The sequence below is a fragment of the Ceratotherium simum genome, chromosome 16 (genome assembly GCF_057802395.1).
Source record: "Ceratotherium simum simum isolate JZ-2026a chromosome 16, ASM5780239v1, whole genome shotgun sequence".
In the NCBI taxonomy this organism is placed as follows: domain Eukaryota; kingdom Metazoa; phylum Chordata; class Mammalia; order Perissodactyla; family Rhinocerotidae; genus Ceratotherium; species Ceratotherium simum.
Window position 1 is genome coordinate 25,961,355 of NC_141915.1, and position 140,747 is coordinate 26,102,101.

Genomic DNA, 140,747 nt, shown 5'->3' on the forward strand with positions numbered 1-140,747 from the left:
AAGTGTCACTGTTTGCACACGCTCCCCTAATTCTTTAGCAAATTTGACAAAATTCAGCATTAAATATAGATTATCTTTAGATTTCCATAATTAACACAACCAAACTGTCTCGAGCCTAAATATTTCTCCGAGCGCCATAAATCTGGCCTGTCCCCGGAACCCAGAGAGCAGTTCCCAGCTCCCAGCTCCCTGACAGAGGCCATGGAGAGAACATGCACGCTCATCCATGAACTTGTGTGACACGCCCGTGCAGGGCTGGGGTGGGGGTGGCAGGTGAGGCTTCATTGAGGGCACACACCCGGGGACCATCCCACCCCCAAATTTGCAGGAGGCCCATTGCCAAGGCTGCGCCCTGGGGCATCTCAGCCGTGTCCTAGAGCTTAGAGGGCCAATCTAGCACGCCAGTTGACCTCTGGCCCTGGCAGGTGGGCTAGAGGCAAGCCACTTCATCCCATGGAAACCAAAGGGCCCTTGTTTGTGACTTTTTTCCCCATTAAGGCTGACCTCGATGTTTGACATTACACTAGGAACACGGCCCAGGCAGACAGGAATGCCCTCCGTGCCACACCCCTCCTGGGCACCCTCACTGCCCAATCTTCTCTCCCAACCCACTCTCCCCAGACTCACCAGGTGAATACTTGTCCACTCAACTCTAAAAACACCCATCTGGGGCTCTTAATTCAGACTGGAGGTGGGGGAGGAATTCACACCCCCCCAACATCTTTTCCACCAGCCCCCCAAAACCCCAAATCTAACACCCCAACAAAGTCAGCAAGATGTCCCACTTCCAAGATGACCAAAGGGCAGCAGGGGTGGGTGGGAGAGGGCAGAGCCCTACCTAGTCCTTGGTCCCTGGGAAGAGAACCTATCTTGGGTTGATCCCAAGTGAAGCCCCTTCCCCAGGCGGGCTGTTTCAGGGGCAGCAGAGTATCCACTGCAAGCCAAGCCCCTACCTTGCGCTGCATGCATGCAAATACACCCACACATACACACACTTAGACACACAGATAGACAGAGACACACCACTGACAGCCATGGACACACACAATCACACACTGACACACAAAGACAGGCACACACACCTGCCTCTGCCCAAGCCCTGTAGGATGTTGGGGGCAGCCAGACAGGGAAATACTCACTCCCAGAAATCAGTGGCATATCCAGGATCTTGCCACACTGAAGGGCCAGAGTGGGCTGGGGGCTCCGGTAGGCAGCTCCCCCAGCCCTCTCGCCCTCCACACCGCCTGCCAGCCCGGCACCTCTCGATTTCCATGGCGAAGCTATGGTGCTGGTTGAGGGGCTGAAAGTGGGAGCAGGCAGTAATATTGAGAAGTCTCAAAGTGTAGTCACAGCAAGTTTGGAGGAAAATCAATGGCCTTTAATGAGATTTGATTTTTCTCCATGATGGGCTGGGCTGGGGGTTGTGTGGGGGATCTCTGGGTGTAACGTGCACAAGATGAGGCGGGGCACAGGTTGTAGGGCTGGGAGGGACTAGGCAAGCAGGATGAGGAAGCTCCAGGGCCAGCAGGTGCAGGGACAGGCAGAGACAGAGGACCGACAGAGTGGATACCAGGCTGCCACCCAGCCCCAGCCGCCAGGCCCAGAGAGGGCCCCGGGCCGGCTCGGGTGTCTGCCACGGCTGAGCCGGGTTCTGGATCCAGGAGTCTGGAGTCCCAGCGCTCCAAAGGAATGAGGTCCACCCAGGTCAGAGGGGCTGGCCAGGGCCAAGAACAATGGGAAGTGGTCACCAGAGGATGGGGGGTGTGCAGCTCACTCAGGGTTGTAGGTTATCAGTAGGTTCACTCTGATCACTGCAGTTTACAGAGCACCTGCCAGGCTCCAGGCACCTGTGATTGTCATTCTGCAGAAAACCCTGCAAGACAGGTGATGGCCCCTTGCTCAGATGAGGAAGATGAGGATGAGAGAAGTTACAGAAATTGCCCAAAGCCACCCAGCCCGTGAGAGCCTTGGGCAGCACCTGACCAAGGTCTGCCAGGCTCTAAAGTTGGTGTTTCCTGCGTTCTACTCACAAGCAGCACCTCGCAGGTGATGAAGGAGCCACATCCTCATCTCTCTTCCCCTCTTCCAGCCCAGGGCTCCAAGATCCTTGGGCCGTCTGGGTCAGAGCTTGGGTTCAGGCTCCAGGGTGACAGGAACTCATGAACTCTCCTCCATAGCTCGACCCCAAATCACAAGACTTCCCTAGGCACAGAGGAGGGGATACCTGTCAACCTCAATCCTGCCCACCCCACCTCACAGGCTGAAGCATTGAGCTCCCTCCTTCCTTACTGAATCATAGAAAAGATCAGAGGCCATCAACCCAACCTTAATATCCTCTGCCTGAAGCCTCTGTACAACATCCTACCTGAGTGGTCATCTGAGTGCTTGCACTCTTCCAGTGACAGGGAGCTCACTACCTCCCAAGTACCCCATTCAACCTCTGGAATCCTGTTAGATTGAGCTGCTACCTGCCTCCCTGAACCTCTCCTTGGTCCCAATCCTGCCCTCTGGGTCATTGCTCTGCCCTGTGAAAGCCCCTCTGTAATCTGAATACCATGGCCACTGCCCCATTACTTCACCCCCTACCCCTAGGGGCTTCTATTCTCCTGGCTAAAAACTTCCTCATTCCCTCGACTGTTGCAAACTGTCCTCCCCTATTCCCTCCCACCCACCCAAAGGTGTCGGCAAAATTGGTGACAGCAGAGAGGAATGGCTAAAAGCAACCATTTTGGATGGACTTAGCAAGGATTTCTTGGAGATGACACTAAAACACAGCAACAAAAGGAAAAATAGATAAATGGGACTACATCAAATTTAAAACTGTGCATCAGAGGATCCAATCAACAGAGTGAAAAGGCAACCTACACAATAGGAGAAAGTATTTGCAAATCATTATCTGATGAGGGGTTAATATCCAGAATATATAAAGAACTCAACAACAAAAATAATCTGATTAAAAACTGGGCAGGGGCCGGCCCCATGGCATAGTGGTTAAGTGCATGTGCTCTGCTGCAGGCGGCCTGGGTTCGGATCCCAGGCGTGCACCGATGCACTGCTTGTCAAGCCATGCTGTGGCGGAGTCCCATATAAAGTAGAGGAAGATGGGCATGGATGTTAGCCCAGGGCCAGACTTCCTCAGCAAAAAAGAGGAGGATTGGCATGGATGTTAGCTCAGGGCTGATCTTCCTCACAATAAATAAATAAATAAAAATAAAAACTGGGCCAAGGACTTGAATAAACAAATGAAAACATGCTCAAGATCACTAATCATTAGGGAAATGCAAATCAAACCCACAATGAGATATCACCTCACACCCATTAGGATGGCTACCATCAAAAAAACCCCCAGAGGGCTGGTCCCGTGGCTTAGCGGTTAAGTGCGTGCGCTCCGCTACTGGTGGCCCGGGTTCGGATCCCAGGCGCGCACAGACGCACCGCTTCTCTGGCCATGCTGAGGCCGCGTCCCACATACAGCAACTAGAAGGATGTGCAACTATGACATACAACTATCTACTGGGGCTTTGGGGGAAAAAATAAAGGAGGAAGATTGGCAATAGATGTTAGCTCAGAGCCAGAGCCGGTCTTCCTCAGCAAAAAGAGGAGGATTAGCACGGATGTTAGATCAGGGCTGATCTCCCTCACAAAAAAAAAAAAAAAACCCAGAAAATAAGTGTTGGTGAGGATGTGGAGAAACTGGAACCCTTGTGCACTGTTGGTGGGATTGTAAAATGGTGCAGCCACTGTGGAAAACAGTATGGTGGTCCCTCACAAAATTAAAATTAGAATTACCATACGATCCAGCAATCCCACTTTTAAGTATATATCCAAAATAATTGAAAACAGGATCTCAAAGAGATATTTGCACATCCATGTTCATGGCAGCATTATTCACAATAGTCAAGAGATGGAAGCAACCCAAGTGTCCAACAACTGAGTGGATTAAAAAAACATGGTATATACATATTTTAGAATATTATTCAGACTTATAAAGGAAGGAAATCTCATCACGCGCTACATGGAGACATAACCTTGAAGACATTATGCTAAATGAAATAAGCCAGTCATAAAAAGACAAACACTATCTGATTCCACTTACATGAGTATCTAAAGTTGCCAAATTCATAGGAACAGAAAATAGTATCGTGATTGTCAGGGGCTGGGGGAGAGGCACGGGGAGTTGTTGTTTAATGGGTATAGTTTCAGTTCTGTAAGATGGAAAAGATCTGCAGATCTGTTGCACAACAATGTGAATATACTTAATTACTGAACTGTACACTTAAAAATGACTAAGATGGTAACGAAAAAAGAAGGAAAAAGCAATGATTTTGGAGTCAGACAGAATTGGGTTTGAGTCCCAGCTCTGCCACTTCCTAGCTGCGTGACCTGGGCAAGCTGCCAAATGTCTCTGTGCCTCAGTCTCCCCAACTCTACAACAGGGAATGATAGATTTGAACTCACAAGGTTGCTGTGAGCATTACCGCTTTGACAAAGCAGGTGAAGGACCTGGGTTTGGTGTGAAACTCCAGGCATGGTTGGAGCAGCAGAACCATGTTCTGGAAGCTTCCATGTTGAGTGGAAGCTGCTCAGGCCTCTCAGATTGGAGTCAGGGCAGCTGTCAGCCCTGGACTAAGTGTCCACTCCCAGCACAGCCCCCACCCCCATTCCCTCTCCGCCCACCCCCACCCCTGCTTATTCCTCACCTCACTCCAGCCACGCTGACCTGAAGCACACCAAGCACGCCCCTGCCGGAGGCTTTGCACTTACTTGGAGTTTCCACTGACCAGAATGCCCTCAAACGGCTCCCTCCTTCACTTTCTTTAGGTCTTTGCTTACAGGTCACCTTTTCCATGAGGCCTGTCCCTAACTGTGCTATTTAAAATGGCACCTTCCGCCAACCACTGCACTTCCATCCCCCTTTCCCTGCTTGGCTTCTTGCATAGAACACTGTATAACTTTACTTACTGATGTTTGCTAACTTGCTCAATGATGTATCCCCAGCTGGCACATAGTAGGTGCTCAATAAATACTTGTTAAATGACAGCAGGAGCTAAGCCTTGGCCTTCTGTCTTCAGAGGCCCTCTGCCCCACCCTCTACTCCCAAGCTAGCTGCAGGGTCTGCAGCTTTACGGACTCCCACTCCCAGGTCCTGGCAGAGGAGGGGGGAGCCCTGCTTCCCCTGCAGCCCCAGGCTCCCCAACTGCCACTCCATCCGGCCTGGGCACCAATCCTGTCCATCAATACCAGCCTCCAGCAGCCACACTTGGACGCCCAGCCCAGTCGATAACCAGCGGCTGCCATCGATTAGCCCCTGGGGTATCAGGAGCCAGGGGAGAGGCAAGAAGAGAGACAGACAGGGTGTGGAGACACAGCCCCAGAGAGGGAGCAGCAACAGGGAGGCCCCAGTGACAGGCAGGGACAGAGATAATCAGAAAACAGAGGTAGAGCTGAGAGGGAGAGGAGGTGCCAGAGCTTGAGCTAGGAAGGGCAGAGAGGCAGACACAGAGGGAGGCTCCTGAGAAAGAGAAGGAAGAGACAGGCAAGGAAGAGTTCCTGAAGGCCTACCATGTGCCAAGGGCATCTTCTCTCAAGCCCCAGCACAGCCCTGGGAGAAAGCAGTTATTGGTGCCGTTCTACAGGGAGGAAACCAAGCTCAGAGGTTAAGAAAGTGGAGCAAGGCTTGAGCCTTTAGATGTGGGAGCAGAGCCAGGATTTAAACCCAAGTCTGAGTGTCTCTGGGATTCGAGGTCCTTTGCTGCACCCACAGTAGCTCTGAGCTGTCACTTCTGGCCCCCCAGCCTGGGTGGAGAGCAGGTGGATGTACCCCCCGCCCCCTCCACTGGGATGGCCCACTTGGAGCTTGTCAAGATGGTTCGGGAGAGGTGGAGTGGGGAGATGGGGTGGGGATATTGCACGGGGATGGGGTTTGGCGTGATGGGTGGAGGAGGGTGGCTGTGTGCAGATTTGGCTTGGCCTCCTGGGCAACAGGCCTCCTGGCTGATGCTTGGGCTGGAGGTTCTCTCCTTCCAATCCCAGCTCCCCTCCCTCCCTCCCTCCCAAACCCTTCTGATTGCCACAGCACGACCTTGGGCAAGTTACTCAACCCCTCTGAGACTCAGGTTCCTATCTCTCTCTTTTTTTTTTTTTTTGTTATGTTGTCTTTTCATTTTGTTGATGGTTTCCTTTGCTGTGCAGAAGCTTTTTAGTTTTTGTTTGTTTTTTTAATTTTTTGTTTATTGCAGTAACATTGGTTTATAACATTGTAAAAATTTCAGGTGTACATCATTGTACTTCTATTTCTGCATAGATTACATCATGTTCACCACCCAAATACTAATTACAACCCATCACCACACACATGTACCGAATTATCCCTTTCACCCTCCTCCCTCCCCCCTTCCCCTCTGGTAACCACCAATCCAATCTCTGTCCCTATGTGTTTGTTTATTGTTGTTATTATCTACTACTTAATGAAGGAAATCATACGGTATTTGACCTTCTCCCTCTGACTTATTTCACTTTGCATTATACCCTCAATGTCCATCCGTGTTGTCACAAATGGCTGGATTTCATCGTTTCTTATGGCTGAGTAGTATTCCATTGTGTATATATACCACATCTTCTTTATCCATTCGTCCCTTGATGGGCAGTTAGGTTGCTTCAGGTTCCTATCTCTAAACCAAAGGTATTAACAGTGCTTACCCCAAAGCATCATAAGAATTAAATGAGACAAGGAGTGTAAAACCGTTAGCACATGGTAAGTACATGACAAACGTTAGTACCGTCATCATTACTATCATCACTCTGTTCCAAGCACACGGCTTCCGGGTCCCACACCCACCACGTGAGACTGTGGTATGTGTGTCGGTCTCGGGGCTCTGATTTAAAGAAGATCCAGCCCCTTGCCATGCCTGACCCACCACTCCATGTATGGGAGGGGCATCTGTGCAGGTCTGGATGCAGATGGGTCTCAGCAGGGCTGAGGGGTCTACAGAGCGTCCCCTCAGCCCTCGATTAGCTCCTTTGTTTCAGGGAATCAAGAGCAGCTGTGGCTGGGGGCTCATTTGCATCTTGCCTCCTCCGAAAATGGAGGGTCAGGGCCAGCTGGAAATGTGCTGAGAGACTTGCCCCCCAGCCCACTAGAGAGAAGAGGAGGGGGAGGCAATCAGTCTTCAACCTCAGGACCCAGGTGCTTGTTCATTCATCCTTTTTAAACAGCCAAGACGTGCCTGACCCTGTGCTGGGACCTGGGAATATAAAATGACCCCAGCTCATTCCTGCCCTGATAGTCTAGAAGAGGGTGCGGGTTCCTAGAGGGTGGGAGGGGTTTACATGTCTGCAAAGGCCTGTGAGGGCCAAGGGGCAGTTGGGGGTTGGGGGAGGCCTATAAGGCTACTTGCAAGAAGGGACCAATCACCCTATCTTACCACCTCCCTCGTTTGCTGACTTCTGCCTCGGTTTCTTCTTTCTACAGGAAACTGTTCAGCCATTGACATTTTTTTGAGGCTGAAGATCAACCATGAAAGGTACCACTTTTCATGGAGTCTCCTTTCTGACACCCACAAACCTCAGCAAAAAAGCCAGGAGCCCGAGGGGGAGAGGGGGTGCAGAGGTGGAAGAAGAAAGCAGAAGGGGCCAAGTTCAGTCAGCCTGTGGAGTTGGGGCAGGGAAGGGCCCAGGCCCAGCCCCTCCTCTCCGGCCCAGGGCCACCGCAGCTGGTGAAGAGTGTCCTCTGAAATGGAATATTGTGACAGAGAGGGCACGGCAGGGGCGAAGGACAGGCATTTCCATAAAAATCCTTCTTGGAGTGTAGTGGAGGGGAACCTTGTTTAGAAGCAGCCTTCGCAGAGTGAGGTATAAATCTCCTGGTCTTAATTCAATGACCAGCCCCACTCCTTTTCCTAGTCTGGGCAAGAAACTGGGACAATTAACTAGGGCAGAGCTCACGCCCTTTCCTGCTTCTCTGAACGTGCTACCGGTCCTCGGGGCTCTGGCCCTGTTCTCCCACCCATCCACCCACCCCAGTCAGCTAAACAAGGTCCTGCGATTCAAAAAGATAATTTGGAGAGCAGTTGTTGTGCCTGTAAAACAACAATGGCTGCTGTGATGGAGTTCACAGTTTACCGGCACTGTGCTACCCTGCTGAGGCATGGCATCCCCATTTTACAGAAGAGGCACTTGAATGTCCTAGTGGATAAGCAACTCGCCTTAGGTCATCCAGCTAGGAAGAGGTGGGTCGGCATTAGAACCCAAGACCATGCTGTTCATGCCGAGTCATGGGAGATTCCAGAGGAAGACGTGGCCAGGCTGGGATGCAGTGGGGATGGGGGGACCAGAACCTACGGATGAGGGGTTGATGGGGAGGTTAAAGAAAGAGGGAGCCCCAGGTGCTATGCCCCTTGACCAGGCCTCCCAGACTCAGGGGGGAGTGGGCAGTGACAGCCTCCTGGCCAGTGGCCACCTCTCCGCCACATAAAAACCCGCTCTATGTGCGTCTGAGCAGACCTAGGAGTGGGGAGCATTGCACTCTGGGCCGGGTAGGAGGCAGTTAGAACTTTCTGGAGCCCCTCCCCCAGCAGGATGAGCTGAAGACCACCAGGGAGGTGTTAATGAAACAGAGAAGCTGTGAACAGACCCAGGAGTGATTCCAATCTGACACCTCCACTCCAGCCCCCACCAGTAATGAGCTGGGACCTGCCCTTCTCCCAAGAGAGGGGGGTGAGGGGAGAAAGGGAAGTCCTTGGGCATCTGTGTAGCTTCAGATGCCTCCTTTCATTATTATTATTTTCACTGCAATAAGCTTACATTTATTGAGCACCTACTGTGCCCCAGGCCCTATGCTAAGTGCTTTTCAGACATCTGATCACTAATCCTCACAACAGCCTATATGGTAGGTACTATTCTAATCTCCATTTTACAGATGAAGAAACTGAGGCTTAATCAGGTTAAGTGACTGGTCTGAAGTAGAGCCAAATTTGGACCCGGGACTGACTCAAAAGTCTGTGTTCTTTATGCTTTTGCTACTGTGCCTCTGACATGGACCCACTGAGGTCCTCAGCAGGAAGGTGGGTGGGGTAGAAATGTTCCCACCAGGGGACAGGTCGGAGAGCCCAACCTTTTGGGCACTGGGGGTGGGCCCACACGCCTGCAAAGGGAAGCATGTGTGTGTGTGGCCCCAGGGCCGGAACTGGCATGGTGAACAATGGCAGCATGTCCATGGTGTCCTACAAGTTCCAAAACTGGGAAGAAGGAAGAGCAGGATGCCAGCCCTACCACCAAGCCTCGTAGTCTCCCTGTCCTGAGTCCCCTTTCCACATGTGTGCAGAGAGCTGGGCCAGGGGGCTCCAAAGAGGGACCTCCAGCTCTGCCTACTGCCTGAAGAAGGGGATGGGGAGGGGTGTTGGCTGGGGAGGACTGAAGGAGTAGTGGGGGGTGCTAGGAAGACCCCTGCCTCCTGGCCAGGAAGGGAGGGGCTGAGCAGCTCTGTGAGTGGAGTTCCATGTTTGTAAACATCATTAATCAGGGATTAGCAGATGGGCATGCTAATTGCACCTGTGGAAGCCTGAGACCTCAAGGTTGATTACATTTACAAACTGTGGGGCTCATTGGTGCCTGGCCCTGCAGGAATAGGAAGGAGGGTCTGGTTTAGGACCCCAGCCTGGGGGAGGGAGCTGGCAAATTAGCCTTCCGCCAAAAAACATTCCAGCCCTGGAAGGGTGCAGGGGCGCTGGCCACAATTCAGCTGCTCTGGGAACACCAACCTTCTGAGACCCTGCCCCTCTTGGCCGGGGAGCCCTGACAAAGAATCCTACAAACGTCATTTCAACACCCCCCAACTCCCTCCAGCTGTTCTCAGGGGTCAATCATTGCGTGTTGCAGCTGAAAGCGGCCCTAGAACCTATGAGGAAACTGAGGCCAGGCTGGCAGGAGAACAGAGCCCAGTGCCCTGACCTCTAGGTCGGCCCTCAGGTGTTGCAAGAACAGCTACCGCCTTCCTCCGGGCACGGGGCTCAGGGCTTTACCTGCAATGATCTTATTTAATCCGCACCACGATCCTCCAAAGTGGACACTACTGTTATCCCCACTTTATCAACGAGGAAAACTAAGGCTTGGAAAGGTAAGGGACATGTCCACATCGACACCAGCAGGTCAGAGCTGGAACTCAAAGCAGACACTCCCTAACAGCCAGGGTCATGTTCTTCACCAATGTTGTCTCCTCTGGCTTCGTCCCAACCCTGCCCTGCAGGGGAGGGACGCCCACCCGGCCCCCCTTCATACCCACGGTTCCCCCAGCTCCCATGTATTTAACCCACTTGCTGAGCAGCCTCTGTGTCAAGACCCAGAGGCCACTCCAAGGAGAACCAGACCCCGTCCTTGGTCTTAGGCCCTGAGGTGCTTTCTCTTGTTTTGGGAATGCCTGGTTTGCATGACACAACTACGTACCACCCGTGTGTGCCTGGCAGGTAATTACAGCCTCAAGTCCCTTTGGTTCAAGTGAACCTGTCTTCCTAGAGGCTGGCCAGCCTGCTGCCCAGGGGGTGAAGCAGGGAGCAGCCCCTTATGCCTGGCTGTGAGCCCAGGAGTGGCCCCTCTAGACGGTCCAGACCACAGGGACCCAGAAAGCTAATGAACAGCACATCCAACGCAGGTTAGATAGGGTTCAAGATACCACACAGGAGTCCGTGGGCAGGAGAGGAGGCTCTGGACCCTGAGTACCCCTCCAACCCCAACCTCTAGGTTCCATGCTGGGTTTGGTCCTAGAGAACAGAGCTCAATTCTGTACCCCCACGGGGAGGGGACACCGGGACACCTGAGTTCACTTTCATCAAGTCTTGTAGTCTGGGTTCCCCAGAGAAGCAGAACCAACAGGAGATATATATACATACACACTTACCTACTGATTTATTTATTATAGAGAAGTGGCTCATGCGACTATGGAGGCTGGCATGTCCCAAGTTCTGCAGGGTAAGTCTGCAAGCTGGAGACCCAGGAGAGCTGATGATGTAGCTCCCATTTAAAGGCCAGCAGGCTCGAGACCCAGGAACAGCCCATGTTCAGTTCCAAAAGGCAGGAAGAACTCTCTCTTACTCAGAGGAGGGTCAGACTTTTTGTTCTACTCAGGCCTTCAATGGATTGGATGAGGCCCATCTACGTTAGGGAGGGCAATCTACTTTACTCAGTCTACCAATTTAAATGTTAATCTCACCCAAAAACACCCTCACAGACACACTCAGAATGTCTGACCAAACATATGGGCACCCCATGGCCCTGTCAAGTTGACACATAAACTGAACCACCATATCCAGGTTTGTGTGCTGGTCGTGGGGTGCACAGTCTAGTTCACAGAGCGCTTTTTACTGATACGCTCTCATTTTATTTTCATAACCTCCTTGTTGGGGAGCAGGTAGCCAGAGCAGGTGTTGATGGCACTATCCCCATTTTACAGAGGAGGAGACTGAGAAGCCCTCCAGGTAGGAAGCCACGGAGCCAGGGCTGGAACCAGCGTCTTCTGAAGAACCTCAGGGACAGATAAAAGGTTACCTGGCCCAAACTCTCAGGCCTGCGCTAAGGCATGGGCGGGAATGATTTGAAAGCAGTTACTTGGACATGAGCGGGTGGCTCAAGGACCAGTGATTCTTGAACCTGGTTGCACATCGGCATCCACGGGGGAGCTCTAAGAAATGCTCGTACCTGGCTCCCTCCCCAGAGATGCGGATTTAACCGGCCTGGTGCCTCTGGGCACCTGGAATATTAAAAGCTATCCCCTTCCCTGACCTGACTCGAAGGTGCCGCCAAGGTTAAAAACCACACTAGGCTCTTGCCCAAGAGCACAGCAGGGATGGGGGGGCAGCATAGCATGCCCAAGGTTGACACATATCAGCAGAGGTCACAGCCTCTGCGCCAGTCGGGGACAGACAGCTGAAGGGGGACCAGTGGGGTGGTGATCTATGGAGCTTATGAAGAGGTTCTTCCTCTTCTTGAGAAGAAAGCTTTGACTTTAAAGCAATCTTGGGCCCTTTTTAAACAAATTCAAATGTCTTTCTAAATTGCCATCACCATTAGAAGTCCAAGATCAACCCATTCCACAGAGAAAAAGGCAGTCCTATTTACTGAGCACCTACTGTGTGCAAGGCACTGAGTTCCTACTGTCCTCTGTCTCCTCCCAGCACCAAGAAGGTAGGATTGTCCCCCTTCACCGAGGAGGGGCCTGAGGCTCGGGAAGGTGAGGAACTGGCCCAGGGTCACGCAGCAGTCAAGATTTGAATTTAGGGCTGCTATCCTCCAGATCCACACTCTAGAGCAGTGGTTCTCAACGAGGGGCGATTTTGTCCCCCAGGGGACATTTAGCAATGTCTGGAGACATTTTTGGTTGTCATAACTGGAGGGGAGGTGGTTGCTACTGGCATCTGGTGGGCAGAGGGCCAGGGATGCTGCTAAACATCCTACAATACACAAGACAGCCCCTCAGAATAGAGTTACCCAACCCAGAACGTCAATAGTGCTGAGGCTGGGAAACCCTGCTCCAGTGGTCTTCAGCCTGGGCTGCACATGAGACCTTTCTGGGGGCTGTAAAAATCCAGATGCCCAGACTGCACCCTGACCAATTACATAAGACTCTCTGGGAGTGGGTCCAGTGTCAGCTGGTGTGTGTGTGTGTAAGATCAGCCCTGAGCTAACATCTGCCAATCCTCCTCTTTTTGCTGAGGAAGACTGGCCCTGGGCTAACATCTGTGCCCATCTTCCTCTACTTTATATGGGACGCCGCAGCCACAACATGGCTTGACAGGTGGTGTGCAGGTCCGCACCCAGGATCCCAACCTGCGAACCCCAGGCCGCTGAAGCGGTGTACTCGAACTTAACTGCTGCGCCACCAGGCTGGCCCCCAAGTGTCACTTGTTTTTTAAAGTTTGCCAGGTAGTTCCACTGTGCAGCCAAGACTGCTCTAAACTCCTTATTCTAGCGGCTTCTGCTCCATTTGTGGGGCCTGAGGGAGGAGGACCTAATCTGTCGGGCTGTACAATAAACGGCAACCCTGTCCTCACCACCTCCGACAACCAAAGGCCAGGGCTCTGGTTTATCGGTTCTTTCCACAGAGGCTGACTGACTGATGACTCACCGGTGGGGGTACTGGAGGGGCAGTGTTAGGGGAGGTGTTTGCTAATCCTTCCCTTGCCTCTGCAGAGCCACAGCCAAGAATCTCCCCAGGTGGCTGCGAGAGCTTTGAAGAGACTGTGGACCAAAGAGCGAGGGTGCCACCTAATGGAGGAATTGGACAGAATGGCCTGTGGTGGAGTGCCTGCTGGATACTAGGCGATGTTTTATTTGATCCTCACAACAGCCCCCTGAGGAAGTGCAGACAAGGGCCCTGAGGCGCAGAGAGACGATGCCATGTGCTCAAGGCTCTGCAGTGGGGCAGGGCTTGAGCCTGGATTTGCACCTGTCTGGCCCATAAGAGGGTCCCAGGCCTCCCTCTACATTCTCAAATGGATTCTTCCTCAAGAGGAAAGGACTGGGCTGCCCGATTTCCTTCTGAGTCTATACTTCCCCTTGACTTCCAGTAGGAAGAAAGAAACCCTCTGTCCCAGCACGGCCTAGAAATTAATGAGCTGCCATCTCCAACTCCCTGTCCCCCAAGACAGCGGTTAATAAACAGGGGCCTGGGTGCACACTCAGGCAGGAGGCTCTGGTACATTCGAGCATGTGGATGTGTGTGCCCTCCAGCACACACACACCTCGGACAGTCCAAGTCAGCCTCCATCTTGCCTCTCTTTTTCTGATCCTGAGGACAGTCCTGGATGCTGAGCCACTCTCGGCCCTTTAGACATGGCTGAAGGTTCTTGAGGGTCTTGGAGAAGTTGCCCTCTCTTCCTCTCTGCAGGAAAACCCTTCCTCTGACTGCAGATGGAGTGAAGAAGAATTCCTGCACAGACAGACAAAAGGACAAGGGGAAGAGAGAGGGTGGGGAAGAGGAAGGACCATGTGATAGGCACTCCCTCATTTCATCCTCAAAAGTATGTATTTTCTTCATTTGGCTCATAAAGCAATTGAAGACACAGAAAGAGTGAGAAACTTGTCTAGGATGAAACAGCTACACGTGTGATCAGAGGGAGAGCAGACTCACCTGCAGCCACAGAGACATTCAAAGACTCGAATCCAGGAGGCAGCTGCCGGCCGGGCAGGATGGTAAGGAGAAGCTGGCAGGAGGCCTGCACCTCTCGGGACAGACCAGAGCCCTCGTTCCCTGCGGAGCACGGGGGCAGAGGGTTAGGGATACCTCAGCGGGACATGCAAGCACTCAGGAAATGCACGTCTGACCATGGAAAAGCAGGGGCATCTACCTACCCAGCACTAGGAGAGTAGGCCGGTCCCAGGGGAACTCCAAGCAGCTAGTAACGGGGATCTCAGAGGACGGGGAAGTCTCAGGGCCCGGGCAGCCCACCGTGCCCACCACGAGCCAGCCCTGCCGAGCTTTGGCCTGAAAGGTGGAAGAAAAAATCTTGTGCTAGCTCACCAAACCCTCATCAGAGCCCCGGCCGAGGAGGACCCAGGCTCTGCCCCTGTATTCATTCCCTCGCTGATCCATTCAATTCAGTCCACAGTTATTAAGCACCTGGAACGGGCAGGCTCTGTTCTAGGCACTGAGGATACGGCGGTGAACAGGCCAAAATCTCAGCCTCGTGGAAGGGTGGTCGGGAAAGGCCTTACTGAAGTGACCTGAAGGAGATGAGGGAGTACCGTGTAGACATCTGGGGGAAGAACATTCTAGGCAGAGATCAGTAAGTGCAAAGGCCAACAGGTGGGTGCTTACCTGGCATGTGTGAGGAACAGCAGAGCAACAAGGCGGCAGTGGGAAGGGAGCCACTGAGACAGGAGAGGGAACAAAGGGCCACATAAGATAGGACCTCAAAGGCCACTGGAAGGACTTGGGTTTTTACTCTGAGAGAGATGCAAAGGCTTTGAAAGGTTTTGAGCAGAGAAGTGACATGGCCTGACATGTTTCAACAGAATCACTCTGCCTGCTGTGTTGAGAGCCGACAGCAGAAGCAAGGAAACCAGGACTCTTCTGCAACAATACAAGGAAGAGATGATGGTGGCTTGGACCAGAGTAGTGGCAGTGGAGATGAGCAATGGCGAGAATATGGAAATAACTTCAAGGTCCAACCAAAAGGATTCACTGAAGGGTGGGACACACGGTCACGAGAACAGCAAGAATCAAGAATGACGCCACAGTTTTTGGCCTAAACTGAAGGGACACAGTTGCCATGGATCAAGCAGGGTAATTCTGCAGAAAGGACAGATCCTTGGCTTTGCAAATGTTAAGTTTGAAATGCCCCTTAGACAGCAAAAAAGAGCTGTTGAGTAGGCAACTAGCAGTAGGCAACCGCAGATGTGAATCTGCGGTTTAGGAGCAAGATCCAGGCTGAAATACACATTTCAGAGGCATTCAAATATAGATGGTATTTAAAGCCATGAGACTGGATGAGACCAACAGGAAATGAATATATGGAGAAAAGAGATCCCAAGACTTGAGACTTGGGAGATCTGGGGGATGGTCAGGGGAGCTGCCAAGTGCAGGGCAATACTGTCCCCTGGTGTCCAAGAAGGGAAGCACAGCTGAAGACAGAAGCACAGACCAGGAGAGGGGTTTCTTAGGTTTGCCTCTTCCTAGGTTTTTTAGTGGTGGTGGTGGTGATGGTTTTGCTTTGCGGAACGGAAAAGGGGAAAGGCATACACTAGTCCTTGTTCAAAGAGCCTTTCTGGGGGAAACCTCTGGAGGAACCTGGGACTCTTGGCCACCAGCTCCTCACAGCTGAACATTTACTGAAGACCTACTGAGCAGGCACTGCAGTAGACGCAGGAGGGTTAAAGGTATGCCCAGGGAAGGAGTGCAGCAAGGGGAATGACGCTAGAAAGTCCCTAACTTCAGATTCTGCTCTACTTGTGGTTTTAAAAACTCCGAGATCCTCCCCTTCCCAAAGAGATTTAGAAGGACGTAGGGAGCGTTGCCAACACGTCCCCTTCTCCCATCAGCTGCTAGCTGTGTGCCCTCGGAAAGGCTGAGCTTGGCTCATTTCTGCTCCTTTACTCCTCCCGCCCCCCGCCATTACCTGTATAAAACCGGCCAGGTCATCAGTGGAGAATACGTCCATCACCTCCATAGCACCGGCGCTGGCCTTGCTGACCACTGGAGTGAGCGGGCAGCTGCAAAGTTTCCCCACGCCCCACATGAGACTAGGTAATCTCAAGCCCGGTGCCCTGCCCTCCCCTGGCCCCCCAAGGGTTAGGGGTGAGAATTCTGGCGATGGGGGGACCTGCCTGAGGGATCACCCAAGGGTTAAGGTGCTTAGGAACTCGGCTTCGCCTCCATATTGGGGCACATGGGGAATAAGGGACGTCCGTGCCTGTTTCTCCGGCTGGTGATGACTTTATCCACTCCGAGGAAGTGAGCGGAGCGCAGCACGGCCCCAAGATTCCGGGGATCCTGGAGCCCCTGGAGGACGAGCCACAACTGCTGGGGGTCGTCGCCTGGCCTCGCCTCACGGCTCTCAGTCCAGGGCAGGGGCTGCAGCGGGCTTGCCTCCATGCAGACGCCCTGGTGGACCTGGTAGCGGCACAGGGCGTCCAGCTGCTTCCGTCTGGGCCGCAGCACTGGGATGTCCCGTGCCTCGGCCACCCGGAGCAGCTCGGCCCGCTCCCCCTGCAGCCCGGACCTGCCGGCCTGGAGCAGGAGCCGGGCCACGCGGCGGCGGGCGGCCTGCAGAGCCAGGAGACACGGGGACAGGCCGAACAGAAGCTCCAGTCTCCCCTCAGACCGCGGGGTCGTCGGCAGGTCATCCAGTCGCAGGCGGCTTAGCTCCTCCCCGCCAGGCCGCACCCCACGCCGCGCCGCTCCGGAGAAACGACGCGTGAGGAGGCGACCGGAGCAACGGCAGGTCGATATCAGTGCCATGGTCAGTGACCCCTGCTGCGTCCTCGGGAGCGGTCACTCCGCCGTGGCCCGTCCCCAGGCCCCCAACACGGGCGAAGGGGACCCGACCGCTACCCCCGCCCCCTCAGACGGAGGAAAGAACAGCGCGGACCCCCCCTCGAAGACTGCCTAGAACCGGGTAGCAAAAACCCGACCGCCCCCTCCGCGGCCCCCACGTGAGCTGCCCTGCTTCCGGGTTCAGGGGGCCCCGCCCCCTGCCGGCGATGTATCGCGCATGCGTAGCCGCTAGGCCATTCCTATAGCGCCTCCTGCAGGGCTGGCTGAGCAGCGACCTCCGCGTCGCGGCCGGGGGTAGGCGGTGCTCGCAGCTGAGCTGACCCTACTATGGGCTTCATTCTGTGCCCTTCCAGGTCCCAGGAGGCTGGAGGACCGCATTCACCATACACCAGCAAAGGACATTTTAAGCCAAGGTGTTCGACCAGGCCACTCGCGGTGTTTCCCGCCCCACATCCAGTCCACCACCAGGTGCTGGGGATTTTCCTCAGAAGCTTCTCCTGCATCCAGCCCCTTCTCTGCACCTCCACTGCCTTGTCATACCCTCAGCACCAGTCAGCAAAACCCCCACAATAACCTTCTATCCTGTGGTGGCTGATTCTCTAAGTGACAGCTCTGTCTGTCCTGCACCTGCTGACAAGCCAACTGATGCCGTTGGCCCACAGGTGATGGCCAGACTGCTTGCTCAGCACTCAGATCCCCAGTGATCAGGGCAGGAGCCGCCTTCTCAGCCCCATCTCACTCCTGCACTAACTTCTGTGCTGTTCCCGCAACACTGCATGCTCTTTCAGGCCTGTCAGCCTTGCACACCCTGTTGTCTTCTTTTCTGGCTAGCAAACTCCTACCCATTTTCAAGACCCAACCCAAACCCATGCCTCCTACCTAAAGTAATCCACAGTCCAGGAGTGATGCCCCAAATCCACCCACTTTCCCTCTCACCTGGAAGAAATTCTGAGACACAACCGCCCCTGATGACAGAGAAGGGGAAGAACTAGAAGATGCCAGAAGCCAAGGCAGGTTGTTGCAATTTTTCCTTTTTAATCATCACAGTGAAATCCACTTGGGAGGCAGGCCCTGGTATTCTGCTGTCATACTCAGAGTGGTCTGATGGCCCCACCGGGGACCGAGAAGCCAGGATTGGGCTGGAGAACTGGGATGCAGGGCAGGGGGTGTGCAGTGGGACAGGGAGAGGAGGAAGCCTGGAGCCCTGGATAACCGCTCAGATAGAAGGTGAGGGCTTCTCTCTGCCACCTCATCCCCGAGGGACAGGGGGTGGGGTGCAAGCAGATAGGGGAAAGATTCCCTTTTGGCCACAGTCCCTCCCCCAGGTCAAAGGGAAGAGATCAAGGCAGCAAACAGAGGCCAAGGAGCCCAAGAAGGGGATCAAGAGTCAACAGGTAAAACAATCAAGGGCACCACCCCCTCTCCCTAGCCCATTTTTCACATTTGCAGTGGAAACAATTTGACAAGATTATATAAAAACCTCAAAAATTTTTTCTAGTCCCTGGTGGGGGTGGGGAGAGAAAGTGGAATCCAGGGGTCCAAAAATCAACACCTAAGATCCAGAGGCAGGAGCCAAGCTGTGAGGGGTGGGGAGGGAAGGAGGCGCTCCCCACAGGAAACTAGGTCACCTGCTCGGTGGGCCTCATCTGGATGTCTCCGATCTGCGGAAGGCACAAGGCTTAAGGCAGCCAGGACACTCTCCCCACCCCCTTAGGGCCTCCCTGCTCTCCTCCTCTGGGGATGGTTGGGCTCCTCCAGGGGGTGGACAATCAAGGCCAGACTCACCTGGACATGTGGGGGTGTGCTGAGAACATAGATGACAGCCTCAGCTACATCTTCGGGCTTGAGACACTGAAAGCACCGGGGGAATGGGTTGAGATGAGGACAGAATGGACCCAAGTTCCCTCCCACTACTGAGGTCCTCTCCACAACCCCACCCCAACCCTCCAGGAAAGGCAAGGGTCTGGCCAGAAGGGTGGGGGTCTGAAGGCCAGGGTTTTCTCTCACTTAGGGAGTGACTGGCTTCACCGGGCCCAGAGGGAGGCCCCACCTTTATTTGTTCATAGCCGGCAGCTGCCTTCTCAGGGTCCTTGTCGTAGAGTTTGAAGGCAAATTGTGTCTCCACCAGTCCTGGAGAGATGCACTGGGCCAACAGAGAGGCCTGCTCAGGGGCTGAGCTATGTCCCACCCCTGCTCCAATCAGAGGCCAGGCCTTGGGGAGGCTGGAGGGAAAAGATGGGGGCCACAGGGCCCCATCTTCACAGTGGTGGCCTGATGTCCAGCAGCCACCTCCTCCCTCCAAAGCTGCCACCAGTGATTATCACAGAGACCTACCATCTACAGGGCCCTTACTATATGCCAGGTAAATATTTTACAAAATGGTGTCCCTTAAAACCTCATAGCCAGATCATCATCTTTACAAATGAGAAGACTGAGGCTTGGAGAGGTTAAGTGAGTTGCCCAAGGTCATGCAGCCTTCAAGGGAAGAGCCTAGAGTCCCGGTTTCCAGCCATTGAGCACCTGGTTTCCCACAATCCCTTGCCTTCCCTCTGTCTCACCCCACCATGTTCCCTTCAGGTCAGCCCCCTCCCACGTCCAAGTCAGTGAAATGAGGAAACTGAAGTACCAAGCAGGTCCAGGCAAGCAGTGGCAGAGCCCAGGAATTCTGTGCCCAGTACACTCCCAGGAGTTCTAAGCAGGACACCCTAGCCATGGGCTTCCTGGGCAGAATGTGCGTGGGGTGGGGAGGGTCTGTGCCTACCCCATCCCGCCCCAGGGCCAGGCCACACCCTCACCGTGGCTCGGATGTGGGACTGGGCTTCCCGAAGCTCTTGCCTCAGTCCCTCTGTCAGTGCAGTGACGGCATACTTGGTCGCACTATAGAAATGGGTCATGGAATGGGGTACCACTCGGTGGCCAGACATGCTGGGTAGAGGGAGAGAAGAAGAAGAGTGAGGCTCCCAAGAGACCAGCGGTGGCCCCTGCTGTACGGTCACCCATCACCTAGACGCCACAGGGAAGCCTTCTCAAGGGGGCCTGTGGAGGCCATCCTCATGGCCCACTAATCTAGCTTCTGTTATTCAACCAACTCCTGAAAGTCCTATTCTTCCTAGAAGTCTTCCCTATGCTGACCACAGAATCCACCCTCCTGGTCATGCAGCCTGTCCAAAATCTCTCAATTTCACCTGCATGTTCACTGATACGGTTTTGGTGGAAGATCTCTGGGGGCAGAGGCCATGTCTTCTCCCTCAGACTGGGGACTCCCCAGTGATATGGTGTACTCTCCAAAAGGTGGCGTTCATTCCAGGGCCTGAGGAATGGAGAACCTCAGTCCCAGGAGAACCCCCAGGCTTCAGCTGCAAAGAGAAGGGGCTGAGCTACGCATTCCAGCCAACAAGAGACCAGCACTTGACATACACTGTTCTTTCCCTCACCATAATCGTGCCATCTGGTGTTAACTGGGTATTAAATCCCTATTTTACCACCAAGGAAACTGAGGTCCAAAGAGGTCAAATAAGCTGCAGCAGGCCACCCAGCTTGGAGGATGAGCAGTGATCTGCGCTCCAGCCCTCGGCCACCCGCCTCACCTGTTGATGTTAATGATGTGCCCGTCGTCCACTTTCCGCTCCTTCATGGACTGGTAGGCTTCCCGTGTGCAGATGCTGAGGGCCAGCACGTTCACCTGCAGGCCAGGGAGGGCATGGGGTGTCTTCAGCTAGGGCCCATCTGAGCAGGTGATGGAGCCACAGAGCACCTCCCCCCCGGGGGGGCATTCCAAAACAGTGTCCAGATCCTACCAGAGACCAACAATGGGCCCAGGGCACCTTGCCTTAGGTACTCCTTCCCCTAAAGCCACCAGCCCCTGGGTGACTCCCCAAGTTCCTGCAAACAGTAATGGAAATCCCCCAAACCCACCCATGACCTAGGAGATTCCCTGTCTTTGGCGTCTCCTCTGCAAACAGTAGAACCTCTGCCTTAGGGAACCATCTCCTTTTCCTCCCCAAATACCCTAGTCTTTTCTTCTCTGAGACAGCATCCTTGGACCTGCTGTCTCCTAAACAGCCTAAAATCCTCCCTCAAATGGCTTTAAAAATATTTCCTCAAGCACAGACCCTAGCCTCTCCCCACCTTACCTAGCTACTCTCTGCTCCTTTCCTGTCCCCTCCTTTGAGACCACAAATAAAGAGAAGGCCTGACCCTCTTTCCTTCCACGCCTTCCTTTAACCTCTGTTCCAGCTACAAGACTAGGCACAGAGACTCTTTAGAGGGTAGGGTAACTTGTCAGGATGGCACGGACCTCCCAACACATGGGGGGCTTCCTGCCTTCCTTGGCCCCTGCCCACTCCTACTTGCTCTGGCAGCGGTGACTCCAAATCCCCACCTTTCATGGAACAGAGGCCTGAAGAAGTCTGTCTGCTCCAAAGCTCCTGCCCAGCCCCACCCCTTAGCCTCGCCCATGAGGACAAGCCGAGATAAAGCTTTCAGCAGGTCCTCATGTCTCTCCTCTTGGGAAGAGAGGGGACCAGTGGGGAGATTAGATGTTTCTCCTTATCGGGTGTCAGAGCCAGCCATAAGGACAGAACACCCTCAGTGTGAACCTGCCTCAGCGTTCACGGCAGAAGGACACTGGGAGTTTCCAGCCATTTCTGGTCCTCTTAGCCATATGGGTTTGTGGGGCAGAGAACTCAGCTCCTAAGGATGGAGGGAGTAGGAGAAACAGATCCCCTGGGGCCAGGGGAGCGAATCTCCTAGGTGTGGGGGCCAGGGGTGGGAGTGGAGAAGATGCCTCATAAGATGAGCCTAATAGAATTACATAATGTTCACGTTGAAAGGGGCCTTAGGGATTTAATGTAAGTCTCTCATTTTACAGATGAGCAAGTTGAGGTCCAGGTTTAAAGACCCACTTACTGCAAGTGAGGACCACAGCCTGGATCTCCCAGAAGGCTCTCTGAGGGCAGGGGCAGTGCTTCATTTTCACTGTTCATTGTTTCACTGTTCATTGTTCATTTCCAGGCCCAAGCATCTATTAGGTGCTAAATCTACTGTGAGCAGATGTGAAAAGGATTGTGGGGGAAAAGATGCAGCGTATCCCCTTTACACACTGCTTTCAACTTCTCAGGATACTTGCGTACTCTAATATTGCCCCATAATACAGTCCAGAAGTTGAAAATTCATGTTTTCAAGACTGTATTTGGTCCATACATGGTTTTAAAGCATTTTAAATTCATTTCCAACACGTATTGGAAGGTTTCATTCATTCAATAAATATCTATTGAGTGCTGACAGGCTGAGGCTATACCAGAGAATAAAACAAACAAAAATCCTTGCCCTCATGGAGCTGAGGTTTTAGTGAATGGGAGGGCTGGGGCTCCCCACTCCTCTCAAAGAAATCATAAGATCTGGCCACGCTGGGTCCACACTGTCCTGTAGCAACAATGCTGGACTTCAGCAGCAGCCGCCCCTGTACGTGGCTGTGTGCTCTCCCACTTACTGTGGACCCCACCTGACCTGTCTCACTTATTGCTGTACCTACTTGGCCCCAGGGGACACTGGAGTTTGTGACCTCAGATATTGATGGTATAGGTGTATTCATGCCAATTAAATGTGACAAGACCGAAGCTCAGAGAGGGTAACTACCTGCCTGATGCCACAGTTACTGGCAGGGCTGGGTGAGAACACCATCTGCTGTCTCTTGGTTTCTTTTCTTCACATAAGACCATGTTCCCAAGCACTTGGCACAGTGTTGACACGAGGGGGACATTTAATAAACAGCACTTCTCTCCCCTACCAACCTTTCTTCCAACAGAAGAAAATCAGCCTAGACTTTAAGAACTGCCCCCAGGGGCTCAAAAGAAAGAAGAAGGGAGGGGCCAGCCCGGTGGCACAAGCGGTTAAGTGCACGTGCTCCGCTGCGGCGGCCTGGGGTTCGCCTGTTCGGATCCTGGGCGCACACCGACGCACCACTTGTCAAGCCATACTGTGGCGGCGTCCCATATAAAGCAGAGGAAGATGGGCATGGACGTTAGCCCAGGGCCAGTCTTCCTCAGCAAAAAAAAAAAAAAGAGGAGGATTGGCAGATGTTAGCTCAGGGCCAATCTTCCTCACAAAAAAAAAGGGAAAAGATGTGGTCATTCATCCACTCACTGTCCCTCTGGTAGGGAGAGAAGCAAGGGGAGAGTCAAGGTGCCCCAGGCAGGAAGCCAAAGCTCCCTCTTGCTAGATGTCCTTTCCCAAGCAGCCCTCTGATCCACAGACCTCTGGCTCCCTCCTCTCCTCCCAGCCTCCCACTCCAGGCCTGCAGCCCTTACATTGAACATGTCCTTCCAACCGCTGGTGCTGCCTGCAAGCAGAGTGTCAGGCCGGGCGAAGCCAGCGTTGTTGATGCAGATGTCCACACCGCTGTGCTGAGAGCGGACAGCCGAGAACATGGAGAGGATGTCCTCCTCGTTTGACAGGTCACATTTGTAGGGGATCAAAGTCCCGGGGTAGCCTGCACTCTTACATTCGGCAGCCAGCTCCTAGGAAACCCAACAGGGGTCTAACCAGGGTGAGCTGCTCACACCCACACCTCCCCGCAGAGAGACAAGCTCCCTCCGCTGTCACCACTCATACAACTCTCTCCTTGGCGGCCACCTCTCAGCCACATAGATGATGGGACTGCCCATCCCCAAAGCTTGTCCTCTTTGGTCAAAGTCCAGGGGATGAGAGCACTCCCTGAGCAAGGGAGGGGAAAGTTGAAATCATCAGTGGAGGAATCTCAGGGATAAACTCAAGTCTTTAGTTCTAAACAGGGAGGAGGGCTGGGGCTCTGAGAGGCCAGACAAGGAGCCAGGGTCCTAGGAATGGAGTGATACCTCTTCTCTGCCTCCCTGCAACAGGAACACCTTTGCACTCATAGGTAAGACGCACCTCTCACCCCACCTCTTCCACCCGTCCCAGGAGTCAGTGAGCTGGTTACACCAGGGCCTCGATTCTCTTCTCTCCCATTGCCTCACCCAGTCTCTCCCAGAAGGGCTTATATCTGAACTGTCACTCGCCCTCCACAAGCTGCAGCCAGTTGGCTTGGAGTTCTCACACATACTTTTAAATCAAGCCCAACTGCCAATCTACCCTCACCCTACCTATAGGAGGGGCCAGGAAGTCAGGACAGATTTTTTCTCTCTGTCCCATGTTGCACCAGCCTCTACCCCAAGGTTTCTCTGGAGACTATGAGGCAAATCAGGTGGCAGGTGACACTGGGCACCACCTGTGCATCACCAGGTGATGCACTGAGGAGCCCTGAAAGACCTGAGAAAGGAGAGCCACTGAGAGATGGCTGTGAGGGAAGCTGACATTCAGAAGCAGGAAGAAAACAAGCAGTGTGGCCTCAGAGGCCAGTGACTGGGCACCTGAGTCTTGTGAAGGTGACTGTGTACATGTGTGGGAGGGAGAGGGTCAGGCGTGTGGGGTGCTCTAGAGGAAGGCCACCTGGGCCAGCTGCCCTGGCCTGGAGCCCCTTCCTCCCCTCAAACCAAGCTGGGAATAAAGGGCTGGATCAGGTGACCTAGAAAATTCCTTTCTCCTTTGACTTTCTCTAAGTTTGAAAAGTATATTCTTCTGGCACTCAGAAGCCCCTCTTCAGCCAATTTCACCTACTCATGACCACCTCAGGAAACAGGGCTTCTTTCTGTAGGAAGCCAGAACTCAAACTCTGTTTTAATATCAATCAATCAAAGCAGACTGTGGGCAAGGAAGCCTGGAAGCCTGGAATCCTCCCCTCCCCTAGCATGTAACCTCTCCTTTCCTCCTCCAGATGCAAAGCCCCCACAGGAAAGCCAGAATGGAGGGACTGAGAATATATTTCTCCCTGTCACTGCCTTCTCATTGCCCCACCTGTCCAAAAATGACCTGAAATCAAGTCAGTGCCCTCACAGCAGAGGCATCCTCCCCTCATTAAAGGAGTCACCTGGGGCTGAGCGATCAGCCTGGGGATCCCCTTGGGGATCAGGGACGCCCTTTCCTGGCTAGTTTGGGGCAGGGGAGTAGGAAGAGATGGCAAGAGTGTCTTTAAAAGGGAAGCCAGTGGTCTAATCCCTAGCCTGACCGCCTAGGCTCCAAGGCTGGGACTGGGCTCTGAGCTCCTCAGAATAGGAAAAAGGGAGGGGCAGAGTGGGGCAATGGTGCAGCCAGGTGACCTTGGGACTATCTAGGAGGCTATAAAGTGTACCTTTGGTCAGCAGCAGGGGAGGGGACAGTCCTCCTTCCTGTATACCTTCTCCCTCTGTCCCCACCCAAGGCCTCCTTACCCTTGCCCTGCCAGGGGACTTTGAGCAAGGGTGGAGATGAAGCCCTACAGCTAGGCACTGGCCCAAATCTGAGAATCATCTTCCCAGGGGCAAATCCAAAGATGACTTATGATGGAAATTTCTCCTCTTCTTCCTCCCTGCTCTAACATGGCCAACTTCATTTCATTTTTCTCTGAGCTCTTGTTGCTCACAACTGTCGGGGCTCACAACCCCCCATTAAGAAAAAACCAGGAGTTCCAGTTTCACTTTGCTTTGTCCCCTCAGGGCTGACATGTTCAAAGCCCTGTTTCACCTACTCAGTCCCACCTAGGACAGTGAAATTGGAAAAAGGTCTACCTATGAATATCCCATTTGTCCCTTCTACCCATTGGGTAGGGGTTAACCCTCAGATTTGGGAGGCGGGGGGGGGGGGGGGGGGGTGTTGAGCCTCTTCAGAAAAGCTCCACTCCCACCACAACCCCACCCTCAGTCCGGGATGAAAAATGATCATGATCAAAATCTCTAGCTCCTGCTCATCTGGCTGGCCAGCCACTTTGCTTGGCTTTGTGGGCTAGGTCTGGGGACCAGAGGAAGCAATCTAGTAGCCAACTTAGCCACTGAGGCTAGAAAGCTGTCTTTCCTTCTTCCTAGCTGCCTACCTAGCCCCTGATCTCTGTCTTCCCCTTTCCTCAGCCCAATATCCTGGGCAGGCAGGGAGGGGAGAAGGAGAAAGATGCCGGAGAGTCAGAGATTAGGTCCACTGCAGTAGGGGCTGTCAGGAGAAAAGGCTCCTTAAAAGATGGGACTTAAAAAAGCGAAGGTAGAGGTCTGCCCTACTAGACATCCATCCCTCCTGCCCGAGCCCGCTGCAAATGGCCCTGGAGTGGCAGGCAAGTGAGGGCAGTGTCACAGCCTGGCTCTGGCTACTCCCCCTCCCCCACCCGGAGCCCAACCCCGGCGGAAACGACGCCCCCCAGAGCGACCCGCTCCCGGGCCAGGCCTTACCTCGATGTTGCCCACGGTGCGGGCGCAACCCACCACCTTAAGTCCCTGCTGGACCAGGGCCCGGGCCACAGCCGCGCCAATGCCCCCCGAGGCTCCGGTTACCAGTGCCAGCCGGTCACGCCACCGCTCCATGCCGGCCCTGGCCATGGTCCCGAGCCGTCCGCCCACCCCACTCCGCGAGCCAGGCACTTGGATCGCGGAGCTCCGCCCCGGGTCGCAGGGGCTCGGCCGCTCTCTTGTCACCGCCGCCGACCTGCCCCCGTCCGAGCTGCGCCTGGACCCGCCTCCATCCCGCCCAGCCTCCGGCCGAGGCTCCACCTTCCGCGCCTCGGCGACGTGCCACATCCGGCGGGAGGACGGCCGCGGCCGAGACGCCCCGCCCCACGCGCCCTCCGCCCGGTACGGCCCCGCCCTTTCCGGTCCCGCCTCTCCCCGCGCGGAGGAAACCCTGCTGCCGGCTGCTCGCGGGCCGCTGCGGGAGGGTCTTGGAGTCTTGTCCTGCTCCCCTGGTGAGGTCTTCCCCTTGGGGCAGGGAAACTGAAGTTTCGTGGGGCCTTGCTCCAGGCCCCAGTACACACGTATTTTCGCCTCTTGCTCACTCTTTCCCTCTTCCTGGCACCTAAGGCCGGGAAGAGAAATTAAGGGTACCTAAGGTGACTCCAAACGCCCTCCTAAACCTGCCGGTGGCCAAAGGGAAAGATTCAGCCCAGAAAGGGCTGTCTCTCTGCCACCTACGCTGGGTTACCTTGGGAGGGACTCGCAACCCTACCTGATCCCTCAGCCTTACTAACCAAGAACTGATGGTTAAAAATGGCAACCCGCCCAAGTACAAGTGTATTGGGGGATTGTATCCCTGGTGGCCCACTTTCTCCAGCTGTTCTGGACCCTCCCACTCCCACGATGTATACCAAAAATTAAAGCAATAGCTAACATTTACTGAGCACTTAGTGTGTGACAGACACTGTTAAGCACTTTAAATATATTACCTAATATGCACAACTGCCCTATGAGATAGCACCTATTAATATCTTCATTTTGTAGATGAGTATACTGAGACAGAAACGAGTGAAGCACGGTTTGGATCGCAAGCAGTCCAGTCTCAGGCCAGGGGATGTTTTCCTAAACTGCCTTCACTCCATTTTCCGTTGTCTTTTTGGTTGTTGGTTTGTTCTGAGTAGAGCTCACTTTGCTCTCTGACCAGTTAGGATATTCCACCAAAGCGCTGCAAATTGCCTCACTTCTGCATTCTTAATATAGCCATCCTTCCAAAGTAAAAACTTCTCTGCATAACTACTGGAATCCCTCCATTGCAAACAATGGAATAAGCAGTGAATGTGGCTGGTTTATTCATTCAACAAGCACTCATGTGTTTGGCCCCAAGGGCAAAGATGTAAACAAAACCAAACCAGTCCTTGCTTTTAGGGATCTCAAGAGAAAACTTGACTGCAACAGGTGGTAGAGAGGGGACTGGGCTCAGAGCCAAAGGCTGTGGGAGGCCCTTAGGCATTTTTTATGGATTCCAGGATGAAAGCAAACAAGGGTCAGAGAGGAATCACGACTCATTTTACCTCTGCCCCAATCCCTACACAACACTTAGATTTGAAAAGACAACTCAGGGTGGATCAAGGAAATGCCACCACCTACAAAAATTAAATCTCACTAAGCTTCTGCTGTTGCCCACTTGAAATCGTATTGATAGCCCATAAAATTCACTCCATCCCCACTGCACAGAAGTATTGAGTGTCCCACTGCTTGTTTGCTGCCCCACTAAGTATTATCAACATGCAGACACAAAAATCTAGGCACATGTGTTTACTGAACTATGGACTCCACCTTTTAAATGGCAGCCAAATGCTGCTACTGGCGCAATCTCTCTCCTCCTTTAGTACTTACAGCTTGTGAAAGCAGTAAACTGTAAGGCCACAGTGACTTTATTGTTGGAAACCAGATAAGGAACATGCACTTATATAGACCGCAATGTGGTTAGCTCTCGGCGCAGCCTTTTGATCCCAGTTCTACATGCTCAGTAATTACTTATCAGGCAACCCTTGGTTGAAATTCTGCCAAGTTTTGTTTTCATTCTTCTAGGTCAATATGAACCTCTGAATTTAAGGTGCTTTGTGTTACGTATCAGGGAATTTTTAATAATAGCAATTAAGTCTCATGAGAAAGTAAGATGCTAGCCAGTATTTAAAGGTATCGCAGCAAATTTATTCTTTCAAAACAGAAGACTGGTTCTTAACTCTGATCAAGGGAAGAATTTTAGTCTTCAACAATCTGTATCTCTATCCTCATTTGCATTTCATCCTCTCTAATACCAACGCTGACCAAGTACCAAGCCCACAAGTGGCAAATATTAAAATACTGCCACACATTAAGTAGAAACATGTACACCAAATTTTACTATGCGTATTAATAAATATTCTTTATTTTAAACTTTGCACATTGCGCTTTAACATTACATCCAAACATTTCGCAAGTGGATGTCTACTTTGTAAAACCATATATTCAGCTCATTGTCATTTCTGTACAGAAGTATAAGTACAACATTACTTTTTGCCACTAAGTTGCTTTAGTAAGTCTCACAGGAAGAGAAACATTTAATGAAAAGAGATGGCTTAAATCATATGGCAGGCCTGTTCAGCCACGCAACTAAAGACACAAGCCTGAAGAAAGAACAAACTAATGAGGTTACCTCCACCGTCCACCGTCTCCCAAAACAAGAAAGAATCACATTGATTTAAGATAAAATTTTGCCGTAAGTCACTAAATTAAGTTTTGTTTGAAAGAGAAGGCGCAGTAGTCATCTTGAGTGTTTCATTGAAAGACAGAGCTATTTTATTTATTTAATTTGCTCCAGCCGTTGTCAACCAGCCACTACAAATGGGCCTCTTGTGATCATTTAAGCGGCAGTATTTATTAAATTTCTCCTTCAGATGCTGTCGGTATTGTTCTCTATTGCTGTAGAAAGACTGGTTATTAGCCATAAATGACTGTATTTCATCTTGTGAGATAAAGACTTCCTCATCTGAAGTACATTCAGACTCATCCTGCAAATCAAAGCAGTAGTTAAAACTATGATTTAAATTAAGAATGCAAAATGCTATGCTGATGGAGGACAGCTAAAATTAAAGCAGTCTAAGCTTTTTAGTTTCATTTCTGTCACATAAAGCCTTTAATTGGAATGTTTACAGAATAAGCATAATGTCATTCTGTCTTAGAAAGTACTAAGTAATAAAATCCAACCCAACCTGGTTTAAAACTCTGGATCTATAATTTGTCCTAGAAGCCTGAGCCTTGCAGACTACCAACATACCGTTGCCTTAAGAAATAACTAATTAGAGATGGTTACAACTAGTTTCCAAATTTAAAATAACCATACTTATCTTAAGCTAGTCTTATGCTGAAATTTTTATCTCTACAAATTAAGTAAAAGTTAACCTTTTTTTAACTTGTGAAATAAATTACACAGCATCACCATTCAACTTTACAACCAGATACAAAAGAGAAAACTAGTATGCTAAAGAACTTGGTTCCATTAGAATGCTAATTACTATAGAAAAGACACCACCTTTCTCCTTCCTTCCCCCTCCTCCAAGCCCCACACAAACTATGCACAGGGTCACTTGGAATCACGTATAATTCATCTCAAGTATCAAGAATTGGAGTGAATTATAAAAGATATTCCAAGTTCAGTTATGCTTTTATCCTATATAACACCTAAAGGAAATAAGCTAGAAAGTGGGCTCTGGTTCAGATTCTATATTCTTTCCTGGTCCAGAAGGGTGGCTACCATAAACTGCCACTCAAGAAAGCAGTTTGCTTACAATAACCCTCTTCAAGGAGGCAGACTCCTGGATATAATGCTAACCCTATCCCCCTCTCCCCACTAGTCTCTTCTACCTTTGAGACAAAAGAGGACAAGGAAACATGCTCCAGAGCAGGTGCAAAAACCACAAGTGGAAGAGCAGAAATGAAGTCACCAAAAAATAATGAAATACTGTCCTTAATTTCTTAGAAGTCCCCCTACCCCCCTCAAACTTTAAACCCTCAAATACTGTCTCCTCCCACATCTACCCCATGAGCAATCGGTTATCCACAACAAGACATCATGGCTTACTTACAAGGAGTTCAACTAAGCTCTTGGCACCTTTTCCGGAATCAGGACCAAAGGACGTTTCTGTAGGTTCTGCAAACTGTGGTACATTTTTCCTATGCTCAAACCAAGGCAGTGGCTGCCCACCCTTTTCAGAACTGCAACAGCTTTCAGGATGTGCATCTTTGGTCTTGTCACGGTGAAACACTGTGTGCAGGGTATTTCCTGAGGTCTCTCGATTACCTGGATCTGTAATACAGCTTCCAAGCTTTTGAATCTGAAACCACAGCAAAGGATTTCCCAAGTAAAAAGGCAGGGAATAATAGCAATTATTCTTCAAAGAAAAAAAAAAAAGCGCCCTGACAGTGTCTTAAATTTTTAGAAGGAATACTGAATAACAGGGGCAGCTAGCCCTTACTACATACCAGATGCTATGGTAACCCATCAATATAATCTCATTTCATCTTCACAGAACCTAATCTGATAGGGACTATTATCTCCATTTTACAGATGGGAAAACTAAGATCGAGCAAACTGCTTAAGATTACATAGCTAATACATTTAAAAGTATTATGAAAAGAATGAACTGTATTTATGACTCACATGGACTGTTGGACAAATGATCACATCAGACAAACATATGCCCACAAAAATTACAAGATGAGCAACCAATGAAACTGCATAAAGTACTCATTCTAAAAAAAAAATAAATCCTAGCAGCTAAGTTGCACACTTGCCACTCCAAGGAAAATAGGTTGTTCTCCCTTCAACAGCAAAGGTTTAAGAATTATAAGTTATGACACTTACATGTTCATCACACTTCAACATCTTGCTTTTCTTTTTCTTCTTTTTATTTTTTCCTTTGGTGGTGTTCTCTTCGGAATTTGCCCAACATTCAACACAACTATCACCATCATCCTCTTTGTCTTCACAGTGATGAACACAGGAGTCATCAACTGCAGAAATCAATAATCTCTTATTTATGTGCTTAAATCAGCCACGTAGTAGAAATAATTGGGAAGCTTAACCTGAACCTACCATGTTCATCATGATTACAAATGCCTTCAGTGCAGGCAACATCCGAACCCTCCCGAGAACCTGTTTCACTCCCTTCCATGCTAGATGAATATCCACAGTCACTACCATTACAGTGTGGAGATAAGCCTAAGAATAAATCAGGTAAAAGTTACAATTAACAGAGCACTAAATATATTAAGATAAAGAGTGAACCACATGAGACCAGAGAAAATTTTCAAAAAAATTGATGGCTTGTAGAGAGTAGAAAGTAAATTAAATATTGAAAATATGATTAAGGATTTACAGGTTTTTTTGGTCAAATAATAACAAACCAAACACCAGAGAGAAAAAGGAAATGCTAAGTATCTGACTAAACTATATGATATTCTTGGGGCTATAAAGCAGTTCCTAAATTCTAGGTTACAGGATCTCTAAAAGCTTTTATATTTCAAAGACAGAAAGAATAGGGGCCAGCCCCGTGGCTTAGCTGATAAATGCTCACGCTACGCTACTGGCGGCCCGGGTTTGGATCTGGGCGTGCACCGACGCACCGCTTATCCAGCCATGCTGAGGCCGCGTCCCATGTACAGCAACTAGCAGGATGTGCAACTATGACATACAGCTATCTACTGGGCCTTTGGGGAGAAAAAAAGAAACTGTATTTAAAAAGAAACTGTATTTACTTACCTTTCTTTATTTTAGGCGACCCCAAAAGATTGCCACTACTAGGACAGGTACACGATGTATTTTCGTTGGTAACAATTACTTCTACACAACTATTACCATCTTCAGTGCTGCCACAGGCTTTGCAGCTGTTTTCTATGAAGTCTGTTTCCTTTAAGGATCATATTAAGAGAGAGTAAAAAGCTTTACCTCCATAATGGCTACATCTTAATTTCCTTAACAAAAACTAATTAGATAGGAATTATGAAGTTAACAAATGAAAAAGCTATTCTCATGAAAAATCATTAATTCACTTCAAGACTACGAACCAACTAAAAGCAAGTTAAGAGTTAACGGTAACACATAAGTCTAGGATAGCAGTGTTCTCAAAGTGGGGTCTGCTGATCCCAGGGGTTCCCTAGGTCAAAACTATTTTCATCATAATACTAAGATATGATTTGCCTTTTTCACTGTATTGACATTTACACTGATGGTACAAAAGCAATGGTGGGAAAAGTTGCTGGTGCTTTAGCACAAATCAAGGCAGTGGCAACCAAAGCATACTAACAGTTACTATATTCTTCCTTGTCAAGCACTCTCAGGAAAAGGATATTTCACTTAAGAATGTCTTTGATGAAGCAGTAAAAATACTAATTTTATTAAATATCAATCCATCAGTAGATTTTTTTTTAATAGTCTATATGACAAATGGGAAGTATGCTTAAAGCACTTTCACTGCATACCAAAGGACAATGGTTGTCTCAAGGAAGAGTACTTGTGCAACTGTTTGAGCTGCAAGCTGAACTACCTGCTGGTTTCCTGAAACATCAATTTCACTTGAAAGAAAAAATGAGAGGGGCTGGCCCCGTGGCTTAGTGGTTAAGTGTGCGCGCTCTGCTACTGGTGGCCCGGGTTTGGATCCCAGGCGCGGCACTGATGCACCGCTTCTCCAGCCATGCTGAGGCCACGTCCCACATACAGCAACTAGAAGGATGTGCAACTATGACATACAACTATCTACTGGGGCTTTGGGGAAAAGAAAGGAGGAGGATTGGCAATAGATGTTAGCTCGGGGCCAGTCTTCCTCAGCAAAAAGAGGAGGATTGGCATGGATGTTAGCTCAGGACTGATCTTCCTCACAAAAAAAGAAAGAATGAGAGACAAACTATGACTATTCAGACTTGGATATTTAAAAGACATTTTCTCAAAAATGAATGAAGTCAGCCCATCACTTCAAAGAAAACAATGGACAGTATTTGTTGTCAATGATAAAATTCCAACTTTCAAACTATACATTAGAATTTTGAAAACTTGCATACACAAGCACAATGAGCTTAAAGCTTCCCAATACTTAAAGACCTTTCTGATGAGATCAGTAGTGGTTTTAACGTGACTGTCTGCTATTATATAATGAAATGTCAATATCTGGGAAGACCTGCTTAACTCAGTTAGCCATTATCTTTCAAATGACCAATGCATGATGTTACAAAATCATGCATGAGTAAAAGAACCATTCAAAGTGCAAGACAGACCAATGGATTTTAATTTAACAGAGTATGATAAGGTCACTGATAAGGTGTCAGGTTCCACTTTGCAACTAACCTTTAAGAAACCACCACTTGTTGAGGTGTAATGCCAAAGAATATCCACAACTATCTGAAAAGGTTTATGTTAAAATACTCCTCCCTTTTCCTACTATATATATCTGTGTGAGGCCAGACTTTCTTTATATGCTTCAACCAAGCAACATACGGAAATAGACTGAATGCAGAAGCAGATATGAGAACCTACGTGATTCCTTTTAAGCCAAATATTAGAGATTTGCAAAAATATAAAATAATGCCATCCTTCTTTTTTTGTGGAAAAGAGCTATTTTTCAAAAAATGTTATTTATATTAATATATAAAAGTCTTATTTTTAAGTGAATTAATAAATAATTTAAAATTTCTCCATTTTCATTTCTAATACAGTAAATGTTGATAAGTATAATCCACATGAACAAAAAAGCTCATTGAGCACCATAATTTTTAAGAATGCAAAGGGGTCCAGAGATCAAAAAGTTGAGAACTGCTCTAGGTCATGCATGGAGATAACTTTCCACATTTGGACTTTGATCTAACAGTATAGTAAGGTTAGGTAAAAAGATAACTACCTAACACTGTCTTTATAAAACAAACATACGACATTAAAAATTTTGGCTTGTACAGATTATAGTAGGAAAAAAGCCAATACACAAGCTGCAGCTCACATTCTGGAAAAGCATAGTAAAAATGCCCAAATCTAGCAAAAAGTAATACTATGTATTTATGAGTCAATATTAAGGAATATTACCTTCTCTTGGCTTACTTCCTTTTCATCTGCTGTTTGTAAAGGAGTAGGAATATCACACACACATTTATTTTTTCGTCTATTCTTCCGCTTTTGGCGTTTCTTTTCTTGCTTGAGTTCTCTTACTCGTTCCTCCTCTGAAAATTCTTCACAAAGTTGTTCCAATCGGCTAATACCCTGTACTTTTTCCACAGTCATCTATTATAAAAACAAAGTTGAGAATGAATATTGGTCAAAACTTCCTTTATTTTCCATGGAAATTCTCATTTGTTAATTTTAAATGACAGCACACACAGAAACTGATATTTCATGATGTAATTTTGCCAAGCAGTCGCTACAAAGAATCTTAAATTTTAATACCTTAAATGATGACAGTCTTAAAATCTACTCAAGAAGTGAATATACAACTAATCCCTATGGGAAAGGTAGACTTATACACACTCCTATTCCAAACCAGCAATATTCTAGTTTCAAACTTCAGAATTATAACACAGCAAACATTCATTCATTTCTTCACACAATGAGAAGACTATTTAACCTGATTAGATGATCTACTTTCTGAAGACACAAACATACAAAGAGAAAAAGAGTAAGAAATCTGTTCAGCAGAAACTAGTACAAATCTCCTCCAACTCCCCAGAACAGTGCTTACAGTTCATGGATGGGCTTCTGAATAAAGGGTTTATAGCTTTCATACCATTCTCAAAAGGGACTGGTGACCCAGTTAGAGGGTTACAACCATGCCCTATAGAATATAATAAAATTTAGGGCCGGCCCTGTGGCTTGGTGGTTAAGTGCGCGTGCTGCAATGCTGGTGGCCCGGGTTCGAATCCCGGGTGCGCATCGAGGCACCACTTCTCCGTCCATCCTGAGGCCGAGTCCTACATACAGCAACTAGAAGGATGTGCAGCTATGACATACAACTATCTACTGGGGCTTTGGGGGGAAAAAATAAAATAAATAAAATCTTAAAAAAAAAAAAAAAAAAGAATATAATAAAATTTCACTAGCCAAAAATTTATGTTCTACAGAGTTTAACTGAAAAAAATATTACCAAATCACAAGCACTAAACCCTAACACCAGCATTATAAAGAATGTGCTTCTAAAATGCAGTTCTTACATCATGGCATTCAGACAGCATTTACTTCATACTACTGGACATCAGCAGGCAAATGGGACTCATTAAATGTTTCCAATTTTGTTGCTTATTTTTGGGCTGCTTTTAACTTTTCATTAGTTATGTTTCATAGCAGCATCTTATGAAATAATCAACTTCAGTTTTCTTCTCTGAGAAAAAACCAAAGCTGGTAACAGGATTAAAATTAAATTAAATTCCAGTTCCCCAGGAAACCCCTCCCCTAATCCCTCAAAAGCCATAACATTCTATCACAGTGGATCACAGCCCTCTGAGGCAAGGTCAGACTGGTGACTTACATTAACATTTGGTAAAATAACATGACTAAGCAATCTTGGAGAGCCCACTGTTCTTACCTCAAAACTCTTGCGTAAAGCATCAACACCAAGGTAGAAAAGCATCTGCCACGTCTGCTCTTCTGCTCGTAGTTTTTGCCAGATTCGATGCAGTCTTTCATAAAGATGAATTCCCAAGCAGGTCAGAACTTCTTCTTGAGCTATATCTATTGTCTTAGCATGCCTTTCTCTTCGCCTATAAAGGAGAATAAATCATACATAATTCCTAATACCCTTAAATGAAACAGTAAAAGATGGATAACACATCTGCAAGTTCAGGTTTTAAACAAGATCTGCATACCTAATAACAAGACAACTATACATTCAAATTCAATTAAGGTATATATAAATACACAAGCCTACATGTACACAGCCAATGAGAAATACACATGCAGGTAGAACTCAGTCCTAATACTGCTAAAAATAAGGTAATTCAGGAACTGGCCCTAAAGAGATGGTTTTTTGGGCACAGAGAATTCATGTGTCTAGCTCATAGCAGACACGACAGTTCCCTTCACCTTCCAATTATAGCAAACACCTATTCTGTTTTTGTTTCTTTTTTTGAGGGAGAATGGAGAAAGGCAATGCCAAAGTGATTCAATCACGGGCAAAAGCCCTCTAGGCCAGTCTTTAGTAGACGTGTTCACAGAATTTCAGTGATAAAAGAAGTCTTTGTATTCTAAATGCCTAACAGAAAGTAGGCACTCAGACGAGAGTTGGAACACAAAACACAAAGGGAAATAGGTTTGATTTATTCTATAAACAACTTTTTCTGATTTTATTTTCACAACAAAGCCAGAGATAAAATTTTATACTCCTATATAATTTAGTAATAGTATACACAGTTCATGAATTACATTCAGTAAAGCATTTCTTAACCCCCTGCTGCAAAGACCTCACTTCCTATGCAAAAATCATCATTATGAACAAAATTTAAACACGGAAATGCATGGATGGAGGGGGAAAAATTCCTTCTAATCATTTTCAAATGAAAATGATAATCTATAATAATGAAAGCAAAAAAAAGCTTGCCTACTTCAAGCAACAAAAAGCAGAGGACTGAACCAAACCCACCAGAACACTTGCTCACTATTTTTACTCAGTCAGTTAAAAAATGCATGTTTTAAAGAAAGCAAAATCTTTATAGGCACACTCTAATTTATACATATATCATACGTACTGAGGCAGAAGGTGATGGAAATAAACTTTCAGTAATAAAATGAAGCAAAGCGCTAGATAGCCCATTCTAGCAAATTACATACTCATACCCTCCTGCGAACTCTGGTTCAGCACGACCCAAAAGATGTGCAATGAAGTCTGTTTCACAGCAAACATGTATGTGTCGTTCATGTGGACAGCACCGCAAGCCTTCATAAAGTGCAGCACAGTAGCCCTTCTCTTTGCTGCAATCAAGTTCACCAATAAGGATATTGTATGCTCGGAGAACTTTATTTTTGCAATCAGTACAAAACCTGTTGAAAAGAAAAACCTTAAAATTAAGAACCAGCTGTGTAATTACTTCACATAACATGTAACAGTGTACTAGACAATGACACTCCCCTCCCATATAAAGCATTAAAAAAAGCCACCATACACACATTGAAAACATACACATGTAAGGTAAATACAAATTTAGAGATTATGTAAGTATAGCTAGATCTCCATTTGCAAATGATTTTTAAACTAGAGAAGCACATGGCCTAAAAGAAGGCGGCAGATATATACCTGTTAGTTCATAAAATACATGCCGAGAAAATATTAGTTGCCAAGGACTTGGATATCTCTACTTCAAGAGCTATTTGTACAGGACAGAAATAAAACAAAGGAGGCTACAAAACAATGGCTTGTAGGATCCCTCTCCTTTCAGTCTCTGAAAATAGTTGGTATCTTCAGCCAGTAAATCTTGACTCAAATTTTTACTACAACATTTTAATATCTCAGTAGCTAGGCATTTGGGGTGGGGTGGGGGGAGCAAGAAGAATGGGAAAGTGCTACATGTATTTTTAGTTTACTGGTAAATTCCAAAATGTCAAATTCTTTCTTCCAAAAAAATGCATGTTTCCCAATACAGAGACATAATATAGACAACATATACATAGAAATGTGCTTTAAACTTAAGTGTATATAAACGTGGGAAAAGTGTAGACGAGTGTGTGAATGTAGAGGATGACAAAATTTTCTTTTAGAAACCAAACATTATTCAATCAGAAAAAAAAAAAAAAAAAGAATAGAACCTGGTTTCTTTATCTTTGAATTCCTAAAACAAAGAAGAACTTGGTCTGGTGAAAAAGCCAGATTCACAATATTACTAACTGGCCCTCTCAGAAGATCAACTGTGGTGGAACGAGGAAATTTTCATCTCTTTGATTTAAATTCGTCTCCCTAGGTGAGCTCATCTACTCCAGTGGCTTAAGCCAACAGGTCTGAGTCTCAACTCTTCAACTCTGTTCAAGTCTCTGCCCTTGCCTGAGGGCCAGACCCATATTGGAAAATGGGGGACATCACAGACGTCTAATAGGCAACGCGTTAAACTTACTGTCCAAAATAAAGGGCAACATGTTCCCTTCCACCTCTGTTAAGAACATCACTATTCACACAGTCACCCAGGATGAACCCTTAGTTAACTCCAACTTCTCCTTAGGTCCCCCTTTTACGGGTGGAATCAACTGGCATCAATTCTGTCTTTCTTATATCTCTTGGAGGTCCTTCTTTCAATTCCCTCTGCCCTGTTTTAAACTGCCTAGACAATTTTTTAAAGCTTCTTAACCAGCTTCTCTGCTTCCACTCTTCCTAGCTCTAATGCATCACTCATACCAAAATAATTTTTTAAAACAAATCTGATTCTGTCTCTCTCAACTTAAAAACGTCCCCACTGTCTACGAATAAAGTTCAAACTCCTTATTAAGGCCTTCCATAACTTCTCTTACCAAATCTACTATTTCCAGCCTTATTTCCCAAGACTCACCTCTCCCTTCATGCTTCCCCCAACTCTATGCTGCCCCCATACACACACCATATATACAATGGATCACTTTGAATACAGCCAACATGTCCCTACTTCAAAGTCTTTTTTCTTCTGCTTCCTCCCCACTCCTCTCCATATCCTTCTTCATTTGCTTAAATCATGTCCATCCTTAAAGAAGCTTTCTGCAATTCCCATAATTAGAATTCAATCTTCCTCTGTTACAATTATTTCTGATTTACACTTCCTTATACTGCCATGCATTAGTTTGATACACACATCTTTCCGGGCCAATAGTAAATAACTGTGTTTCTTGAAATGAATATATACTAAAATAGACACTCTAAGCCCACTTGGTAAACACAGGCAAAAATGATGACAAGTAAAGTTAAATCACTATGTTTCACTAATGCTTCAAAAATAGACATAGAAATATACAAAAATTAACTCAAAATGGGTTAAAGACCTAAACATTAAGACCTGAAACCATTAAACTCCCAGAAGAAAACACAGGGGAAAGAAATTTCATGACACTGGAAAAGGCGATGATATCTTTGATACAACATCGAAAGCACAGGAAACAAAAGCAAAAACAGACAAATGAGACTACATCAAACTTAAAAACTTCTGTGTGGCAAAGGAAACAATCAACAGAGTGAAAGACAATCTATGGAAGAGAGAAAATATTTGCAAACCATATATTAGATCAGGGGTTAGTATCCAGAATATATAAAAAACTCCTAAAACTCAGTAACAACAATAACAAAAAACCCAATTAAAAAATGGGCAAAGGACATGGATAGACATGTCTCCAAAGAAGATATGCAAATGGCTAACAAGCATATGAAAAGATGCTCAACATCACTAATCATCAGGGAAATGCAAATCAAAACCACGAAACATCACCTTAAATCCATTAGTATGGCCACTATCAAAAAAACAGAAAATAACAAGTGTTGGTGAGGATATGGAGAAATTAGAACCCTTGCACACTGTTGGTGGGATTATAAAATGGTGCTGCCACTATGGCAAACAGTATGGCATTTCCTCAAAAAATTAAAAATAGAACTACCATATGATCTGGCAATCGCACTTCTGGGTATATATCCAAAAGAATTGAAAACAGGATCTCAAAGAGATAGTTACACACTCATGTTCACTGCAGCATTATTCACAATAGCCAAGATGTGGGAGCAACCTAAATGGCCACTGACAGGTGAATGTGGTATATACACACAACAGGATATTATTCAGCCTTAAAGAGGAAGGAAATTCTGTCATACGCTACAACATGAAGGACCTTAGGACATTATGTTAAGAGAAATAAGCCAATCACAAAAAGACAAATGCTGCATGATTCCACCTATGTGAGTTCTCGAGAGTAATTAAACTCACAGAAACAGAAAATAAAATGGTGGTTGCCAAGGGTTGGGGGGAGGAGTAAATGAAGAGGAGCTGTTCAATAGGTATAGTTTCAGTCATGCAACATAAAAAATTCTAGAGATCTCTAGTACAACAATGTGCATATAGTTAACAATACTGTAGTGTATACTTAAAAACCGTTAAGAGGTTAAATCTATGTTATGTGTTTTTTCACCACAATAAAAAAAAGTCTTTCCCTTGGGGGAAGAGATGGACATGGACACAGAAATAACAATACTTCCACATTTTCAGGTTACAAATCTAAGTTTACATTTTCAGGTAAATAAATGGTTAAATGTCATACAGTACCACTAATAAAACTTGAAATATTTTCCCCCTATCTTACTGCTTTAAATCCTTCAAGTAGTTTTAATATATGTCTGATTGTACATAATCATTAAGTAACATAAGCATAAGTAAACAGCAATTTAAAAATATTACATAGAAGCCATAAGAATGAAAGTGATTTTTCCTGTTTTCAAAAGTAACCTTGCACATACATTTAAAAAACATTTTTTTAAGGCAGAGATTTCACAATTTCCTAACATCTCATTTCTAATAGAGGTAATGTACTACCATAATACTTAACTAGCTAAATAGTGTTATCAAATATTTATTATAAAGTGCTCAGAAAAGTCTACTAAAAAAAGAGCCAAAAGGGTACATTATTTAGACGTTTTAAAATCATTTTCAACTGACTATACCCCAAAAACTCCAACTGTACCTAAAACAAGAACTAGAAACAAGAATAACAAGGATGTGCAAATCTGGCAAATGCACTGACTGATGTGCTTACTATGTGCCAGATACTGTTTTAAGTAAACCTTGCTATGTATCATCAATCCCCACAACAAATTTAATCCTACAATAAATCCTGTAAGATCAGTACTATCCTTATTTTTGTCTTAAGAAAAAAACTGAGGCACATAAAAGTCAAGTAACTTGCACAAAGTTATAATCACTAAAACCCAGATTCAATGCAATCTCTCTTTTTTTTTTGTTTTTGTTTTTTTTTTGTGAGGAAGATCAGCCCTGAGCTAACATCCATGCCAATCCTCCTCTTTTTGCTGAGGAAGACCAGCCCTGAGCTAACATCTACTGCCAATCCTCCTCCTTTTTTCCCCCTTTTTCTCCCCAAAGCCCCAGTAGATAGTTGTATGCCATAGTTGCACATCCTTCTAGTTGCTGTATGTGGGACACCGCCTCAGCATGGCCGGACAAGCGGTGCCTTGGTGCGCACCCAGGATCCGAACCTGGGCCGCCAGTAGTGGAGCGCGCACTTAACCGCTAAGCCACGGGGCCGGCTCCCTGCGATCTCCCTTAATTACTCTCTTAATCGTACTTCTCCCCACCCTTAAGATATTTATAAAATGGACTCCACCTTCCTATAAACAAAAACACTGCCTCCAAAACACAGGAAATATCTACAACTGTTATAAGAAACTCCAAAACATTAGCTCTGATAACTAGTAATTTATCACCCAAAAAAAGCTTTCTTTTGGATGGACCAATTCATAGTGAATAAAAGGATCAATTTATAACGAACGAGAAAAGAATCTATAATGGACCTATATATTTATATATGTTTTGTGTCTATATAATCCCCCTCCAAAATTCAAATAATTGACACATTCTCTACTCTCTTGGGTATAATCAACCAAAAAGGCAAACAGACAAGAAAGTTTATAATTGAAAAAAGAAAAACTTAGTATGCAGGTTAAGTCACTAGTTCATTGCCATATAAACACCAATCTTGATAATGCCAGTTTTTATCATTCATGTATGTTTTCTAAGTGTTCCCAAAGGAATTGTGATATCTGTCCCAAGGTCAAAGGACACACAACCACAAACCCAAAAAGTGACAAATTTATATTAAAACAGTACAATTCCCCCAAAAAACATCATCTCTAGATGGCTCCCTTACCAGTTTCCTTTCCTACTTCACTCTCCCTCCCTATGAATTTCCAAATGTTAATGACACTTAGAAAATTCCTTTGTAAAGTAGTATTCTAAAAAGAAAAATCTGAAGTTACTTTTATCATAAAGTACATGAAGCACATGAATTACGTTTAGGTCTTGACAAACAACTACAGAAGAAATGATTCAAAAATCAGTAAGTGAAAGCTGCTAATTTAACTTTTAATTTTGAAAATGACATCATGAAATGCTTCTATCATAAAAACAAAGAGTACTAGAGTTTACAAAGTGATTAAAGTACACTTTACTCGATTCAGTCATTCTGTGTTTTTCTGAAAGGCTGACCTGGAACCAACAGGTAAAAATTACAAAAAAAGGCACAAGAAGGCTAACTCTAAGAGTCATCCCATAAAGGAACTGCCTACTCTGTCATTAAGCTCCACCTAGCGCCAGGCACGAACAGGAAGGCTGGAGTACTACTACATGAAAGACAGGTCAGTCTGGATGACTGACAGCTAAGGCACCTTCCAACTATACCACAGTGACCTTTAGTCTTACCTGTGTTTTCGCAGATATGTTTCTAGTGTTTCTAAAAGACAACTAGAGTCAATTAGAACTACTTCATCTCTGCATTCTTGGGACATTAGTTCCCATACGTCCATCCAACAACCTCTGCAGAAAGAAACAAAGAAACAAAGTGAAAAAGAGAAACAGATAAGGGTAAAACATTAAAAAAGGCAGAGTAAAGGATTGCTTGATTTTACCTGGCTGTTCCCTGGAAAGGTCCATAATGGAAAATGATCCTACACTTGCTGTCCTTCCTGTGGTCTTCACTACTTCTCTTATCTGTACTTAACTTCTCTGAACTGACACTGCTACTGCTCCCTTCACTGTAGTATACAGTATAGTACAAAGCTTAGTGACACTGAGATAATCTGAAGGAATAATTTCTATAGTCTAAATCAAAATCATGAACTCTTTAATACATTACGTTATTAGTAGGATAAGTTTGTAAATTTGTATAATTACATATTCACTTTAACCATATTAAAATGTTATTTAAACGTGCTCATATCCTTATATTAAAAACTTCTGCTCAAGTATTAAGTTTACCTGATATAATTTAATAACATTTACATTTATCAAGATAGCAACTGGTTAATATACTAAGCATTTTATGAGCAAATCTACTCGGAATGTTTTAAAGTCAAAAGGGCTGAAAAAAATTATAAAACATTTTCACCTATAAACATGGATCAATCTTCCAAAAATTGAAAATTCTAACGAGTTTTGATCTACTTAATGTGATTTTATAGCTCGCCCATGGCAACAAACCTCTTATGTATCTTCACATTTACAAGTAGCTGAGGAAGTCACAGATTAATTATAGTATATAAATTTTTAGGTTTACTAAAATAAAGACAGCATACTACGACGAACACTTTACACAGCCTAAATTAGTAATAAGGACTATACAAATAATTTTTTTAAAAGTTCCCAGACTCTCCCTCCCCCACAGGTTGCAATGTGGCGCTGGTCATGCATTTCGCTTTGCTGCAGATGTGCATTCCAAGAGAAATGTGTGTCTATATCATGATAAGTCTTCGTGATTTTTCACAATATTGAACAACTGGCTCCTGCCTGTTCTTCTGCAGGTCTCACTACAGTCCTAGAAATTTATTACCTTGGATGCTTGAGATGGAAAAACTTCTGAATCTTTACTTAACCTACTCTAGATAGCTAAATAGGTATTTCTCAAGCCCCTGCCCACCATACAAAGTCATAAATACAATTCAGCTCCCTATTCCCTCTCGCAAAGGCTTAGGACAAGATTTAGCGCTTCTTATTTTTGAAATAAAAAACCTCAACTCCTGCCCTGCCTTCCACGTTACACCCTTTTACCCTCAACTCGCATATTTCCTCTTTTTCTAATTATGCTTGAGTGATCCATAATCTCCTAAAACTGAGTTAACTCTCAAACTCAAAATCTCATCGAGGGAAAGGTTCATAAAATCAGAGCTGGGCAATGATAATTATATCACCAGAATGCGCAAGTATTCTAAAAAAACCTTTTTCAAAAAAATTCTACAGCTCAAATCAAGATTTAATCCATAATTTCTCTAGATTGTCTTTATATCACTCCTTCCTTTCAAGATTAAGCTTTCTGAAAAACAAGTCTTTCCACTTCCTTGTTCTACTCCCATAGTTTTCACTCACAGCTTACTCCATTACAACCTTACATCGCATTCACTTTTCTACCCATTCTAATCTGGTTTCCACTTCCACTCAACCACAGATCTGCTCATCAAGATCACCAATTATCTCAGTGTTGCTGTATTCAATGAACACTTCTGGCTCCTTGATGACTCAGCAGCATTCAACACAGCCGACCAGAACCCCCTGAAACACTCCTTTCCCTTGGCTTCCTCCTACCTATCTGGCCAGTCTTTCTCAAGTTTCTTTACTGGCTCCTTTTCTACCATTAAATTGAATTCCTCAGCATTCTTCTCTCTTCTACTCTTCCTCTAGGTGATCTTATTCACTAAGATAATCTTCCATCATCAGCTAGAGGCCTACAACTCTGGCTTAGACCTTTCTTCTCGATCTCAAACTTACTCCCAAGACATACAATAATGGGTTTACTTGCATGGGAATACTCTCAGGAAGGCTGAGCTGGATTGTTGCTATTGATTAGGCTGAAATCTAATCAACTGCACAATACTTTCCCTGGAGAAAAGTCTAAACAGAAGAAGGAGGGAATAACAGTGGAAATATAAAAAATGGAGAGTGACAGAAGCATACAAAGGTGACCATCCAAAGCAGAGGCAAGGGAGTCTTGGCTAAGTAGACTGTACTCCCTGGCCCACTATCCATACAGCATGTGAGAATAACTGAAGCTTATGATCAACTCAGGAAACATTGCTTATGATCAACTAACTCCATTCATACTGATTCCATAACTCAGGAAACAACTTTCTAAAACATTTAGCTTCTCATGTGGTGGCGCTGTAACTGAAAGGGGATGTGAAGTCTGTGGAGGTTTGTTTTTTGTTTTTAAGCTGAAAGACAGGAAAAGATAGCTGTACGTCAACTTAATAAAAGTAGATAATTAATGAAGCAAAGTCACTGAGAACAAGAGAGGAGATGGAATCCAGAGTAAAAGTGGAAGGACTGGTCTTTGAAGCAAGGTGGCAATGGCACAGATGTGTAAGACACTGGGGTTTACATGTTGCTTTTTAGTTCCTCAACAAAGAATATTCATAATAAAAAACCAGCAGGCAAGCTTTTTATTATACCATACTACTCTGTGGCTTTAGCCAAGAGGTCACTCAGATAAAAGTTATTGTCTAATTAGAAAACTAGGCTGAATTCTGCATTCAGAAAGTTGGCAATTTTCTAAAGATGTTGGTAAATCAGGCATGTGAAATAAATTATCCTTAGATAACCACTTTAAGTTGTGTAGAGTTTTACTGGGTTCAGAGCACTCTCACATTAAGATGTTATGTAACGTGTGGTTCTTGTTTAGATCCTGATTCCAACAAATCAACGTAAAAAGACACTTTTAGAGACAGTTGAGGAAATCTGAATATGAACTTGGGTATAAGATTATTTATAGTTAATTTTGTTAGGTGTTATAATGGTACTGTCATTTTGAAAGAAAATATCCAAATAGAGATGCATGTGAAAATATGTAGGAGTAAAATAACATGATGCCTGGGACTTGCTTTAAAATACTTCAGCAAAGAAAAAGGTTGATAAACAAAACAAATATGGCAAATCTTGATAACTACTGAATCTGGGTGAAAGTATCTGCGGGGAGGGGGATCCTTGTACAGTGTTGCTACTTTTCTTTGTGTTTGACAGTTCTCATAATAAAATTTTTAAAAAATTTTTGATCCTAAGTGTAGGAAAAAAAACCCAAAAAACCTTGTTAACAGATTATTAACACACGGCCACCTGGTCATCCAGGTCTTTTTATCAGGGAGAAAAATGTCTATATAACAGTGGTGTCTACATTACTGATGAGATATTCAAAAACTAATTTTTAAAATTAATTCATAAGTATAGTTTTATATCATCCCACTCTCTCCAAAACACGTTACTTCTTAGAAACTCTTTTCAAACTCCATGGCTTCTCCTTACCACTCCCTACCCCAAGCAATTTTGTAGGGGTCAACTGTGGCCCTGTGCTGGGAGAGGGGGGCAAAAGCAGCCTTGGGCATTGCAGTACTTAACCAAGAAGAAAACTGCAAATTAGTTACATAAATACACATTGCTATAACTGATGCAAGACTTTTTTTAATCCTTGATAAATTATTAGGGAGACCTAGAGACAAGAAAAATACTTTATAGATTATGACTATTATATAGCTCAGAGAATATCACTAGTTTGAAAATCTTAATGTTGACTACATAAATTTCCACAAATATCTGATGCAAGACTTTTTTTAATCCTTGATAAATTATTAGGGAGACCTAGAGACAAGAAAAATACTTTATAGATTATGACTATTATATAGCTCAGAGAATATCACTAGTTTGAAAATCTTAATGTTGACTACATAAATTTCCACAAATATCTCAACCTCCTTCCTCTGAAACATATTTAATATAAGAAAAAAAACTTAAAAAAATAAAATAAAATCTATATTGAGACCCTATATAGTCACAATGCGAAAAAGGCCTACAGAACCAGGAGACATACTTATTTTGACCTATGTTATAGTGTAACCAAATAATGAAATAAAACTAGTAGTGTTTTTTTTTCTTTTTACTAAATATGATGAACATTTATAATCTTAACAATGACAAAGCATCTTGATATTCAATTCTACTTACCCCAAAGGTTTTGGTTTGTGCGTATCTAAGGAGTGCAACTGACATCTCTTGTTCTTTTTACTTTTTGGAATAGCATCTATCATGTCATTTAGTTTGGACCTAATTAAAAATAAACCATTAAAGGTTTGATTAATATTCATTTTTCTTTAGAATTTTCAAAATCTCTATTTACTGCCTTTTAGGAGAAGTGTATTTAAAGTATTATAGACACATCCCTTACTTTGAAAATTTCTCATCAAACAAATTCTAACCCAAGAGTCTACACACTTGTCTTCCCGTTCCATCGCCAGTCTGTCAAAATGTTGAAAGAGACATGCTCTGTTCAACGTACTCTTTCCCCCAGACTGCATCTGTCTTACTCATCCTTGCATCTGCACTGTTATCTAGCAATGTGCCTGGTACTCAAATATTTTACAACTGATTGCTACCTAACCCTCAGCCATCTTCCCTCGTCCAAACATTATCTAAATACACACCATCCTTTATAAGAAGCCATCAACAGAAATTTTATGCAAATATATAAATATGTATAGCTAATATCTACACCCTACATCCAACCAATCAGCAACCTGTCAACTCTTTTAAATATATCCAGAATCAAATCACTTCTCATTACCTCCACCATTACCACCCTTGTCCAACTCCCCTCTCTAGCTTAGTCATTTGCAATAACTGGCCTCCCAAATAGTCTTCTTGCTTCCAGCCTTTGCCTTTACATTCTGGGCTTCACTTAAGCAGCTGGAGTGATCTTTTCAAAACAAAAATCACATTATGTTATTTCTCTGTTCAAAAACCCTCCAAGGCTTCTTTTCTCAGGAAGAGTAAAAATCCAAAGTCTCTACCACCACCTTTAAACAGGAAAGCCCCAGGGTTTGGTCTTCAAACTTCTTCCCTTTTCCTATTTATACTCACTCTTTGGTGATCATATCTCACCTCATGGGTTTAAATTACATATATGTAAAACTTATATACCATACATACACACACACACACACACAGACACACATAGTCAAGCACTGCATAACAAGGTTTCAGTAAACAACAGACCACATATATGACAGTGGTCCCATAAGATTAGTACCATATAGCCTAGGTGTGTAGTAGGCTATACCATCTAGGTTTGTGTAAGTACACTGTATGATGTTCACTCAACGATGAAATCGCCTAACGACGTGTTTCCCAAAACACATCCTCATTGTTAAACGATGCAAGACTATAGTTTAAATACAATATATATATGCAGGTGATACAAATTTTTATATCTATAGGCCAGACCTTTCTGAACTCTACCTGGATGCCCAATTGGTATCTCAAACATAACACATCCAAAAGTGAGCTCTGCAAAATTGCTCCCCACGTCTTACCCATCTGAGTAAAAGGAAAGCATTTGTCCTGTTCTTTAGACCCCAAATCTGGGAATCATCCTTGATGCCCTCCTCCATGTTGAATTTATCCAAAAATCCTTTTGGCTCATTCCTCAAAACATATCCAGGATCCATCCATTTTCCATTACCTCTGTGGCCACCATACTGGTCACCATTATCTCTTGCATGAATTATTAAACCACCTCTGTTTCTCTGCCCTTCCACCACCCTTCCATTTATTCTCAACACAGAAGTCAAAGTAAGCCAAACTTCAAGTCAGACCATGTCACTCCTCTGCTCAAAACCCTCCCAAATCTTCCCATTCCAGAGTAAAAAAAAAAAAGAAAGAAAAGAACTCAGGATGGCACTACATAATTGTGCCTTTTATTACTTCTGTGACCTCATCTTTCCTCATTTTTTATTACTGTTCCCTTCATTCATCTGGCTCCAGCCAAAATAGCTTCCTTGCTGCTCTTCAAACATGCCAGGAAAACTCCAACCTCTAACCCCTTACACTTGCTGCTCCTTCTCTGCCTTCCTCAGATATCTACATGGTTCATTCATTCACTTTATTCAAATCTACATTCAATGTCACTTTATCAGAGAGGCCTTCCCTGACCATTCCGCATATTAATTCTACCCACTCATTCTCTACCTCTCTTACCGGTTTTTCTTTGTAATTTATCATACCTGATAAATTATATATTTGCTTACTGCCTGCCTCTCTCCACATGAGAAGAGAAACTTTCTAGTCACTGGAACATAGAAGTTATTCAATAAAATTGTTGAATTTGGACTAAAGGTTTACCCTGACCAAATTAAAAAAAAAAAAATACCACTGTCATCAAGTTTAAAAATTCAACAAAATTTGGGGCCGGCCCAGTGGCATAGTGGTTAAGTTTGCATGCTCCGCTTCAGCAGCCCACGGTTCACAGGTTCAGATCCCGGGTGCGGACCTACACACCACTCATCAAGCCATGCTGTGGCGGCGTCCCATATACAAAATAGAGGAAGACTGGCACGGATGTTAGCTCAGGGACAATCTTTCTCAAGCAAAAAGAGGAAGATTGGCAACAGATGTTAGAGCAGGGCAAATCTTTCTCATCAAAAAAAAAAAAAAATTTAACAAATCCATTTTTTCCAAATTGATTATACTTACCCATGTACATAAAATAAGGTATAAAGCTTCTTTGCATCAGTCATGCAGCTTCGAGTTACAGATAGGACTCCCTTGGGCCCTACTGTCAGAGGTTCAAGGGCAGGATTTCCAGACTCTACAAGCTGGGAAAAGAGGCGCTCCACACTGCGACGACAACCAACACATGGGACAAGCTGAGAAAGTGCACTCAAGACTTCACGTGATGTCACCACCATGGCAATACTTAGATCTTGTTGCTTAAGCATACTATGTCGCTGAGAGAAAGAGAGAAAGAAAAATGAAGAGTCCTTAAGAAAGACATAAAATTACTCTTTCACTACTACTTCTGGTTCCTATCCTTGTGCAGTAAGTACAACCTGGGCAGGGCTTGCCATCTCTATGTGCAACTGAGTCAGAAAATATGTACTCCTTGTCCATGCTGTACTCAGTTCGCTCCACAAACCCCCCATTCTAGAATCTAGAGTATAAAAAACTCTGTTTAGGACACCGGGGCTAAGCAGTATGTACCCCAGCATAGCAAAAAGAAGCCCTGCATCTGGAAATTTAGTGCTTGTTCAGTATTACGCTTTGTACTCTCACTTAAAATAAGAAAAGGAAAGAAAGAAAAGAGAAAAGAATAAAGACACAATGCAGCTTTACCATGTCTTCTTCTCAACTTTTAACAACACACTATGTTTAGCTACAGGATCAAGTTAGATGGTGATCATGTAGAGCAGCAATTCTCAACCTGGAGGTATGGACAGGTGTGTTATGGATTAGTGGAAGAGAACAAGGCCTGTCTTACCTATACAGGAGCCTGCAGTGAGTAATTAATATGCTGGAGTAATTAATATGCTGGTGCATATGAATGTTATCTGTTGGTTACGACAAGGTAAAAAAATGACTGAGAACCACAGCTGTAGACAAATGGGCAAAACTCTAGTAAATAACTTCTACCTGGATGGAGTTATAGTTACACTACTAGTAATGCCTCCAGCTTTACCAAAACAGATGGGAAAGTAAGATAACTCCCAAGAAGGACTTTCTCACATTTACCATTAATCTTTCACTCAAAGTCTTCTCCAAAAGTAGAAACAGAATTTTGAAGTAAAGCAACAATTTATCTTCCATTACCTTGATTATATAGAGTGTATTTATAAAGTATCATATTGCTTATGAATTAAATAAAAATCAGAAAGTTCACAATACAGGATTTTTTTTTTTTTACTTGAACAACAATTACTACAGAAGAAAACCAACAAGTTTTCAATGAAAAGTTGTATACCCTAGCTTTAAAAAACAAGAAAAGGGGCCAGCCCGGTGACACAGCGGTTAAGTTTGCATGTTCTGCTTCGGCGGCCCGGGGTTCACCAGTTCAGATCCCTGGGCACGGACCTACTCACCACTCATCAAGCCATGTTGACGCAGCATCCCACACAGAAGAACTAGGAGGACCTACAACTAGGATATACTACTACGTACTGAGGGCTTTGGGGAGGAAAAAGAAAAAAACAGGAAAAGATGGCCTGGTGAAATTAAAGCCTTATGGACATGTAAAATGATAACATAACACCTCCAAATCTCTTTTACATGAAAGGTACATAAATACATTCACTGTAGCAATAGTAAAAGAAAGCAATTTCAGTGCAATCTTAAGACCTAAAGAGCCCTAGGTAAAATAAAATTAATAATTATAGCAGAAATTTTAAATGACTCTTTAAAACATACACACACACACCATTTAAAACATTGATTTTTAAAACTATTACCTGAATGAACTGCTTTAGTTGTGCACCATTATTTTGATGCCCATCGAGATTTAACACATTGTCAGGAAATTCCATCACCATCTTAATATGCAAAAGAATAAAAATCAATTATTTTATCTTCTTCGAACAGGATACAGACTATTTTATAAACTCCTAGGACAGAAACAGACCCCCAAAACCAGATCTGCTCCCCACGCCCCACTCCATCCTGCCGCCCACCGAAAAAAGTTAAAAAAAAAATTCCAAGTTATACAAGTTTCTAAAGCCAGAAATGGTACAGTCATTAGGAGCAAGGATACTGAAGTCAGGCAGACATGAGTTCAAATCCCAGCTCTGCCACTTACAACTCTGGGCAAGTTACTTAACCTGATTTTCAGCTTCCTCATTTGTAAAATGAGATTAGGTAATAATTTTTAATCTCTCTCACAGAGTGAGTTGGAAGGATTAAATTATATTTAAAAGTGTCTTGCAGTAGCCAGCAATAGCATTTAATAAGTGAAATAACCTGATATTATACTAAACACCCTGGTATTTTTAGTTATTCCTCTTAACTATGGAATACAGTAAATCTTACTGTATTATATATGTAAATGATCATATATATATATGTATATATAGACCATATATGTAATGACTTCATATATACACACACACACATATATGAAGTACTCAGAACAGTACCTGGCACATAGTAAATGCTTGCTCTAATTACGAACAAAAAGGATACACTGAGATATTTATTCAATTATCAAAATTCACTACCAGAGGAAGAAGGATAAAGCTTAAGGATACTTCAGGATGTCAGATAATGAGGAATTAGTAATTAGCACATTTTACTGATCCGTGACACCACTGATTTTAAGAAGTACCATCGTTATGTACCACTAGGAAAAGAGTAATTATAACTGTAAGACGTCACCAAGAAGTATCCCAATTTCAGAGACGTTAAAATGTGAAAAAAAAAGTATGCCTTCAAAACAGTGAAATAAAGTAACACATTTGTATCTTAACTAAAACAGTGTTAAAGGTATCAAACATATTGTGCTAGGACAAACTTCTATTTCCAGATGACAAGGGCCACAAACTCCTCCACATCCAAAGAGTGAAGTCAAGATAAAGAGACCCATTTGAGGCAAAACCAAAAAACTAAAAAAACCCATCCAATTGAATGTAATCTTAAAAAGATTCCTCCCTTCACCAACCACAAAGATCTGTTTCTTTAATGAAAGTGACCATTCTTTTCCCTCCACATTAAAAATGAGAGCCTTAAAACATGCTTGTTCTAACAACAAACTGAGGACTGAACAACTAAGGTAAGTGTAAGCAATAGATATAAGACCTTTTCTTGATTTGGTAAGGGGAGGATACTGGATATGTGAAGAACAGAACCAAGTGGATACTAAGGATGGACAAAGACGCAAATACCGACTCAGCAATCCAGAGGACTTAACAGAGGATTTCACGGAATCAAAAACTGCATGCACAATATGATTCAAATTTTTTATGTGTATATTTTCTTACAGAAAAAGAAAACACATACTACATTAGATGTGGCTATCCCTAGGCAGTGAAAAGATAGATTACTTCTTTCTTTATGTGTTCCTATCTTTCCCAAATCTATTACAATGCACGTATCCAGCCTACTTACTATCAGGGGGAAAAGTTAGTGTTCCTTGCTTCCAATTCTATATTCATTATACCACGTTCAGAGACATGCTTCCAGCTCAACAGCTTTTACTGTTCTGCAAGTTTTTTCTTTACATACAGACTATATGTCCAAATCTCACAGTTTCAAAGATCAATTATCCAATTTTCAGGTTTATCAACTTCTCTCTAGTTTTCCCTCTCATAGTCTTCTTATTACTATCTCCAAAGGGTGGAGGTAATAATAATAATAAAGACATTTAATGTAGTTTCATATATAGTAGATGTTGTTCTAAGCACTTTCATATATTAACTTTATCAACAGTACAAGTAAAACTGGTCACTATTCTACTTTAATAATGTAGCTCTAAATGAACTGATGAAGATGACTGAAATGGGCAAAATATCTAATAATCCATACTGCTCATTGTATTTATCATATTTAACAGAGTCTACTTAAATTTTTTTAAAAAATTTAATTATCTTGGTATTAGAAATCCTGGCCCATGAAAACTGATAAAAAAATAAAAATAGTTAACAGTACAATTAACTCGCATTATGTTTTCTGGGATCACCACATGGTTTAAAACACAGGAAATTTAACTGTCAAGTCATAAAAAAGGTGTAGGATAAACTTTTAAAGTCATGTAATTCAATAGAAAACTGCAGGGCACTCCAAATCTATAATTTAAGCAACTAACAACTTGATTTGCATTTTCACTTGCTTGATACAAATATACCTTTTCACCACATATCAGTTGCCACCATAAAAAAAAGAAATTTAAGACAATTACCTATACTATTTTAAGATCAAAGCTATCAATTTAAGAAACATTCAAAGAATGTTCCTTATTTAACCAAGTCAAGATCTCTCCAGTCCAGTTCATGGGTGAAATCCTAAATTCTGACTCTGTGTAAGTGAACTATTTTTATTCTGATCAACTGCTTTATTGTTTAATAATTAAAGCATAAGTCAAAGAACACATGTAACATATTGAGACCTACTAGCTGAGCTTTAAAAAATATATGTGTATGTGCATATATATATTTGTATATGCATATAATTTAACGGATAATATCTGCTTTAGGAATCCTTTTTTAAAAGTCAACAAAGAACAAGATTAAAATTTTTAAAAAACAAAACCACCCCTAATTTCAAATAATTTCATTTTCATCTAACCAGTACAGATTAATATCTAGATTAGGTCTATTACTGTGTCTTTCCTGGGTTTCACTGGCTTGGATAGTACTAAATTTTCTCTTGTACTTATACTCTATATCACCCTAGTTAGAAACTCCGCACTCAGACTAAATAATCACTCTGTCCTTGTCTTCCAAACACTTAGGACAATGGCTTTTTACCTTGCTATTTTCTGGCCAATCACTATCTACTCTTTAATGTTGAGAGATGACAACAAGAAGAGAAAAAAGAAAAAGGGGAAGGTAAAGAGGATAGTAGCACTATTTTTTCCCCATTCTTTAAAACCACTTCCTTGACTTCACCTTCAGATTGGTTATCTAAAGGAAGACAGTCATGTAAAGTATTTCAGGTGTGGTTTCACAGAGGCCTCATTAGTGTTCAGCTTGTTGATGAGGGTGCCTATCCCTAGCTAGCCAAAAATAGAACAAGTCATTGTCCCGCAATTACTGCTTTATAAAGTTTATTGAATCCATTACCCACTTTCACTCTTAAGGATCTGTCCTGGTTTCTCCTGACCACAAATAATGTGACAGCATTCTGACAAGCTCTAACCAACAATACCAAGTTTGTATTTATTAAAATCCATTGTCACTTTAGTTTCAACTTTTTTAACTTCTTCATCCTCACAGCTATTTGTAACATCGATCACCTTTGTTAAAATTAAATATTTAATCAAGAGTTAAAAAAAAACATTAAATACTAAACTTTCAACAAATGCTAAACACTTAACCCACAAGTAAATACACTACCATTTATTATCTTTTTAAAGTCTCAGTTAAAAACCCTTATGAGTTTCTAGTCCATTTAGATTGGTTTGAATTAGGAGGGTAAACTATGTTCTAGAAATATTATAGCCGTTTGACAGTAGGTATCAAGAACTTTACAAAAGGTTCTTATCGTTTGAGCCAGTAACTGTACTTCCAAAAGCCTGAGAAAAAAATTTTATTGCAAAGGTTTATGCAATATTTATAGTCTTATAGTATTTATTATTCATAGCAAAAACTAGAACCACGTCTATGTCCAACAATGAAAAAATAATTAAATCATGGAATGTCACACAACAGAGTCTTACATGGCCATTAAAACTGTTTAAGAATGACAAGAGAAAATGTTCTCAATATTACATTTAGTGAAAAAAACAAGACAAAAACGTTACAGAAGACAATACATCTCAACTTTGCATCTATGTATCTGTCTAGGACTGGAATTACACTAAATGCTGCTATATCCTTAGTTATCTCTGGGAAGTGGGACTAAGAATAAAGTTTCGTTTTGCGGTTATTTTCCAACATTATTTTATAAGAAGTATATATTTTGAGTCTATTAATTGTTTTTTTTTTTTTAAAAACCCACACGGGGCCGGCCCAGTGGCATAGTCAAGTTCCCATGCTCTGCTTCGGCAGCCCGGGGTTCACACGCTCAGATCCTGGATGCAGACCCACGCACCACTTATCAAGCCATGCTGTGGCAGGTGTCCCACATACAAAGTAGAGGAAGATGGGCATGGATGTTAGCCCAGGGCAAATCTTCCTCAGCAAAACAAGGAGGATTGGCAACAAATGTTATCTCAGGGCTAATCTTCCTCACCAAAGAAAAAAATCCATGCTTATAATTATTCAAAGATGTTTCTATAATAAAATCTGTATCCTGTCCATCTGCTATTTTACAATTTTAATAACACTGAAAAGCATTTTGGCCACATAGCATTTTCTCAATATTCCACTTTCCTAAATATTCCACCAGCTTACTTATTTGGGATTTTCTTAAATACACCTACATCAGCACTACACTCAAGTATTCAAACCCACTAAATTACTGAGTTTTTAAACTGTAGATACAACATACCCCATAAAAGAGGAGGCTACTTCCTCACATACCAGCTTCTCAATTTCATTTTACAAATCCAATTTAAAATTGCCAGTTTAACTAAGGCTAGATGTTTCGCTTCTGTTACTAAAATGATAAACATTTGTAACTGATTGTAAACGTCTGTCGTGACTACACCTAACATCTAGGAGCTAACAAGATTCTAAGACTACAGTACTTGAAATAAAGATCACACAATGTTCCCTCAGTGCATTACCTATGAACCCTAGGAACAAAGATCAAACCAAATGTTAACTTTAGTGAGACACTGCCATCAAACTATCAACCGATCAGTGCAGAGCTTAAATCTCTGCTACAGGCATCTTCCCTCCCTCTTCCCCAACAGCTCTGCATTCTTAAGTAGTATTTGGTAGAATGGTTCTGAAAGAAACTTAGTTTCCCTAAACATGATATATTCTTTATGAGAATTTTCACTAACCAGCATTCAATGATTGTGCAGAAGTTCCAAGATGAAGCAATAAACAGTTCCACTCATTCTCTAGTAATAAAAACTCTTCCAAAGTAAAGAAAAACTGCACCTTTTCCTAAACAAAATACTATTTTGAGATATTTAAATTAAATAAGCCTAAATTTTATTTGCCTTGGTCACAAGTCCACAATACAATAACAGCAAAACTCAACCATCAGGTTCAGTCCAATCCCAACTTCTCTGGAAAAATAAGTACAACAATAAATTACGGTGCAAGATTACATCTTTTTCTACGGAAAATTTTGGAAATTAATATCATTGTACAGAGAATAGAGGATAAAAACACCCCAAAAGTTGGCTATTTTAAAGTGCTATATGACAGATGTGTCAATGCTGCATTCACAGTAAAGATGGTTATGTGGGCATAAGGAGAGAATCATAAATGTCTTTAAAAATTTTGTAACTACTCAAATTTATGTTGATTTCCCCATGTTTTGACATTATACACTTAAGGGTAATCTTATGTCCAAACCCAGAGGATTTTTTTTTAAACTTCAAAGGCATTCTAGGACAATAAACTGAAAAGGTTTAATACCAAACTATGTGCCCTAGAAAACTGTGTTGGTGGGGGAGAGAAGGAAGAAAATATTAACAGATGAACTCATATCAGGAATTTTCAAATTGAGAAATGTATCATTTAATTTGATCATAGTGCTAGGTTTTTTTTTAAACTATTTAAAATACAAGTCCCTTACACTTTTAATGCAAAAAGTGCAGAAACCATAATCAAAGCATACCAGTAATTTCTAATGCATCAACACAAATTCTATTTACCTCATGTCAGGCCAAATCATTCTACCCTTTTCCATGGGAAAAAAATGCACTTGGGTATTACAGATGCTTTCACTTAAAAAGTTCTAACAAATTAAGTCATTCAATAGCTCTTCTAATCCTTCTAAAAGTACTGCAGCTCAATCAAGTCTTGAGACTGGCAAACAGAAAGGCATAGAGTGGCATCTCTACAATGACTTGCATTTTACATAAAATTTGAAAAAACTTCAATAGATATTTGCAAAAAAATTCAGGAACAAAACAGATCAATTGCCTTTGAAAAGCAAAAATGCCAAAGGTGAAAAGATAAAGAGACTTAGTGACACCTTTTCAAAATAGGCAAATGTATAACCAAAAGCTTCAGCATCATCAAAATGCAAATTTCAAAAGATACTCAGAAAAGGTTCATTTCATTTCTTAAGAAATAGTGGCAAGCAACTGCACTCATTTCCTGTTCAGAGTCAATTCAAATTTCTGCCATTTCCTTTTAAAGGAAATACTACAGCAACACAGGGCAGTGGGTCGGTAATGCTCTACTACCACCAACTCTGAAAATGAAAACTACCCAGAACTAGGTTTTGACACTCAAGATGAGCAACCAGCTTTTTACAACGCTCTCACACATTCAGTAATTCTGCTTCCTTAAGAAAAAAAAGAAAGGCTACCTGTGAACTAAAGAATAATGCCAAGAAAGCCCATTTTGAAGAGTCATGGCCCAGCAACACAACCATTTCGAAGAGTTTTAATGTACTAGGCAATACGAGACTATGTACAACAAAATCAAATCATTTTAGTGGAATCTTGACTGTGCAAGAGCCTGTCACTCTGCCCTCAGTAATTATGCGTATACAGTGAGAGCTACAGTATTAAGACAGAAAATATACAGGTAGCAGTGCAGCTGCGACACTGCCAGATAATTAAGCCTCCCTGAGGGTAGGTGGTTTCTGTAAGGAACAGGCCCTAAAAGCCCAAGATCCTTCAACCTGTCTCCGAGGCGCGTGCTTTGGCAAAAGCAGCGTCTCCTAAAGGTAAAGGGTAAAGGGAGAGGGTTAGAAAACGAAGGAAAACCTGGGGAGAGGGGCTCAAAGGGCACACGGAGCGCTAGGCTAGAGGCCCGCAGAGGTTACCGAGCAACCCACTGCAAAGGCGAGTTTGTGGGGCCTGCCGGAGAAAAGGCCTCGCCTAGGAGTTGCAACACACTCTTTCTCCAGTGCGCAGCGCTCGGCCTGGGGGAGGGGGAGGAGGGGAGACAGCTGCCAGGGGAGCGGCGAGCGGCCCGCTCACCGTGAGGGTGTCGTCTATGTAGAGGGGAATCTGCCTCCTTTCGAAGGGGAACTCCTCCTCCCCGTCCCTGCACACTGCCACCAGTCGCGCCATCGTCCCCGACGCTGCCGTTGCCACCGTCACCACCTCCTCCCAGCTGCCGCCGCCGCTGCTGCTCCTGCCGCTGCCGCTGCCGCCTCCTCCCAGCTCCTGCCTGCAACAGCCAAACCCCGCGAGCGTAAGCACCCGCCGCCGCGCAGCACATTCGCCACGGGGGGGAGGGAGAGGAGCAGGAGGGGACGCGAGAGCCAGGCTGCGTTTCCCATCACCCGATTCCACACGGGCTCAGCCAATCAGCGCCGAGCAGCGCCGGGACCCGCCCCCTCGCGCCGCTCTCCCTCCCCACCCCCCACCCCGCCGGCCTCCAGTCAGGGTCCAAAGAAGAGGCGGAAGGGAGCCGCCGGCCCCGGGGCTTCCCCAGCCGGTCAGCGGAGTCCCGGCTCCAGGATCCCACCCCTGGCCTCAGCTCCACAGCCCACTGCTCGCTTCCCGCCGCCCGGGAGCCCTCAGCCCATAGCTGACCCCTTCTCCCCCTTCCTTGGTGCGCCCCGCCCAGTCGGTCCCCTGGGCTGCAGTTGCCCAGCGCGACCCCGCCCCTGGGAGGGGTCGACCCCGCCTCAGCTATGCGGAGTGCGTAGAAGGAGGCTCAGACCATTTCCTCACCCTTCTCAGAGGAGGCCTCTCGCTTCTGACCTTCACCGTTTTCGTGGTCGCCTCCCTGACCCACACCTCTGCTCCCCGTTACCAGCTGACGAGGCTAGCGTCAGGGCCAGCGTAGGCGGGAGCGCGACTCCGAATGCCGTTTCCTCTCCAGGCTCAGTGAGCCGCTCGCGCCACGGGGAGTAGGGGAGCGAGGGCGGGGGACGCGGGGAGGGTGGGGCAGGGAGGGGCCGAGAACGCCGGGCGGGGGCCCACCTCCTCTCGCGAGATTGTACACTGGCGCTCCCGGGTCGCCTCTTTCGAAACCCTAGCGGAGGGGGTGGGGTGCTCCTCCGGCAGTCTCGAACGCGTGTTCGGCGCCCTCCCCCGAGTCTAGCTGCTCAAATAAACCCGAAATAGGGCTGCTAGGCGTGAGTAGACCTAAAGCTCCGTTCTCCCGCTGCGCTGGCCTGGGAACAGCTCTCCCGAGGGCCGAGGGGCGAAGGGAGCCTAGCCGCCGCGACTCGGGCCCACTGGAGGGTCGAGGCCCAGGGAGGACTTGGGTAAGTGGCGAGGGGCTGAGGCTTTCCAAGTCAGTGAGCGCGAAAGGCGGGAGTGAGGGAAGGGGAGATGGGCATCTGGGGCGTAAGGGACAAACTCTGGGGCTTGGTTTCCAGGTACTTGACGCCGCTTTTCCTGACATCCTGATTCACCGGGAGCCAGTCGCATCACCGCTTTCCAGGCTGAGACTGCGGCGAGATCCCGCCGAGGGGACCGAAAATATTTAAGTGCTGACAGTTTTTGTTGTTGTTACACTAGAGGCAAGTAGAAGACCATATGGAGAGTGGCTTGTGTATGCGTCCTGGCCAGCTGAGGCTGGGTTAATATTAACTTAGGGACTCAGGACACCGATTCCCTTGGGCAAAGTACTGGTACTGGTCAAAGGCCCTTCCCTCTGACCCTTTCCTGAGAAGCAGAGCTGCTGTAAAGATAATTCATCTACACCCTGCGTGCCAGCATGTACTCAGTTCCTACCTGGAAAGCTTTGGAGGCCTGTTGTAAAGCCAGAATAGTTGTTGGGAAGTATTTTGCCTATGAAAGTCTTGACGATTTTAAGGATAAATCGATTTGCCGCTCTTACAACTAACTGATCCTGATGACAGATCTCTAGTTCCTGGTAGAATAGGCTAGAGCTGTGACACTGACCTTTAAACAGTATTTTGGTCATCACACGGAGTCTTAGAGATTCACAACAACAAAAAACCCCATAGTGCACCCTTAGCCCTGTTGACTTATGACGTTGTGTGGTCGCTGTTAGGGTAGGTGACATAATAAACTAGAAGAACCATTGTTCACTCCCAAAGGTGTAATTATCCAGTAAGTATGTCTTTTGGCCACGTTAGGAGAGCAGAGTTTGATCGTTAGGTTAATTCCGATAGGCATATGGGACATGCATGCTGCTTCTGACAGGTTAGACTACATAGCTGAAACTTGGACATTTTTAGAGAATCTTGTTTTTTATGTAAAAACACTCCTAGGAAAAAAGAATACTGTGGCTTTTAAAATCTAAAGGTGCTCCTATAAAGACTATATCAATTCATGTACCTACTTTATACCTTTTAAACTTCCTATGGATTATGGTTGGTAACGGACATTATACATGACAAGTTCAATATATATGTGCTAATTTTAATAACTTTCATTATTGAGTACACAGTGGGTACTAGCAAAGAACAGTATTCACCCTGGGGAGTTAAATCTAAGTTAGAAAAGGCATTAAAACTCAGTCATCATAAAATGATGAGACCACAACAATCTCTTTCTATCTGAGATTACTTTCCCTGATTTGGATTTATCTTTTAGGTCCACTGAGCACACTGCTTAGTATCTTTGAACAATGTTTCACATACTGTAGGTATTCAGTGAATACTTATTGTAAGGCTAAAAAGGTGGATAATTTGCTAGTTGTTCTTTCTCAAGGAGGTAAGGAGATAGCCTGGGTGCTACAAATATGATAAAAGCAATTATTTGAAGGAAAATGCTTAGAAAATTATTTCAGTGCAAAACAATTTTTAGAAGTTTTAATATGTATCTTCTTAGTTTAGAGCAGGCACTCATTTTTACTTTCACTTTTGGTCTATCTTCTGCTATAACCAATAGTGCTGCAGCAAATATTTCATGACTAAGTGTCTGACTTTAGAGATCTTACCTCTAATTGACAAAATAAGTGATTACTACATAAAAAAAACAGTTGTTGCTTATTTTTAAATTTTGATATTGGCATTGTGAAGGGCAAGATTAAAGGATTTGAAAGGCCAGGAAAGCGAAAGCAATCAACTAGAGGATATTTTGCTGGTACCTAGTAAAGAACCATGGAGTGATGGACATGTGATAAATTATCAGCAAAATACCATTCTTTTTCTTCTTGGGTCACCAATGTGTGACAGCCAGCCACAAAACTCAGCCATAAATGAGATATGACTATTCTCCAAGCTACCTAAGTTTAAAAGAAATGGATACCCATTTATTCTTTATATTATTTCTTATCTTCGTAGCCTGTAGTCATGTGCCACGTAACAACGTTTTGGTCAACAAGGGACAGCATATACAACAGTGGTCCCATAAGATTAGTAACATATAGCCTGGGTGTGTAGTAGGCTGTACCATCTAGGTTTGTACTGTAGAGGAGGAAGAAATTTTCACTACCTCCTAAGTTCTTCTGGCTGGTCTAAGAATTAAATTGACATAAGAGAGATTAACAGGGTATTCCGGCCCAGTGGAATAGTGGTTAAGTTCGCATGCTCCGCTTTGGTGGCCTGGGGTTCGCAGGTTTGAATCCCAGGCGCGGACCGACGTACTGCTCATCAAGCCGTTCTGTGGCAGCATCCCACATACAAAATAGAGGAAGATGGGCACAGGTGTTAGCTCAGAGCCAATCTTCCTCAGCAAAAAGAGGAGGATTGGCAACAGATGTTAGCTCAGGACCAATCTTCCTCACTAAAAAAAAAAAAAATAGGGCCGGCCCTGTGGCTTGGTGGTTAAGTGCGCGTTCTGCAATGCTGGTGGCCCGGGTTCGGATCCCGGGTGCGCATCAAGGCACCACTTCTCCGTCCATCCTGAGGCCGAGTCCCACATACAGCAACTAGAAGGATGTGCATCTATGACATGCAACTATCTACTGGGGCTTTGGGGGGAAAAAAATAAAATAAATAAAATCTTTAAAAAAAAATAAATAAAAAAAAAAATAAAACAACAGGAGAAAACGAAACAAGTTTAATAATGTACACATGGGAAAAACCCAGGAAAACCAAGTAACTCACCAAAATGGCCAAAGCCCTCACCTTAAATACTATCATCAGCTTAAGACAAAAGAAGATGTTGGGGGTGGGGAGAGTTAGGGACTTCAAAGGAAAGGAAGGCAATTCACAGGTAGGTGAAAAGGAGGAAACGTTTCCAAATAAGTGTTTGGCCACAAAGAAACAGAACAACACAGAAGGGAGCCCAAGAAAAAGGTTTTTCTAGGTTCCTCTGTCTACCACCTAGTTCATGTTATTAAGTTGATAGCTTGCTTCCTGAGACAGGTTCTTTTAATCTGAATTCTTTTAGGCAGTTAAGGGGGAGGTAACAAGAAAAACTGTTTGTTTCTTAAAATAACCAGCCTAAAATAAAGAGACACATTTTGGGGTGGCAAATTTTGTTCCCCTTCAGTATGCTCTATGATGTTTGAACAACAATGAAATCACCTAACAACACATTTCTCAGAATGTGTCCCCATCATTAAGCAATGCATAACTATATTAAACTCCTAGGGAGCAAAGTATGTTTTTGTATGATTTATACAACATATTGGACATTGATGCTCACTAAAAATAAAACTGGTTGTCATCTTTTAAGCACAAAGCTATTGATACATATGTGATAGATATCCCCAGTTTATAATTGTGTGAAATTAAAGTCATGGGAGTGAGTCATTTTCTGAAGGTCATAGATAGGATAAGGTCCTAGACCAGATTATATTCTTCCCTTCGGCTCTTTCCCCCCCCTTCTCTGTCCTCAAAAGTTGGTAGTTGAAAAGAAAATTAATTAGAATACCTTCTATTGTTTTCACTGTAATAACTGCTTTGTTTCATGTGGTAGTAAAATCAACAGCAGAGAGCCAGCCCTGGTGGTCTGTCGAGGTCTGGGTTCATTTCCTGGTCATGGAACCACACCACCCATCTGTCAGTTGTCATACTGTGGCGGCAGCTCACACAGAGAACTAAAAACTAACAACTAGGATACACAACCATGCACTGAAGGTTTAAAAAAAAAAATCGACAGCAGAATGTTATGTAAATTACCACAGTTGTCCAAATCTGAGGATTTGTGAACTGGGTTTTCTTTTTCATAAGCTGACAGTGGGAAGTTGTGTTGTATTTGTCAAAAACAGAGACATATTTTCCCCACTTAGACTTTTTAAAAGGGAAAATAATGTCCACAAGTTAAAATCTAAGCCCCTTGAAGGCAGGGACTTTGTCTTATTTTCTCTTATATCTCTGGCACCTATACCTGGTACATTGGATCTCAATAAATCTTTGTTGAACGCTCTCTTTCTCTTCTGTAAACTAGAATCTTGTCAGAATGGTCTTTTTTTTTTTTTTTTTTTTTTTACTAATTCTTCTGTTTTCATGAATACTATTTCATTAGCTTTCTCTTACATGACTTTCATAATTAGAAGTGGAAAACACACAGAGTACACTTTGTTCTTTTAAGTTATGATTCAATATCTGTAATTGTGAAACATAAACTTATTAAGAGATATTTAAGACCTAGAAAAGGATGAAGGAGCAGTTACTGTTACTGACAGGAAGCACCAGACCAGTTAGACAACATGCTCATTAAGTCATCAAATAACTTAAATTACGTTTTTTTTTAATGAGAGAACAGTATGGTTAGAGCCTCTCAGCCCTCCTCTAACGCTTTAAACAGATAAGTTGTGGGGTATTAGCACTGTGACATAATTAGCGGGAAGACCAATCACCTTTCCTAGTCATGCTTAATTTACATACTATAATCTTATTGGTTAAATTTCAAAAGTTTTTTTTGTTTTTTGTTTTTTGTTTTTTGTTTTTTTTTTTGGTGAGGAGGATTGGCCCTCAGCTAACATCTGTGCCAGTCTTCCTCTATTTTGTATGTGGGATGCTGCCACAGCATGGCTTGAGGAGTGGTCCAAACCTGCAAACCCCGGGGCACCGAAGTGGAGCACACAAACTTAACCACTATGCCACTGGGCCAGCCCGATCAAAAGTTTTCTTTTTAATTGAAAATAAAATGGAATCTGATTTTTGTTTTTATAGCTATATCACTATTCAACATACTGATGTTTTTAGGGGGACATTCCTTTCAATAATAGATTACCTCCAAATATAATTGATTGTAAATATAAAATGCCACATAAAGACTAAATTAGCCATCAATGTAGCAAGTTAAAGTAAACTAGTACAATAGTCATATTTAACAAATTAAGGAATAAAATAAATTTTGAACTAATTTAGAGGCTACTAATTAAACCAACAGCAAATCTATAATTTAATGTTAGAGGAGGCTCCACCTACACTATACAAATAATTAGATTGCTTACTAAATATAAAATTAACTTGAACATCCGACCCCTGCCTATTTCTACAATAATCAAATTTTTACTTGAAAATACAACAGAATAGAAAGGCAGATTTTTTTTCTCTCACTTTAAACAATATACAGAGAACATTAGAAATGGAAACTAAGAATTTTGTGAGTTTTTTAAATCTTAGATTTTGAACAGCAGGTTCAAAGGTCTGCTTACTTTTTAAATGATTCAAGCTCTCCGTAGGATATTAAAACTTAATATAGGGGCCGGCCCTGTGGCATAGCGGTCAAGTGCACGTGCTCTGCTGCTGGCGGCCGGTTCGGATCCTGGGCGCGCACCAACACACTGCTTGTCAGGCCATGCAGTGGCAGCGTCCCACATAAAGTGGAGGAAGATCAGCACGGATGTTAGCTCAGGGCCAGTCTTCCTCAGCAAAAAGGGGAGGATTGGCATAGATGTTAGCTCAGGGCTAATCTTCCTCACACACACACAGAAAATAATTAAAAAATATATATATAGCCATAGTTTTATTACGTTAGAATAGGCACTTGATGACTTTCTCACTAGTTCTCTTTCCCCTTAACATGGAGATGAAGCATGCCTGATATGGCCACTGCCTGCCTCTCGAGCTCATTAGTCATGCTCCCGTTTCTGAGCTCCAGCCTTTCAGTTCCAAGATGTGCTAGGTTCCCTCCCAACTCAGGACCTTTGCTGAGGGATTCATCCTTCCTAGATTGCTCTCTGCTGTGTACTCCCTCCCTTACCTGCACCTCCTCCCTGCCCCCACACTCCTGACACATGAATATTAACTCTTCATGCCATCCATCAGCTCTAGCTCAGAAAAATACCATGTGTGGGGAAAACTTTGAGTCAGCTAGGTCACTTCTTGATTTAACACTCATGGCAACCTATACTTCATGACTTAACACAGTTTATAACAGTTGTTTAATGTGTTTCCCCACTAGATCGCAAGCTCTAAAATATCAGGAAACTTGCTTATCATCCCTAGCAGAGTAGGGTAAAAAAAATGAACTAGACACAAGGCAAAACTATCGTCTCGGGGCCGGCCCAGTGGCTTAGCAGTTAAGTTCAGGCATTCCATTTCGGAGGCCTGAGGTTCGCCGGTTCAGATCCTGGGTGCAGACCTACTCACCGCTTATCAAGCTAAGCTAAGACAGTGTCCCACACAGAAAAGCTACAACTCTACAACTATGATACACAACTATGTACTGGGACTTTGGGGAGAAAAAAAAAAAGAGATTGGCAACAGATGTTAGTGCAGGGCCAATCTTCCTAAAAAAAACTATTGTCTCATAATTACTAAGGGTGTAAACTACATCATACAATTCAGTCTATTCTTTGGAGCACTTAACTGTTTTCTGACTTGTAATATACTATACTTACTTATACTTAGGCTTTTTTAAAAGATTAAAATTGAGCAGTAGATAAGTATTGACAATTTGATAATTCACACTGAGGTGTTTTAACATAAATTCTCTATTATAAAAGTAATACATACAAAAAAATACAGAATGGTGTAAAGTGACATAAGATGTAAAGTAAAAATCCCCTCCCCACCCTCCAATCTTCCAGTGTCACAACTATAAACAACTTTCTTTAAAATACTTTTAATAAATATCTAACAAGTTGCAAGGCTCTTTTTCTTCTCGATTGGTTTGTTTTATATAGTATTGAGATACGTTAAAATATTGAGCATCACTGTTATAGAGAAGGATTGAAACTCTTATAGAGTTGATACTGAGTTGCCAAAAGCCCATTTTTTTCACATTCAGTATTTACTCTTCCTTACTAAAATAATATTGCTCACACACACTACCCCTATTGATCACCAAAATTTTATAGTCTTATCTTGCAAGTGTAGCACATATATAACTAAACAATTGGCAAACATATAGAGATTGAGCACAAATAAGGCCCACAAGGTACTGCTGTGTAATGTATCTACCAACAGGTTGACCAGGCCAGTTGTTATATTTGACAGCAAGAAAAAAATTAACTGGTTTCTGTTCATAGCTGTGATTAAACAAAGACTGGGTTCCTTTCTTTCAGCTTCAGAGACTAGAAATTCTGAATGCTTTTTATTTGTAGCAGGTGACTGGATAAGTTTCCAAGAACATGGTACTTGAGCCCCTTTAATTAGAAATTTGGCAAAACTCAAAATTATATCACCCAGTAATAAACTACTAACAAGGATCAGGCTAGAAGCAACTATCCAAATACAAAAGGCTAGATTGGCCATTCTTCGAGATGCTACTTCTACATTTACCTGAACTATGTACAGAGATATGAAGAGGCTAATAGCTGTCAGTAGAATACAATATGCTACTTTTATCCAGTCTTTGATATGTGATCTTTTTTTAAGCACATATGCTCCTGTTTGCACACCAGCCATGTATATTGCCACATACCCCAAGGTAGAGATTATTCCTTCTCGGTTGGCATTTAATAAACCAACCCTTGTGCCACTGCCATCAGTGCCATACAAAATTAACTTTTTCAGTGGGGTAAAGTCAAGGGCTAGCTGGTATAATACAGTAATGCTGATGGCCACAATCCAGGATTTATTTAGGGGAAAAATAATCAAAAGCAGTGATGTTATCAATTTCACAACTATTAAGGTAAAGAAAAAGTTCCAGTGAACTCCATACTCAGTTAAATGTTCCTGATAGCCTATGGATTTTATAATGACTAATCGTCCTATTCCTAAGAAGGCTAATGGCCAAACAGAATACAATGACTTTGTAAGATGATAAAATCTGGACCCTTTTGTGTATTTTCTCCTAACCTCTGGACAAACCACTGCAGTCCCAAAAACAAAGCCTCCTACTCCAAAATCCATTGCTCCTGTCCCATAGAGCTCAGTTTTGGCAAATCTTCTGGGAAAAAGTGGGAAGTCCACAGCCAAAATGGCAATAGCAGTAAAAGCACTGTTAATTACACGAAAGCAAGAGATGGCTGGAATGTAATCTGATTCTAGACTGATTTTCAAGAATTTTTGAAGGATTTTCTGGACAGGCATTCTGGCGCAGCAAGTTCTCCTGCAATATATTTGATAGAACAGTCCTGCCCCCAAGATGATTGCAGCAAGGTGCTCAAGGAGGATAAATGAAGACAAAATGGTCAGAGTGGCCACCAGGGGAACTATTAGGATAACAAAGTCAATGAAGAATCTAGTTCCCCAGGTATGTGAAGAAAACAAGTGCTGTGAGAGAACGAGCAGGAGCCCTCTGCACAGGACACACAGTACAGGCAAGCACAAGCCCTGGGTGATTTCCAGCACGCTGGTTCCATTGTGATTACTGACAAAAGCTTCCTTCATCTGCTTCTGAGACATTTTTTTCTTCTTCCTGTGAAAACAAGAGCAAAGGAGTGCATTTGTGCAACCTTCTTGTTGAATTGGCATGTATGTGTACCTGACTTGATTTTACTCTTATTCCTAGATTTCAGAGCAGAATTCTAGGCCCTAATGATTTCAAATCTGAGCAGAACCTAGGACTTGTGATTCCCCTTCCAAGGATTGTGGGAAGAAGCCTAGCACTAACACATTTAGGATAAGAATGTCATACTAATAGTATGAAATTATTGGTTAAAAATCTTTAGAATAGTCTCAGTGTAAGGCAGACTCTCAAAGTGAATTTGGGATATTAACTCTCAGAATGCAACCAGTCGGATAGGAATTCCTACTAGGGAGCATAGTAGATGTCGTGAAGATTATGAGTACACCTAACTAATGACTTCAGGTCAAATCCGAGAAGGAAGGGAGAAAAGGGCAAGGAGAGAGAAGGCATTTAAGTACACTTTGGAGTTGGTTGCCTTGATTTCTGTTCAGAGCCTCTCTGAACCTATTGTCTCTAGTACAAAATGCGAGTCCTCCAGCGATCTCCTGAGCCCCAGGCTGTTCCTGACCTCATGTGCAGACAACCACATTTTCAGGTTAAGGTGTAGGTAGGCGGAATGGGCGTACTAGTGTTAGTTGTTTTAAAGGGATTTAAAACACCTCTCTGCCACATATCAATGTCTGACAAGTGGCACACAGGAAGAACACATTTGTTGGCCAAACAAGAACCATCCTGAACAAATGAATGCATGCACGCATGGTGGCCTGTTTGGGCCCAGCAACAATACCTCACGTAACCGATCCGAATCGGCTGGCCTTTAAAAATAAGAGTCCTTTTCCTGACAGACACGCGCCAGGGCCGCGCCGGGCCCTATACCTCACGTGCTCCTGGTGGTCCCGGCGCCCCCCCCCCCCCCCCCGGCCCCTCCGCCGGGGCAAGGGGCAGTCAACGCGGGCCGTGCAGCCCGTGCTCCCACCGCACCCGCAAGGCCACGCGGGAGCACCAGCTTCCGCCTTCCGAGCGGCGCTTCCGGCCGACGCGGGGCTGCCTGCGCTTCCGGGCCGGCCAACTCCGCGCGGCCCCCGCCCAGGATGGTGACCGTTTCCCGCGCACATACTTCTCTCTCAGGGGCTCGCCCAGCCCAGGTCCTCTCGGGTCGTGGCCGTGGCCGTGGGCCGGCCCGTCAGAGGGGCCGGAGCGGAAACGGCGCGTCGCGCGCCTCCTCCCTGCCCCTCAGACCCCACGGCGATGCCCTGTCAGAGCGGTGGGGTCAAAGGGCCCGGCGCAACCTTTCGGCCACGGCGTCCCTTACTGGAAGCCCTCACGGCCCTGTGGGGGCCCGGAGGCCCAGGAAACCCGGCATCCCGCGCCTCTCGCGTCACAACACGAGAGGCTTCCCTTTCACCCCCACCTTACCCCAGGTTCGCAAAACACTTCGTCCCAGATGGACCCCCAACTCCGGACCCCGGCGTCCCTGGCGGGCCACGTGCGCCCCGCCCCGAGGGAGGAGCCAGCCGGCTCCCGGCCCCTGGGCCAGAGCGGCAGCCGACCCGGTGTGATCCGGCGGTGCCTGCTTTCCCTCCACCCCCGGCTCGCACCCGCCCCCTTCTCCTCCCTCCCCTCTCCGGCCTCTTCCCGCCGCCTCGCCCGGCCCGCCCGCCTTTCCAGTCGGGCACGGTGGGCGCCGCACGCTCGGCGGCTCAGGCCGTGGGACCGGTGAGTGCCACCCCAGCCCAGGTCCGAAGCCCTTCGCGACGCCGAAGGGCCAGGGGAGGCAGGTTTGCCCCCGGAGCGCTGAGGAAGAAGGGGGTGTCTCCCCCTCCCCTTTCCAAAGTGCCGTTTCTCTTCCCTTTTCCCTTTGACTGTCTCTTATCCCAGGACAAGGACCTTTCATGGTCACCCTCCACCTTGCCGGCAGGGGGCGGCCCGAGGTGGGGGAAAGGTCCCGGCTCCTGCACCTCTCCTCGCCCTACCTAGGGACAGGGGAGGGGGCGGCTGGCCCCGGGAGGCGTCAGGGCAGCCGCGCCCTTGGCTGGGGTCACGTTCACCTTCCCGGGAAGGACACACTCTCCCTGTGCCAGGTGCTTCTGGAGTGGCATCCCAGCCCTGGGCCCGGCAGGCACCTCGCCGAAACAGGGAGTCCCCGGTTCCCGCCGGGAACCTGGGGGCGGGGCCGGCTGGGCTCCCAGGACCCTTACTCGGCTCTTCTCGTCTGCCCTCCCACTGTCCTCCAAGCCAAGAAAGAACCTGAGGTTGAGGAGGAGGAGGAGCTGGTGATCAGGTTGCCGCTTGCCTTGCCTTACCTCGTTGTTTCATCTATTCATTACCATCTCCCTTCTGCCCACAGTGGTCACACCCTTTCCAGAAATTTTTGGCTGGTAACCGCGAAGCCGACGGGAAGCAAGAGCTGGGCGAGCTGGAGAAAACCGCTCTAACTGACTTGACTGTCTGGGAGCCGACGCTGCATCGTAATAACCAATATTTGCAAAGCGTTCTCAGAGGTACTATCTCCTCTGATCCTTAACTCAGCATTGTGAGGTCTGGATATTGGTATTCTTTTTTGCAAACGAGGAAACGAAATAGGGCTTAAGAGAGCTTTTCTGAGCTGTGTTCTAGATCTTGTGGGCTTTGGATTCTAACCCCTACAAGCTGTTGTGCTCTCCCTCTGGTCCTTTTAACATGAGCCTCCAGTTGAGAGAGCTTTTGTTCTCCTTGAGTCTCCGGAGCCCTCTACATAGTTGTCCCTTGGGTGGAGTACAGTCGGTGTCCAGGGTGAATGTGAACACAGTCCTGATGCCCTTCTTTGCTTGAATTGTCCTTTTTCCAGTTTCCATGGAAGTCCCTATCCCTGAGTTCTTTCAAAGACTAGATGTATTCAGAGCCTTGAGAAAGTCTCTACCAGGGTTAATCCCTCCTCCTCATCCTTCCTTGCTGGGGAGGCTAGAGGCCTGGGAAATTTCAAGTCTGAGGGTCACTTACAGTTTTTTAGACATTGGCCTAGGCCCAGCCTCACAACATTCCCTCTCAGACGGATTCCCCTCCTCTGAAATCCTTGCCTTATTGAAGTTGACACTGACTGTTCCACCTGACTAGTGCCCCCAAGTGGATTATCCATCCTTAGTAGGAGTACTAACAATATTCCGCCTCTGAGTGAATATTCAGATTGTACTTTGTGGGGTGCTTTCAATCTATGACCTCGTTGACCTTCACAACAACTCCTCGTGAGGTAGATTTTTCTATCCGCATTTTCAAGGTGAGGAATCAAGGTGGCCAGGAAGGTGATGACTTACCAGTGAATGATTGAGCTGTGATTTCTCTCCCACACAACAGCTTTCCTGGAGCATCAAGAGTTGACTCCAGCCTCCCTGCCCCACCACCTACTGGCTGTACTAAAATAGGATACTTCTGTCTAGTGGAGAGGCACGAGGTTTCTCTGTCTCCCAGTCATCCTCCACGGCACACTGACCCAGAAGATTTGCAGCCCCACCCCAAACCCCTGTAGTAAAACTGTCCCAGAAGGAGCCCAGGGAGCCTCTAGAGGTTCTCGTAAAAGTTTCCCCTGTTCTCTAATTGGCAGAGAACAGGACAGACTCTCCTTCTGCCCAGGCTCGCCCTGGTTCTCATTTTGTTTCCTCCTGCTTGGTGGGAGGAGCAGGAGAGAGTCACCTTGGAGAAGCCCTCACCTGTGTGTGGCCCTTGTCTTCTCTCTCATGCCACAGGCTTGGGGGTGACTTGTCTCGGATTCCTCCAGAACTGAGTTCTTTGCTGGACCCATGCTTCAGCCTGTGCCCCCATGACCAGGTGGATAGCACTCCTTGTGCCGGTGACCCAGAACCCTGGCTGACCACGTTGAAGGAGGATGCTCCAGCAGGTAAAACCTCACCCTTAGATAGCCCAGGCCCTCAAGTGCCTAGGCACCTTCCCATCTTGCACTTGACTGAATGAAGATTCCACTGCCTTGACCTGGAAGGAAGGGAAAGACCCCTTAAAGGTCTTTCTTCTTTTCTCTCTTCAGATAGTCTAATGCCTTTCACCTGTCGTCAAGAAGCTCTTCCTGATGCCTAATTTTAATCTCTTGTAGTTTTAGCTCTTTTCCCTGGGATGGGTAAGACAGGAGGAGTAAGGGAATCCTTAGGGCACTTTGGTGACCTTACAAACCTAAACCAGTGAGGGAATCCTGAGAGGTGTCCCTGCCAGCCTGAATTGTTGAGGCACAGTGGAAGCCTGGGGCTTCCAAGAGGAGGTGTTCCTTGAAGCTGAGCCTTAAAGTATAAGTAGGAATTACCCGAGTGGAGAAGGAAAATAAGCAGTCCAGGCAGAGGTCAGCCTGTGCAGAAATGTGGGAGAAGATGACCTATGTGGAAATATAGAAGGATTCTGATGAATGGATCATGGGGTGCATGGGGGGTTGCTATTGGGACATGAAACCTGCCCTTACTTCGGATCTCTGCCTCTCTGAAAAGGCTATTATGGCCGCAGGCCTGTAGAATTCCAAATCACCCTTCGCTGTGGAGCCCGATCTCATACCCATTACCATCCTTCACATGCAGCTCTTGGTCCAGAGAATACCAGTAGATGTTTGGTGAATTTTTGTTTACTAAGCATTGCCAGACACTGGGCTGAGGCAGATATTTAAGACAATACCTGTCCTCAAGGAGCTCACAGTCGAGTGGAGTCCTAAGCAAGTAAGTGCCTGAGACTCAACAGGATGACTGAGTGTGAGGCCAGCCAGCCTCAAGGGAGCTATGGTAGACACTGCTGCTTGACCTTTTTCCAGCCTTTTGGATCCTGAAACAGGCTTGGAGGCTGGAGAAAAGCAAGCAGGCCAGTTATCTCCTCTGGGCTTTCTTATTGTTTGTTTTTAACTTGTTTTTTTCTTATTAAAAAAGCAGTAATGTTCATCATAACCATACTAGCAGCTGCTCTGTGTGAACCTTTACTCTGTAGTAGGCACAATGCTAAGTATTTTACACATATAATTTTTTTAGTCCTCAAGAAAGATACAGTATTGCATATACAGTGCTGTTATATCCCCATTTTGGAGATAAAACTCAGGTTAAGTGACTTCTTCAAGGTCACTTTTCGTTATAAGCAATGTGGAAAATATAGATAAGCAAAAAGCACATTAAAATTACCCATAATTGTGTTACCCAGAGATAACCAACATTTTAGAGAATATCCTAGATTTTTTCCTTAATTATATATTTTTAAAACATTTAAAGAGGGCCGGCCCTGTGGCTTAGCGGTTGAGTGCGCGCGCTCCGCTGCTGGCGGTCCGGGTTCGGATCCCGGGTGCGCACTGATGCACTGCTTCTCCGTCCTGGCCACGTCCCACGTATAGCAGCTAGAGGGTTGTGCAGCTATGACATACAACTATCTACTGGGGCTTTGGGGGGAAAATTAAAAAAAAAAAAAAAAAAACATTTAAAGATATCATACTTTTTGTAACCTGCTTTATTCCCTTGTAAGGATGTACTGTAATTTAAGCTATCTACTATTTGGACATTTGGGTTGTTTTCAATTTTCTTACAATAATAAATGCCTCTGTATACACTCAACATTCTTATGACATTTACATAGGATCATTTTCCTGAAGTAGAATTGCAGGCTTAAGGGACATGTGTAGTTTTAAGGCTCTTGATATATTTTTGCCTAATTAGAAGAGCCACTTTTATTTATTTATTTATTTATTTATTTTGTGAGGAAGATCAGCCCTGAGCTAACATCCATGCTAATCCTCTTTTTGCTGAGGAAGACTGGCTCTGAGCTAACATCTATTGCCAATCCTCCTCCTTTTTTTTTTTTTCTCCCCAAAGCCCCAGTAGATAGTTGTACGTCATAGTTGCACATCCTTCTAGTTGCTGTATGTGGGACGCGGCCTCAGCATGGCCGGAGAAGCGGTGCGTCAGTGCACGCCCGGGATCCGAACCCAGGCCGCCAGTAGCGGAGCGCGCTCACTTAACTGCTAAGCCACGGGGCTGGCCGCAGAAGAGCCACTTTTAAAAGAATAATAATAGCTAACTTTGGGGGCATATACTAGGTGCCTTTTCTAAATTCTTTATGTGCTTATTAGTATCTATGAGGTAGGTACTACCACCATTCACATTTTACAGATGAGGAAAATTGAGGCACAAAGAGATTAAGAAACTTATGTAAAATTATACAACTAGTAAGTGATAGAATCAGGATTGACACCTAGGCAATCTAGCTTTGAAGTCCAGACTCTTGACCATTATACTCAGCTATCTCTCTGATTGGATCAGAGCTCTTCATAAATTATGGCTGGGTTTGTGAGAAATTTTTTTTCCCTAGAGCAGACAGAGTTGCATGAATCCAGCCATGCTCTGATCTCAGCACTTATCTAGGAAGCCAAGAGCCTGCCTTCTGCGTTATGGTGGGCTCAAGTTCAGCGAACAGGCAACATCTTTGGAAAGAAACTTGTTTCTGGGCCTCTCAGATAACACTTGCCACCATGACTTGAGAGGTTTCAACTTTTAGGGTTCACTAGACTCACTAGAAACCCATACATGTCATATCATGGACCCCTTCCTCCAAAAGCAAATTTCAGCCAGGTTGCTGTCTTCTACTCCCACCCCATCTTTCCTGCAGCCCCTAGGGAGACAAGAGGAGAAATAGGACCATGGGGGGAAAATGGGGAGAGGAAACATAAGGAAAGTGTTAGCCTCAAGGATGGGCAAGGGAGAAGGAGAAAGGGCCTGTTCCCCTTGGTGCCCATTCTTGACCTCATCTGACTTCTGAGCCAGGCTTCCTATCAAGTAGACCCAGGGCAGAAGAAACTAATTAGCCAGGCTAAATTTAAGCCCCAAGAGCCAGATGATGAAGGTATGGGCTACCTCACAGCTGATTTTTCATTCCAAGCTGAATGGTCTCTTTAAAAAAGGCTCAAACCATGGTTCTTTTCCTTTGCGATACTTCTGTAGCAGCCCCCCATCTTGGGCCTCAACCCTGCCAGGCCGAGTAAGGCTGGTAGCTGGCCAGCCTGGAAGCTGGAGCGCATGGCAGAGGAAAGGGGATAGCATTTATTGATTTATTGAGTACATACTGTGTGCCAGGCACTGACTAAGTGCTTTGTATATCTTTTATTTTTCTTCCCAATAGCCCTGTGAACTGGTTTTGTTTTCCTTTATTTACAAATAAAGAAGCCGTGGCTCAGAGGGGTTAAATTACCTCTGGTCACAGGGCTAGTAAGTAGCAGAACTGAAGTTTGAACCCAACCAGGTTATGATACTAGAGGCCTGTTCTCTTTCTACTCTATAGCCCCCCACCCCTACACAGCTGCCAGCTGGTCTGAGTCCCAGCTCTCATGGCCCTGTTATTACCTCCCAGGTTAATGGCCATAGTTCAGGCTCTGATGCCCGAGGCGAGGAATCCTTCAGAGAAGACCTGCAGGAGTTCCTGGGCGGGGAGGCGCCGCCGCTGCACCAGCTAGATGACCTCACCAAGGTGAATCCTGTGACGCTGGAGACAGGTATGGGCCTCCCCCTCCTCAAGAGTGCCATCTCCAAGTGGGGGGAGGTGTGATGTCGGTATTCAGCACAGCTTCCCCTGGCCAGACTGAGGCAGGCAGGACTCCTGACCTGGAGCCTGATAAGCTGCTCAGACGTCTGCCTGGCAGCTACAACCGAGCTCCCCAGCACAGACTTTGCTCCAGATTTGGGGCTCATCTTAATTAGATCTTGTACCTATTCATCAGGGAGCTGCTGGGATCTAATGACACTTGGCTAATTGCAGAGGGAGCGCTGTTAGGCGGATGTTTGTCTGTGTGTGCGGTTGTGTCTACATTTGAGCCAGAGTTTGCTAAAGGCGCCTCTGCCTCAGTCCTGAGGTGTCTGCAGGCCCGGTACACGGCAGACACGTTCTACACCAATGCTGGCTGCACCCTGGTGGCTCTGAACCCCTTCAAGCCTGTCCCTCAGCTCTACTCGCCAGAGCTGATGAGAGAGTACCACGCTGCTCCTCAGCCCCAGGTAAGACTCAGCTGCTTCCTGGGCCTCAGGGCTCTCCTACCTTCCCCTAGGCCTCCTTGCGCTTCTCCTTATCATCTATTTACCAGACGTGCAGTCATTCAAAGTCTGCTGGTGTCTCCCTGCCCACCGGGAGCTCGCAGAATTTTGGACACATGAGAGTAGGTGCAAAGTGGGAGATAAATAAATATTTAACTGAGTTTGGAACATAAAATAGGAACATAGGACAAAGGATTTTTGTTTGTTTGTGAATTTATTAATAGGAAAGGATTTACAAAGGTATTTTTGTGTATTTAACAAACCACTTTTTGGAAAAGAATAAAATTACATGTGATAAGGATTGTCATGGATAATTCAGCACACGTTCATCTCTACTGAGAGGAATAAATTCTTATGGGGGTGGGGGTGGTACAGGCAGAGAATAGACTAGTTGGTGTTAAAATATATGATGTGTTCAGGGAGAGGCAAGAGCAAACTTGCTGGCGGGAGGAGGGCTTTTGGGGAGAGAGGCAGTAGATGAGGTAGAAAGATGAGATAAGGCGGGGCTGTTGGTGAAGGGTCTGGAGCACCACAGGAGGCAGAGAGTGTCCCCAAAGCTTCTTCACCAGGAGCAGAGGTGGGACTGAACAGAGCCCACCATGGGGATGATTACTCTGGAAGTTGAGAGAGTCAGGTTCAGGAAGGTGAGACAGGAGGCAAGGAGAACAGTTGGAGGCTTTGTAACAGTCCAGGTGAGAGGTGGTTGGGGCAAGGGCAGGTGGAGAAAGGGATGGCTCTGGCACCTTCTAGAATGATGCCTTCTCCGTTCAGGAAGCTATGGGTAAGTGATAATTGCTGGGTAGGCAGTGCTGGGCTGGCTAGCCATTGTGCAAATGGCCTGGCCTTCCAGATGCGTATACATGGTTAAGTGTCCAAGTGGAATCCATGAAAGTCTGTCTTGAGTGTCTGTTTCTGACTGTCTGCCTGTGTCCTGTCTATCTCTGCTTATCTGCCTCCTCAAAGGCAAAAGCCACGTCATGGTCCCCTCTATTTCCCCAGTGCCCATCTTGATGCCCAGCACATTAAGGACAATTATCTGTCGATGGAAAGGAGAACAGTGGCCTTGGAATTCAAATCACATGGTTGCACTTATTTGCTGAGTGGCCTTAGGAAGGTTGTTTAACCCCTCTGAACCTCAGATTTCTCATCTATGAAATAGAGTTAGCTATCCAACTAATGCACAGATTTCTTAGGCAGTGACTTGTAAGACAGTTCTTTGCAAAGTACGGTAACATAAAATAATAGCAGAATAAGACTGTTAAGGTAAGATAAGATGGGAGGATAAAGTGTTAATGTCAGAGACAGGTCAAGGCCAGCACTGCTTCCAGACAGAGAGAAGATGAGTTGGTAAAGCTACCATGGGGGTCCCACAGTTGGGCCTAACACTGTTACATCCAGGAAATTTTTCTAGAGGAAGCCTCCTGGCACTGCTCTTGGCAGCCTCCGCATCTCAGCGATCATTGCATCAGCCACTCCTTAAAGACAGGCATTCCCTCATGTGACCCTTTCACCGCTTGATGTTTCAGAAACTGAAGCCCCACATCTTCACTGTGGGCGAGCAGACCTACAGGAATGTCAAGAGCCTGACTGAGCCAGTCAACCAATCTATCATTGTCAGCGGAGAGAGTGGTGCTGGAAAGGTAGGAGGGCCTCCTTCCCACCCTGTCAACTTCATGACTGCCTAGGTAGGCAGAGAGGCAGGGGGTCCTTGTGGCGTCGTTTGCTGCCTAGTCATTCCCAGATGGGGCTGGCTCATGCAGGGAGTCGGGGTGCAGTGGTAGGCAAGCACTGGGCAAGGAGTTAAGAGGCAGGGTTCTAGTCCATTCTCTTCCAACAGCTGTGATGTAAGCCTGGGTGAGATACTTTCCTCTCTGAGCCTTCATTTTCTCATAGAAGGTCTCTCCCAGCTCTGACACCATTGGGAACAAAAGTCAGCTGCTGCGGATTCCAGCATAGTGGTTAAGAGCACATCATAAAGATATTTGGTTTCTGCAAACCTCAGTTCTTTTACTTGTAAAATGGCAGGGAGGGGAGGGCCAACACCTAACTCATGGGACTTCTGTGAGAGTTAAATGAACCAGTGCATATAAGGTACTTGGTGGCATGCTTGGCACGTGGCAGCAGTCCTCTAAAAGTAGCTGGGGTTACTTGTGGGCAGGGGTTACTGGAGTAGCCCACCCGCACCCTCTGGGTTGCCCTTGTTGGCAAGGGCAGTGCACTGGGCCAGCTGTGGGGAAGGACAGAAGATTCTGGTAGGGGTCATATGGCCCCCTGGGAGGCAAAACCACGACAGGTGAGACAGAACGTTGCACAAGGATGAGTGAGGAGTTGCACAACTGGTCAGAGGAGGCTGCTGGCCCAGGCCTCACCACCTTCTTGCCAACCCTCACGCAGCCACCCCACTCTTTCCACAACATTACCTTCACAAGGGATTCTTTGGACCATAAACCCCCTCTGCCTACACTTGACGTATGAGAGAATTGCTGAACACTGAGGACCTGCCAGGTTGTAGGCCCTGAGCTAGCCCCTGAGGAGTGGCAGAGGGAGGAACAGAGATGAAAAATGCAACATCTGGCTTTAAGAGGGCTCTTAGTCCACTGGGAAAGACAGATAAGGAAGCAGATGAAGACAGTAAGCTGCAGGGATGAGGGCTTGGACTTGGGTGAGGAGGGGATCTTTGAGAGCTATATCAAGGTGTCCAGTGCAGTGGCTGATGCCCAGCTCCTAGATGAAGCCCATTGTCCCCTAGAATTGCTCTGGGAAGCTGAGTCTGGACCTGGCCTGAGACCCATGCAACCCTTTACTGGGCAGCTGCTGTGGTCGTGGGCTGGGCCTGGTATATTTTTTAAGTTTAATTGATTTATTTTTTTTGTGAGGAAGATCAGCCCTGAGCTAACATCCATGCCAATTCTCCTCTTTTTGCTGAGGAAGACTGGCCCTGGGCTAACATCTGTGCCTATCTTCCTCCACTTTATATGGGATGCCACCACAGCATGGCCTGGCAAGTGGTGCGTTGGTGGGCTCCCGGGATCCGAACCCAGGCCGCCAGCAGCAGAGTGCGTGCACTTAACCGGTACGCCACAGGGACAGCCCCTTAATTTATTTTTATTTATTTATTTTTTGTGTGTGTGAAGAAGATCAGCCCTGAGCTAACATCCATGCCAATCCTCCTCTTTTTGCTGAGGAAGACCAGCTCCGAGCTAACATCTATTGCCAATCCTCCTCCTTTTTTTCCCCCAGAGTCCCAGTAGATAGTTGTACGTCATAGTTGCACATCCTTCTAGTTGCTGTATGTGGAACACGGCCTCAGCATGGCCGGAGAAGCGGTGCGTCAGTGTGTGCCCAGGATCCGAACCCTGGCCACCAGTAGCGGAGCGTGTGCACTTAACCGCTAAGCCACGGGGCCAGCCCTTAATTTATTTTTAAGGAGTGGTAATATAGTTACACAGTTTAAAAAAATCAAGCAATGCTATAAGACTTACAAAGAAAAACAGCAACTGTGCCCCATCTCTCTCAACTCTGTTCCTTCTCTCCAGAGGCAGCTGCTTTCACGTCTTTTGGTAGTTTATTTGGGTATTTGCATCCATATTTCTAAACGACATGCTTATATTGTTAGTTACTGATTTTTCAGTTTTGGACCTTATCTGTTTATTTCCTGCTTTGATGAGGATTTAGCCCTATTTCCCTGCTCCCAAATACATATGTAATTATATCACAATTTCTAATTAAGTTAATATGCAGTGTTTATATTACAACCATGTATATATTGTTCACAGCAGAGCTGTGTAATATACTGATTATATTTCCTTTCTTGTATAACTTTTACTTTCCCTCTACTTAATAATTGTCCCATTTTTTCACTTCTTTAGTTTCTATATATGTATTATTAATTTATTACCAAACTTGTCACCCAAGCTGGAAAACACTTACCCAACTGGCAAGTACATCAAGTTCTTTTTTTTCTGGGCAACACCCTTCCTAGAGCTCTCAGATCTCCCTCCCATCCAGCTATTGCCTGGGAGATCTCTGCCTCTGGGGATCCAGATTGCCCTCTGTCTCATGATCAATTCCCCATTGCTGGAGCTCATGGCTTCTTCCTTTACTGCCTTGTTTTTATGGAGCACATTCTTTAGCAGCTTCCTGACAAAGGTACATGAAGGGCAAATTTTTCAGTTGTTGCACATGTGGAAATATTTATTCTGCCTCAAATTTGATATGTTGGATGGGTTTTATAATTCCAGGTTGGAAATAATCATCTTTCCAGATTTAAAAGTTTTTTTCCTATCTATTTTTTTGAGGGTTGCTATAGAGAGTCCCAGTCCATAATGGTGATTTGGTGTTTCTTTCCAAAAGCTTTTAGAGTCATCTTTTTTTTTTTTTTTTTTTTTGAGGAAGATTGGCCCTGAGCTAACATCTGCCAATCCTCCTCTTTTTGCTGAGGAAGACTGGCCCTGGGCTAACATCCATGCCCATCTTCCTCCACTTTGTATGGGACGCCACCGCAGCATGGCTTGACAAGGGGTGTTTCGGTGCCCGCCCAGGATCAGAACACGTGCACTTTAACTGCTTGCGCCACTGGGCCGGCCCCCTTAGAGTCTTCTTTTTAATCCGTAGGTATTAAGGTCTTTTTTCACTTACTGTGCTAGATACTTTGTGTGGGTCTTTTTAGCCTGGAAACTCATGTTCTTTTGTTCAGGGAAATATTTTTGTATTATATCTAATAATTTAATAATTTTCTCCCCTCTGTCTTCTCTTTGTGGAACTCCTATTAGTAGGAAGTTTGATTGTCTAATGTTCTTATTTTTCTCACCTATTCTTCCGTCTCCTAATATTTTGTTCTGTGTTCTAGGAGATACTCTCTACCTTCCAGTGCTTTTGAGTTTTCATTTTGTGTTAAAAATTTTAATTCTAAGAGTTCTGTATTGCTCTCTGAATATTATTTTCGCCCCCAGCTTCCTGGTCTTATTTCATAGGGTCAATATCTTCTCTTTCTTTGAGGATATTTCGTGATTTTTGCTTGTCCTCTGCTCCTTGCATTGACTATTTCCTTCTAGTTTCTTTTCCTCTATTTGTTGTGATATTTGTCATTCATGTAAAAGAGGTTTGTCAAATAGTTACTGATCCTTAAGTTTCTGTTCATATTTAAGAATAAGGCATTAAGTAACTGATTAGAATCTCTGTTTATGGACAGGATTATCAACCAGAGGGCCTCACTGTAGGTAGCTTTTTCAACTTGTGGGACCCTGAATAACTTTTCTCATGAGCTTGTCAGTGTCTCCAGAAAAGATTCTTCCAGTCTCTTCAGCAGAGAGATGGAAACTAGAAAGATTTAAATGAAAATGATAAAAATTAAAAACATAATGAACAGTTGCTTTATGCTTATCAGCAGACTAGATATGTGGAAGAATACATCAGTAAACTTGACAGTAAGTCAATAGAAATCCAAATTGAAAAACAGAGAAAAGTGCATCTAAGAGCTGTAGTACAATATTGTATGGTCTACCATACTTGTCACTGGTGTCCCGGAAGAAGAGAGAGAACGTGGATCAGAAGTAATATCTTACAAAATTAACAAAAGATGGCAAGCATAGATTCAAGAAGTTCAGGAAACACCAAGCAGAGGAATACAAAGAAAACACACCTAGGCTCATTATAGTCAAATTGCTGAAAACCAAACATAAGGAGAAAACCGTTTTTTGTGTTTTTTTCAACTGAGGTAACATTGGTTTATAAAATTATAAACCAGATTTCAGGTGTACATCATTATATTTCAATTTATGTGTAGACTACATCATGTTCACCACCCAAAGACTAATTACCATCCCTTACTATACACATGTGCCCTATTACTGCTTTCGCCCACCTCCCTCCCCCCTTCCCCTCTAGTATCCACCAATCTAATCTCAGCGTCTCTGGTTGTTGGACCCTCAAGGTCCATCCATGTTGTCGCAAATGGCAAGATTCCATCTTTTTTTATAGCTGAATAGTATTCCATTGTGTATATATACCACATCTTCTTTATCCATTCACCCCTTGAGGGTACTTATGTTGTTTCCAAGTCTTTCCAATTCACTATTGTGAATAACGGTGCAAATATCTTTTCATATTCGTGTTTTCATGTTCTTTGCATAAATACCCAGAAGTGGAATAGGTAGATCTTATGATAGTTCTATTTTTAATTTTTTGAGGAATTGGCATACTGTTTTCCATAGTGGCTGTACTAGTTTACATTCCCACCAGCAGTGTATGAGCATTCCCTTTTCTCCATGTCCTCTCCAACATTTGTTATTTCTTGTCTTTTAATTATAGCTGTTCTCATGGGCGTGAAGTGATATCTCATTGTAGTTTTGATTTGCATTTCCCTAATAATTAGTGATGTTGAATATCTTTTCATGTGCCTGTTGGCCATCTGTATATCTTAGGAAAAATGTCTGTTCAGATCTTTTGCCCATTTTTTAATTGGGTTATTTGGTTTTTTGTTGTTGAGATGTATGAGTTCTTTATATATTTTGTATATGAATCCTTTATCAGCTGTATGATTTGCAAATATCTTCTCCCAATTGGTAGGTTGTCTTTTTGTTTTGTTCATGGTTTCCTTTGCTGTGCAGAAGCTTTTTAGTTTGATGTAGTCCCACTTGTTTATTTTTTTCTTTTGTTTCCCTTTCCTGGGGAGACATGGTATTCAAAAAGATAAAGCTAAGACCAGTGTCTAAGAGTGTACTGCCTGTATTTCCTTCCAGGAGTTTTATGGTTTCAGGTCTTATATTCAAGTCTTTAATCCATTTTGAGTTAATTTTTGTGTATGGTATAAGATAATGGTCTACTTTCATTCTTTTGCATGTGGCTGTCCAGTTTTCCCAATACCATTTACTGAAGAGACTTTCCTTTCTCTGTTGTATGTTCTTGGCTCCCATGTCAAAAATTAGCTGTCCATAGGTGTGTGGGTTTATTTCTGGGCTCTCGATTCTGTTCCATTGATCTGCATGTCTCTTTTTGTGCCAGTACCATGCTGTTTTGATTACTATAGCTTTGTAGTATATTTTGAAAGCAGGGAGTGTGATACCTCCAGTTCTTTTCTCTCGGGATTCCTTTGGCTATTCAGGGTCTTTTGTTGTTACATATAAATTTTAGGATTCTTTGTTCTATTTCTGTGAAAAATGTCGTTGGGACTTTACTAGGGATTGCATTGAATCTGTAGATTGGTTTAGGAAGTACAAACATTTTAACTATGTTAATTCTTCCAATCCATGAGCACAGAATATCTTTCCATTTCTTTGTGTCTTCTTCAGTTTCTTTCAACAATGTTTTATAGTTTTCAGTGTACAGGTCTTTCACCTCTTTGGTTAAATTTATTCTTAGGTATTTTATTTTTTTTGTTGGGGTTGTATTCTTAATTTCTCTTTCTGCTACTTCGTGGTTAGTATATAGAAGTGCAACTGATTTTTGTGTGTTGATTTTGTACCCTGCAACTTGAGTGTATTGGTTTATTATTTCTAATAGTTTTTTAGTGGATTCTATAGGGTTTTCTATATATAAAATCATTTCTTCTGCAAATAGTGACAGTTTCACTTCTTCCTTCCCAATTTGGATCCCTTTTATTTATTTTTCTTGCCTGACTGCTCTGGCTAGGACTTCTAATACTATGTTAAATAAGAGTGGCGAAAGTGGGCGACCTTGTCTTAGTCCTGTTCTTAAAGGGGTAGCTTTCAGTTTTTCACCATTGAGTATGATGTTAGCTGTGAGTTTGTTATATATAGCCTTTATCGTGTTGGGGTACTTTCCTTCTATACCCATTTTATTCAGAGTTTTTATCATAAATGCATGCTATATCTTGTCACATGCTTTCTCTGCATCTGTTGAGATGATCCTGTCATTTTTATTCTTCATTTTGTTAATGTGGTGTATCACGTTGATTGATTTGTGGATGTTGAACCATCCCTGCATCCCTGGAATAAATCCCACTTGATCACAGTGTATGATCTTTTTAATGTATTGTTGCATTAGATTTGCTGGTATTTTCTTGAGGATTTTTGCGTCGACATTCCTCAGTGATATGGGCCTGTAATTTTATTTTTTTGTGTTATCCTGGTCTGGTTTTGGTATCAGGGTAATGTTGGCCTCATAGAATGAGTTAGGAAGCTTCCCCTCCTCTTCAATTTTTTGCAAGAGTTTGAGAAGTATAGGTATTAAGTCTCCTTTGAATGTTTGGTAGAATTCACCAGGGAAGCCATCTGGTCCTGCACTTTTGTTTTGGGGGAGGTTTTTGATTACTGTTTTGATTTTCTTACTAGTGATCAGTCTATTCAGATTCTCTATTCCTTCTTGATTCAGTTTTGGAAGGCTGTATGATTCTACGAGTTTATCCATTTCTTCTAGATTATCCAATTTGTTGGCATATAGCTTTTCGTACTTTTCTCTTATAATCCTTTGTATTTCTGTGGTGTCTATTGTAATTTCTCCTCTTTCAGTTCTGATTTTATTTATTTGAGCCTGCTCTGTTTTTTTCTTGGTGAATCTAACTAAAGGTTTCTCAATTTTGTTTATCTTTTCAAAGAACCAGCTCTTAGTTTCATTGATTTTTTCTGTTGTTTTTTTAGTCTCTATTTCATTTATTTCCGTTCTGATTTTTATTATTTCCTTCTACTGATTTTGGTCTTTGTTCTTATTTTTCTAGTTCCTTTAGGTGTGTCGTTAGATTGTTTATTTGATATTTTTCTTGTTTCTTGAGGTAGGCCTGTATTACTATAAACTTCCCTCTTAGTACGACTTTTGCTGTATCCCATAAATTTTGATGTGTTGTATTTTCATTTTTGTTTGTCTCCAGGTATTTTTTTAATTCTCCTTTGCTTTCTTCATTGACCCAATAGTTGTTCAGTAGCATTTTGTTTAATCTCCACATATTTGTGGCTTTTCCAGTTTTCTTCTTGTAGTTGATTTCTAGTTTCATACTGTTTGGTCAGAGAAGATGCTTGGTATTATTTCAATCTTCTTAAATTTATTGAGACTTATTTTGTGGCCTAACATGTGATCTGTCCTGGAAACTATTACATGTACATTTGGAAAAAATGTGTATTCTGCAATTTTTGGATGGAATGTTCTGTATATATCTACTGAGTCCATTTGGTCTAGTGTGTCATTTAAGGCCAGTGTTTCCTTATTGATCTTCTGTTTGGATGACCTATCCATTGATGTAAGTGGAGGGTTAAAATCCCCTACTATTATTGTGTTGCTGTCTATTTCTCCTTTTATGTCTGTTAATAACTGCTTTATATATTTAGATGCTCCTATGTTGGGTGCATAGATATTTAGAGGTGTTATGTCCTCTTGTTGGATTTTTCCCTTTGTCATTATGTAGTGCCCTTCTTTGTCTCTTGTTACAGTTTCTGTTTTAAAGTCTATTTTTTCTGATATAAGTATTGCTACTCCAACTTGCTTTTCATTGCCATTTCCATGGAGATCTTTTTCCATCCCTTCATTTTCAGTTTGTGAGTGTCTTTAGGTCTGAAGTGTGTCTCTTCTATGCATCGTATACATGGGTCTTTTTTGTTTATCCATTCACCCACCCTATGTCTTCTGATTGGAGCATTTAGTCCATTGACATTTAAATTAGCTATTGATAAGTATGTACTTCTTGGCATTTTGTTACTTTTTTTCTGGGTGTTTTAGTAGTTCTTCTCTGTTCCTTTCTTCTCTTGCCCTCTTCCCTTGTGATTTGATGGCTTTCTTTAGTATTATGTTTGAGTTCCTTTCTCTTTATTTTTTGTGTATTTGTTATAGGTTTCTGGTTTGTCATTACCATGATGTTCATATATAATAACCTATGTAAATAGCAATCTGTATGAAGTTGATGGTCCCTTAAGTTTGACCTCTTACTAAAAACCCTACACTTTTACTCCCCCCAACACACATTTTACGTTTTTGATATATTTAACCTCTTTTTTTGTGTGTATGTATCCCTTAACGTCTTATCATGGAGATAGATATTTTTAGTACTTTTGTCTTTTGACCTTCATGTTAGCTTTATAGGTGGTTGATCCACTACCTTTACTGTATACTTGCCTTTACCGGTGATTTTTTTTCTTTGATAATTTTATTCCTATTTGTGGTCTTTTCTTTTCCTCTTAAATAAGTCCCTTTAACATTTCTTGTAAGGCCGGTTTAGTGGTGATAAACTCCTGTAATTTTTGGTTGTCTGGAAAACTCTCTCTCCTTCCATTCTGAATGATAACCTTGCTGGATAGAGTATTCTTGGGTGTAGGTTTTTTCTTTCAGCACTTTGAATACATCATGCCACTTTCTTCTAGCCTGTCAGGTTTCTACTGAGAAATCAGCTAATAGCCTTATGGGGTTTCCTTTGTATATAACTTGTTGCCTTTCTCTTGTAGCTTTTAGAGTTCTCTCCTTATCTTTAATTCTTGACATTTTAATTATAATGTGTCTTGGTGTAGGCCTCTTTGGGTTCATCTTGTTTGGTGCTCTCTGTGCTTTCTTTACCTGGATGTCTGTTTACCCCAGGTTAGGGAAGTTTTCAGCTATTACTTCTTCTAATAGGTTCTCTGCCCCTTTGTCTCTCTCTTCTCCTTCTGGGACACCTATAATACGGATGTTAGTTCTCTTGATGTTGTCCCAGAGGTCCCTTAGACTGTCCTTGTTTTTTTAAATTCTTTTTTTCTGTTCAGCTTAGGTGATTTCCTCTACTCTTTCATCTAGCTCCCTGATCCATTTTTTTGTGTCATCTACTCTGCTGTTGATTCCTTCTAGTGAATTTTTTATTTCCATTATTTATTCTTCAGTTCTGATTGATTCGTTTTTGTATTTTCCAATTCTTTGTTGAAATTCTCACTATGTTCATCTATTCTTCTCCCAAGATCAGTGAGCATCCTTATGACTGTTAGTTTGTACTCTTTATCTGGTAAATTGTTATCTCTGTTTCATTTAGTTCTTTTTCTGGAGAATTGTCCTCTTCCCTTATTTGGAATATATTCCTTTGTCTCCTCACTTTGCCTACTTCTCTGTGCTTATATCTATGTATTAGGTAGATCAGCTATGTCTTCCAATCTTGGAAATGTGGCCTTATGTGAGAGATGGATGCCCTAAGGAGCCCAGCAACGTGTTTCCTTCTTGTCACCTGTTCCAAATGTTCCAGGAGTGTCCCCTGTGTGGGCTATGTGTGACCTTTGTGGCGGGGTTGCTCTTGCTGTGAGCACACGAGTAGGCTAGTCTGGAGCCTGGGCTGGCTGGTTGTAAGGCTCAGCAGTATGTGGCTGCTGTGGTCACTTTATTGGGCAGGGTAAGCCCTGGCTTGTCTGTCTGTGAGGTCTAATAGCACACAACTACTGCTGTTTTGCTATTAAGCGAGTCAGGCCCCCAGTGTGGTTGCTTGCTAGGCTGGGGGGCTCACAACTGCTGCAGGCCTCTGGTGCAGTTCTATGCAGCTGTTGTCAGCTCTCTCAGAAGTACAGATGGATAGGGCCATCACCAGGCATGGCAGCACATAACCATTTCAGGCATTGGAAGGTGGGGCAGATCCCGTGTGGCTGTTTGAGATGGCCAGCAGCACAAGTCTGCTGCAGCCAACACACCCCACCACCTGCGGGCCCATACACCCCGCCAATGCAGGCCCACCCCGTATGCACACCCCACTGAGGTGGGGTAGACCCACTCCACTCCCCTCACTGCAGAGTTCCCACATACCCTGCCTACATGGGCCTGCAAGTTCACCATGGGCTTGCTGGCGGGCAGGGCCAGTCCCTTGGGCAGGTTGCCTGCCCTGGCTGTGCTCGATTGAATTGGTGCTCTAGTGCATAGCGCAAACCCCTGCGCTAACAGGCTAGAGGAAGGAATCCAATGGCCAGAGTCCTTGTCAGCAGAACTGAACTAGGTCACAGTAATGGCTGCCACCAGTGTCTCAGTCCTTGTAGGGGTGGGCCCAGCCACCTCCTACCTCTCTGAGATATGCTCAGAGCTCAGTGAGTCTCTTTTATAATGGACTATGCACTTTTCTTGTGTTTTTGTGTTGGTTTCCAGAATGGGTGAATCTGCGTGGACCCTTTAAGAGCAGGTTTTTCTGTCTCTAAAGTTTGATAGTTTTTCTGAGAGTATTCCTTGTTAGTTTTCAAAGCCAGCGAACCCAGGTGTTATGGGATCTCATCTCAGTTGTGCTGAATCTAAAGACTGGGATGCCTATTGTGACATAGATACCCTGCTTCTCTGGGAGAAGCTTCATACCTTTGTGCACCTGGCCATGAAGCACTGTGGCTAGGGTGTGGGTTTTTCCCTCAGCAGAGGGGTATTTCTGCTTCTTCCACCCCGTCAGTGTTGTCCCTTGTAGTAGGGGTTCTTCTTTTTTTTTTTTTTTTTTTTTGTGAGGAAGATCAGCCCTGAGCTAACATCCATGCTAATCCTCCTCTTTTTGCTGAGGAAGACCGGCTCTGAGCTAACATCTATTGCCAATCCTCCTCCTTTTTTTCCCCAAAGCCCCAGTAGATAGTTGCATGTCATACTTGCACATCCTTCTAGTTGCTGTATGTGGGACGCGGCCTCAGCATGGCCAGAGAAGCGGTGCGTCGGTGCGTGCCCAGGATCCGAACCCAGGCCACCAGTAGCGGAGCACGTGCACTTAACCGCTAAGCCATGGGGCCGGCCCGTAGGGGTTCTTTTTATCCAGTTTCCAGATCTCTCTCAGGGGAAATTGTTGCACTAGTTGTAGATTTGTTGTTTCCGTGGGAGGAGGTGAGTTCAGAATCCTCCTACACTGCCATCTTCCCAGCAATCCAGGAGAAAACCTTAAAGGAAGCCAGATAAATGAAGAAACATTACATAAAAAGGAACAAAGACAAGAATGACAACAGGCATCTTTCAAAAATTGCAAGCCTAAAGACAATAGAGTGACATCTTTAAAGTGTGAAAAGAAACTATCTATCAACTAGAATTCTATTACCAGCAAAAATCTTTCAAAAATGAAAGTGAAATAAGACTTTCAGACAAAAGTTGAAGGAATTTGTTGCCAACAGACTTGTACTACAAGAAATATTAAAAGAAGTTCTTTAGGCCCAAGGAATATGAAACCAGGTGAATATTTGGATTGATACAAAGGAATAAAGAACATCAGAGATGTAAAATATTATTTTTCGTCTCTTTAAAAGATAATTCACTCTAAGGCAAAGATAGTAGCAGTTTATTGTGGAGATACAATGGAATCATGAAAATACTAAATTCAACCATTGGCAATAAAAGAAGAAAAAAGTAATAAAGATCACATGGAACAAATCAAAAACAAATAAGATGGTAGATTTAAACCTAACCATGGTGATTATTACATTAAATGTAAACAAACTAAACAGTCCAATTAAAAGACAAAAAATATCAGATTGGATTTTTTTTAAAAAAGGCAAGACTCTAATTATATGATGTCTTCAAGAAACCTGCTATAATTTAAAGACAGAGATAGGTTCAAACTAAAAGGATGGGAAAAGATATACCATTCCAACACTAATGAAAGGAAAGATGAAGTAGTTATGTTAATATGGAGCAAAGTAGATTTTAGAACAAGAATGTTACTAAAGGTAAGATGAGACATTTCGTAATGATAGATCGGTAAATACATTAAGAAGAGAAAATAAAACTAAATGTGTATGTACCTGATAATGGTTTCAAAATACATGAAGCAAAAACTGATAGAACTGAAAGGAGAAATAGATAAAATCAAAATTAGATAAAATCAAAATTATAGTTTGAGATTTGAGCATTCTTTTCAAGTACACATGGAACCAATATAGACCATGTTCTGAGCCACAAAACGAATCTCAATTTGAAAAGATTAAAATCATACAGATTATGTTCTGTCCTGAGTAGAACTGAACTAGAAATTAATAACAAAGACACCTGGAAAATCCCAAAGCATTTCAAATTCATGGGTGTAAATGGGAAATTAAAGGGTGTAAAAAATTAATACCCTTCTAAATATCTTACAAAGATGAAACCACAAGAGATATTAGAAAATACTTTGAACCACATGAAAATAGAAACACAGCACATCAAAATTTATGCTTTTAAGAAAAAAGCAGCACCTCAAGGGAAGTTTGTAGCATTAAATGCGTATTTTAGAAAAGAATAAAGAAATCAATGATCTGAGCTTCTACCTTAAGAAACTAGAAGAAAAAAGAATAAAATAAACCCAAAGTAAGCAGAAGAAGGAAATAAAGTGAAAAGTGAAAAATAGATAAAATAGAAAACAGAAAAATAATAGAAAAAAAAAATTAAATCAAAGGCTATTTCTTTGAAATTATTAATAAAATGGATAACTCTCTAGTCAAACTTAGAAAAAAAGACACAAATTAACCATGTCAGAAATAAAAGAATAGACATCACTAAAGATCCTACAGATTGATAAGATTATTATGAACAACTTTATTCCAATAAAGTATACCATTTAGAGGACATGGAGAAATATTTTGAAACACACAAACTGCTGAAGCTTACACAAGTAGAAATATATAACCTGAATTGTCTAAATCTGTGAAAGAAATTGATGTCATAGTTAAAAACCTTTCCACAAAGAAAGCTCCAGGCCCAGGTGGCTTCACTTGTTAATTCTACCACATATTGAAGAAAGTAATGCTAGAAATTCTTTCAGAAAATAGGAGAAGGAACATCTCCCGCCTCATCGAAAGACCTAAAGGATTTACAGAAAAGCTGTTAGAACTAAAAAGTTGTAATGAGGCATAGAGTTTAGCGAGGTGACAGGATACAGAGTCAATATGTAAAAACCAATTGTATTTCTTTGTCCTTACAACAAACAATTAGAAATTAAAATGAAAATATACCTCATTTCAGCTGATTTAAAAAAAAACAGTAAGAATTTTATAATTAGATTGCCAGGGTGTAAATCAGAGCCCTGTCATTTACTAGATATGTGATCTTCAATAAAATTTAAGATTTGTCTATGCCTCAGTTTCGTCATTTGGAAAACAGGTATATACTTGCACCTGCATCTACAGGGTTGGTAAGAAAATGCACAGAAAGTCTCCTTAGCTCAGTGCCTGCCACAGAGTAATCAGTATTAACTGTGAGCCCTCAGAGACACTGAGTAGCCTGCTCAGGTCAGGGTGGGTTGTCCCTTCTCTACCCCAGCCCCGCTCATTTCTTAAAGGTGTCCTCTGGAGCTAGGAGAAGCAGGAGTGAGCACCCCTGTATCACAGATGGGGGAAGTGCCTTGCCCAAGGACACAGTTGAATTCAGCATTCACCCATTTAGTCAGCAACAGCCTTGGCGAGAAGAGGGCTCTAGTTGACACAATTCCCTCAGGCAGGCTCAGAAGTGGGAGGGAGCATGACCTCAGCTCCCACAGGGCTGTTTCTGTCGCAGACATGGACATCCCGCTGCCTGATGAAGTTCTACGCTGTGGTGGCTGCCTCACCCACATCCTGGGACAGCCACAAGATTGCAGAGAGGATCGAGCAACGAATCCTGAACTCCAATCCTGTCATGGAAGCCTTTGGTGAGCTCAGTGTCCTCCGCACAGTACCTCAGTCCCATTGCCTCTGAGATTTGCCACTTCCCAGGGAGAGGAGCAGTGCTTGAGACCCTTTTGGGGGGTTGGAGGATGAGTGTATCCTTCTCTGCCTTTGACCCCCAACTCCTCCCAGGTACCCTTAGCCTCTTTCCAGTTGAGATGACATCATTCAGCTGTCCCCTCTCTCTAGCATATGCAGATGTAAGAGTGGTGCTACAGAGGACCGTGTGGCTCGCCTAGTCCAAATCCTTCTGTACAGTTTCCTGATGGTTCAGAGAAGCAGGTGACTTATCTAAAGATGCTCAATAATTCGTGTGCATCTTGGGACTTGAGCCCAGATCTTGTGCCTTACTGTTTAACTCAATAGTGACAGCTTGTTTTTGACCCTTTCTCTTCAAAGAAGACAGTCCCTGACCGTCTAGGCTTGCTCATTCCAGTTCATTGCAAGGAGGTTCTTCTAACTCCTGAATCACACTTGCTGAGGCCAAGTGCCCTTTCCCTAGTCCTGTCCCCTGTGATATGGAAAACAACAAAGGGGCCTTTAGGTGACTTGAGGAGAGGGGCATGCCCCCAGCAGACCTGCAGCCACCTTGCCCCATGAGGACTCTAAATAGGGGAGTGTTACAAACACAGGTGTGATCTGTAGGGAATGCGTGCACGCTGAGGAATAACAACAGCAGTCGCTTTGGAAAGTTCATCCAGCTCCAGCTGAACAGGTAATCGCTGCTGCCACCCTGGCTGATGGGAGGATGGGGTGAGGAGTTTGAAAGTGGCTGGGGCAGTCTCCAGCCTGGGCCACCCCTATGGACAGAACCTTGCTCCTCCTGGCACATATGTATGTGGGATAAGTGAACCTGAAGGTGATCTTTAAACCTGAAAAATGACAGCTCCTTCAGCCTTAGGGACCCAGGAGCAGTGTGCTTGTCACAGTCCCTGTGTTCCTCCTGGCTTCTACCCTTGCTCGGGGACTTCTAGTTAAAATGCCACCTGTCTGGGCCACACCCCTGTGCTTGAAGCTGGGGTTTCTGCTTCTGCCTTGGGATGGGGCAAAATGAGGCCTTGGCCCTGCCCATCTGAGCTGGGTGCAGGAGAATGTCCCAGACTACCCAAAGACCTGCTGAGTAGTCTGTAGTCCTCATGACCCCCACTGGCTGAGTAGAAGAGCTTGGGGGGAGTTGCTAGGTTGGCACACAGCAAGTGCCTAATAAATGGCTATGGAATGAATGGGCAACTAATGAGCTCTGGCCTGCTTGTGCCCAGGGCCCAGCAGATGACCGGAGCTGCAGTCCAAACCTACCTCCTAGAGAAAACTCGAGTGGCCTGTCAGGCCTCCAGTGAGAGGAACTTCCACATCTTCTACCAGGTTTGTGCCAGGCTGGGCCCGCAGCTGCCCAGATGCAGGGCAGGGGTCTGTGCCTCCAAACCCTTCCCCCCGCCTGCCAGTGCTTCATGCCTGCCTCTTCACCTGGCTTTCGGCAATGCCACCACTTACTCCTGCAAACTTGATGCAACACTTTTGCCTCACACTGGACCTTGGCTCCCAGGATGGTTTTGGCATGGGCACGTGTTTTTCCTTCTCTATCAGACCAAAAGGGCCTTGAGACTTGGACTGTCACCCTTGTCAGACTGAGGACTCTCCTAGAATGGCAACTGTCTCCTCCGACAGAACAAGGACTTCCCTAGAGCTGTGCCTCTTCCATCAGACTGGGGGTCCCTCAAGGTGTGGATAGTATGTCTCCCTGTCTCAAATTGGGACTGGGAGCTCCCCGGGCAGGAGTTGTGCTTCCCTCAGACTACAGGCCCCCTCGGCAGGGGTTTTGCATCGGGTTGGAGACGTCCAGAACGGTTTGCTGCTTTTTTGCCCCCGTGCCTGTCCTGGGCTCTCTACAGGGCCCTCTCAGCCTTGTGATGTCGCTGCCATTTCTCACTCCTCTCATCCCAGTCCCAGCCTATGCAGGCCTGGGTGGGCTTCGCGCTCCTAGTCAGCCACCCGCCCACCCCTCCCCACAGATCTGCAAAGGAGCCAGTGCAGACGAGAGGCTCCAGTGGCACCTCCCCGAGGGAGCTGCCTTCTCCTGGCTGCCCAACCCAGAGAGGACCTTAGAAGGTAGGAGGACCCTTACCCAGCACCCTGGGTTGTCCCAACAGCACTCACCTACCCTTTCACAGGGCCTGCCTCCCTCACCTCTCAATGCCCCTGCTGACCTCTGGTCCTGACACTGGGCTGTGACTTGGATTCCTTTTCAGAGGATTGTTTTGAAGTGACCAGAGAGGCCATGCTTCATTTGGGCATCGACACTCCCACCCAGAACAACGTCTTTAAGGTCAGAAGAAAAGCTATGCCACTTACATTTGGCAGAGGTGACGGGCAGCCCCTCTCAGAGGGCCCTTCTCGGAACTTGTGAGTCTCTTTTCCTGAGGATTTAGGACTTTGGGCCCCGCTGTGCTATCTCCAGGGAGTCAACCACCCCTCTGTGCTGCTGAGCGTGGAGATAGGGTGTCAGGGTGGACAGGGGCACAGAGGACAGTGATGGAGCACATATAGTATAGAACACGGCCCAGTGATCCATGGAGGTCAGAGGGCAAGGTGCTTGGATGAGTTATTCCTGCAATAATCAGAATAGAGAAATAACGCTACCACATGTTTGTCTACTGTGTTAAAATTTAAAAATCACGTTCACACCCCTTAGCTCACTTGGTTTTTTCAACAGTCCTGTGTGTATGGAGATTATTCTCATTTTATGCTTGAGAAAACTAGAGAGGCAAAGTGACCTACCCACAGTCCAACACCACTAAGTGATACAGGTAGAGCTAATACCAGATGCAGTATTTCCCACTTCCCACCTTTTTTACCCTCCTATCAGGACACAGTGCTGGGCCCCTCTCATCTCCACAATGGCCTCCCTTCTCCCATCTGTCTCTGCTGACAGGGCTGACTCCCTCCCTCCCTCCTCACCTCCTCACCCACCAGAGCAATGGGAGGGGATATATAGGATGGGCTGCCAGCAGAGATAGGGAAGCCACTGCAGGGAGATGGCAGTGCGTGGAAAGTGACCTCCACCTCCAGATGGGGGCTGCTCAGGCAGGGAAGGAATCATGGTCAGTATGGATACCATCAGTCAAGAGCTTGGCCAGGATAGCACATGGTGACAAGCCCGGGGCGAGTAGACAACACTAGGAGTCCCAACAGGAGTGCTGGTTTGGGGGTGGCATGACCCTTTGCCCCACACTGCCCATTGGGCACAGCAGTCTTCTGGGGTGGGTTGTGGCCCAAAAGCCAGTAGCATGTGGAGCCACCCTGCCTGAGACCAGACAAAGATGGTGGGAGAGGCCCTGCTCTCCCAGTACCAGGGTTTCCAAGTTGCTGGACCCCGGGGTCTTCTTTCTGCAGCCCCTGGGGGCTCATCCATGTGGATCATTGAATGCAAAGGCAAGAGGGCACCCACTGTGCAGAGACCAAGATCACAGATCCTCGCCAGGCCGGGCTGTCAAAAGCCCAACAGTGCTGAGAAAGAGCTGAAGGGAGCCAGAGCCAACCCCCATCAGACACACGGAAGTAACCCTGGTCCACAAGTAACAGGAGTGTGTTCCCACACAGTCTGCTCCTGGAGAGTGGGAGGCAGAAGGACAGACAGTGAGTGACTTGGGACCCCACTGGCTGCCCTGGAAGGCATCTGAAGTCACACACTGCCTGGGTTCTCTTCCTGCCTTTTTCCTTTACCAAGTGTGTGGCCTTAGGCTTGTGACTTAACCTCTCCCCATCTCATCTCTATCCTGGGCATCATCACAGCATGTGCCTCACTGACTGTTGAAAATATTAAACAAGATGGTGCATGTTAACTTGTATAGAATTGTGCCTGGCAGAGTCTTGTAGTAAGTGGGCAATAATTGGGAGCTACTATTATTATTCTGTTATCATGATTATATTCAGCAGGAGAGAGGCCCTTCCTAGGCGAGGCTCCAGCCCTTGAGAAGGTGCCCACTGCGTGTCCTCTCCTGCCCCTCAGGTCCTAGCTGGACTGCTGCACCTCGGCAACATCCGGTTTGCTGACTCTGAGGACGAAGCCCAGCCCTGCCAGCTGATGGACGATGCCAAGTGTGAGGGCAAGGGTGGGGGTCTGCACCTCAGGCTTTGGTCACACGCCCAGGGAGCAGGGCAGGCCCTGCCCAGAAAAGAGCCAATGTTGGCAGGATTGGGTTGGAGGCCAGAGGGTGAAATTTGGGATCTGATGCCCTTGATGAAGCCATCAGTTGTAGGGCCCCGCCCTGGATAAGTTACTCCTCCCCTCCTCTGTGGTGAGGCAGACAGCATGGTCCCCATTTTACAGATGAGAAAACGAGAGTCAGAGGGTTTGTAAAGTGATCTGTCCCACACGTGACAGTGTGGACTGCAACATAGAAGTCCTGGGTTCAAGTCCTGCCTCTACCAGTGATGGGGGCCGTCGGTGAGTCTTCTCACCCACCAGAACCTAGGTCTCCTCTGTTTAGTTGGGTGGTCGTGGTTCCACTGTGATGACTACACAGTGCCTTGTGAAGAGGGCTGTTTGGATGGAGGGTGATTTGTCCCTCCCAGGCTCTGTCAGGACGTCGGCCTCGCTGCTGCTGCTCCTGGAAGACCCGCTGCTGGAGACGCTGCAGATTAGAACCATCAGGGCAGGCAGGCAGCAGCAGGTGTTCCGGAAGCCCTGCTCCCGAGCCGAGTGTGACACCCGCAGAGACTGTCTTGCCAAACTGGTCTACGCACGGTGAGCAGTACCCTGGGTGCTGCCCTCCCCCCAGGTTCTCCCTGTCTCTCGAGTTGGACCAGACACCATCAGGCAATAGGCCTAGGGGGTAGGGCTGCTAGATAAAGCAGACCCCTGGGGAAAGCAGGGAGTGGGTCCTGGGTTTTCACCAAGCAAGGCCCTTGGCCTCGATTGCTGAGTACTCTGCGTGGGGAAGTTGCCACATTCCTGGCCTAGATTTCAGCTCATTATTAAAGTACAGGAGGCTGCCCTGACCTTGGTGATACATGAGGAAAGCCGGCCTGGCTCTCTGCTGGTAAGGCAGGCCCCAAAGGTGATCTGGGGCCCTCATGGTTCCAGGTTCATACTCATGGGTGAGCAGGCTCCTGTCTCCATGTGCCCTGTCCTTCAGGTCTTTGTAGTCACCCGGGGAATTTGCCAGACGGTGGTAGAGCCAGACACTCAGCCCACAGTCTTGGGCAACACAGTGTGCAGCAAGTGGGAGCCCAGAACAGGGCGAACGTGAGGGTCCTGGCCTTTTCCTGGTGGGTTACATAGGCATCTCTACCCTCCGGCCATGTGGTTAAGGATGGTTTCTCACCCTGGGTTCTGAGAACCTTCAGGGTGCCTTGTAAGCGCATCAGGGGCCCCAGAATTCTCTGAAATTGTGGGACAGAACACGCGTATGTGTGCATGTGCACATGGCAGCTTGAGCACCTCTCTGGGGAGAGGGTCCCCCTGCTTTCATGAACTTCTCAGAGAGCTAAGAGCCTGAGAAGCACTGCTGAGGGAGAAGATCCTCTAAGCTGAAAATGGCCCAGGGCAGTGGGGCCCAGACTGAACTCATTTCAGCAAGAGGTTCAGTTCCCACTGCCTCGAAGCTAATTTCAGGTCAGAATTTCAGGCCAAAGATTTTTAAAGCCTTTGTGTCAAGTCACTACAAAATGAGCAGATAAAATAAAGTGTGACAATCAATCACAGGTAGAGTGAGCCTCTAACCATGGAACATTTTACACGTGGTAAATAACGGGTCACTCGTTTTTAGTACCTCGAATGAGTATTTGAAGCCCTTGTTGCAAAAATAGAAACCAGCTGAAAAAAGTTGCAGAGCAATTACTTTCAGAAAAATTGTAAGGAAGAAACCCCTTAATAGTGTTGTACATGTCACCTTGTTGTACAGTAACTACCTCATCTTCTGCGGTGGCGATGGTTCCAGAGTGCAAGATGCCATTGTTGGCCTCAGGTGACTCTGGCCTACTTATACAGGACTGAGTGGAGGGCGGGGTCTGGCAGGGCCTTGAGCTCTGGGCTCCACAGGTAGAGTTTTGCCGGAGAGTCCAATGAACTCGGTTCTTTACAAACCCATCCCAGGCCTGCCCATCAGCCCCCAAGACACCAGCTGGCTGTCAGGCCATGTGACTGATACAGACCCACTGCCTTTCTAGCTCCACAGTCTGGTTGGTCCTGTGCTCACTCTTGCTGGGAGGACAGGCCAGATTTGTGTGTACCTGGGAAAATGCATGACCATAGCGTGCATTTGTAGTAGGTCCAGACAGGATGGGTGGGAAAAGGAGAGGGTTTAGCCCTTGACCTGTCAGGCTCAGAATATAGGCCCTTCATGGTGTGGCACCCCTCAGGCTCAGCCTGACCTCCTCTCACCAGGTTCCACTCTTCCCTTCACCCCAACAGGCTGTTTGACTGGCTGGTATCGGTGATCAACAGCAGCATCTGCGCAGACCCCAGCTCCTGGAGCACTTTCATAGGTACCAGGGGCTCACCCTGCTGGGAGCACCCCTTCAGAAAAAGAACAGTAGAGCCCTGGGTGGAGGGGCAGGAGCGCTGTGTGACTCCAGGCGGCTCCTTTCCCTTCTCTGCACCCCCATCTCTTCATCTGTCCACAAGAGTTTGGGCGAGGACATCTCTGTGCACATCTGCCCCGTCCATAGCTCCCCAGGCAGACTCAGATGGTGCCTTGTCTGTCAGGGCCCTTCTCTCCCTAGAGACCCAGCTCCAGTCTCAGGAGAGTAGTGGAGGAGAGGTAAAAAAGCTAGCCTAGAAGGGACTTGGGGGACGTGATAACATCGTTGGAACCTGAGTGGGATAGTCAGGTTGGGGAGGAAGTAAGGCTCAAAGGTACCAGTGAAGTTTGCTCACGAAATGGTGGAATTCTAGGCACCAACTGAGCTGGTGAACCAAGGTCCTCCAAACTGGATTGGACACAGAAAATGTTCCCTGGGACCTGGTTCCCTCACAGGAGGGCCCTACCAGGACCAGAGGATTCAGACTCAAGTGGACCTGGTGCCCCGGGCTGCCCCTCACTCCTTATTTGGCCTTTCTTCCTGCTCTGAGTTCTGAGGGGCCATGGGCAGAGAGATGGGAACCACCCTGGGGTGGGGTGTTCTGCCCACTGCTGGGTGGCATGCTCACTCAACTTCATCCTCAGGCTGCCAAGTATGAGGCTTCAGGAGGAGCCTTGCCACCCTGGGCTCCTGTAGTCCCCCCGCCCCCCACTTCCTCCCTGCAGTCGCCCCATGGTTCTTCCCCATCCTCCCAGGCCTGCTGGATGTGTACGGATTTGAGTCATTTCCCCACAACAGTCTGGAACAGTTGTGCATCAACTACGCCAACGAGAAGCTGCAGCAGCACTTTGTGGCTCACTACCTGCGGGCTCAGCAGGTGAGGCTGGGGCCAGCCGCCTGCATCCTCTGTCACTTCCTGGCCCCCAGCCCCATCCCAGAATCTGACAGGAGCCTTTTGTTCCTTCTTTAATGCTATTCTGGAATATGCTGTGGTACTGGGGCCAGCCGTAGGATGGCCGGTTGGGGCCTCAGACCACAGCTGCCTTCTACCCCTGCCCCCTGACTTTTGCTCCCTAGGAGGAATATGCAGTTGAGGGCCTGGAGTGGTCATTTGTCAACTACCAGGACAACCAGGCCTGTTTGGATCTCATCGAGGGGAGCCCCCTCAGCATCTGCTCCCTCATAAATGAGGTGGGGAGGGTCAGCTAGCGTGCTGAGCACCAGAGTTGGGCTTTGGGCTTTTCTGGGGCCTTGAAGACTGCCCCTCTCTGTGCCTCTGTCTCCCTATCTGCCAAATGGGCTTGCTAATCCCTATATTCCCTCCCTCTCTGGGTCACTGTGATGCCTGGGTGACAACTCTGCTGCCATGGGGGCCATGGGGTGGGGACTACGAGGGTTGTGGTGAGCCCTCTCATTTTTGTGGCTGACTGCCCATCCCGTCCCACACAGGAATGCCGCCTTAATCGGCCAAGCAGTGCAGCCCAGCTCCAGACACGCATTGCGAGTTCCCTAGCAGGCAGCCCCTGCCTGGGCCACAACAAGCTCAGCCGGGAGCCCAGCTTCATCGTGGTGCATTATGCAGGGCCTGTGCAGTACCACACTGCAGGCCTGGTGGAGAAGAACAAGGTGAGGGCTGGGCCAGGGCCTGTGGGGGCCCGCTTGAAACGAGATGCCGAGTCATTGCTGCACGTACATTTCTTATTGTGTATCCTCTCCCTCCTGAACATCCTCCCAGAATCCAGGGTCGCCTCTAGGGCCCACCTGCCTGAGGTCTCTGCTAATCAGACATGACCTGCCCAGAAATGACCCGTGTCACACTGGGTCTCCTGGTTTCTAGGCATCCAGTGGACCAGTTCTCTCCGTCTCAGGCCCTGCCCTCCCCTGGAAGCCCTTCTTCTGGGGCCTGGGTGAGCAGGGCTGGCAAGCCCGTGGACAGCCCTGGGTAGCATTCCACCTGCCCTCACCTACTGCCCTGTCATTTCCCAATAGGACCCCATCCCCCCTGAGCTGACCAGCCTCCTGCAGCAATCCCAGGACCCCCTGGTCAAGGTGCTGTTTCCTACTGACCCTGAAGAGAAGTCCCAGGAGGAGCAGGGGCAGAGCAGGGCCCCTGTGTTGACCGTGGTGTCCAAGTTCAAGGTGGGTCTGGTGGTGCTGATGTGATGTTTTTGGTTCACTCGTCAATCTCGAATGTTTACCGAGCACCTCCCAGGATTGGTGCTGTTTGCTGGGGAGTATTGATGAGTCAAATAGACATGGTCCCGGTCCACACAGAGTTGATAGTCTCATGTGGAAGATGAGACAGGAAACAGACAAATAAACTATCTGGTATCATTGACATGATGGGAAGCCTAGGGGCCTGTGGGTGGCACAGTGGGGGCCTCTCACCCACTGCTAATAGGGTGATCATGGAAAAGCAGTAGTCACATGAACCTCTGTGACTACCCCATTCCCAGTTCTCCACCTTCCTGCTCAAACTCTGTCCTCAGCTAGAGCAGATCTGTCACCTCCTCCAGTATCTTACGCTTTCTGCTGTCTCTCAGCCCTTGCACATTCTGCTTCTCCATCCTGGGATGCTCCTCACCACTGCCCCTTCAACTCCACCCTCACTCCCACCCTCCGTGCCACTTTGCTTAGTTTACCCTTCTCACCCTTCAGACCTCTGCCTTGTCATCACCTTCTTGAGGAGGCACCCTGGGGAGCCCAGATTTGGCTAGCACTTTCCTGCCCAGCCCCAGACACATCACTGAGGGGGCCCATGCAACATCTCTGTGTCCCGTTAGACCCTGAGCTCTGAGACAGCAGCCGACTGCCTGTGTCACAGCCCTGGCACAGCTTCCAGCACATGGGCTGGAATAATAATATGGCTTAATAATAATAGCTATTGCCTGAATGGATCGCAGTGGGTTCTGAGATTGTTCTCTTTTAGGAAGATTGCTCTTGTGAGGAGGGTAGGTGGAGGGGAGGCAGGGAGACCAACCAGGTGGAGGGTCACACGTCAAGAAGGGTCCCTGGAGGCAGAGATGAGGAGCAGTGAGAGGTCAGGAGAGGAGTGTGCTTTGCGCCCACTCAGTGAGAGCGTCCACTGGTCATCCCGGGGCATGTGAGGATCCTGGTCTTGGGGCTGGAGGGCTGCTGGAGGTGTTTGAGGTGGTCACTAACCAGGGCTCAGCTGATGCCCCCTGGTGGCCCCAGTCCCTGCCTGACCCCATGGTCTCTCCCCTCTGCAGGCCTCCCTGGAGCAGCTTCTCCAGGTCCTGCACAGTACCACACCCCACTACATCCGCTGCATCAAGCCCAACGGCCAGGGCCAGGCGCAGACCTTCCTCCGGGAAGAGGTAATTCACCCTGGGCCAGAGCTGCTTTCCAGAGAGTCCTATCTGGCCAAAGGCCCTGGAGGGATGAAGGGCAAATGGAGTGACCAGAGGGGGTCTCTCAGTTTGGGCCTGACATTAGGGAGAGCCTGTCTCCTCTGCTTTGTCAGGACGTCATGTACAGTTGTGTGGTCTGTGCACTGCACAGTGATGTAGCCAAGGAGGCAGATAGGGGCTCCAGTGCATCTTGCTCTCTGGTCACCAAGCCATGTACCCTAATGGGAGACTGAAGCTACCCAGAGGAATGGGTGTCTTTTGTGATTAGCTGAAAGTCTGTGTCACCTTACAGTCCATGCACAGTGTGGCCATTTCTGACTGGAGGTAGTTTTTTCTAATGTGCACAAAACCACTCTGTGGCTAGCAGCTGCCCTTTGCTCAGGGTACCAGGCTCCAAGGGATGTGGATGAGATGTGAGTGGTAGATGATTCTGGAAAGCATGCCACAGTCAACTGGTAGATGTGGCCTTAAGGTTTATAGCCAGGACCACTTTGCTTTGTGGTAAAGATCTTCATTCAGGTCCCGGAAGAATCTTCACAATATAATCTCCCCTGCCTCTCAGCTATGACTCACTCTAATGCCTGCAATATATAAAATAAATAAAAACTAGAAATTGGGTTGGGCAGCATTGTGAAGCAGAGAGCCTCTACACTGCTGGGAGTGGTGAGACAGGGCCAGGACCAACACCTGCCTCAGCTATATCAGAAGCCATGCATCAGACGAGGGGAGCTGGGGCCACCAGGACCCTTGCTAGCATGGAGATTTTCTCAAGACCCCTTGATTTCTCACTGCCCCAAAGAGTATACCCCCATCAGCCGAACCTCAGGAGAGCCTGCACATCTGTACCGGCCAGGGCCACAGAAGGAGTGGCATTTCTGGCCTGCTGGCCCCATGCTGTAAATACCCACCGTGTCTCCCCACCCTTGCAGGTCCTGAGCCAGCTGGAGGCCTGTGGCCTCGTGGAGACCATCCACATCAGTGCCGCTGGCTTCCCCATCCGGTGAGTGGGCCGATTACTGCAGGGGGCAGGGCCAATGCCAGGGTGAACCTCGGGACTCAGGCCCAACCAGAGCCTGCCCGACCAGAACCTGCCCAGCCCAGAGAGGGATAAGGACATGAGGAGAAAGAGGTGGATCTGCCAAAGTCAACCTGGAACTTAAGGGGCTGCACGCGTTCATTTATCCATTCACTTTCTTTGCGCTATTTTGTACCAGGCACTGTTTCTAGTATATAGCAGTGAATAAGGAAGGGGAGTCTCTGCCCTCTTGGGGCATACATTCCTGTGGAAATCAGAATGAGAAGTCTAAAGTAATTCAGTGCTAGGAAAGAAACCAAAACTACTATTAGGTAGACTGACAGGGGCAGAGGCTCCTTGGGCTGGTCAGGGAGGGGCCCTCAAAGCAGTCAGGCCTCCAGGAAGCGAAGGGACCAGCCTGGGAAGGTTTGAGTGGGGAAAGCATTGCAGACCAAGGGAAGAACAACCTCAGAGCTCCCAGGTTAGGAACTGGGAGATGCTAAAGTGACTGGAGCATAGAGGGCCGGGAGGAGGGGATAGAGAGGGCGGGAGCCAGGCCCGCAGTGCCTTGTAGGCCATGTCAGGACTTTGCAGTTTGTCCTGAGTGCCGTGGAAGCTGCTGGATATAATAAGGAGGGAGCGTTGTGCGCTCATATTCTAAGAAGATCCCTGTGGCTGCTGTGTGGAGGTTGGACGTAGGGTCAGGAGAGAAGGGAAGAGATGAATGAGAAGGCTGTGGCAGGTGTACAGGCAAGATGGTGGCCCAGACGAGGGTGGCAGCAGTGAAAAATGGAGAGAAGTGGGTAAAATTGGAGTATGGCTTGTGATAGAAATAGGACTGTGGATTGATCAACCGTGGGGAGCAGTCAACTTCCAGGTCGCAGAAGCAGCTTCTGGGCTTCCATCTGAAGCAAATGGATGAATTGGGGGAAAGTTCCCCAAGATGGGATGGTCTGGGGAGGGTCAGGAATATGGCGTCATCAGGTTTGAAATGGCTCAGGGTTCAGCAGAGGGGCACTGTGAGCAAGGAGGAAATCACCTAGGGAGAGAGAGAAGGGGTCTGAGGCCATTCCCAGAGGAATGCTCAGATTCTGAGAAGTGGATGATGAGACACCAGCAACAGCAACTTGCAAGGAGTCGTGAGTGAAGAAGGAAGCCAGGATGGTGGGTGCAAGAGAGCTCTACAAGGGAGAGGGGTCAGCTGGGCAAGAGGAAGACTGAGCACTGACCCCTGGATTTGGCGGCACAGCTGATGGCTGTGACAAGAGCCACATTGGTGCAGTGTTGGAGACAGAAGCCAGTACTAAGGAGGAGGAAATACAGGTATCAGATGTCACCAGCTGAGGAGAGAAGCACCATGAAGGGGAGCAGAGAAATCAGGAAGTGGTGGAGGCAGTGGGGTCAGAGAGGACAGGCAGGAGACGTGGCTGAGCACGTGTGCATGGTAAGAATGGTCTAGTTGTCCGGGGAGAGGCCTGCGAGCCCCATTGGAAGGAGGCAGCCTGCAAATCCCCTACTAAAAGGGTGAGACATTTTGTTTTGGTTGATCGAGGCTGCAGGAAGAGCAGACTCAGTGTAAAATGCTCTCCGCTGAGTGACCCTGCTAATCTCTCCAGAACCACAGCCTCGTCCATTCAGTGGGCACAGTCAGGGCCGCTCTCTGCGGGGCTGTTGAGCAGATTGAATATGATAGTGTTGCACCCGAGCACTGTGCCTGGCTCACGGATGAAGTCACTTCATTCTCTTCTTCCACCTACTTTGGCTTCCAGAGTCTCGCACCGGAACTTCGTGGAACGATATGAATTGCTGAGAAGGCTCTGTCCTCGCACATCCCCTGGCCCCCACAGCCCATCTCCTGATGAAGGGCGCTCAGGTGAGTGGGGCCCGTTTGTTAGTTGTTTGTTCAACCACAGTTGACTGAACCAGCAACACTGGGCACCTACCCTGGGCCATCTCAAGGCTAGGGGTGGGGGTTCAGAGATGAATAAAACACAGCCCTGCCTTCATGGTTCTTGGTTCACTGAGGGAAACAAACTCAAAAAATGACAAACAGTGGGGAAAGTGGAAAGACATAGCTAGGAACAGGATGTTGTGGGTGTTGCTGGGGAGATGTGAATCAGGGAAGGCTTCCTAGAAGAGGTGGTGTCTGAGGACAGATGGGATTAGCCAAGTGAAGGGCATTCTGCATGACAGAAGTAAACTGAACAGAGGCCTACAGGCAGGAAACAGCACTGTGTGCGTGAGGAGCTCCAGGCCATTCAGTGTTACTGGCTCATAAGGCAGAGAATGGGAGGTGAGGCTGGGGTGATGGGCAGGGCCCAGTCACAGAAGCTGGACTTTATTCTCTGGGCAGATGGGAGGCACTTCCAGGGAAAAAGGGAGTGACATCAGCCTCATGCTTTCTTGAGACCACGGTGGGGGCCCCGTGGCAGGCCATGGGAGTGAGGCTGTTAAGTTGGCCAGAGCAGAGAGAAGCTAAAGATGTGGGTAGTCAGGAAATGTTGGGAAGAAACTGGTCAGACCAGGCAAGCATTTGGTTAGATGCAGAGGGTGAGGAAAGGAGAAAATTAACTCTGCCTGACCAGTGGGGAAGACAGGGTTGGGGGAAGCTGCTGAGCCCTCCCGGGGCTGGCTGGAGCTCCAGGCCCCTGGAGTCACCCAGTGGAGACGTCTGCAAAGCCTTTGGCAAGCTTTAATCTCAAGGGGAAGCCTGGCCTGTGGGCCCAATTTGGGGGTTGTGAGCATGTGCATATCACTGAGTCTGTGTGAGTGAGGGAGGAGGCCCTGGCACAGGTGGAGGGAGAGGCCAAGGACCGGGTGTGAGGCCCCACCCAGGAGGACCCCTGCCCCGCAGCAGCTGCTCCTCCCACCCACACAGCCTTACCCTGGGGCCCACAAGACCCGGCTGGGACAATTCTGCTTTGTTTTCCTCCTCTCCTAGACAGTTTTGTCACTTTCCTTTCATCCTTTCTCCCCACCTCTTTTCTCCCCCCTCTCTCCATGGTTTGCTCTACTGCTCTGGGTCTCTTGCCCAAAGCCCCCCTGGCCCCTGGTTGATTTTGCTGCTGTTTCTCATCTGCGGCATCTTCTTTGGCAGCCTCTGTCTCCAGAGAGGCACTGGGCAGCTAAAGGTGGTCAGAGCCCTCAGGTAAATCCTCCCTCTACAGGAGTCAGCCCTGCCAGATGCAGGAGGGCAGGCAGGGGGGCCCGCTGGGCCTCCACAGGACTGGGATTTGTCCCTTTTCCTATACATGGTGGGGAGTTAGGGGTCAGGGGCTGAGGGAGTGGCCTGGCTGTCCTGCTTCACCGTCAGTAAGTTTGGGGCCTTGGAAACAAATGCTGGCTGAGCAGCCTGGGATACCAGGTTGGAGTCCAGGCACCAAGAGCCTTTAGGCAGCCTGCCCAAGGGGACCCACGGGAATGGAGGCTGTGGGCCAGTCCAGGGCACAGCCACAAGTGGGGACTCTAAGACTTCTCAGGACATCAGGGGCCTGAGGGACAATCGAGGGGCTGCCTCTGATCTACCCCCAAAAAGGAAGGAGGTAGAAATGGTTAGAGGCAAGAACAGCAGGAAAGAAGCCTGTGGAATGTTGGGGAGACCAGAACCAGTTTCTTAAGGCCACAGAGGTATCTAGGCGACCAAGCACTGATGGGACCTCTGTCTCCCATCCCCTAGAATGGTCTCCACACACTGAGGAGGCCACGCTGCAACCTCTCCTCCGGGACATCCTACACACTCTGCCAGCTCTAACTCGGGCAGCAGCCACACCTGGTGACCCAGCTGAGGCTATGCCAGCCCCAGTGCACTGTGGCAGGACCAAGGTGTTCATGACTGACTCCACGGTAAGCTGGTTTGGGATGAGGAGCAGAGATTACAGAAGCCAGCTGCATGCTTTCTTCAGCAGGATAGGGTCTGGGCCCTCAGGGCAGGGGGAGAGGCTCAGGACCTCAGTGGATGTCCCTTCTTCCAGCTGGAGCTTCTGGAACGTGCGCGTGCACAGGTGCTGGAGCAGTGTGCCCGCTGCATCCAGGGCAGCTGGAGGCGACACCGGCACCGCAAGCAGGAGAGGCAGAGACGGGCTGCTGTGCTCATCCAGGCAGGTAGGAGGGGTGGGGCCCTGGGCAGGTGCCCAGCAAGTGGGCCTAGATGCGGCTGCTGATTGCACACAGACCCCACCTGATACCTGTTTCCTTTGAAATGCTGCCCCTTGAGTCCCCATACCAGGCTGACTGTGTCCAAGCCTCAGCAAGTTGATGGCACATCCTTCTGGTGCCCTGGGACTCAAATTCCCTGTCTAGCTCACCCAGAGCATCTCTCCGGTTCAGTGGAAACCAGGTCAGACCACAAATAAGGGTGCTCTGTAGGTAACAGAGGCTAAAAATGTGCCTTTGATTCCCCTTTCCCAGATCTCGACAGCTGTTTATACCATCTTTTTTTCCCCTTATAACAACTCAAATCATTACCCGCTGGGCTCCAGCACTTGTAATGAGTTTAAGAAGGTAAAAACTGACAAGATTTGATTCGTCAAAGGAAGCGCTGTATGAACCATGTTCATAGCAGTCTTATTTTGAAAAATAAAAATACTAGAAACAACCCAACTATCTGACAGTGGTGGAGTCATGGCTACATTATGGACCATCCTTATGATGCAGCTAAGAAGTATTTTTGAAGACTCTTTTAAACTTAATGGAAAACCAGTTCCAATATGACGTTAAAAGCTGGATGCCAAACTACATGTCAAAGGTGATGCCACCTCTGTATGGTGCGTTTCTGTGTGTACAGGCATGAAAGAATTCTATAAAGAAACACTGTAAAACCATTTGGGTTGGTGAGATAACAGGTGATTTTTAGGTTTGTGTTTAAACTTTTTAGTTTTCTAGAATCCAAATGTATTAGTATTTAATGGAATAGCCCTTTTTCTGAATATGATTGTACCAAAAAGAATCAGAAAATGCTGAAATTTCAAGAGAAGAAAATAAAAATTTCCACACGATCAGTCCACCATCCAGTAGTTATTACCTTAACCAGCATGTGGGTGTACAGCAGTGTCATTCGTGGATTCATAAAGCAAGCAAGCAAGCAAATTCAACTGAGAGTTTCCCAAAAAAATCGAAATAATTTTAAAAGATGCAGATGACTCAGATCCCTCTTGTTCCCTGGGCACTGCCCCAGACTGAGCCTGCTCCCAGCTGCCCCTCTCAATGTGTAGGTCTCTCCAAGTCTGAGGACAGTCTGAGAGGGTTTTCCAGAGCCAATTTTGCTATATATATTGACTTTGGTACCTTACCTTATGTAGTGGCACGAGGTAGCCATTCATTGAAAAAGGAGCTATTTCAAACCTTTACAGCTGCTCTGGTGTTGCTGAACAGCCAGGTTACCGATAGCACTAATGAACATTTTACTCTCTTTCCTGTTTCTGGGCAAACCCCTCAGCTGTTCGTTCCTGGTTAACTTGGAAACACATCCAGAGGCTGCACAGAGCTGCCATGGTCATCCAGTACACGTGGCAGAGATGGAGAGTGAGTATCTAACTTGAGAAGTCAGGGTGGACAACAGGTATTTTGGTACCAGATAGACCCGGCTGGCATGCTGACCCTGCCACTGCAAAATGGGTGGCCTCATTTTCCTCATGTATGATATGGGCATGACCCCACCTACACTGCAGGGTGGTTATGACATAAAGAGTGGCATAAGCAACTCTGGGAATATACTAAAACCATGGAATTGTATACTTTAAAAGGGTAGGTTTGGGGCCGACCAGTGGTGTACTGGTGAAGTTTGCATGCTCCACTTTGGCGGCCCAGGGTTCGTGGGTTCTGATCCTGGGCACAGGCCTATACACAGCTTGTTAAGCCATGCTGTGGCAGTGTCCTACATACAAAATAGAGGAAGACTGGCACAGGTGTTAGCTCAGGGACAATCTTCCTCACCAAAACAATAAAAAATGAAAGGGTAGGTTTTATGCTCCATCAAGTAGATCTCATTAGGCTTTTTTTTTTTTTTTTTTGGTGAGGAAGATTAGCCCTGAGCTAACATCTGTTGCCAATCCTCCTCTTTTTGCTGAGGAAGACTGGCCCTGGGCTAACATCCATGCCCATCTTCCTCTACTTTATATGGGACGCCACCACAGCATGGCTTGATAAGTGGTGCATAGATCCGTACCTGGGATTCAAACCTGCAAAACCTGGGCTGCCGAAGTGGAGCGCGCACACTTAACCACTACACCACCAGGCCGGCCCCAAGGCTATTGTTTTTTAAGGTAGCATATATAGGGGGTCTAAGCACAGTTGCCTTGGGTATAACGTTCTGCCACACAGAGCCCACCTAGTTGAAGCCATCCAGCTGTTCATGGCCAGGTGTCCTTCAGTTCACCTTGTTAAGCTGATTTATTAAAGAGAGTTTTGGTTTTCATTTGCATTAAGAGAGCTAATAAATTGAAAGCTATAAAGTGGTGTTCTCTTTTTAAGATCAGAATGGCCTGCCTTGCTTCTAAAGAACTGGATGGTGTGGAAGAAAAACACTTGTCTCAAGCTCCCCATTCCCCAGGATCCTTCCCGCTGCCCCAGGTGCAGACCAGGCTCCTGGGGGCGATAATCCGCCTCTGGCCCCTAGGACTGGTCCTGGCCAACGCAGCTGTGGGTATACGCGGCTTTCAGAGGAAACTGGTAGTCTGGGCCTGCCTCCAGCTGCCCGTGGGCAGCCCCAGTAGCTACACCATCTGGACAGCACAACAAGAACAAGCTGGTGTCATGTCCATCCGAGCACTGCCTCAGGTAAACTGTGTGGCAGGATGGCAATCCTGCCCACCACAGCTCCGGGTCCCTCATACTCCACTGTAGAAGGCAGAGGCAAAGCCCAGCCAAGTCCACAGCAGGAGCAGGACTGAGGGTGGGACGAGAGTCATCTGAACCCTACTGGGGAAACCAGAAGCCTGCGCTTCCCAGCTGGCTGCAGGTTTGGGTAGTTTCCATTGTTACAACTAGGAATTTTCCAGAGCCCTTTCACTTTTTAAAAACTGCCTCTAGGGGCCGGCCCGGCACCGCAGCGGTGCAGCGCCCGGGATTCGCCAGTTTCGATCCCGGGCACACATGAACGCACCACTTGTTAAACCATGCTGTGGCGGCGTCCCATATAAAGTAGAGGAAGATGGGCATGGATGTTAGCCCAGGGCCAGTCTTCCTCAACAAAAAAGATGAGGATTGGTATCAGATGTTAGCTCAGGACTGGTCTTCCTCACAAAAAAAAAAAAAAAAAAACCTGCCTCTAAGTGTTCTAGCATCTCCTCTGAATCTTTTAATTAGTTCCACTTTCAAAAAATTTGAGTTGTGATGACAGCTTATTTCCTCCAATGGCACTGGATTTAGCACCATGCTTTCCTCAAACTGTATTACTTGGTTTAACTCCTATTCCAGCTGAAGAAATGATAAGCAGGTGAAGTCCAAGTGCTCTGTTTTTATATTATGGGCAGCCAGGGAAAAAGAGCCAGCACATAAAATGGGCTAATCCTCAACCTATTACATGGGGTCACAGCAAGGATTAGTGACAGTGACAAGGCAAAAGGAAGGAAACACCGAATTTCCACACCAGAGGAATTACTACAGGCCCTAATCTCGATAAGCTCTCCCAAGACAACCCACACACAGCCTAGCCAGAGTGTAAATGGAAGTGTAACATTTGATCCTCCAGCTTTAGGCAGTCATAAGAACGTGCTAGGCGATACTCCTAGTAGGGGAGAGCTCCCTCCTAGTGTTTCTTCATCTGTCTCACGCTGAATGGATGTGAAATTCTATATTTTAATACTGCTTTGGACTTGGCCATTGTTTTAGAATAAGGAAAGAAATCATCAACTCAATCCTGCTCCTGCTGTGACTCTCACACCAGTACGTACTTGTCCACACATCCCTGCATCTCTCTCCTAGGGTTCGATAAGGTTTCACTGCAGAAAGTCTCCACTGCGCTATGCTGACATCTGCCCTGAACCTTCGCCCTACAGTGTCACTGGCTTTAATCAGATTCTGCTGGAAAGACACAGCCTGGGCCACATGTGATCCCTCTCACCTTCTGTCCTCACCTGGCTGGGTGATCCTTGGTGCCTTTGTTTCTCAAGGCCTTTTCCTGCCAGCTGCCTTGCCAAAGACGTTTAATCAACACACAGCTGCCAAATGACTCCCATAGCAACTCCAAGCAGAGAGAGCGAGCAACGGCTGCTGCCTGCAAGCCAGGGCTGCGGCAGTGCCTGCACCGGTGGCCCTGGAGCTCCAATCTACACCTCAAGCCGACATGTGTCAGGGCTGGTAGTTAGCAAACAGGATTAAGAAACATCAGAGCCACGGAGAACTTACCACATCTTACTACCTTCACAGATCCAACTCAGTGGTGTCATTCATCACTACAGTCGGGCACCCCCCCATTCCCCACAAACAAAACAGGCAAAGTCAGCTTGAAATCAGCTCTAAAATTCTGGCTGGGGGAAACCTTGCATTTAGGTCCTTAAGAAGGAACAAAACCTTACTATTTAATATGTTGTTGATTTATTTAATATAATTTCAAGCAATCAGATTATGAACTAAGGATGACAAGCAATGCAATGTACCATAAAACCACCATATCTTGATTTTATTTAATAACACTGAGCAAGTTTTAACTCAAATGGGTGTGAAACTTGATAAATGATATCATTGATGATGTCTACCTTAACTGTACCAAAAATAAAACATTTAAAAACAACCATCTGAAGTTTTCTTTCCATAAATGGTTTGCCATCTTGAATACCCCCATCTGGCTGAAACGCAAGCCCATGGCCATGGAGGTGAAGACCTGCATGACCTACCCTACATCAGCTGGTCTGAGCATCACCGCCATTGCTTAGGGCCCTACACTAGCTGGTCTCCCGGGAGAAGGAGCAGGCAGGTTCCGAGAGTCAAGCACATGCTTGAGCAGACAGCAGAATAATCCATCTTAAGAATCCTCATTCTGAGATGGTTCCACAATCCTTAAACAGCAGTCAGCAAACTCCACAAACAAGGGCTCCTGCATGCAGGCTCTCATGAGCTTTGCCTTGTTATCTCCCTGATCAAGGCTGACCATCAACTGTCTAAGGTGTGGGTTGAGCAGTAAGCTTCTTAGTGCTGCAGACTCTCCTGAAAAATTAACAAGGAAAGAAAGGCCATCTGGATTCACGTGGGAACAGGTGGAGACAGCTGAAAGCTCAATGTTTCAAACGTAATGACTATGAGGGATGTCGCATCCCCTTAATCTTTAAACCCACACATTAACCCAGTGCTTCACATAAACAAGGTGAGATGAGCCTATTAGATGATTTCCAAGTTAATGCTACCAGAGATTCCTGTTCTTGATATCTTTGTAAATATTTGAGCTTTATGCCATTTCACCTAAGAAAAAATAATTTATTTTACCAGCACAAATACAGGGAACAACAGCCTTGAGCTGCTGGCATGTTTTCCTCCTGTACAGGCATGAAGGTTCTCAGTGGTGAGGACAATTATACCAAATACTCTGAATGATGTTTAAGTGAGTGCTTGATCCAGCATGAAGCAGGATCAGTAGCAGGAACTGACACTAACATCTGTTGGGTGCTTTACAGTTTACAGAATTGTTTACACTTATGCCCACTCAGCTCTAATCTCAGTCTATTCACTACCAGGGGACTGGGGGCAAAGCACCACCTGTCAGCCTGACTCGTAAATGGGAGGAATGAAAACAACGCCCACCTTTAGGAAGTACACCAGCCTGTTAAGTACATACTTAACTGCTGTAAGGACTGACAGCAGTCCCCCCAAATGCTGGGCATTATTAACACCCGAGTCCCTCTAAGAAATCAAATCCTGGGATTACTCAGTTTGCATTAATGGCTGGGGACATGGGAATAAATGCAGGCCCCTGCCCTACAGATTGGTGTGAGAGACAAATTACCAGAAAATGTGGTGACAGGTATATTTATTATAAGGCACCACTGAAAAAGTGGCTAATTCTGAAAGAGAGAAGAAAAGTCAAGAAAAGTTTAGCTGAGGGAAGGAAACTTGAACGAAGCCTTGAAGGAGCAGAACTTTGCCAACCCACAAAGCCAAGAGGATTCCAGACCGAGAGGATGGCCCTGTCGGCTGGCTGGGAGGTGCGGAAGCCTGTGTATTTACAGAACCAGGCGGCTGGAGGAAGGGCTTGGCACGCCACACTAAAGTATTTAATAACTTTAAAAAATCACATTCTATACAATAGATTAAATGTTATCTCAATGGTTGACAAGTCAACAATGCACAGACTTACCTAAATTCTTTAAATTCTGCAAAGAAACTCTGTCCTCTTCCTCATCACTATTGAGAAAGTCAGCTATGGAGTCGTCATCATCATCTAAGGAAGACAGAACATAATCAGCTGCTTATGACTAAAAAGAGAGCCTGGGTGCCAGACCTGAACTACGGTTCCAATGATGAAAATGTACATGCACATGGGTGACAGTCAAACGGGTATGCAAGTAGGTACAGATAAAAGGAACCTCTTTTTTTCTCTGGAATTTGTGACTAGACTCACACTCCTTTTAGGAAAGGGAAAGAAAGTGAAAGAGAGAAGAATTGGTGACTTTAACGAATGCATCCTAGTGTTCACAGACTTACTCTACGTGTTTCCCTGTGGTCTTTGGGCTTGGAGCCTGATTTTCCAATTGTTATCGCCCCACCTCCCCTCACTCTGGCTCCAGCCCTGTCATGAGCCAAAAAATCTAGGTGCTCTGTAAAAACCTGTGCTTTGAGCGTGGGCAGAAACTGCTGGCACTGCCTGAACCCAACAAGGAAGATTCTCAAGGCGCAGAAAGGGGCCATCCTCTTGCTGTGAGTGTTCAATATCTCTTTGGTGGCACTGGGGCTACATTCAGAGCCTAGCGTGGTACATGATGCCCAGGAGGTATTAAAGAAAGGGTGACTGGCTGGATGGGATGACAGCCCACTCCCACTGTAAGCTGTGAGGAGCCCCCAGCAGCAGCAAGGTGACCTCGGCCAAAGGCAGCCTCCCGCCCAGGCCTGGCTCAACTGAACTACAGCCTCAGCCAGAGCCATGGAGGCAGACCCCAAGCTGTGACTGGAGAAGGCTCCTGCCAGCAGGGTCCACCTCTCACCTCACCCCCAAACCATGGCTATGGCCTTTCCCCCTTCTGCCTCCTGCCCCCAGATTTCTTGTCCTGAACAATGCCTGCAGGCTACTCTATAATATCACCCGTGACGACATGTGGTCTCACTCCTGGTGCTCTGGACTAAGGAAGCTGCTGCTCCCTAATGAAGCCACCATTCTTGACTCCCTGCCCCAAACCAAGTCTCCTCTGCTCTTTCAACTTATTCTATTTGAAACCCTTTTCTAGGTTTGTTTGAAGTCAAACCACCCACCTTTATTTTCCACAGGCTTTATAGTTTTTGTAGTAAGAGCTGATCTTATTTTTTTCTCAACAGGACGAGTTTCAGGGTTGCACTGCTCTGAAAGAGACAAAAATCTCAGGCGCACATCACCTCCATTCTGATGGCAAGGCTGCACCTCCCCACCAAGCCAGAATCTAGGTGGAAGCATACATATGAAGTAAGGGATGTGGATGGGGGTGGAAATGGATGTAGAGGAAGTGAGAGATCAAAGCAAGGGGCAGTATCAGGAAAGCACTGAGCAATCCTGAGCCTGGCAGAAGGCCTCATGCACCCCTAGGCCTGTCCCCATCCTTCCTTGTCCTGCCTAATCTCAACAGGGCTTTCACCACTATTAACTGGCACACTGACTTCAATTAGCATCAAACTATTTTCTCAGCAGTTTCAGATACCAAATTTGCATGTACCATGTGCCACTGGGAATACACAGAGGTAAGTCATCAGGCCCATCTCTGAGGGGTTTAGTCTTGATGACAGCTAGAGATATGGATAAGATAAGGAGAGTCTGATCTAAGTCACCTGAGAGAGCCAGGAGACAGGACCAAGAGGAGTCTTGGAGGCGGAGGCACTGCTAGTTGGCAAGAGCATTCCTGGCAGAGGGAAAGGCTGGACCAGACCCTTGAAAGAATACGGTCAAGTGCAAGGAGACTGCAGGGAGATGGTGATGAGCAACTGTCCGCTGCCTGGTAGGGCAGACCTGCCAGATGGTTGGGGCACAAAACATGGAAGCCAGAGCAAAAGAATGCCACACACCAGAGGTTTGCCTTTCTTCCCAAGACAAGTGTCTGTCAGCAAGGACACTATTGTGTTCAGGGCAGAAAGCTCCTTAATGGTGTAGTATAGTCTCACATACCACAGGATGTTTATCTGAGCCTATACCAATCACCTGTAGTACCACCAACTCCTCCTCAGCTACTGTGATGACAAAAACATTGCCCCAGGGAGAACAATACCTAGCTTGAGAACCACCGCCTCCTTTGCTAGACAGACTCAGAGTTTTCAATAAGTGAGTGAACTGCTCAAGTTTGCATTTCAGAAAAATCTAAGCTGGCAGAAGCTGGGCCACGCAGTGAAGAGCTCCTGATTGCCCAAGGGATTCTTGGAGGAACTTCACAGGGCTGCAGAGCCTGCGAGGAAAGCGTTCTGACCTAGCTCCCCAACCCTATTTCCAGCAAAGCAAGTGTACTTCTTTCCTAACTTGAGCTGAAAGGCTTCTTTTGAAAATGCTGCAAAGATATTAAGGTAAAAAAAAAAAAGCAGGGGGGTCGGGGTTTGAAACATACTGCTGTAAACCAGAGACTGGAAGGGATGAAACTAGAGGCAACCAACCACTACACAACTTTAACATAAGAACCAACCGAGCATGAGGTCGTGGGAAAGGGTCCCTGAGAACAGAGAGGAGAGGCCAGATTAGAGGAGGACTTAACACGTAGACAAGATTAATAGACCAAGGCCATCACTCCTTATTGTAAACAGATCTACCCCACTGTTTCTAACAAGGCATTATTCAAAAGAAAGAAAACGTTCTTGTCAACCTTAGCCAGAGCAGTGTCTGCCAAACGGTGACGGGCTGCGTCAGAATGCTACGATGAGGCAACAACTAGGGTACACTTCCGCGAAAGCAGTCGACTATTTTTAAAGAGGAGGATGACACGTAGAAGGAGAGGCAGAGCAGAAACCAAGTGTTTGATTGTTCAAAATACGGAACGGCATTCACGGGCAGAGGTCCCCCCAGGGGCTCCGACAGGCTCGGGCGCGGCAAGGCCGGGACGGAGCACGGCCAGGGGTGTTCACGTCGCCGAGACGGCGGCGAGAAGTGGGGGCCGCCCCGCACGAAGAGGGGGCCGGCGGCTGAGGCGGGGACGCCGGGCCTTACCTTTGTGCTTCCGGAAGCAGGTCACGGAGCAGCTGTAACAACAGAGCCCACAGGCCGCGTCAGCCACGGAGGCCGCGCGGACCCTCCCGCAGTCCCGCAGCCCCCACCCGGGCCCCCGCCCGCCCGACACGCGCGCTCTCCTTCCCCACGGCCTTTCGCTCTCACTACGGCACGCGGCAGGCGGGGCAGCGGTATTTGGGCTTCTCCAAGCAGATGACGCAGACGATGGTGCTACAATTGAGCGACGCCATGGCGTCGCCGCGGACTCCCTCACACCGGGGCGCGCCGGTCTCTCTGCGCGTGTCCCACGCGCACGCCTTTTTTTCCCGTTTCCTTAACCAGGACCAATCAGCGCGCAGCACTTACTGGCAGTCAAAAGCAATGGATTGACCCTGCTCATTGTTCCAGGCCTGATAAGTAGAAAGTCGATACACTCGATGTACATCCAGTAGCTGCATCATAGGTTTTCCCTGATTAGGTCACATCGTCGAAGAACTTGTTATGTAGCCCCGTCCGTGTCCCTAAGCGGCTGCGTGACTTGGAGCAAGTCATCGTCACTCTCCAGTTCTGTTGCCCCGCATGTAAAAAGAATACGTGGGACTCAATGTTCTTTACTTGCTGGCTTGGACTTTCTGAATCTCGCATGGGCATTGTGTTCTCCGAGCGCACCTCATTCGCTTACCTCTAGCAACTAAGTCCAGACACTGGCCAAACCAGAATCGGTTAGATCACACGACACACACGTGCCCTGCCCAGCCTATCCCATTTTTCTCAAAGGAAAGAAAGACGAGGCTTGGCCACTGACAAATGTTTATTGAGCTACAACTTTGAGCCCTGCACTGCCCACACGTTGGGCTGGGGACACCTGGGGATTAGCAGGCACGGTCTCTGCCCTCTGGGAGCTTAAGGCTTAGAGCGAAGGCAGGAGGGAGACGAGGGAGGGAAGAGACTCTGCTGCTAGCCTGTACTTGCATGACCCTAGAGTGCGTGCCTCCTTAAATTTTGCATCCTAGGCTCCTCACTCGCCTCACCCTAGTCCCAGCCCCGAATGGAATAGATTGGCCAGGGAACAGACAAGTGACCTCTGGCCCAAAGGTGGAGATCCTGGCCTAATGAATCGAGACAGGTGAACCGTGATGGGCCTTAAATACCACCTCAGGCTTTCGGAATATACAAAGTCACGATTTATTGTAGCCCTGCTCCTCCTTGAAGCCCTGAGCATTGCCCAGACTAACCAGGACTCCCACCCCACATGTGCATTGCCCTTCTAGCACCATAAGTCACCCTCACTCCCGTGTGCCTCCCCGTTTGTGTTGGCCCATCAGCCCTCAGGATCCCACTACTATAAGGGCCCCCCACGACTGTCACTGTCTGCAGGGATGAATCTGCTACAAACAAGGCAGCTGTTCAAGTCTTAGCTCAAACCCCTCGCTGGCTGTGTGACTTGGAGAGATCGGTTATCCTCCCTGAGCTCCCTCATCTATTAGAGTGGATGTTCAGGCCTACTTTCCTGAGCTGTTGTGAGGCAAAGGGGAGACCATGTGTAAAAAGGTTTGTAATCTGAAGTGCTGCAAATGGTTATTTAAGTAATATCTAGAAAGAGTCTGTAATTCTCCTGGAGCTCCAGTCCCGACCCCATGAGCGCATGTCCTAGGCCCCAAGTCCCTGAGGCCAGGGTCCTGGAGCTCAGGCCCCTCGAAAAGGGTTCTGCCATCAGCCTCTGTGGGCCAGGCTGGGGGTGGGCACGAGCGACTATACATCCCTCCTTTGGCTTTGCCAGACTGTCCTGAGGGCGCTGTCCAGTCCTCAGTGCTGAAGTGGCACAGGCCCCTCTGGCTGCTTACCTGCTCCTGCATGCAGCTGTCCCTGCCACCAGCCTCCAATCCAAGCTGCATCCATACTGACCCAATAGTCTGCAGCATTTCCGTATTCCTCAACAGTTGTGACCATCGCTAGTTTGAGCCAGAAACATCCCAGAAGGTCCATGCTTACCTGGGAAGGCTAGAGAGAGTCAGTGACTTGTCCAGGCCACACTTGAATCCCATGCCCTGTCTGGCACTGGTAGAAATTCTCCCACTGTGGACATCACCACTACCCATTCCAGATTTATCCTGTGGATCCTTCCTGCTTGGAGGCTGAGGCCATGGAGAGTCGTCACAATTTTCAGGGGCTCCACCCCACCCCACCCACATCCAAACCACGCTGACTCCCCTACCTTCGGGTCCAGAGGTGGTGACTCCAGCAAAAAGAGACAATTCTTGGAATTCCTCCCGTGCACATTCCACACAGTAAAGATACCCTTCCCCCTACTCTAGGCGATCACCACTTCCATGGACACCCACCAGCCACACCCTTCCTGCTCCAACGTCCAGGAAAGGAGGTGGCTCAGCTGTGATGGCGATGAGGTTAGGGAATCAAGGAAGCCCAGTACAGCTCCTCTGGGCAGTGGCTAGTTCAGAGAAGACAGACAGGTATGACCCCAGGCCTAGCATCTAGATGGCCACACTGATGAGGCCACGCCATGGACCCTCACCATGCCCGCCCTAGCGGCTGTCTAAGGCTGCCTCGTGCCTCCTCAGTGTCAGCCTGAGGCGCAGTGCCGGACCTGGAGAGAGGCGAGGTAAGAATTGAGGCAGAATGGTTTTCAGAGCTCTGATGCCTGGCAGGCGCTGTCCAGCGTATCCCAGGCGAGCCGAGCCCAGCGCCGACGTCAAAGCTTGGAGACGCGTCGAGTCCCAGGCCCGGCGCCCGGGACCGCCAGAGGGCGCTCCAGGTTGAGATTGGCCCTGATGTAGCGGGCGCTCGAGCTGGATTGGAGCACAGCTCACACCAGACCCGGCGCGGGAGGCAAGGCTGTCTCACCACGCAGGGAGGAGTAAATCCAGGTGCTGGCCCGCACCTCGAACATCGCCAAGTGGCGGGAAAGAGCGTCGAGGGAGCGGTGCCGCAGCAGGTGACCGGATGGGCAGGAGTATCTCCTCCATGAAAGCAAGACGCACGCAAGCAGAAGGCTCCAAATGCAACTGGCTGTCCAGTAGCAGTTCCCCGGTGCCCATCGCCCCCACGCTTCTCGGCAGCCTCAGGAGGTGGAGATCCAGCTGGAAGCTGGCCACCCACATTAGCCTGATGGAAGTTTAACGGTACTTCGGGAGCTTTGGGGTTACTAACCAGAGCAAGAGCCACTGCCCTGCGCCTTCCCCCATGCGATGATAGAGCCAACAGGTGGATTTAACCACCCTACATGGGCTACATGTTGCTCTTATCAGAAGCCCGAGGTTGATAAGGTTGGACTCTCTGTGCTGCCTTGCTAAATCTCAGCTTCTTTCAGCAGCTCTAACACCTCTGTCCCTCCCCAGGGCATGTGGCACTCAGTGTCCACGATGGGGTCCTTAGGGAACCTACTGCCAGGTTCTCCTCTGCTCCTTTCCATTTCCCCTCTGGTATCTGAGAGAGAGTAGTTCAGATGTTCAAGAGAGAGAGATTGCTGGTGGGAGTCAAATAAAGGCGGCCTGAGGTTCTGGTGGAGTGGACCCAGGTAATTGGTTTCCAACTCTCTGCATGTTATTTTATAGTTGTGAAATGTTATTCATTCCCCAACTCTAGACAATGACAGTCTGACCTACAGTTAGACTTCAAGGAGAACTTCCAAACAACAAAAGGAATAGAGAATAATTGCATTATCCACAGTCCCAGAACTATTGGGAGAGCACAGACAGTAGAGGTCACCATCGTTTCACGAACACACTCACCCTTCCACCCACAACCCCACACTTTTTTCTCACACCTTCTCCCACTTGCAAATCCACTTGGATCTCTCACTTTATATTCCTTAGGACAAACAGAGATCAAAGGAACCAGGACTTCCCAGCCAGATTCTCCAAGAAGCCTCTAAGGGTCCCACTCTAAGGTGGAGTGGGAGTGGAGCTGGGGCTTTGCACAGACCTCTGAACTCATCTCCACCCCCACACAAGAGATGCATAGGAACTCTGCGCAGTGAGGAGCAGGGAAGGGGAACTAGACCCCAAGTTTCCTTCCCATCTTTTAAAAATGAAGACGAAATAAAGACTTTTCAGACAAACAAAAGCCATGAGAATTCTTCACCAGCAGATCTGCACAAGAAAGTCAAGCAGGCAAAAGGAAAATGATACCAGATGGAAAGTACATCACAATATGGTATCATCACACACCTACAAAAATGACAAAAATTTAAAAATACTGGTAATACCAAGTACTGTCAAGGAGGCTGCTGTGGACTGAGATGTTTGTGTCCCCCAAAATTCGTATGTTGAAATCCTAACCCCCAATGTGATGGTATTAGGAGGTTGGGACTTTGGGAAGTGATTAGGTCATGAAGGCGGAGTCCTCATGAATGGGATTAGTGCCTTTATAAAAGAGACCCCAAGAGCACTTTCTTGCCCTCTTCCCACCATGAGGACAGAGCAAGAAGATGGCCATCTATGAACCAGGAAGCAGGCTCTTACCAGACACTAAATCTGCAAATGCCTTGATCTTGGACTTCCCAGCCTCCAGAACTATGAGAAATAAATGTTTTTGTTTAAGCCACCCAGTCTATGGTATTTTTGTTATAGGAGCCCAAGTGGACTAAGACAGAAATTGGTACCAGGAATAGGGTGCTGCTGTAACAAATACCTAAAAACGTGGAATTGGCTTTGGAACTAGGTAATGGGTAGAGGCCAGAAGAGTTTTGAAAAAGCCTACATTGCCGTGACTGGACCTTTAAAGGTGCTTCTGGTAAGAGCTCAGAAAGAAACAAGGAGAACCGTAGAGAAAGCCTCAGTCTTCTTAGAAAATACCTGAGTAATCATGAACAGAATGTTGGTAGAAATATGGACTGTCAAGGCCACTCTCATGAGGTCTCAGAGGAACACATTGTAGGAAACTGGAGGAAAGGCGATCCTTGTTACAAAGTGGCAAAGAACTTGGCTGAATTGTGTTTGTGTTCTAGTGTTTTTGTGGAAGGGAGATCTTGCAAGTGATGAAACTGGATGTTTAGCAGAAGACATTTCTAAGCAAAGTGTTGAAGGTGTGGCTTGGCTCCTCCTGACTGCTTATCATAAAATGCAAGAATAGTTAAAAGACTTAAAGACAGAATTGTTGAAAGGGAAAAAGAAATTAAAATTGCTACGCAAAAAGGAAGCAGGACTTTAAGATCCTCAGCCTATCCATATTGCAGAAAATGAGAACACTAATGGTGTGGCCAAGTGACCATTTGATCAGATTAGTACGGATCAGCCGTCTCAATAGAAACCAGGCACTATTCTTCCAGACAATGGAACAATGGAAGAATGACCCAGAAGGCTATTCAGAGATCATCAGGGCTGCCACTCAGGCCCAGAGTACAAGGACCCTTGGGACACAGCAGTTTCAAAGGGTGCAGCTGTTCTCTGGTTCAGGAGGGCCAGAATGCACCCCCATGCGTTAGGGGTACCCCCTCATACAGAGAGCCTCAGGCCACAGGCCCAGCAGAGCCACAGATCCCAGGCAGAGAGCCACTACCATCCTACCAAGCCATGGGGATGTTATTGCCACCCCACTGGGCCTGGAAGGCAGAGCATCAGCCCAGGAGAGCCATGGAGGAGGAACCACTGCCCCAGGAGGCCTGATGGGCAGAACTTTGAGCCACAGAGGATTATTCTGAAGCCTTAAGGTTTATATTTTGTTTTTCTTGTTTTTTGTTTTTTTGTGTGTGAGGAAGATCAGCCCTGTGCTAACATCTGCCAATCCTCCTCTTTTTTTGCTGAGGAAGACTGGCCCTGCGCTAACATCCATGCCCATCTTCCTCCACTTTATATGGGACGCTGCCACGGCATGGCTTGCCAAGCGGCGCATCGGCGTGCGCCCAGGATCCAAACCGGCGAACCCCGGGGCCGCCACAGCAGAGCGCGCTCACTTAACTGCTTGCACCACCGGGCTGGCCCCAAACGTTAAGGTTTAATGTTTGCCCTGTTAGGGGTTGGACTTGGGACACATGACCCTTCTTTCCTATTTCTCCCTTTTGGGAGTGCATCAGCTCTGCCTCCTTTGACCTTCTGCCAGTCTCAGTTTGATCAGTTCCCCTTATAGTGGCCCTGATTTTGATCTTTGATGTTCTCCCATATCCATCACCACCCTACCCACATCCCTTACTCCATGCTTCTGTTTAAAAAAAGACAACAGGCCCAAAATGGAGTCACTTGTGCTAAGCCCACGTCTCCAAACGGAGACTTAACACCTAACCTAATTGCAGTTTCAACCTCCTCCAGGAATGTAATCTTAACCAGTCAGACTAGAATTTCCTGGTCAGCTCTAGTGAGGTCATCCACCTGATGGACCCCTTTTGTCCCCTACAGGAAGGTGACCTTGCCTGAAATCATCCACTCTTTTCCCCCTTCTACCCACAAAAGCCTTCCACTTTGTACAGCTCCTCAGAGCTCCTTTCCACTTGCTAGATGGGATGTTGCCCGATTCACGAATCATTGAATAAAGCCAATTAGACCTTTAAATTCCTCAGTTGAATTTTGTTTTTTAACAGTTTTGATGGCAGCAGTGGGATCAAAGGACCTTCTGACGGCTTCAGGGACGATGAGAAACACGAGTGTGGTACCCGTGAACTCCCGAGTCCTCTGTTTTCCTTGCCACTTCCAAGGGCCATAGGTAAGTTCCTCTCAGTTCTGAGCTCCACTCCCTTTGCTTCGAGCTCCCGATCTAATTGGCTTTCCAGTGTCCCATTTGATTGGAATCTCTCCCCAGATTCTCTCCCCAATCTCCCCAGCTTCCACGTTGAGAACTGCTGGTGGTTACTGGACTAGGTCCGGAGTCGGACTGGGTCTGACTTAAAAACCAGACAAGATCTAGGATCAGACTGGATCCAACTTAAGCTGGACTGGGTCCAGTGCAAGGCCTTGGGTGAATAAAATTTTAAGTAAAGGCTATTGCTAATGGGAATCGCGAAAGCCAAAAAAAAAAAAAAAAGAAAACAGCTGCAAAATTGGTGGGCACGAGTCAAGCACTTAAAAGTTGTTGGGGCTCTCACCACCTGACTCTAAGATGCTCCTGTTAGGATAAGCTGGTCAGGGAACAAGTTAGATGGACACGAGGAACCTCAAGAAAATTTCTGTGCAACAAGGTATGCTGTAAAACACCACACAATCCCCAACCCAGCAGCGTGTCCCTTTTAGGAATTAGTTTGGCTCCAAAATACCCAAAAGCTTAGCTAAAAGAAATGGAATCCTTAAATTCTAGAGAGAGAAGCAAATGGCAAAATCTTACTTAGAAAATAACCTAGGGCCGGCCCTGTGGCTTAGCGGTTAAGTGCGCGCGCTCTGCTGCTGGCGGCCCGGGTTTGGATCCTCGGCATGCACCGACGCACCGCTTCTCCGGCCGTGCTGGGGCCACGTCCCACATGCAGCAACTAGAAGGATGTGCAGCTATGACATACAACTATCTACTGGGACTTTGGGGGAAAAAAATAAAATAAATAAAAATAAAAATTTTTTAAAAAATAAAATAAGGGTTCCCAAATTAAACAAACAGAATAGGATACCTATTTTAATTTCTATGCAGAAGTTTCCAAAAGCCTTCAAGATTCCAAAATAGCTTCATTGAAAGATTCATTGCAGAAGGCTAATGAAAAATTAAAGACACGAGAGGTCCCTAAAACAAAAGACGATCAAACCAACATGACTCCTACAGCTCCCTCTAGCCTCCTTTGCCTGAGTACTCACGTTATGCTAATTCTTTATCTGAGCTGCCTTTCCACTCTGAAGAGACCACTAAATAGTCACCTTTTAAAATAAAACCACCCGAGGTTGCAGGTGATCCTCCTCAGGTATCTTTCACTCCTTGATCAAAGACCCAACTAAGGGCCATAGTTAAAGAATTTCCTAAACCCAGTGAGGAACTCCAAAAGTTTTTTGAAGAATTTAGAATAATTATTGGATCCTATGACCCAGAGTTCCCAGATCTTTATCAGCTTGTGCACATGCTGATAGGACCTGGTGAAGACCAAAAATGGATGCGAGAAGCAACATGGCAAAACCCCAAGGATGATATTCGAGATCCTTGATCTTCAACATGGTCCCCTCATGGACCAAAAAAAGCTCGCAAAATAGCAACCAATCTTTTAGAAGCCATTCCTAGAGTCTTCCCTGCCCACACTGATTGGTCTATTATTCAAACATGCAAACAAAAGAAAGATGCATCTGTGGCCGACTTTAAAGCCCTTCTGGAAGCTCTCTTCCTATGGTATTCCATATAATATATATTCCATATGATAAATGAGGTTACCCAACCTGCTCTAGCTGCCCTATTTGTAATTGGATTATCTCCTGAGATTAGTGGACTGATAAAAAGGCAGAAAATATGGGGCTGGCCCTGTGGCAGAGTGGTTAAGTTCGAACACTCTGCTTCGGCGGCCTGGGATTCTTGGGTTCAGATCCCAGGCACGGACCTACACACTGCTCATCAAGCCATGCTGCGGTGGCATCACACATACAAAATAGAGAAAGATTGGCAACAGATGTTAGCTCAGGGCCAATCATCCTCACCAAAAAAAAAAAAAAAAAGGCAGAAAATAGGATGAGAGGCTACTGATCTGACTTAACCTGTGACCATAGCTGAGCACTTAGAAAGGACTTTTGAACAAGATCATAAACAAAAGTCTGCCAAGCTATTGGCCTTACGGCTACAACAGCTCCAAGGCTGGAGACCTTGGAGTCTGCATTGCACTGCACTGCACCCTCTGAGGGGCTTATCCTCAAAACACTGGTCCAGGGATCAATGTCTGGGTTGTAATCAACTGGGACACTGGAAAAGAGATTGTCCTCAAAGGCCCTATGCAAATTCTTCAACATCAACTCGAATGCACCCATATCTGCCCCCAAAGGAGGGCCCCTATATGGGTCCCTCCAAGAATTGATGGAACTCTGAGGGGTTCTCCAGTAAACTGCTACCAGCAATTCCCTCAAACAGCCAAGGGGAAACTAAAATTAAAATTATGAGAAAATTTGCCAAATTTTGTGGATACCAGAGCTACATTTTCTACTTTAAACCTTACTCTCGTGGGCCGGCCCCGTGGCTTAGCGGTTAAGTGCGTGTGCTCCGCTCCCGGGTGGCGGCCCAGGTTGGGATCCCAGGCGCGTACCGACGCACTGCTTCTCCAGCCATGCTGATGCCATGTCCCACATACAGCAACTAGAAGGATGTGCAACTATGACATACAACTATCTACTGGGGCTTTGGGGAAAAAAAGGAGGAGGATTGGCAATAGATGTTAGCTCAGAGCCAGTCTTCCTCAGCAAAAAGAGGAGGATTGGCACGGATGTTAGCTCAGGGCTGATCTTCCTCACAAAAAAAATAAACCCTACTCTCATAGGACAACAAATCCCTTGGAGTGAAAAAAGTTTCCATAGTGGGGGTATCTAATAAAATTCGGAGAGAGTTTCTATCTCAACCAGTACAAATGACTCTGGGACCTTTTACTGGTCAACATGCCTTTTTGCCCTGTGATACAGCCCCAGTCAATATGTTAGGTACAGCTCTCCTTTCTAAGTTAAAAGGGCTAATACATTTTGCCTCCAATGGAGACGTCACCTTAGAATGTCCTGACCAACCTGAACCTGATCTTTTATGTTCCTTACAATCTGTCCTTGATCTAGAAGAGAAAGCATTCCAGCAAAAGATCCCTAATTTAACCGAGGTGCCTGAAAATCTGTGGGCTACTTCTATCTAATACTGACATGGGGAGAATAAAAAGTGCAGAGCCTATAAAAATTCAAAGAGACATAACTAAACCTCTTCCTAAATTGCCTCAATATCCATGAAAGCCTGAGGCCATACAAGGCCTCACATCCATAGTAGAAGACCTAATGCCCAGGGGCGGATCATTCCCCATACCAGCCCCTGTAACACGCTGATCTTGCCAGTCCAGAAAACTAATGGGCAGGATGGTGATTTGTCCAGGACTTGAGAGCTATTAATAACATAGTTATGCCCCATTCTCAGTTGTTCCAAACCTGAACACCTTTTTGTCACAAGTCCCACCAGACTCAAAATGGTTCCCTGTCATGGACCGTTGCTCAGCCTTCTTCAGCATCCCTGCAGACCCCAAACACCAATATCTGTCTGTCTTTACTTGGAACAATCAACAACATCCCTGGACAGTCATGCCTCAAGGGTTCACTGAGGCTCCTCTTACCTCTCCCAAGTGCTCCACTAAGATTTAAGAATCCTCCAATTCCCCGGGAAATCACCCTTTTACAATATGTAGATGATCTCTTGCTATGCTCAGTTACCAAAGAGGCGTCCATAAAAGATTCCATTTAGTTGCTGCAACAGTTAGCTGAAGAAGGATGTAGAGTTTCTAAGGAAAAGTTACAATTATCTCTAGACACTGTTCATTACCTAGGTCATAATCTAAGCGCTGAAAGAATCCAGCTATCTCCAAAATGAAGTAAGCTAACCCAAGAATTCCCTAGGCCCACAACTAAGCGACAGCTTCATGGATTCCTAGGCCTGGCTGGTTACTGTAGACCATGGGTTCCTCATTTTTCTCTGTTGGCTTCCCTACTCTATGAACTTACCAAAATTTCCATCCTTGAGTCCCTTCCTTGGGAATCTAAACATGAGCAGGCCTTTATAAGACTAAAACATGCACTGCAAGAACTGCCTGCCCCAGGGTTACCTAACCGTTCAAAGCTTTTCCCCTTAAATGTGCCTGAAAGAGATAACCAAACTCTGGAAATGCTCACCAAGAACATGGCAATAACATAGGCCTATTGCCTATTATCGCATACAACTTGATTCAGTTGCTCAAGCCTATCCCAACCACCTTAAGGCTACAGCTGCAGCTGCAAAGTTAGTAGAAGCCTCAGCGGATTTAACCCTAGGAAATAACATTTATTTATAAACTCCACACACTATCCAAAGTCTTCGCAACTCTGAATTGACTCAGCATGTCTCTGAAAGCAGACTAACCTCCCACATGATCCTTCTGCTTTCACCACCTAATCTACGTCTTAAATGTTGCAATGTTCTTAATCCTGCTACATTACTACCTGTGCCTGATGAAGGCGAACCCCATGACTGTAAAGAGATAACATCCCATTTCATGATCTTGCATCCTGATTTATGAGACACTTCTTTGACTAATCTTGAGCTAATCTTGTTTATTGATGGGTCATGCTGTGAAAATGAAAGAGGGAACTTCCAGGCTGGTTATGCTGTTACTACCCAATAAGAACTACTTGAGAGGGGAAATCTCCCACAAGCTAAATCAGCCCAATAAGCAGAGCTCCATCTCCCAAGAGCATGCCAGTTATCAAAAGGATAATAGTTAATATTTATACCGATAACCAGTATACCTTTGATACTGTCATCCATGATTTGGGGATGTTATGGAAACAAAGAGGTTTTCTTACATCCACTGGAACCCCAATCAAAGATGGACAAGTTAACAACATTCTTACTGCTGTTCTTCTACCTTCTGAAATTGCGGCCCACACTAAAAAAGACTGAAACTGATTATCAGGGAAATGCCTTAGCTGACTTTTATGCAAAGGCAGGAGCAACAGAATCTATAATGGTTGTGGCACATGTGGATGAAGTCCATTCTGCTTCTGCAAAAAATGACCTCTTGTTGCCAGACTTTTGCCATCCTGATGCCCTCGCAACACAGCAGCAGTCTGCTCCTGAATCAGAGAAATTAAGATGGGCAAACAACGGCTGTAAATTCAATGAACAGTCAGGGCTATAGGAAACCCAAGACAGCTGCTTGGTCTTCCTGACTCCCTGGCAAACCCCATTTTTCAGTTTTTGCATTCTTTCACTCACAGTGGTGCATTTAGGATGACCCAAATGATGAATAAACATTAGTGGGGAGACTTCTACAAAACTGTGAAAACAGTTTACCACCAATGCCCAACCTATCAGGTCTACAATCCTGGAAAAACTATTTTTGTTCCCGGAGGTCTCAAACCTCCTCCTTCTGGACCCTTTTAGCAGCTGCAGTTGAACTTCCTTCAACTGCCACCTAGTCTGGGTTATCAATATGTTCTTGTTATTGTATGTATGTTTGCCGGATGGATTGAAGCCTTTCCCTACAGCAAGACTGATGCCCTTCCAGTGGCAAAGAAACTCTTAGAAAACGTGTTTCCCATTTGGGGTATACCTTCCACAATCTCCAGTGATGGGGGCATGCACTTCACTGGGCAAATTATACAAGCCTTAATGAAAACCTTGCAAACTTCTTGGAATTGTCACTGTCCTTACCACCCTCAATCATCAGGCAAGGTCGAGAGAACCAATGGAACCTCAAACTTAAAATCTCTAAACTTGCTAAATCCCCTGGCCTAAGCTATTGTCTCTAGTCTTGCTGACTGTTCACAGTACCATCTTTGGGAAACATAAACTCATTCTGCGTGAGACAGTCACCAGTAGACCAATGTCTATTGTATATAACTTTCCACTGGTCCTTTGTTGTCCCATGCTAGAAAGACCAGCTACTGTAAGTCTTTAATGTCTTTTGCTAAAGCTTATCATCAACAGGTTAAAGAAGCTTTCCTGGATCCCAATTCAAAGGATCCTGTTGGTCACAGCCTGGAACCTGATGACTGTTCATTCTGGAAATGTCATCAGAGGAAAACAGGCCTCAAACCCTGTTGGAAGGGACCTTACCAAGTGTTCCTGACCACTGACACTGCTGCAAAACTAGAAGGCATTAAGCCTTGGGAACACATCTCACAACTGAAGAAGGCTCCACCTGACATCTGGTCCTGTGCAGACATTGGAGACCTCCAAATCAAATTGACAAAGAAAAGTAGCTGATATGGAGGTAGACTCCTTCCTCCCAAGACGTAGGCTTGAGACTTCATGTGTTAACTAAACATGAAACCCTTTCCTCTTCTATTTCTTTCCTTTACTCTGGCATTGGCCTGGAAAGATAACGCTATCATCTGTGTCTCCCAGGCCATTGCTAAGGGGGGGTAACCTTTCAGACTGCTGGATTTGTCATCAAAGATTCTGATCTATCCATGATGCTGGAGACGCTCTGGTCCTCCCTGTGACCAGTTTCTCTTCTATTCCCAATGTCACCACAAACTGCTATCGACGCCCCCTTAGAAATCTCTTACCAAGTTCAACTATTACAAGCAGGATATCCAGTGCCTTGTTTTTACATTTCTCCGATTATAATTATCATTTTCCCTGGGCCTATGAATGCCTAGATGGCTGGCACATAACCAGGCAACGCCTCTTAGGTTATCTAACTGTACCCCTAACTATTCATAAATGAATTGTCATTGAACTACCCAGTCATTGGTCGACTCCCCTGAATTTATGTTATCCAGTTAGAAGGGACCTACCAGGGGGCATTCATGGTTCAGGATTCACTTCCTTTAGCAGGGCCCTACTTCCCTGGTTAGGAGTGAGTATAAATGAGGATATGATCAGGAACCTCTCCTTAACTCTTGAAAGTGTTGCAGAATTTGCTGCTAAAACAATAGCTGCCCAATAAAAATCCTTAGACTCTCTAGCTAAAGCTGTTCTTGATAACAGGACAGCACTTGTTTATCTTTTAGCTGAGCAAGGAAGTGTTTATGTTGTGGCCAATACCACTTGCTGTACCTGGATTAACACTTCTGGGGAAGTTGAAACTCAGTTACACAAGATCACTGAGCAAGCCGCTTGGCTTTAAAAGGTGACTCCTGGGGCTGGCCTGGTGGCCTAGTAGTTGGGTTCATGTGCTCCACTTCAGCAGCCTGGGGTTCACAGATTTGGATCCCGGGCGCAGACCCATGCACGGCTCATCAAGACATGCTGTGGCAGGCGTCCTACATATAAAGTAGAGCAAGATGGGCATGGATGTTAGCTCAAGGCTAATCTTCCTCAGCAAAAGAAAAAATAACGTGACTCATTCAGCAGGGTCTTCCTTTGACTTCTTTTTTTCTTTCCCCCCACCAAAGCCCCAGTACAGAGATGTGTATCATAGTTGTGGAGTTGTAGCTCTTCTATGTGGGATGCCACCTCAGCATGGCTTGATGAGCGGTGAGTAGGTCTGCACCCAGGATCTGGGCAAACCCTGGGCCGCCGAAGCAGAACTCGTGAACTCAACTGCTATGCCACCAGGCCGGCCTCTCCTTAACTTATTTGATTTTGATTGGTTTGGGTCTTAGGTACCATGGCTACAAAGTGCACTCCAGACATTGGGAATTATCCTGCTTATAATATTCATAGTACTTTCCCTGGTGCACTGTATCTCTCAAAAGTTTTAAATGAATGTTTGCAGCCACTAACTACCAAGCAAATGTTCTCCCTAAGCCTAGAACACCAGAAAAGGAATAAAGAGAATGACCAACTTAAATGTGAACCTGAAGGAGTGACCTGTGAGTACCAAAGGAATTCAGCAAAAAAACATCCTGACCTGTGAATATCACACAGAGGATCAGCAAAAACTGCGAGAACTTCAGAGCAGTGGCTGGGAGTGGCGCTAATGCCTTAATTTTTTATCACGTCTCTCAGTTAGGCTGAAAGTCTGATCAAAAGAATTGTTTAAAAAAGGACAACAGGCCCAAGATGGAATCACTTGTGCTAAACACACGTCACCAAACTGAGGCTTTACACCTAACCTAATTGCAGTTTCAACCTCCCCCAGGAATGTAATCTTAACCAGTCAGCCTGGAATTTCCTGGTCAGCACTAGTGAGGTCATCCACCTGATGGACCCCTCTCATCCCCTAAAGGAAGGTGACTTTGCCTGAAACCATCCACCCTTTTTCCCTTCTGCCTACAAAAGCCTTCCACTTTGTATAGCTCCTCAGAGCTCCTTTCCACTTGCTAGATGGGATGCTGCCCAATTCACGAATCATTGACTAAAGCCAATTAGACCTTTAAATTCCCTCAGTTGAATTTTGTTTTTTAACACTTCACACCTAGATGCTGGCTTGGTGTGAAATGGAGGTGACGTATGCCTGAGATTTGTATCTCTTTCAGAGCAGTGCAACCCTGAAACTCATCCTGTTGAGAGAAAAATAAGTTCATCTGTTACTGCAAAAACTAAAAAGCCTGTGGAAAACAAGGGTGGGCTAGTTGCCTTAAAACAAACAAACAGGGGCTGGCCAGGTGACTCAGTGGTTAAGTTCGAGTGCTCCACTTTGGTGGCATGGGGTTCGTGGGTTTGGATCCGGGGCACGGACATACACACCACTTATCAAGCCATGCTGTGGTGGTGTCCCACATAAAATAGAGGAAGATGGGCACAGATGTTAGCGCAGGGCCAATCTTCCTCAGCAAAAAGAGGAGGATTGGCAACTGATGTTAGCTCAGGGCTGATCTTCCTCACCAAAAAACAAACAAACAAACAAACCAAACAAACAAATCTAGAAAAGGGTTTCAAATAGAATAAGTTGAAAGAGCAGAGGAGACTTGGTTTGGGGCAGGGAGTCAAGAATGGTGGCTTCCTTAGGGAGCAGCAGCTTCCTTAGTCCAGAGCACCAGGAGTGAGACCACATGTCGTCACGGGTGATATTATAGAGTAGCCTGCAGGCATTGTTCAGGACAAGAAATATGGGGGCAGGAGGCAGAAGGGGGAAAGGCCATAGCCATGGTTTGGGGGTGAGGTGAGAGGTGGACCCTGCTGGCAGGAGCCTTCTCCAGTCACAGCTTGGGGTCTGCCTCCATGGCTCTGGCTGAGGCTGTAGTTCAGTTGAGCCAGGCCTGGGCGGGAGGCTGCCTTTGGCCGAGGTCACCTTGCTGCTGCTGGGGGCTCCTCACAGCTTACAGTGGGAGTGGGCTGTCATCCCATCCAGCCAGTCAGCCTTTCTTTAATACCTCCTGGGCATCATGTACCACACTAGGCTCTGAATGCAGCCCCAGTGCCACCAAAGAGGTATTGAACACTCACAGCAAGAGGATGGCCCCTTTCTGCGCCTTGAGAATCTTCCTTGTTGGGTTCAGGCAGTGCCAGCAGTTTCTGCCCATGCTCAAAGCACAGGGCATTCTTTTTGTGTGTGTGTGTGAGGAAGATCAGCCCTGAGCTAACATCCATGCCAACCCTCCTCTTTCTGCTGAGGAAGACTGGCCCTGGGCTAACATCTGTGCCCATCTTCCTCTACTTTATATGGGACACCGCCTCAGCATGGCCTGACAAGCGGTGCCTCGGTGCGCGCCCGGGATCCAAACCCGGGCCACCAGCAGCAGAGCATGCGCACTTAATCGCTACGCCACAGGGCCGGCCAGAGCACAGGGGATTCTGTCTGGCAGTGGTTACAGAGCACCTAGTTTATTGGCCCATCACAGGGCTGGAGACTTGGAGGAATGAATGTGTGGCTCAAGAGAAACATTGTCAAATTCAAGCGCTAACCCCAAGGACCAGGTGGAAACACAGTGTTCAAACACTAGGACACATGTTAAAGTGAAATCATCATTCAACTTTCATTTTCCTTCCTTTTCCTACAAGAGGACTATTAATTAGTATGAGGTCCACATTTCAGGGCAGAAAGGGTGTTTTTGTCTGATCCTCCTTGTATAGCACCTGTCGCCATCATGTATATGTACATATGCACGCACACACACACGTTTTACCTATTGGAGAACTGGAAAATCTGGTGTTCAGGTTTTTTTCCTAGTCATAAGCAGTAGGCTAAGATTTTTTTTTTTTTTTTTTTTTTTTTTTGGTTATAGCATTTCCCTTTGAGGATGACTCATCTCTAGCTGATTTTCTCAATAGTAATAAGAGGACGGAGTCTCCGTGCAGAATTTGCAGAATGTAAATAATCTAAGTCTTTGCTGTGCATTTTAATTACTGTATCAGCCATTGAGTTACATTTAATCCGTTGTACAGAATATGATTTTTTAGTGATCACACACCTTGGCATGTCTTACAGAGCCCATCCTGGGCTACCCTCCTCTCCAGTCAAACGACTCTGTGTATGTGGGGCTTTCACAGCCTTCTCGGCTTCCTGCACCCTATTCTCTCTTCCCAGAAACCTTTTGCTCTCCTTGGTGAGTTGGCACATTTCTGCTCCTCCTTTAAGTCTTGGTTCAAGTTTCATTTCTTCAGTGAAACTTTCTGTCACATCTCTTTCAGGCAATGCTAGGCACATTTTCTGGGTTCTCACATGACTATTACAAATCCACAACTCCCCGTGTGTGATGGTAATTTGTATCTGTCTCCCCGACTAGCTGTAGGGCAAGACCCTCCATCTGTTCCTGTGTCCCCAGTGTTCACTTCAGTTACACAAGCAACTGAGATTGGTAGTTAGTGGATTTGATTTCTTAGGGGAAGATAGGTATTAATAGTGCTTAACACTTGTGTAGGTCATTTAATCTTCATAACAATTCTATCTAACAAGCTGAGGTAGTTTATAATGCTGAGCATTATTTCCATTCTGCCTATTTCCCAGAAACAGGCTGAAAGGCAGTGCTTTTCTCTGGGACCTGGAGTGATTACTGATAGACTGAGGTTAGAATTGGGCAGCATTTTTTAGTTTGAGAAATATAGTGAGTACAGAATTTTTGTAAACTGTTAAGCACTGTACAAATACTACTGTTAGTTTACTGCTATGAGTCCTGCCTAAGACTTTGTTACTTTTTATAGCATTCAGACTTTTTGGGTATACTGTCCTCAGCCCAGAGAACTTTTATTTCTATAGAGAAAGAAAACATAGCATGCCAACAATGGAATGCTCTTTGTTCTTGGTGTATTTATACTGATTGAATACTATTAAATACTCATCCTCAGCTGCAACGGCATAAAGACATACTAATTAGAAAGAAATGACGAACAAGGTCTATAGCTGCATTTAACATGGAAATTTTGCCTCACACTGACATGAAGTATTAGGTGAGAAGTGGGTTTTAGTATTAAGGGGTCACAGCACCCTTGAAAGCTGTTTATTTGTTTAAATTTGAAACAGAAATCACCAGTCTCTACCTGTTCCCATGTTAATTCAGATCAGTTTATTGTCTGCTGTTGATTTTTATTTTTGAAAGGAATCTGTAAGATTAAGAAGTATATTGCTCATTCTGCACCAGTGACAGTTGACAGCCTCAATCAGGTGACAACAAGCAAAGGTCACAAGAATCTACATGTGTCGATGCAAATAATCCATGATCAATCTACAAATCAAAATTGGGGTGAGTTCATTGTAAGCAAGATCTGAGGAGTATAGCCTGGGGCCTTCCTCCCCCAAGGAAGGAAGGGCACCGAAGAAGTGGGGTGTACAGAGCAGTTATATACCATCTTAGAACAAAGAGCATAGATCACATATGACAGGAATACCTCTTTCACTACTGTCACGAGATGCTTAGCTGACACAGCAGGTCAGTGGTCAGCAGGTCAGTGGTCACAAGGTGAGCATAGCAGGTTGGTAATTAATCCTTAGTTTCCAGGAAGAGATGCTTATCCTTAAAGAAATGCTGATATGGGGGAAGTTACATCCCTATCTTTAAGGGCATCATTCTTGTCTTTGGGGCATGGTAAATGTTTAAAGCAGATGTATAATGCACGCTCAACAGGCCACGTCAGGCACTTTTGGAAAAACAAGGTAAGGTTGAATTAGTTTTAAACCAAATGGCTTCCTCATATGCTCCAATATATCCTATTGCTTTTCATTTATTTATCACACGCCAGAGCCCTGGTTTGTGGAGCTTGCAGACTGCTGCTAAAAATTGTCGAACCATCCCAGGATGAAGATTCTTAACACGAATGACTCTTGATGCCTGAATTCCCTTTTCCCAGGAGACCAGCTAGTGTAGGGAGAGGCCTTGCTGGAGACCTAAGCAAGAAAAGTTGATTTCCAGGGGTGTAGACAGGCTGACACGGGTAATTCAAGCCTTCACCTTCATCTACATAAGTCTATGTTTCAGATACTGGGGATATTCAAGGTGGCAAATTCCTTGTAGAAAGAAAATTTGACATTCATCTACTGCCAAATGGTTGTTTTTAAATGTTTTGGATTTTTGGTAAACTTAAGATAGAAATTATAAAAGATTATAGCATTTGGCAAAGTTTTATTTATTAAATACTGTCAAAATTGACTATAGTGGAACCATTTTAAAATGGAGTCAGAGGTGCCTTTCCAGAGAAACTACCTGGCTGTCTTGAACCCCAGAATGGGCAAAACCTTTGGACTGGGCCAAAATGGCAATTGTTTTAGAAAAGCAATTGTTTGAGAAGTCAGCGGGAGAACAGACATCCTGATCACAAAGACTGAGGACTTTGGACTTTCTGAAGACAAAATCAACAGTCAATCAATGTTTAGCCAAGACCAGCTCTCTGCCTCCAACGCCAATTAAAATTCTTTGTAATACAACCTCCCTTCTTTGACTTTAAAAGCCCCTGACTTTTACTCCCTAGTGGAACACTATTTGGGTTTCCACTTGAATCTGTGCTCCCCAAGCTGCAATTCTTGAGACCCCAATTAATCTTTTTGCCTCTTAAACTGGTTTCTGTTTTTTTAGGTTGACAATTTGAATATATTATCCTTCTTCATAAAGGTTAATTTCTAAAGTAAGCAAAAAAATGGGTCCCTTTGGGCAGGATGGCCAAGACTGCTTGGCGGCCAGTAGGATGACTCCTTCCAACCTAGAGTCCCAAGCCTCCCAGTGAGGGCCTAAGAGGGCAGCAGGGCCCAGCCCTCTCACTGCCCCCATGTAGGTGTGAAAGGTAGATGAGACCTCCCCAGCCCTGTGAAGGCCCAGGGGGTCCCACTGCCTGCCCTTCTGCGTTCACAGGGCCCACTCCATTGGACTTGGAATTTACCTGAGGGCTCTGACTACCTCTAGCTGCCCAGTGCTCCTCTGGAGACAGAGGCTGCCAAAGAAGATGCCGCAGACAAGAAAGAGTAGCAAAATCCATTACGACCGGGAGCCAGGGAAACTCTAGGCAAAAGACACGAGCAGGAGAGCAGACCACGGAGAGAGGGGGGAGAAAAGAGAGGGAGGAAGAGAGCGTGAAAGGGAAGGGACAAAACTGTGCCTAAGAGGGGAGAAAAACAAAGCAGAATTGTCTCAACAGGGCCTGGTGGGCCCCAGGGTAAGGCTGTGTGGGTGGGGGGAACAGCTGCCGCTGGGCTGGAGTCCTATGGGTGGGGGCCTCACACCCCATCCTGGCCTCTTCTTCTTCCACTGCCCCTGCACCTCATCCCTCACTCCCACAGCCTCGGTGACATCTACATGCCAACAACCCCCAAATCAGGGTCCCAGGCCAGACTTTTCTTTAAACTTGCCCAAGTACCTTTTGGACATCTCATATGGATGCCCTGAGGGTCCCTAGAGCTCAAGCCTAGTTAATTCTCTCCTTTCTTCTCTGTCTGCATCCAATCAAACATGCACCAATTCTGACCAATTTCTTCTCCTAAACATTTGCTGATTGTGCCCATATCTCTGGATTCTCTGACCCCAGCCTTCTTAGCAACTTCCCTCTTGGGTCTTGCCTCTCTCCTGACACTCCCTCCCTCCCTCCCCCACAGCGCCTCCCCATCTGCCCAGAGAAGAAAGTCCAGCTTTCTTGACCTGGGTCCTACTCATCACTCCAACCTCACCTCCCACCATTCTCTGCTCTTACACGTCAGCAACAGTGAATGGCCTGGAGTTCCTCACACGCACAGTGCTGTCTCATGCCTCCAGGCCTCTGTTTAGACTATTTCTGTCCTGTGAAATGCCTTTCATTGGATAATTTCAACATATCCTTCCTCCAGGGAGCCTTCCCTGATTTCACTTCCCCAGCACCACCCACAGCATCCTGTACATAGCTCTGCCTTTCCCCTTCCCATGCTGACTTATAATGGTCTGTTTGCATCTGTTTCCCCCATTGAGCCAAGAACCACAAGGGCAGGGCTGTTTTATTTATGTCTAAACCCCAGCTCCTAGCACCAGCCTAGCTCCGTGATGGTGCTCAGTAAACCTTGGATGAATGAATGACTAAAAAATGGGCTTCCACTTGCCAGGGCTCCCCTTGGCAGTGAGAAACAGAAGACGGGAGAGGGAGTAGCGTGCCTGAGTAATTCATACCATCCTACAACTTTCCAGAAAGAGACCCTGGAAGCTTCGAGGTTCTAGCACAGCTGCTTGCAGAACCCTGACAAAGGCGGGAACTGGAGAGAAACTACATACAGACTGAGGGTCCACATGCCCCTAGCAGGAGGCTAAGTTCGGGGCTACTGCTCGGTGGTTTTTGTCATGGGTTTCCTTGAGTTGGAAGGAGGTTTTCCCAATGCTGCAGGTTCTACCTAGCGCTGCCCTCTCCTGCCTCGCTGCGTGGCTTGGGGCGAATCGTAGCTCATCTCTGGGCCTATGGTCCATCGGTGCAGAGCACGCTAGCGAAGAAAGGGCCGCTCCACAGCAGGCATCCAGCTTGCTCGCGGAGCCCAGTTGTCCCCGCCCACGTCATTTGCATAACGCGGTCTCGCGGGAAGTCCCGGCACGGCTAACGCGGATCGGCGTCGTCGGCTGGGCCATGTGACACACTCCTCGCCCTGTGCCCGGCCTTGCTTCGCGCAGGAACCTGGCCTCCGGCCCTGCTTTCCAGCCCAGGCCATCCTCGCTGAGGAAACAAAGGCGAGGCTCGTCCCCTGACAAATTAACTGTCGAGCTGCTTTTACTGTGTGTCCGGCACTGAGCGGGCGCTGGGGCCGCGGGGAGAATCCTACTCCGGGCCTCTCCTGGGGGTGGGGGTGGGGGTGGGGAGCCTGAGCGGGGCGCAGACCAAGGAGCTGCCCAGTGACCCCTGCACCAAGGGAGCCGAGCCCAAGATGGGGGCCCCCGAACCGGCAGACCCAGCCCAGGAGGTACTGAGTCCTGGAGGCTTGGGGTGTGGGCTGGCCAGAGATGAGTCTCGACACGTAGGTGGTGACGGCCTTGAGCGGCCGGGTTCAGGAATTGGGGCGCTGTGCATAGACGGAATCGCGCTTAACGGGAGCTCTGCGCCTCATCCCGGCCCCAGAGGGGATGCCAACCTGTTAAGGGTTCTCGAGCCACGTGCGCTCGCGCGCGCGCCTCCCAGAGCCATAAATCGCCGCGGCCTTCCCTTCTTTGTCCGGTCCGCCCCAGACCCCCGCTCGGACAAAAGCACCCTGGCCCCTCCAGGCTCGGGGCCCGCCCCGGAAACACCCCCCCCCCGGAAACACCCCCCCCCCCGGTCTTTTCCTTGAGAAGTTCTGGCGGAGAGGTGAGGACAGTTGTTCCCGTAGCGCGCCGCCCTGAAGGCGCTGTCCAGCCCGCGGTGCTGAAGCGTCTGGGCCCTGCCGACAGAGAACAGACAGCAGGCCGTGCCTGCAGCCGCCATTCCCAATTCTGCAGTCTCCAGGTCTCGTCCACACTGGCCTAATAATCCACAAAGATGCTTGTCTGCCTCAGCAGGTTTAAACTGGAATCGCCTCCGAGGTCCGAGCTTCCCTGAGGAGCCCCAGGGAGGGCCAATGTTTGTCCAGGGGCCACATGGCTTGGGAGAGTGGACAGTACTCAATTCCTGTGCTCTATCCTGGGACGAGTAGGCATTCATGCACTATAGACATCCCCACTGCCCACTCCTGATTTGTCCTATGAGTTGTGTGGCAAGACTGTGCCCAGGAAGGGTCCACTCACTTTCCAGGAACTCAGTTCTTCCCACCTGTATCCAAATCCGGCAGGCCCTGCTAGCTGAGAGGGGGTGGGTGAGACAATCCCTAGAATTCCTCCCATACACATTCCCCACAGTGAGGATGCCTCTCTGGATGACCCTCAACTTCTGTGGATGCCCACAACTCCTCCCCACCACCCAATGACCAGACAGGCAGGGGAAATCAGGTATCCCCAGTGAAGGGCTCTGCAACTGGGAGTCTAGAATCTTGCCCTTGAAGGAGTAAATGACACGGTTGCCCAGTGAGTTGAGCATAATCATGATGGCAGTGATATTAGGCATCATGGGTACAGTTGGGTACAGGTCCTGGGGCAGAAAATAGTCCGGAAAAAAAGGGGCCAGTAAGACCCCAGAGGGAGCAGACAGGTGGCTGCACTGGTGCCCAGGACCAAGCCCATACTGGACCTACCATGCCTTGGCTTGCCCCAGAACCCCATGGCTGACCATCATGGCACCCCAGTGCCCAGTTGTACCTCCTTAGCATCAGCCAAGGCTCAGTTCAGGCTAGGAGAAAGATAAGGTACGAGTAGAGGCAAAAGGGTTTTGGGAGGGCACTCCAGAGGAGCTGAACGTGTGGCAAGCACTCATTTGGCAGAAGTGAATGTCATGTCTTGGTCTCCGGGGATGCATGAAAGGACCCAGATCCAGTACCTACAAGTGCCAGGCAACTCTGGTTTAAGGCTTTCCAGGGTGTAGAGAGCACTCTGGCCAGACATAGCTTTCAGGGCCCCAGGGGACCATGCACCATGTCAGGGCTGACTTCACACCATGGGGAAAAGCAGGTGGTGGCCTCAGGATTGTTGAACCAGAATGCGGATTCTTAAAAGTGATTATTGTGCTGCATAGTGAATCATGTTGCTTGACCCTTGAAGTCTGCCCCCTCTCCTTATCCAGAGTGCCTGCCAGTGCACCCTGGTTGAGTGTCTGCAAATGGGGAGTGCTGCTTGGCTCATTGAAGAGACACATCTGTTTGGGACAGGAGTGGGCAGTCAACCACAAGATGGGAAAGTCTAATCCCCCCTACTCCCCCATGCATGGGCCCCATACTGTGGTCTTCATGGCAATGGATTGGTAACTAATATCTCCCTGGGCATCATAGTGACCCCAAGAGGTGGACAAAGTGGCTATTAGCAAACGATTAGGAAGATGGGAAGACAAAGGGGCAGAGAAGGCATGGGACAGTCACCAAAGCCCTAGAGAAAGCCCAAAGACTAACTTCTGGTGTTCAGCTCACTGCAACACCCTCCCCCCTGTCCCCTGCTCTTCACTTCATCCATCAAGGAGCTGATGCTAATAGAGGTCTCCTCAGTCAGATCCAAACAGCTCTGGTTACCATGGTAATTAACAACCAACCTCTCTAGGCTCTCAATAACATAATCCTAGGGGGTCAGGAGGAGGGTTCTTGTGGCCTGAGAACCAACATGCTACCCTTTGGCTGGCCCCACAGGGCCAGCAAGGACATGAACATCCAAAGAAGGAAGAGACTGCTGGGCAGCCCCTGGGGAAGGGTGGGGGCCCTGGAGGAGGTGCAAATGTCTTGGGGATTTGGTTGCATCCCCACACAGGCCAGGCCCTCAGGCAGTGAGCCAGAGGCGCTGCTTCAGCTTCTGCTTGCCGCACTTGAGCTCCAGCTGTGCCAAGCTGTTGTTGGGGAAGAATGTGAATCCAAACACACCCGGCAGTCCTGGCAGAATGAGGGACACTGAGAGGCCACTGCAGGGGACCACTAGGAGAGGGTTTCCCTAAAGCCCAGCGTGGCAAGGTTCCTGCTAAATCAAATAATTGGGCGTCCATGTGAACTGGAAGAATTCTGCAACCTGGATTACCTGGGTGAGGTTGGGAACATCATACTGGGTGGTGCACAGAGCAATAACAACCCCCACACACTCACCCAGGGTGGTCCCCATCCCCTCTTTTGCCCCCTCTGTGAGCCCAAAACAGGCAGAATTGGAGGGTAAGATTGAGAAAAATCTCCCAGAAAGCTAAAGAGAGTTACAGAATAGATGGGGGGAAAAAGGTAAGGAACTTAGATGATTAACTTCATATCAGTAGGAGTTCTAGGAAGAGAAAATGGTGGACAGGAAATTATTAGAACTATTTTTATTAATCCCCATAATAGAAGAGCATGAGTTGAAAGATTGAAGGTACTTGTACCTCATCTCCACACAATGAATGAAAATATACCACACAAAGCACAGCACTGGCAATTTTAACAATACTTATGGATAAAAAGAGGATCCTAAACCTTTCTG

The 140,747-nt window shown here is 46.4% G+C and overlaps 6 protein-coding genes and 1 long non-coding RNA gene across 14 annotated transcripts; 2 read left to right on the plus strand and 5 right to left on the minus strand.

The window, feature by feature from the left end:
- Positions 1–13,285: 13,285 nt before the first annotated feature.
- Positions 13,286–17,863, minus strand: MRM1 (mitochondrial rRNA methyltransferase 1). The gene is made up of 5 exons (XM_004434827.3): positions 16,401–17,863; positions 16,107–16,200; positions 14,341–14,473; positions 14,120–14,239; positions 13,286–13,918 (listed from the first exon to the last, which is right to left on the minus strand). The coding sequence occupies exons 1-5, from the start codon at positions 16,946–16,948 to the stop codon at positions 13,746–13,748; spliced, it is 1,068 nt and encodes a 355-aa protein (XP_004434884.1). The 5' UTR covers positions 16,949–17,863; the 3' UTR covers positions 13,286–13,745.
- A 134-nt stretch (positions 17,864–17,997) lies between these two features.
- On the minus strand, positions 17,998–26,598 carry DHRS11 (dehydrogenase/reductase 11). Of its 2 annotated transcripts, none has more exons than XM_004434826.3 (7): positions 26,254–26,598; positions 23,293–23,502; positions 20,572–20,666; positions 19,780–19,909; positions 19,035–19,127; positions 18,770–18,835; positions 17,998–18,645 (listed from the first exon to the last, which is right to left on the minus strand). In XM_004434826.3, exons 1-7 carry the CDS (start codon positions 26,596–26,598, stop codon positions 18,604–18,606), a joined length of 981 nt encoding a protein of 326 aa, XP_004434883.2. In that variant the 3' UTR covers positions 17,998–18,603. The 2 variants fall into 2 exon arrangements, with proteins under 2 accessions (XP_004434883.2, XP_087296984.1); XM_087440858.1 differs by having other exon boundaries at positions 17,998–18,662.
- A 2,053-nt stretch (positions 26,599–28,651) lies between these two features.
- Positions 28,652–59,350, minus strand: GGNBP2 (gametogenetin binding protein 2). 3 transcript variants are annotated; one of them, XM_004434824.3, is made up of 14 exons: positions 59,198–59,350; positions 58,496–58,688; positions 51,240–51,320; positions 49,492–49,745; positions 46,969–47,067; positions 42,688–42,801; positions 37,097–37,300; positions 35,850–36,024; positions 34,361–34,555; positions 32,054–32,201; positions 31,388–31,513; positions 31,157–31,305; positions 30,378–30,626; positions 28,652–29,303 (listed from the first exon to the last, which is right to left on the minus strand). In XM_004434824.3, exons 2-14 carry the CDS (start codon positions 58,586–58,588, stop codon positions 29,100–29,102), a joined length of 2,091 nt encoding a protein of 696 aa, XP_004434881.1. In that variant the 5' UTR covers positions 58,589–58,688; positions 59,198–59,350; the 3' UTR covers positions 28,652–29,099. The 3 variants fall into 3 exon arrangements, with proteins under 3 accessions (XP_004434881.1, XP_014646415.1, XP_087296985.1); XM_014790929.2 differs by having other exon boundaries at positions 37,091–37,300; XM_087440859.1 differs by lacking the exon at positions 59,198–59,350 and having other exon boundaries at positions 37,091–37,300; positions 58,496–58,747.
- An 80-nt stretch (positions 59,351–59,430) lies between these two features.
- On the plus strand, positions 59,431–64,494 carry LOC147914964 (uncharacterized). Its single transcript, XR_015554686.1, has 2 exons — positions 59,431–59,736; positions 59,851–64,494. It is a non-coding gene; the product is annotated as an uncharacterized LOC147914964 (long non-coding RNA).
- Positions 64,495–66,260: 1,766 nt separating this feature from the next.
- On the minus strand, positions 66,261–69,672 carry PIGW (phosphatidylinositol glycan anchor biosynthesis class W). 3 transcript variants are annotated; one of them, XM_014790924.2, is made up of 2 exons: positions 69,557–69,672; positions 66,261–68,149 (listed from the first exon to the last, which is right to left on the minus strand). In XM_014790924.2, the coding sequence occupies exon 2, from the start codon at positions 68,134–68,136 to the stop codon at positions 66,628–66,630; it is 1,509 nt and encodes a 502-aa protein (XP_014646410.2). In that variant the 5' UTR covers positions 68,137–68,149; positions 69,557–69,672; the 3' UTR covers positions 66,261–66,627. The 3 variants fall into 3 exon arrangements, with proteins under 3 accessions (XP_014646410.2, XP_087296988.1, XP_087296987.1); XM_087440862.1 differs by lacking the exon at positions 69,557–69,672 and adding an exon at positions 69,258–69,529; XM_087440861.1 differs by lacking the exon at positions 69,557–69,672 and adding an exon at positions 68,928–69,048.
- Positions 69,673–69,690: 18 nt separating this feature from the next.
- On the plus strand, positions 69,691–111,315 carry MYO19 (myosin XIX). 2 transcript variants are annotated; one of them, XM_087440860.1, is made up of 26 exons: positions 69,691–69,856; positions 70,488–70,641; positions 71,860–72,011; positions 75,488–75,629; positions 75,980–76,128; positions 77,691–77,804; positions 91,531–91,663; positions 92,325–92,394; positions 92,939–93,041; positions 93,689–93,785; positions 93,926–94,002; positions 95,686–95,788; positions 96,252–96,423; positions 98,092–98,165; positions 98,957–99,078; positions 99,279–99,392; positions 99,651–99,827; positions 100,191–100,340; positions 101,432–101,539; positions 102,502–102,572; positions 104,357–104,460; positions 106,264–106,430; positions 106,559–106,688; positions 108,022–108,107; positions 109,056–109,361; positions 110,508–111,315. In XM_087440860.1, the coding sequence occupies exons 3-26, from the start codon at positions 72,000–72,002 to the stop codon at positions 110,634–110,636; spliced, it is 2,910 nt and encodes a 969-aa protein (XP_087296986.1). In that variant the 5' UTR covers positions 69,691–69,856; positions 70,488–70,641; positions 71,860–71,999; the 3' UTR covers positions 110,637–111,315. The 2 variants fall into 2 exon arrangements, with proteins under 2 accessions (XP_087296986.1, XP_004434879.2); XM_004434822.3 differs by having other exon boundaries at positions 95,686–95,776.
- On the minus strand, positions 111,179–116,189 carry ZNHIT3 (zinc finger HIT-type containing 3). 2 transcript variants are annotated; one of them, XM_004434821.3, is made up of 5 exons: positions 116,050–116,187; positions 115,885–115,916; positions 113,982–114,068; positions 112,873–112,956; positions 111,179–111,728 (listed from the first exon to the last, which is right to left on the minus strand). In XM_004434821.3, the coding sequence occupies exons 1-5, from the start codon at positions 116,133–116,135 to the stop codon at positions 111,547–111,549; spliced, it is 471 nt and encodes a 156-aa protein (XP_004434878.1). In that variant the 5' UTR covers positions 116,136–116,187; the 3' UTR covers positions 111,179–111,546. The 2 variants fall into 2 exon arrangements, with proteins under 2 accessions (XP_004434878.1, XP_087296990.1); XM_087440864.1 differs by lacking the exon at positions 113,982–114,068 and having other exon boundaries at positions 116,050–116,189.
- Between the last annotated feature and the right edge of the window lie 24,558 nt (positions 116,190–140,747).

Bases quoted from the DNA above. Each gene is read 5' to 3' on its own strand.
- MRM1 (XM_004434827.3), bottom strand. From the start codon at position 16,948: ATGGCACTGATATCGACCTGCCGTTGCTCCGGTCGCCTCCTCACGCGT. The intron at 16,201-16,400 runs GCACGGACGTCC...GAAACTTTGCAG, and splicing joins ATCACCAGCCGGAGAAACAG to CTGCCCGCTCACTCCAGTGG. The intron at 14,474-16,106 runs GTAATGGCGGGG...TCCACCTTTCAG, and splicing joins ACCTGGCCGGTTTTATACAG to GCCAAAGCTCGGCAGGGCTG.
- DHRS11 (XM_004434826.3), bottom strand. From the start codon at position 26,598: ATGTGGCACGTCGCCGAGGCGCGGAAGGTGGAGCCTCGGCCGGAGGCT. The intron at 20,667-23,292 runs GTAAGGGCTGCA...CCTGGCCTGCAG, and splicing joins GTTGGAAGGACATGTTCAAT to GTGAACGTGCTGGCCCTCAG. The intron at 19,910-20,571 runs GTGAGGCGGGTG...CCCTCTACCCAG, and splicing joins CACATCATTAACATCAACAG to CATGTCTGGCCACCGAGTGG.
- GGNBP2 (XM_014790929.2), bottom strand. From the start codon at position 58,588: ATGGCGCGACTGGTGGCAGTGTGCAGGGACGGGGAGGAGGAGTTCCCC. The intron at 51,321-58,495 runs GTGAGCGGGCCG...TTGCATATTAAG, and splicing joins ACATAGACGACACCCTCACG to ATGGTGATGGAATTTCCTGA. The intron at 31,306-31,387 runs GTAGGTTCAGGT...TGATTTCTGCAG, and splicing joins TTGTAATCATGATGAACATG to TTGATGACTCCTGTGTTCAT.
- PIGW (XM_014790924.2), bottom strand. From the start codon at position 68,136: ATGTCTCAGAAGCAGATGAAGGAAGCTTTTGTCAGTAATCACAATGGA.
- MYO19 (XM_087440860.1), top strand. The intron at 99,828-100,190 runs GTGAGGGCTGGG...ATTTCCCAATAG, and splicing joins GCCTGGTGGAGAAGAACAAG to GACCCCATCCCCCCTGAGCT. The intron at 109,362-110,507 runs GTAAACTGTGTG...TCTCTCTCCTAG, and splicing joins CCATCCGAGCACTGCCTCAG to GGTTCGATAAGGTTTCACTG.
- ZNHIT3 (XM_004434821.3), bottom strand. From the start codon at position 116,135: ATGGCGTCGCTCAATTGTAGCACCATCGTCTGCGTCATCTGCTTGGAG. The intron at 115,917-116,049 runs GTGAGAGCGAAA...CTGTTGTTACAG, and splicing joins CCCGCCTGCCGCGTGCCGTA to CTGCTCCGTGACCTGCTTCC. The intron at 111,729-112,872 runs GTAAGTCTGTGC...TTAATTTTTCAG, and splicing joins GCAGAATTTAAAGAATTTAG to GAGAGTCTGCAGCACTAAGA.